The sequence below is a fragment of the Hemitrygon akajei genome, chromosome 1 (assembly GCF_048418815.1).
Source record: "Hemitrygon akajei chromosome 1, sHemAka1.3, whole genome shotgun sequence".
NCBI classification, from domain to species: domain Eukaryota; kingdom Metazoa; phylum Chordata; class Chondrichthyes; order Myliobatiformes; family Dasyatidae; genus Hemitrygon; species Hemitrygon akajei.
Window position 1 is genome coordinate 209179923 of NC_133124.1, and position 119837 is coordinate 209299759.

The 119837-nt window shown below is 41.4% G+C and overlaps 1 protein-coding gene across 1 annotated transcript; it reads right to left on the reverse strand.

Annotated features, from left to right (window-relative positions):
- Positions 1–18660: 18660 nt before the first annotated feature.
- On the reverse strand, positions 18661–102201 carry LOC140734884 (serine/threonine-protein phosphatase 2A 55 kDa regulatory subunit B alpha isoform). Its single transcript, XM_073059541.1, has 10 exons — positions 101960–102201; positions 101427–101504; positions 38253–38350; positions 34096–34261; positions 32899–33011; positions 28498–28675; positions 26585–26749; positions 25220–25389; positions 21741–21832; positions 18661–19590 (listed from the first exon to the last, which is right to left on the reverse strand). Exons 1-10 carry the CDS (start codon positions 101964–101966, stop codon positions 19311–19313), a joined length of 1347 nt encoding a protein of 448 aa, XP_072915642.1. The 5' UTR covers positions 101967–102201; the 3' UTR covers positions 18661–19310.
- Between the last annotated feature and the right edge of the window lie 17636 nt (positions 102202–119837).

The following is a 119837-nucleotide window of genomic DNA, read 5'->3' on the forward strand; positions in this document are numbered from 1 at the left end:
CACCAAGGCCTTGTACATCTGCAGTAGAACCTCCCTGCTCCTGTACTCAAATCCTTTTGCTATGAATGCCAACATACCATTTGCCTTTTTCACCGCCTGCTGTACCTGCATGCCCACCTTCAATGACCGGTGTACAATGACACCCAGGTCTCGTTGCATCTCCCCTTTTCCTAATCGGCCACCGTTCCGATAATAATCTGTTTTCCTGTTCTTGCAACCAAAGTGGATATCTTCACATTTATCCACATTAAATTGCATCTGCCATGAATTTGCCCACTCGCCTAACCTATCCAAGTCACCCTGCATCCTCCTCACAGCTAACACCGCTGCCCAGCTTCATGGCATCCGCAAACTTAGAGATGCTGCATTTAATTCCCTTGTCTAAATCATTACTATTGTAAACAACTGGGGTCCCAGCACTGAGCCTAGCGGTACCCCTTCAGGCTCTGTACCTCCTACCCGATGGTAACGGTGAGAAAATGACATGCCTTGGGTGCTGGGAGTCCTTAGAAATGGATGCTGCCTTTCTGAGACACTGCTCCTGAAGATGTTCTGGGTACTTTGTAGGCTAGTACCCAAGATGGAGCCGACTAAACTTACAACCCTGTACAGCTTCTTTCGGTCCTGTACAGTAGCCGCCCAGACAGTGATACAGCCTGTCAGAATGCTCTCCACATTACATCTATAGAAGTTAATGTTAACATACCAAATCTCATCAAACTCCTAATGAAGCATAGTCGCAGTCTCATCTTCTTTATAGGCCCTCAGAGGTCTTGATACCCAGGAACATGAAACTGCTCGCTTTCCACTTCTGATCCCTCTATGTCCTACCCTTCTGGAAGTTCACAATTAGCTCTTTTGCCTTACTGAGGTTGTTGCTGCGACACTATTCCACTAGTTGATATATCTCACTCCCATACACTTTCTCAGCTCCATCCAAGATTCTACAGACAATGGTTGTATCATCAGCAAATTTATAGATGGTATTTGAGCTGTACCTAGCCACACAGTCATGGGTATAGAGAGATTAGAGTAGTGGGCTAAGCACACACCCGAGGTTCACCAGTGCTGATCATCAGTGAGGAGATATTTTCACCAATCCGCACAGATTGTGGTCTTCTGGTTAGGAAGTTGAGGATCCAATTGCAGAGGGCAATACAGAGGCCCCGCTTCTGTAACTTATCAAATCAGGATTGTGGGAATGGTGGTGTTAAATGCTGAGCTACAGTCGATGAACAGCATCCTGACATAGGGGGTCTAAGGCTATGTGCGATGAGCCGTTGACCTATTGCAGGGGGTCCAGGTCCTTTCACTGTGTCTCAGTGGATGTGACAATACAAAACCAATTGCCAATTTATTCAGCAGCAAAAGGAGACTAAACCTTAACATCTATCATGAAGGGTGTAGAAAAGTTAGACCTGATTTGTCATTATTAAATAGTCTAGTGTCTCTAAAGCAGTAGCCTACTATCCATCAGCAATAGGCAGCAATGAATGAGGGATCACAAGTTGGTAGAATACCGAAGCAACATGCAAGCCTAAAACATCATAACATCCACCCCACAAAACGCCACTTCCTTAAACACAAAATTGTCTCCATCCCTCTCGTCAGCAGATACAATTACACAAGGGAATACCGTTGTAAAGAAGTGTCAGCTTGAAACCTACAATATTGTGAAATTAAAATAGGAATGACTTGCATTTTTGTATTCCACAATATTACAAATAGCCCTGACCTGCTGGACAACAATGACAATTGTCAGATGATTATAATAAATCTCAAAAGTGCAACAGAAGGAAATATAAGCAGACTAATCAAACATCAGAATTAATTTTTAAAAAAGCTTCAAGTTATTATACTCCATGATGGAAAAGGTTTTAAATAGTGTGACTATCATCACCAGACTCATAGGAGAGAGGGAAAGTTGTTTAGCAGTGTTTTATAAGAATAACAGTCTCAGTTTTAAATTGGAGTACATGGCATTTTTTCCCTTCTAAGCATTTCCGGAGGACAATACAGTAGCCTTCGGCTGTATATGTAAAACTCAGATTGTGGAGAGATCCGCTCCTTTTATTTACATAGAAACACCATTGTTTGCAATTGCTGTTCCTTCATTTACACATACAATTAACTTTCTAGGGCGGGGAGGCAAGGAAAGTGGACTTGGCACTATTACAGTTCCCTGTAATAGGTTTGCCAGCAACACCCACATCTTTAACAACTCTCCTACAACTACACCGAGATTTACAAACACGGTAGCCATGGTTCGAAGTCGGAGCCTTCATGGTCTGAAGCAAAACACACACACACACACACACACACAAACACAACACAATGCTGGAGGAACTCAGCAGGCCAGGCAGCATCTATGGAAATGAAAAAAATAGTCAACGTTTCAGGACAAGACCTTTCTTCGGGAAGAGGACACAATAAAAAGGTAGGGGAGGGAAGGGGGAGTAAGGGAAGGAGGAGAGCTAGAAGATAACACACATACAAAAATTCTGGAGCAACTCAGCAGGTCAGGCAGCATCTATCCTAAACAGTCGATGTTTCAGGCCTTTGCTTTGGATTTCCACCATCTACAGATTTTCCCGTGTTTGTGATAGCTACAAGGTAACAGGTGAAGCCTGGTGGGTAGGAATGGTAAATGGCTGAAGAGAAAGGATTCTAATAGGAGAGGAGTGTGAATGGTTTTTCTGCATTAACTGGCTCATAACAGAAGTTGGTTTTGGGGGAAGCTGCAGTTTTTTTCTTATACACTAATGACTATTCGGGTCTAACTTACTTGACTGAAGAAAATAAAAGCACCAGTTCAATCATAAGAAATTGGTAACTACGAAGCAAAAAAAAAATCCTTAATCGGAAATAGTGACACATTTCTTCAGAGTCATAGAAACAGGCCCTTCAGCCCATAGAATCAGCACCAACTGTCAACACCCCTTTACCATCCTGTCAACCTGTGAAGCCACTTCTACGGACCTATGGACTTTGACTTCAAAATCCCTCTGCACATCAACTTTGTTAAAAGTCTTGTTGTTGGCCGTGAACTGTCTCTGTACTTTTGATCTCCCAGTGTGCAATACTTCACAACCTTTCCAAAAGTGACATGTAGGCTATTTCAAGATAATAAGATACTTGAAATTTTTACAATTCTAACCCAAGTTATGGGCTGTAATTAGTAACTGGGCACCTTCCAAAAAATACAATCTATCTAACGTACACAATGTAGGAACTCAGCAGGCCAGGCAGCATTTAGGAAAAGTATACTCTTTTCCTAGATGCTGCCTGGACTGCTGAGCTCCTCCAGCATTTTATGTGTTGCTCGAATTTCCAGCATCTGCAGATTTTCTTTTGTTTGTGATACAGAATGTAGATGAAGATTTCTTAGTCGTTATTTCCATTCCATGAAGTGCGCTAGGAAGCAGCTAGTACATCACAATTCCAATGATTAGGCATGCAGTTTAGTAGCACTTATGCTCTTTTGAATCATTTCCAGGCAACATCCTTCCCTTTCAAAGGCTACCTGAGACAATTTGTACAGGCCGTTTTCAAATTTCTTTCAACATAGACATTCACTTAACTTTGATAGTCTCCTTGCCAAAGGTAACTTGGTACCCAGCAGGGGAAACATTGAAAAAAAAATGTTAGTATGTAGGCTAAGTAAAAATCAAGAAATCTGACACAGGTGAAAACATTGGGAGCCTCGAGATGTCTTGGTTTTAGGAGGCTCCAGTTTAAAAGGGTGAATTCGTAAGAATCATCAATATTTACTGTAGCACCACAGTGTGGCAGCAAACCAATGTAAGGCAGTTCCCCTATTACCATCCCTGAAAACCAATTTAGGCAGTTCCCCGTTACTGTTCTTGAGAGCCATTATAGACAGTTCCCCCATTACAGTTCCTGAAAACTGTCCATAAACTAATATTTCCCATGGGTCAGACCGTCTATTTTCCTTAGCTACCCATATAATCTTTCACTTCATTGAATATCTTCCGTCTGTCCTAAGGTTACCCATAACACTGGACAATTCTTTTCGAAAGTGCTGCTTCCTCAGAATTTTTTTCTTTATGATAGACTGCTTGAAGCTGAACACAAATATAATTTCAGACTAATTGTATCACATAGGAATTTGGAGAAACAAAAAATTAACTTTTATTGAATATATTGCATAACAGTGCTGATGCTTTACAACAGTTCAACTAAGTTAAAAATGTTTTGTTGATGATTTTCATTTGTACTCAGTGCCTAAGGCTTCTCACTTAAGTGTCCAACAATAATCAGCCAGCATTAGTGGATTCCAGTTGCACATATCGTTTCTCTATCACTACATGTCCTGATGAAACCGATCACTGTGTTCATCATTGACAGCACCAAGATTTGCGGTGAAGGAGTCTAAGAGAATGCATAAAATGAAACCTTAGCTTCATGATGCACTTCATGGTTTTATATGCTTGAAGCACGTTGTCAACCAGCTGCACATAGTTTGATGCTCTGTAGTTGCCAAGAAAATTTTCAACAACAGCCTTGAATGCCTTCCATGTGATTTTCTCCGGTCCCAGTGGAAATACTTCAAATTTCCTGTCATTGTTCATCTGTTTGATTTGTGGACCAACAAACAAAAAATGCTTTCCTTAATCTTGGCATCAGTTATTCTGGGAAACACCGGTCTCAAATATTGAAATTCTTGGCAGAAATTCATAGCCATCATGCAGCACCTGCCCTCTCTAAGCATGCCCTGGACAAGATAGAAAACTTTTCAACTTATGTTGTGGACAACATTTTAATTGACTTGAATTATGAATTGAAATAATAAATAGAGGTGATTTTTTATTAAATGGTGCGTGATAGGCATTTTCATGATCAGCAGCCCAAAATCCATGAGATAAACCTTTATAAATCAGAGCATTGAGTATAGTTGGGATGTAATGTTGAAATTGTACAAGGCATTGGTAAGGCCAAATTTGGAGTATTGTGTACAGTTCTAGTCACCGAATTATAGGAAAGATGTCAACAAAATAGAGAGAATACAGAGAAGATTTACTAGAATGTTACCTGGGTTTCTTTCAGCACTTAAGTTACAGAGAAAGGTTGAACAAGTTAGGTCTTTATTCTTTGGAGCGTAGAAGGTTGAGGGGGGGCTTGATAGAGGTATTTAAAATTATGAGGGGGATAGATAGAGTTGATGTGGATAGGCTTTTTCCATTGAGAGTAGGGGAGATTCAAACAAGAGGACATGAGTTGAGAGTTAGGGGGGCAAAAGTTTAGGGGTAACACGAGGGGGAATTTCTTTACTCAGAGAGTGATAGCTGTGTGGAACGAGCTTCCAGTAGAAGTGGTAGAGGCAGGTTCGATATTGTCATTTAAAATAAAGTTGGATAGGTATATGGACAGGAAAGGAATGGAGGGTTATGGGCTGAGAGCAGGTCAGTGGGACTAGGTGAGAGTAAGCGTTCGGCACAGACTAGAAGGGCCGAGATGGCCTATTTCCGTGCTGTAATTGTTACACAGTTAATTCAGTTGTTACGAAGGATTAACAACTCTGATGGGCAGAAGGGTGCAGAGTGGCCCCTGCCCCCCACCCCTTTTGGAGAATCACAAATCACTACTATTTCGATGCTGCTACCAAGGAAGTAAAAGAGACAAAAGGAAATCTGCCCAGGCAGTTGTTATTGATAACAGCTCATGAAAGAAAATGAGAGAGAGACACAGCTAAGGTGGAACGTCTCCTACTGACAAAAGCCATTGATTTACTGCTATTGTCTTTTGGAGAAGGATTGTTTACTTGGTACTGTTCTATTCATTGAAATCCCTCAGGGGACAGCCAGAGTGGGCTGGTTTGATGGGTTACATCATCCCAACCTGATTGACACCCGAGACCCCGTGAGCAGGGATAAAAGTGAGGTCTGGGGTAACACCCCTTAGACGCACCAGGAGAAATGCTAGTGAGCATCAGAACCCCCACGAGACAGGGTGGGAGATCGGAGACTGAATGAAGGGTCGGTAAATTTTAACTCACAGTGTTTTGTAGCGAGACCGGTGGGGGCTTGTGTGTGTGTCTACCCTTGCCTGGGTGACGAGTCCACCACGGAAGCATGAACTGAGCTGAACTTTATATTTCCATCTGACAATTCATTATCCCCTGGACAACAATAGAGCTTGTTTCATTAGTGATTATTATTATACTCGCACTTTTAGGCTTATTATTGCTGACGTATATTATCTGTATATTTGCATTGATATTATTTTTGTATATTTTTACTAATAAATACTGTTGAAAATAGTATCACCAGACTCCAACGGACACTTCTACCTTTGCTGGTAAGACACCCAGTTATGGGGTTCATAACAAATTGGGGCCACGTCTCGAGATTTGATACCAAATTGGAGGGCCAGTGAATTGGGCTATAAGTCCAGACTTGGATCTGGTTGCTTGGGTAACCAGATGGGAAACCAGCAAAGATGGACGTAGACAAATTTACACAAAACACGACTTTGAAGGCGCTAGAGGATGCCACAAAGACGGACTTGGTAAATATTGCGAAAGGATTAAATCTCACAGAGGTGAAGTCGTCAATGAAAAAGTGGGAGATGCAGAGGGCCATAGCTCAGTATTATATTGAGAAGGATGTGTTTTCGGCTGAGGTATTGGAACATATCCCTGAAAAGGTACCAGCTATTGGGACGGTTCAGGTAGAGTTGGAAAAATTGAGGCTGGACGCAGAAGAGAAGAAAAGGGAGCATGAATTTAGGTTAAAACAGCTGGAAGCAAAGGAAAGGGAGAAGAAAAGAGCTGAAAGGGAGAAGGAAAGAGCTGAAAAGGAGAGGGAGGAACAGAAGAAAAGGGAGTATGAGCTCCAGTTACAGGAGAAAGAGAGACAGAGGGAGCATGAACTTAGGTTAAAACAGCTGGAAGCAGAGGAAAAGGAGAAGGAAAGAGCTGAAAAGGAGAAGGAGAAACAGAGGCAGCATGAGCTGGAAATGGAGAAGTTAAAGCAAGAGGGAAGAGTCCCGGGGCAGACCGAGAGGAGAGGTTTAATGTTAGTAGGGAGCTTAGGTTAGTACCTCCGTTCGAGGAGACAGATGTTGATAGTTATTTCTTGCATTTTGAAAAGGTGGCAGTGAATCAGAAGTGGCCCAGAGATCAGTGGGTGGCGTTGTTACAAAGTGTGTTAAAAGGGAAGGCTCAACGGGCATATGCGGCATTGTCCATGGATGTGTCTGTGGATTATGAGGAAATAAAGTGGGCCATCCTTTGGACCTATGAGTTAATCCCTGAAGCATATAGACAAAAGTTCAGAGATTTAAAGAAAGTGTGGAATCAGACATATGCAGAGTTTTCATATGAGAAGGGTGTGCTCTTGGATCGCTGGTGTGCAGCAGAAAAGGTGGAGGAGGATTTCCGGCGTTTCAGAGAGTTAATTCTGATTGAGGAATTTAAAGGTTGTGTTTCGAATGGTATCCAGACATATTTGAACGAGAAGTTGGATAAGTTTATATCAGAATTTGCCAGGTTCGCAGATGAATATGCCCTAACCCACAAGACAGTTTTCCTCGAATAAGAGTTACTAGAAAGACCATAGGGATGGTAGAGAAAGCCCGCCGGCTGAGGTAGAGAATAAGCCGGGAGCTGGTGGTAAAGGTAAGGAGGAAGAAAGGCAGGCTGGCAGGAGGGTTCCTGGCTTGACCTGTTTTAATTGTGGAAAGGTGGGTCATATTGCATCTAAGTGCTTTGCTCCGAGGAAGGAGACAGGAAAAGGGAACGCAGCAGTCCCTACAGGGTGTATTGTGTCGATCAGCAAATCGACAAGAAAGGCCCAGGTAGATAAAATACGAGAGGGGCGTGAGAAATTTATTTCAGAAGGGACCGTGTCTGTGAAAGAGGGAGAACCCCCAGTTCCAGGGAGGATCTGGAGAGATACTGGAGCTGAGCAGTCATTGATTCTCAGTAAGGTACTAGATTTTGGTCCTGAGACTGGAGAGGTAGTTTTAAGAGGTATAGGAAAAGGGACAGAAGCTGTGCCTTTGCATGGGATAATTATAAATTGTGACCTGGTATCTGGACCAGTTGAAATAGGGGTACGGTCAGAATTACCAAGACACGGCATGGACGTCCTTCTTGGTAACGATTTAACAGGTGGTGACGTGTGTTCAGCAGTCAAGCTGACGAGCAAGCCTGTAAGTGTTGAGGACCCGCCCCTAGATTCCAAGATCTATCCCACATGCACAATCACTCGCAGCATGTCGAGAAAGGCAGCTGAGAAAGAGACCAGTTTAAATCGGTCCAGTGTCGATTTGGCTGAGACGTTTTTATCGACCCTGTACCAAGAGGGGTTAGGGGATGGTAAAACGGAGAATAGGGAGGTGAAAGAGAGTAAAGGAGAGGAGGTAGACCTACCCTTAGCCAAGAGGGAACTTATAGAGGCACAGAGTAAAGATGAGAAACAGATAAGGCAGTTAGAAGGTCCAGGGTTGACATGGATGATCTGTCTGGCTTGACAGAACTGTTTGAAGAAATTGAAAAATTGAAATGTGTTCCCAATAATGATATAAGGGCAGTCCTAGATGAAAAGGATGCCGTTACCTTGAAGAAGTCTGCTGGGTTAGCAGATGAAATTGTTTTAACTCGCAGGGTTGAGTTTACTCCGGATAGGAGTTGCCCAGAGAGTAACTGGGAGGATCAGGGGAACTTAGAATTTGAAAAAGGGACTGGTATGGAAAGCCTGGAAGAGGTAGATGTCCCGTTTGAGTGTGTTCAAGATGTGGATGCACATGGTACTGAACCTAGTAATGAAACTCAGTAAAAGTCCGAGGTATCTGATTTAGTTGAAAAGGAATGCAGTCCTTTTGGGTCAGATGGACTTGGTTCAGTGAAGAAAGGGTTAACCTTGGTACCAGTGGGAAGTGAGAATTCTCAGTTGTTTGTGTTAGGAGGTGTGTTAAAAGTTAGTGAGGAGATGGAAGCTGGTGATGTGAATATTATAATTGAAGGAGAAGGGAAAAGTGTAGTTCCTAAATTGAATGAAGAAAATTTAAAGTCTGGATTGGTTTCAGAAGCAGTAACCAGGTGGAAGGAACAATGGCTTGTTAACAAGGTGCCTGTGAATCAATTACAGTTTGTTTTGGAATTTAAAGGTAAACAACTTGCAGATGTTAAACTGAAAACTAATAGAATGAAGGGTCCTGAAGATAAAACTAATGACTGGCTTAAAAATAAAGAATTGTGTGGAAGTTCGGAAGATGGGGTAAGTTTGGAAAACATTGTTGATAAAATAACTCCTATGAAAGGAGTATGTGAAAGCCTATTCCAAACTGGTGAGCAAGCTAACCACCTGAAAGTTAAATGGAAACGAGGCAAAGGTTGACAAAATGCCACTTTAAATAACAGGATCTGGTTTTGAGGGATTTCGACAAAGCATGTAAATAATAAAGACAACACCATGGAAGATTGACTGTTAAGGTTAAAAGTAAAATAAAGATTAGTATTTGCATAAACATTTGTAATGTACTACAGAATAATCACACATGTATTGGTTCACATTTTGTAATATACACTTAAGCTAAGATCACAACTCTTTAGTTTTGTTTTGCTGAAGAAAAGGAATAAAAACAGGAGGTTATTAAGTTGGAGTCTGATGCTGCAAGGATTTGATATTAAGATACAGCATATTAAAGGAAGTGATAATGTACTCGCTGACTGCTTATCTAGATGCTAAGTTGAATGTATATCTGTATTGCTCTGTAGTTAAAAACTCTTCTGTATTGTGTTAGATTCTGTAATTCTGTAAGACTCTGTATTAGTTAATTTTCCCCTTTGGTGAAAATTCCTAGAAGGATGGGGGTGTTACGAAGGATGAACAACTCTGATGAGCAGAAGGGTGCAGAGTGGCCCCTGACCCCCCTTTTGGAGAATCACAAATCACTACTATTTCGATGCTGCTACCAAGGAAGTAAGAGAGACAAAAGGAAATCTGTCCGGGCAGTTGTTATTGATAACAGCTCATGAAAGAGAATGAGAGAGAGAGACACAGTTAAGGTGGAACGTCTCCTACTGACAAAAGCCATTGATTTACTGCTATTGTCTTTTGGAGAAGGATTGTTTACTTGGTACTGTTCTATTCATTGAAATCCCTCAGGGGACAGCCAGAGTGGGCTGGTTTGATGGGTTACATCATCCCAACCTGATTGACACCCGAGACCCCGTGAGTGGGGATAAAAGTGAGGTCTGGGGTAACACCCCTTAGACGCACCAGGAGAAATGCTAGTGAGCATCAGAACCCCCACGAGACAGGGTGGGAGATCGGAGACCGAATGAAGGGTTGGTAAATTTTAACTCACAATGTTTATAGCGAGACCAGTGGGGGCTTGTGTGTGTGTCCACCCTTGCCTGGGTGACAAGTCCACCACGGAAGAACGGTCTAGCTAAAGGACAGAGGGGTCATACGTGAATGGCCACAACGACGACGCATCGACAGATCAAAATCATAAAGGAAGGTTGGCAAGATAGTAGCTGTTACTGTTCACACGCTTTCTCTCTCTCTCCAACAATTGCAACACAGCAACCAACAACTACCACAGCCTGCATGAACTGAGCTGAACTTTATATTTCCATCTGACAATTCATTATCCCCTAGACAACGATAGAGCTTGTTTCATTAGTGATTATTATTATACCCGCACTTTTAGGTTTAGTATTGCTGACGTATATGATCTGTATATTTGCATTGATATTATTTTTATATATTTTTACTAATAAATACTGTTGAAAATAGTATCACCAGACTCCAACGGACACTTCTATCTTTGCTGGTAAGGCACCCAGTTACGGGGTTCGTAACACTTTAAGCAAAATCTTTATATTGTCCAGTGTAATTAAACTAATGAAGCATACTGTATTCAACTGAATATCACACAATACTGTAGTTATTGTCATTTTGATTTTAAAAAAAAACTTATGGGAGATTTTGTGTAAAATCAAATTTCTGTAAGTCGGTCTATCCATAATCCAAGCAGCTCCTGTATTGAATTACAGTAAATTATTCTTCTTTACAAGACAGATGCACATATGTGGGCGCCTATTGATGGACAGAAGCTAAATGGAACACATTACTTGAGTTCATTATAACAGGAACTGAAATTGCTTTACCTACTAGTTAACAGGGCAGTGAAACAGGACGAAAACCCTTATTCATTTTTTCCCCTCATCAGATATTTTTCTTGCACATAAATACATCGCTCGTTGCTGGGGAAATCACCAATTATGACAGTGAAGGAGGTTTTAAATCCAAATAGAAATTTACATAAACAGAGCAAAAAAAAAATCAACCAGTAAATTCTTTGGGGGGGCATTCTGTCCTCTTTTGGCTCGAAAATGAAATTTAAGATCCAAGAACACTGCAATTTCTAAACAATGTTCTTCCCACCCCTTTACCAAATTACAGAGCCTTAACAGCTTTTAGAAGTGCTAAATTTTATTCAGGCTGGAATTCTAAGCATCAGTGATGGTAGTGTTCCAAAATGTTGCTCCACGGTAATCAGCTGGGTCATGTTGTACCTTGCTCTAGATTAACTCTGTTACAAACATTTCAAAATCAGGATACACAAAGAAAATCTGGAAATATTTCACTTTGGAAATTAGATAAAACCATGAATGCCGTTTTGTAGAACTCTTGCACAAACACCAAATATCTTTGAAGGTGTAAACAACTTTTATAACAGCTTTTCTCTTGGCATATCTCAATTAACTTTAGTTATGGGGGAAAAAAGGGCAATCACCTACAAGAACAGTGTAGGTACAGGCCTTTTGGCCCACAATGTGTACCAACCATCATGCCAATCTCAACTATTCCCACCTGCCTGCAAATGATCCATTTCTCTACTCCCTGCTGTTCATGTGTCAGTATAAATGCTTCTTATGTTGTGATTTTATTTTTTGTTATCTAATTTTTCCAGCGCATTTCAAGCACCTACCATTCCTGTAAATATACAAACTATTGCTTGTAATCTTAATTTTCCCGCTCTTGCCTTAAATTTACATCCTTTTAAGTATTGTTATTTCTGTCTGGGGCAAAAAGACCATATGTACGAAGCATGAAATTCTCTCAGCTTTATACACTTCTATTAGGTTGCTTCTCAGCCTATTATACTTCAAAATTCTGAATATATCCCCCCTCTCCTTATGGTGAATACCTTATGGTAATTCAAGTAACATCCTAATCACCTCTCCTGCACCTTTCCAGTAATATAGTGACCAAAACTGAACTTAGGGCCCCAGATGATGCCTAACTAGAGTTTCATATAGTTGCAACATGACTTAATTTTATACCCAGTGCCCTCACTGATTTCACTATCATGCTATTCTTCACTGCAGCCTTGTTTTAAGGAGCCCAGCAAGCTTAAGATGAGATCTGCACACCCTTATCTATACAGGGCAGGAGGCACTTGATAGGTTGGTTGGAAATATTGTGTAGTAGAACAATGATGTAAATTTGATCTCTCAAACAGCAAAGACATAGGACCATAATACATAGGAGCAAAATTATGTCATTAGACCATCGAATCTGCTCTGCCATTCCATCATTGTTGATTCTTTATCCCTCTCAATCATATTCTCCTGCCTTCTTCCTGTAACATTTGATGATCTGTTTAATGATATTGAGGAAAAAACATTAGCCATGACCATGTTCCAGATCAAGCATTGTGTGTACCCTCAGAATTTACTGCTTCAGTATCAATGGTTCCTTAAGGCCGATATAGCTTGGGGGGGATGTAGTGGGGATAAGGTCCCACAACCTATCAGATCTTCCCAATGGTGAGCATCTCAAATACTGTCTGACAACCAAGTCCAGGTCCTGGCCTTCACATGTAGCTTAGCTACTAAGCCCAGTGGAAGTTTCTGGGAGAACAGGCAAAAGCAGGTTACCTAGACCTTAAAACCTCTTCAGGCAGACGAGGCTCATCAGCCAAGGTTGATACCTCATCTAGGTTAAATTTCAATCTGAAACGCCTGCTGTCTTGCTGCTATACCCACTTATGAGGAAAGCATTGGAAATAAGCCCCGAGGAAAAATCCAGAGCTGGTGTCCCTAAGGAAGTCCTACATTGAGTTGAACGCTGACTGACAACTCCTGTGATGCCACTAGTGCCAAACTGTATCAGTCTCTTCCATTCCTTTTAACACAAGTACAGTATGTTTAGATAAATCACTTCTCACAGCTATGAGTGGGGCCTGAGCCGCACCACAGCTGGCAACATTCAGATGGGGGAAGCAGAATTCAAAATAAACCTCCATTCTCATGTTCCCAATACCCCATTAAAAGCCCTGTAACTTCACATTGTCAAGCAACACAAAGGGCTTTTTGAAACTTCCAGATTTCATTCCTATTCTGTGATGTTCTGTTCCTCAAGCTCCTCCTTCCTTCGAGTTCAGCCAGAACAGTTGTCACATTAATGACAGTGATAACTGGAGCCTGCTGCCTGATTGCATACAAGCAATAACTTTAAACACAGTGCAGAACTAAGGTCAAACAAAGCCACACCATTACACTCAACATGTCACTGAACTACTGCATCTCACCTCCAACACCCTCTCCTCTCCTCCCCCCCCCCCCCCCCCAGATAGAGAGCTGAGGCCTTGGAAGACACAAGCCTCTTTCACTCGGCAAAGGGAGGTCCTTATGAAAAAATTAATCACCATTTCAGGTGGAACAGCACAACCTTTGGCAAAAGAAGGGTGTGTTCAAAGCAAGTTCAAGAGCTCCCCATGCTTCAGGAAATAGATTACCTATAGCTCCTCTGAGCACTGGAGAGGTACCACCTATTTCCCAAAATGCAATGGTAAGTGAACCAAAGTGCTCTCTTCCAGGCCAACACCCCCATTATCTAAACTAATTACTCAACCAGCTTCAACTGGCAGCCACATTGTTCACATACCCATCAGAATCCCCAGGTAGGCACTGTACTCCAAGCTCCTTCACAGCGAGATATTACCAGGACAGAGCTGACATTTCAAGGGTGTTCTCAAAACCTCCTTGGTTAAAAAAAAGTTCCGACAACTTACTGGAATCTCAGTTGGTGACCACTCAAAAACTGAGCAGATTTCAGGATGACATAAAGGACTTCTCGTCCACCCACACAATAAAGCAACTTCTGCCTCAATGTGTTGAGGTCTGCAGATCATACGATGGCCTCATTAACCACCCAAAACCCCCAGAGATGGAGCAGAAGTTATCCCAAACCTAAATGGCTGCCCAAGAGGAGACTATGGTAATTACATAGTGCACAACAATTCAGAGTAGGATGTTTTCAGTTTGATTTTTTTTTGGGGGGGGGGGGATGCATTACAAAGGAAACTGATCTTCCAGACATTGAAGCCAGCCTAGGTTAATGGAACCACTTGTTACCACTCCCAAGTAGGACTCTCACCTTGAATGTGAACATTAGCAGCATTTTTGGTTTAAGCTTTAGAATACTCACTAGAAAGGTTCACATTAGACAACAGACCACTTGGAATTGTTGATTCATCACTGACCTATCCAGAGTGATCACTGAAAAACGAAATTATCAAACTTCAACCCAATACTGACATTTAAAGTGGAATACAGATATTTCAACCTCACTAAATTCAGCCAAAATTTAAGGCCAGAGTCCAAGTCCTTCTAAACCTGCCATCCTGAAACCTCTCCCTCCCCCCAAAAAACAGGTTTTTCAAAATAACTTCACAACTGGTGTAAAATAATAAATTTGAGAACTAAATAGACAGGTAAAATGGGGTTGACCAGTAAAAAGAAATGACTATTCTTCCTGTGAGGAACCAACTGCCTCAATGGTTTTGCAGTAAAATTCAGATTCTCATGTGTGGCACCCTGTCAAAGGCCCCCTGAAAATCCAAGCAAACACCCACTGACTCTCCTTTGTCATTTCCTCAAATAACTCCCAACAGATTTGTCAGGCATGATTTTCCCTAAAGGAACCTATGCTGACTAAGGCCTATTTTATCACGTGCCTCCAAAAAGCCCAAAACACATCTTTAATAATTGTCACTAACCGGCCTATAATTTATGTTTTTCCTCCCTCCCTTAAAGAAGGGGGCCACATTTGCAATTTCCAGTCCTCCAGAAACACTTAAAAATCTAGTGATTCTTGAAAAAAATGATTACTAATGCCTCCACAATTTAGCCCTCTCTTTCAGAACCCTGGGGTGTAGCCCATTCTGCATTCAACAGGTCAACGAGCCATGCAGATCACGGCTAGTTTCGATTGCTAGGGTAACAATTCCTCAACTCAAAGGCCTTGAGATTGAATGAACGGAAAAAGTAAAAAAGGGATGTGGCATGTCTTATATAGAGTTGCTGGCACTTTATGAACTCTTTTGTTAAATTTAGAGGCTGCAAACTCTGAAGATAATTGCCTGCAGAAGAAATTACATCCACCATGTGTTCCTATCAACTGTGCATAAGACTACAAGCACAAGAGATCCTGCAGATGCTGAAAATCTTGAGCAACACACACAAAATGCTGGCTGAACTCAGGTCAAGCAACATCTATGGAGAGGAATAAATGTCAACTGTTATAGATGCCAGCTTACTTGTTGAGCTCCTCCAGCATTTTTTGTATTGTATATAACTACAAGGATCTTCAACACCCACAAAACCATTCCACCAAAAAATGTTTTCCAGTCTAAACTGCACAATCCTGTTTCATCATTCTTCACAGAGGCTGTTCCTTGAACAGTCCATTTCTCCACAGGGTAAAAGGTGGCAATTCTATCAGGATGCTAAATCCCAGTAATTGCTCCAAATCTGAACCTCAATACATTACTGACAGAATATGCAAATAAAGTAAAAATAAAAGCAAATCTGCAATCCTGCATGACGCCAGTTCATTAACTCCCTACAGTGAACCATGGGACATTAAAGTTATTAATAAACAATCATATAATAAACAAAATCTGGACTGTTTATTGTATATTCCTCATTCTGGCCAAAAAAACATCCCTGATGCGCAGATAGTTTTTGGCATCAATTACTCCCCAATTTTAGAATTCAATTTAAAGGAGATTTAAGACCAGTTAACATCTTACTGCAACACACAATGTAGGAGGAACTCAGCAGGTCATGCAGCATCTATGGAGATGAATAAATAGTTGACATTCGGAGACCTTTCTTTAGGACCGGAAAGGAAGGGAGAAGATGCCAGAATAAAAAGGTTGGGGGAGGGGAAAAAGACAAGCTAGAACGTGATAGGTGAAGCTGGATAGGTGGGGGAAAGGTAAAGGGCTGGAGAAGAGAGGACAATGGGAGAAATGAAAGGAGGAGGGGCACCAAGAGGAGGTGATAGGCAGGTGAGAAGTGGTACAAGGCCAGAGTGGGGAATGGAAGATGAGAGAAGGGGGATGGGAAAAATCGACGTTCATGCTATCAGATAGAGGTTACCAAGACAGAATACAAGGTGTTCCTCCTCCACCCTGAGTGGCCTTATCGTGGCAAAAGAGATGGCTGTGAACAGCCATGTCAGAATGGGTATAAGAATTAAAATGATTTGCCACCAGGAAATTCCACTTTTGGCCAATGGAGCGCAGGTGCATAAAAAAGTGTCCCCCATTTTACATTGGGATTCACCAATGCAGAGAAGACTGCATCAGCAGCACCGGATTCAAGACAACCCTGACAGAATTGCAGGTGAAGTGTTGCCTCTCTTGGAAGAACTGTTTGGGGCCCTGATTCCCACATCTTAATGCATTTCCTTTGTCCTTCCCATGTCTATGGCCACCACACTCAGTCATACAGGAACTAATATTTCCATGTGGTACGAAGTTTAACTTGCTCCTGATTGTTGACCACAAAAACAAAGTTGGGAAATCAGAATTGTTGCTGCTACCACCTATCACCCCTCACCCTCAACGCACTAATGATCCCAATTGTTACTCTCCACTGCTACAGCTCAGCCAACAATGAGAGTCAACACATAAGCACAGAGCCATCTGAACAGTCAACTTAGGCTTCAGGTGGCCCATTGAACTGAAACAAACAGTTTCTTAAGGCTCAACTACTAAGTTCAATGACATAACACTGAGTGAGTTGAGAAAGATCCAAAAATCCATGATAACTGCTACAGTGAGTTAACTAGCTAAGATACAGGACAAAAGATTTTAGGCACATTATATATGTAATTTTATGTATTGTGCTGTACTGCCACTGGCAAAGTCATGACATGAGAGTGATGACAAACCTGATTCTGATATGGGTCTCTATTGTGGACTGAGAGTGGGAAGGAGGAAGGGAGAGGGGAATCATGGTTGGGGAAAGGGGTGGGGGGGCAGGAAAGGGAGTGGGAATCCCCACAGAGACATTCTATAATAATCAGTGCACCAATCATTTGGAATCAAATGACTGCCTGGTGCCTCAGGGCTGGGTGCATCTGCACCTGCGCCAACCTCACCCTTGGCACCACTCACCTGCCACCTGGCCCACGGCATTCCACCTTCACCATCCCCAACATCCTTTGCTCCTGCCAGATTTGCAGACTCTGCTCCACATTGACAAGTACTGTACTGTGCAAGTCTTAAGCATGCTACCCATATATACATGCCTTGGACTTTTGCACACAACTGTAGGTGGCAGCAAAAATTGTACTGCTCCAGTTTTCTCCAATTAGAGAGCAAAACTTACCTGGAATTCTGGTCCTGTTGACATCTTACTGGTTGGTACTGAGAAAGGTATCAGAGGGAAATGAAGATAAGCTGGAGCAAACAATGTCTAACCACCTCAGGTTCAAATCAATGAGGTCACAGCAGCTGTTGTGGTTTTGTTTTGCACGTAAATAATTTTAGAAGATCTTGAGGCACAATCTTGAAATAGTACCATACCAGTCCCCCCACCACCCCATCCCAGCAGATATGCTGAAGTCACAGCAGTGGTCAAAAAATCCTTCATGGTGTATCTAAAACCAAATTGGACTGGAACCTCCATTCTACCCAGTGGCAATGCAGCATTAGTGACCAGAAACATTGTTTTCCACACCAAGTTACTTTAAGTGGGGTCAAATCAGTCTTCCACTGGTCTAATGATATCAGCAAAAAGGATGTAATTTTTATACTGGTGTCAAGGGCAGGGAATTCACTGAATGCTACCAGATCCAATTCAGATTTTAACTATCCAACTTAAATGAAAATCCAGCACCTACTGCTCAATTTTTGACACTGAATGAATCAGAGTAACTGTAGAAGGGCTCCCACCTGAAACTTCACACATTATATCCGCAATCACAATTTTGCCCATTGTGTTGACCCAGATCACTCACACTGAGAAGCAATCAGATCCCAAATTTCTGCAGTTAAGTGTAGCTCAAGGCTAAGCACCGCAAGTTCTGCATGCAATTCACAAGACGCAAAAGAACACTGAGAAATGAAAGGGTGGGGTTTGGGGGTGGGCGGAAATGAAACAGTAAACACAGATGGACTTCGTCAAGCCCACTGGCGTCCCCTTGAAACGCACAAGTTTATTAACACCGTGTAGAAAATACTTAAGATTTATATTCCATTACATCAAACATCATTAAAACTTACCAGTATTAGACACGCTCTTTAATGCATTCCGTTAAAAAGAGTACATGGAATTTTCAAAAAGTACAGTTAATTCCAAAAAGAAAAGCACCAAAGGAGCTATTTTTATCATTTTTATTCAGTAGGTTTTTCTGGTGCCAGAAATGGCAGGGCAGCAATATTACAGTCGGTTGTTAAAACATCTGTATGCAACAAAAACCACCTGACCCACTGACCCAACTCTGACCTGGTCATGTCCTTTACACTCCAATGGGGCCGGATGGAGGAATCCGTGAGGTCAGAGAAGGAATGTTACAAGCATTAACAACAAGCTGTATGTAGATAAAAAGGGGGGAGGGTGGGGGCGAGGGGGGTTAGAGAACATTACGGTAATGAGGGTACACAGTAAAACATTGCCATACCATGACTGAAGGACTTCTTCCTCAAAACCTCATCACAATGGAAGGCAAAGGAGTGGATTAAATGAAGATCTGATGCAGTAAAATGCTAATGTAGTAGCCCATAATTTGTAATGCAGAGACAACCTCCCTCCCCGCCAAATGACTAGCGATCATAAGTTGCAAATTTGGGTGGGGTTGGGTATAGAAGTAAAAACAATTCCCTGCGATAACGTGACTGGTGTGCGTTATAAATGGCACTGATTGAAGAGAGGAGGTGGGGAGGGGGCCAGAATGGGCCTCTCTCTTACAAGATACAAAGGCTACACTATCTTAACTAGGCAGGAATCGGATTCTTTCTTCACTGCACAGGTTTTAATTCACTTTGTCCTGGAATATATACAGGTTGTTGGTTGTGGCTACGGCAATGATATTTTCCTTGGGGTGCCAAGCTGTGTGGAGGATCTTCTTGTTGAAGTCCAGACTATCAACACTAATCTCGTCCTTCTTCCTCTTGCCGCCTGAACACACCCTACGTGGCTTCAGGATAGCCCGTGGTTTGCTGTTCTCTCTCGAAGCCTCTAGCGTAATGTCCCGTTTTGTGTTTCTATCGAACATTCTGAAGAAATTGTTGTACGACCCAGTCATGACAACACTGGAAGGGGGTAAAACATTCAACCATTAGTATCACTGAGTCAGTACAAGAGCTTTTGCTGCAATCTGAAACTCTGGCTTGGCACATCACAAGATTATTAACATATCACTGACAATTTAGAGCCTTACAAATTTTTAAAAATCTAAGTGGCTTTGAAAAGACGCTCGTTAATTTTATGTCAGTCTCAAAGATTAGAATGGCTTGTGGGACTCGCTGCATTAATGCATTGACCAAGCCTGGTACTGCAAACACTGGCTACTGAATAACCTTCCAAGGCAAAGCTACAACCACACAGTATTTAGAATTCACAAAACCTGCAACACTTACTGCACAAAGTCAGTTACCTTTCCAATTTATGGTGAATCAGCCATTTACCATTTTTCTTTTCAACATGAATTCACTCATACAATGGCTCAGTGTTAACCATGCTCCCGGCAAGTCTTCACTAATGGATGCCATAATATGGAGCCAACATTTACACCAAGAGCAATGTTTGAAAATTTAGACAAAGTTTTCAGAATGAGCTACTGATCACTAATGATAGGTAACAGCAACTGCTCTAAACTTACATGATGGGCCCCATTGCAAGAAACTTTGGAAGCATCAAGCCAAAGTGCAAAACACGTGTGCAATCTGCAGCTCATGCCGTGACCAACACATCACTCTATATGCCCAGGCTCAAAATATTTTTTCCAGGCAAGTCAGTAAGGAAGAAAATCTTGAAATGTACTTAACAAATGGATCAAGTGGATAGAATTAAAACATTATATTAGATGACCACCCATTACATATTTAAAACATGAGTACACAAAAGGTTCTAGCCTGCAATCACTAACAATGGCATAACTTTGCTTTCAGTAAATCGTGAACTCAGCAATCCCACTAGTATTTCCAGAACGTCAGACCAATTCATTTGCTGTTCACAGGGACGCAGCCAATCAGTTGATCTTTTCAAACATCAACTCAGTTAAGCCTTCTGATTGTTAACCACCTTAATTTGCTGAAAACAAATTATAAAATTTTGAAACTTTTATCAGTGAGTCACAGTACTGATTTACAGGTTGAACTATTATTTAAATGTACTAAATTAAAGCCAGCATGCCAGACAAGTGATCTTCGCCTTTGTGACTCAACCTCTGCCACGAACCTGTTTTCATCCCAAATTTACTGAACAAGTTTTCCATAGATTGAGGCAGATGTAAAAGACAAGACAACCCCATCTCCTATTACTCAGTAAGCATCAACTGGCTACACCCTACCCCATCTGTTTTAGGATGTAAAAATATTGAGAATCCAGTCCCCCCACATTTGTTAACTCTCACAAAATGGGAATCCAGCTTTCAATCACCAAACAAGGTCACATTTCTTCCATCTACTCACCAGGGAAAGAGAACATGATCTCAATAAAAGACGTATTACTGCAGTACAGCATGTTGCAACCAGCCAAACCACTGTTCAATCGAAGCAGCCATCCTACCCAGTGGGAAGAGTCTCAGGTCTATGCTCTATTCAGGAGTCAGACTAGCTGCCCATCCCTGGAAACTGTAGACATATCAAGCTTGATTTACCAAGTCCGAGAAAAGGCACTAAACTAAATTTCATTGCTGCTTTGGCAGACAGAGTGGATGTGAAGAGTTGGGGAGTTTAAGACCTGAAGGCACAGCCTCAGAATAGAAAGACATCCCTTTAGAATACAGATGACAAGGAATTTCTTTAGCCAGAGGGAAGTGAATGTGTGGAATTCATTGCCACAGACAGGGTGAAGGCCACATTATTGGGTATATTTAAAGCAAAGATTGATAGGTTCTTAATTAGTAAGAGTGTCATAAGTTACAGGGAGAAGGTGGGAGAAGGCAGCAGAAGGATTGTGAGGGATATCAGCCATGATGGAATAGCACAGTAGACTCAGATGAGCCAAATGGCCTAGCTCTTTTCCTATCTCCTAGTTTTACTGTAACCCTGAACAAGTGTTATATTTCAAAGAAAACTACAAGCTATGAATATCTGAAACGAATCACTGTCAAGCACTGGATCACTGTACCTGAAGCACAGAGCACACAACAATCACTGGTCCCATGACACAATTTACCAAAATAGATACCAACAGCAAGAACAATTGAAGATCTCATGGTAGAAGAATCAACTTTTACCTATCACATCCATTCCAACAACATTCGAACTTGTCAAAAATACAGTCGTTTTCGTATAGTGAGCAGAGTTTGCTTCGGAGGTATTCATGTACCTGTAGGAACAATCAACAATCAGCACTAGTGCAGCCACAGTGAAGACTCATCTGGAGTGTTATACAAAATACAAGATCACAAGTAATTTTCTGCATAAGTAGACTGTCATTAAATCCTTTAATATACTGATACAGCCAGGTGCAACATTTGAAAATCTCAGTATTTAGGTGGTGAGGGTGTAGGGTTAAGGGTTAAATAAACTTAAGGGAGTGGGATTATCAATAGGAAGAGTGTCAGAATTCTTTTTACAAAGCAAGTCAGGAAAATAAAAAGTAAACCAATATGTCCCCCCACCCCCCCCCCCCCCCCAGGTAACGAAGAGAAATCAGTCTTGCTTCATCAGAATCCAATCAAATTTCCAAGTCACCCTGATACATTTGGGCAATTACAGCATGTGAAACAACTCTTGACCAGTTAAGCTGCTGTCTCCATATTATCATTCCTTCAGTTTAACACGATGCCTTAGATCAAGCAAAAGTAATTAAGGAGCAACAGCACCAAAATTAAACCAGGTAATTTGCATCAGACACAGTAACATTAGAGATTTGAAAGGATGTGCACCAACTTTTGCATGCACGGTGCAAATATCAAGGGATCATAAAAAGTGACACAATTTAAAGGCTGCAACTTCACAGTAGTAAGGGGTCCTTAGGACATAGGCTTTCTGCTTCATGCTGCCCTAACCCAACCATTCTTTAAGACACCAAGCAGCTGATTTTGTACCTACAGTCAGTGGCTACTTTATTAGGTACACCTGCTCTTGTCAGCCAATCAATGCAGAAAGCATGCAGGCATGGTCGAGAGGTTCAATTGTTGTTCAGACCAAACGCTATATGGAATGACTGCTGGTGCCAGACGAGAGGCTGAGTGTCTCAGAAATTGATCTCTGGGATTTTCAAGCATAACAGTCTCTATGGTTTATCGAGAATGAAAGCTGCCTGCATCACAGCTTTGAATAGAAAATTCTACAAAAATATGGCCCAGTCCATCATGGATAAAGCTTTCCCGACAATTGAGTACATCTACATGGTGTTGTCTCAAGAAAGCAGCATCCATCAAGGACCATGCTCTCTTCTCACTGCAGCCATTGGGAAGGTGGTACAGGAGCCTCAGGACTCACACCAGCAGGTTCAAGAACAGTTACTACACCTCAACCATCAGGTTTTTAAACCAAAGGAAATAACTTCACTCAACTTCACTTGTCCCATCATTGAAATGTTACCACAACCTATGGACTCACTTTCAGGGACTCTTCATCCCATGTTCTCAATATTTATTGCTTATTTCTTTTTGTTTTTGCACAATTTGTTGTCTTTTGCACGCTGGTTGAATGCCCAGTTGGTGTGGTCATACATTGAGTCTATTATGATTCCCATTCTATTATAGAATTATTGAGTTTCTCTGCAAGAAAATGAATCTCGGGGTTGTATATGATGACATGTGTACTTCTATAATACATTGAACTTAGAACCATAGAACATTACAGCAGAGAAACAGGCCTTTTGGCACTTATTGGCTGTGCCGAACCATTTTTCTGCCTAATCTGCACCTGGGCCATATCCCTCCAAGCCCCTCTCATCCATGTACCTGTCCAAGTTTTTCTTAAATGTCAAAAGTGAGCCCGCATTCACCACTTCATCTGGCAGCTCATTCCACACTCCCACCACTCTCTTAATGAAGAAGCCTCCCCCCATGTTCCCTTTAAACTTTTCCCCCTTCACCCTTAACCCATGACCTCTAGCTTTTTTCTCCCCTGGCCTCAGTGGAAAAAGCCTTTGAACTTTGTAAAATAAAAATGCCTTGTTAATGAGAGAGGCTAGAGGAAAATAGCAAGTCCGGTTTAAGCTCACAAAAAATTGTCAGTAACTCAAATAAGTCCACATTACAACAGTGGTGTGCAGAAGAGCATGTCTGAATGCACAAGTTGAACTTTGAAGTGGACAGGCTACAGCAGCAGAAGACCACAGTGAGTTCTACTTCTTTAGCTCATAAAGTGGTCACTGAGTATAGGTCTAAGCTTGCTTCAGTTGATAGTACTTTTATCCAAGCCAGAAAGCTGTAAATGCTGCTCCATTTCCGTTGACAGTCTAAATCAATACTGAGGTAAAAATACAGAGTCAGAAATGCTGCCTTTTGTACATTAGATGGAGAACTCTCCTGTACTGTCTCACCACACAGACTGCAAAAAACAAAAAGATAACCAGTCATTCATATCACAACTGTCCATGGGATTGTGCAAGTTGTAAATGTTTGCCATGTCTGTGCATAGCTATCATATTTACTGTTTTATGTGAGATATTAAGACAGCAAGGAACTTTGCAATGCAAGTTTTCCTCATGATAGCACAGAGGTTCCCAACTTTTTTTAATGCCATGGGCCAATATCATTAAGCAAGGGGTCTGCGGACCCCAGGTTGGGAACCTGCGCGTAATATTAAAATATAACCTATCACCCAAAACTGAATGCTACAATAGTGTAGCAGTTACTGCAACACTATTACAGTCCAGGGCAGAGTTCAGTTCCAACACCATCTGTATTGAGTCTGCACAACCTCCTGTGGGTTTTCTCCAAGCACTCTGGTTCCCTCCCACAGACCGAAAACCAACCAGTTAATTGGTCATTAAAAACTGCACAAGGCAGCATGAAAAGATACACATCTGTCTAGTGCATTTTGTGAATTAGTTGCCAAGTGGTCCTTTTGTGGCAAACGGTAAAATAAGTTAGCTTTGATATAAAAAGATGCCGTAGCCAGAAACAAAAATATAAGGTTGTGTTCTCATTCCCAGTTCCCAGCTATAACCAGCTGAGACAATTCCTGGTGCCAATGAATTTATAGAACAAGTGTCCCTAGTACATCATTAGATACCTTTATCACTGGATAGTTCAGGACACATGGGAAAATAACACATTGGTTTAGCAGGTGCTGTTTGTCTGCTGCAGTTTTTGGTAGAGGGTAAAGATCAGCTTTATTTGTCAGATTTACAAAGTAAAATGCCCTGCCTGTGTCAATGACCAACATGGTCCGATGATGTGCTGGGGGCAGTCTACAACAGTTGCCATGCATCTGGCCCCATCATAGCATGCCTACAACTTAGCAACCCTAACCAATACATCTTTGGAAGGAGGATGAAACCGGAGCACCCAGAGGAACTCTTGAGATTAAGGGCAGAACATATGACAGTGGTGAAATTGAACCCCGAGTTGCTGGTGTTGTTAAAGCATTTCGCTAACCACTACGCTACTGTGGGTATATTCTGTATTGGCCCTTTCCCAAGTGCATGAATTGAAAAAATGAAAAATGGACCCTGGCATAAAGCCCTAATCACACAATTATCAAGCAAACAGCATACCAAACTGCCAATGCAAAACAGCAGAAACTTGTGTACCTGGTATGTCTCCACAGGTCTGCTTTCCATATTTAAGTCCCAGATTTTCACTGATAGGTAATCTCGTGTCATCATGTAGCGACCACTATGACTGAATTTGACGTCTGATATTGAAGAAATTATTTCTGAGAAGAACGACCTGTTGCTGGGATCTTCAGGTTCTTCAAACACTGTTGGGGAGGAAAAGATGTTGAGATGGTCCAGAAAGATCTTTTATTTTATATTCCACTTGGAAGCAACTAAACAACTGTCGCCTTGATTAAACAACATATTCAACACCTATCCAGTAAAATATTAAATTCATGCCCATGAGTATCCCTATTTACAGCAAGAAATGTAAATAAATGCATGTTCAACAAATAAAATAGTTAGAATCTCATCAAATTATTTGCTAAGAAAACCAGAAACTTATGTTTTGTCATAACATGTAGTCCCACAAGGCAGTGGACATGGTACCATAAAGAATCTTAATCATTAGAAAATGTTCCTTATTTTTAGCCAGATTTTTGGATCCGCCTGTCTTAGTGCATAGATATCTTGTAAATAATAGGATTCCAATTGACAAACCAGGTATAGCAGAATTTTGGTTGTCACATCACAACCTTCAATGTAAGAGGTCCAAATCAATGCCAAATTATCAATTTGCTCTAAAGCAGGGGTTCACAACCTGTGGTTCACGGACCCCTCGCTTAATAATAGGGGTCCATGACATAAAGGAGGTTAAGAACCCCTGCTTTAAAGGGTCAACCAAAGTTGTATCTCCATCGTGAGTCCACAGGGACTCTTGAGTTCTTTTACAAGGAAAAATCAACTCTTTGCAGAAAGACATGGAGTGGTTGTGCATGAGGAAGGGACTAGAATGGTGCTGATGTAACAGAACATGGTGACGTGGATCAGAAGCAAGAAACAGAAAGAATGAAATAATCAATCCACTTCGGGGGTTGGGGGGGGGGGCTGCAGGGAAAGAGAGCTAGCCTTGCCTGTGAAATAGTTTAGGAGATACAAGGAGTAATGTCATAGTACCAATATTGTAATATTACATCAGTCTGTGTAATGTAGGAAATTAACCATGGGATCCTGCTTTCTTTATATTAGGGGACAACCGCTACAGAAACCAAAAACAGATGTACAAGATATAGAAACATTGAGAAATAAATCAAGTCTGTCAGCCAACAAATAGGTATTCTGGCTCCACTATTTGCCCGCAATAGATTGCAGCAGGTTGCTAAATGTCAGTGGTTACTGAACCACTGACAATTTGTTGCAATTGTCCAATCAAAAGGGGCTGATTTCTAAGCCATGTGAAAGGAGCATTCATTGAAATTACAAATCACTGAAGAATAAATATCTGAGTCACCGACTTACATTTGGCATGTTTGTCACACAGGGCAGCTGCTCTCATGTCACACAGTCGAATGGTTCCCTTGCTACTGCTGTATACAAATGTGTTGCACTGATTGGGGTGGAACTCTGCTGCTGTAATCACTTCAGTCAACTCCTCCATGTTAGCAGGCTTGATATCTACAATATCTGAGAAAGGCCATCAAGGGTAATACTAGGACAACTGGCCACACAAAATGACAGCCTAGTCGGGGGATGGAAAAGTCATCTTTTCAGCTTATGATTGCAACTGTCCCAAGAAATATCCCATTTCCATAAAATTATAGCAAAGAAAAATAAACTATTAAAGCAAAAAAAAAGTCACTTCTGCAAGGCTCAACTCTGCAATGGACAATATTTAGAACAGGAAAAATATTAGCCCCAAGATGGTTACCCATGTCTTCATGCTTCTTCTGCGACCCATTTCCACAATCCTCACAAAACCCAACAACCAGTCTTTCATTATGGCTATTGTCCGCCAGTTAGTTGCAATCTATTACCATAAAAGGCTTGGTCAAATTCACCTCAAAATAAATAACTTCAGGCTCCATAAATAACTGCAACTACCCAAGTTCCAGAGAAATCTGATTCATTCTAATGGCTGCCCATCCCAAGCCACATGTTAACTTGTGCCAACAAGTCAGTCGTGCTGCCTTGTTATTCCATAGAACTCTCCCATACCTAAGCCTGCATTCTCCAAGATCTCCTCAAGATTACTGCTGTCTGTAACATAAATTGTCCATTTTAACAATTCAACCAAATTTAGTTTTACTCTGCAACCAAAATGTCATCGATCTGAAAAGTGAAATATTTTCCTTGCAGACTCTACCTGATTTGCTGAGCAATTTTCCATTTCCAATTATCTTTCCTTTGCAACAGAAACATTAAAAAACCTTCTGTAGCTGGCTCAGATTTAGCTGTACATTATATTGTTACATGTGGAATAAAAGCAAACTTCTTGGCAGAGCTACTAAAATCTTCAGATCAATAAAAGGAGCTGTCAGATTAAATGAGCTGTATATGACTTGGTTTATTCATAACACTCCTGAAGCTGCTCAAATCACAAACACAAGAGATTCTGTAGATAATGCAAATTTGGAGCAACACAGGTGGAATATGAGGTGCGGCTCCTCAAACCTGATGGCATTAACATCGGCTTCTCTAATTTTCAGTAATATCTCCCTTCTCCTCTTTTCCCATTCCAGCCCCCCTCTTTCCCTTCTCCTCACATGCTGCGCACCTTCCACCTGTGCCCCTCCTCCTTCCGTCTGCCATGGTCTACTGCCCTCTCCTATAATATTCCTTCTTCAACCCTTCACCTCTTCTACTTATCACCTCCCAGCTTTTCACTTCACTCCCCTTATCCCACCCACAGATCTATCTTCTCCATCACCTCACCTTTCACTTGTCAGCATGTAATCCTTCCCCTCTCTCCACCATCTCATTCTAGCTTCTGCCCCCTTTCTTTCCAATCCTGATGGTGTCCCGGCCTGAAACGCCGGTTGTTTATTCCTCTCCATAGATGCTGCCATAGAAGCTGTTCAAGCCTGCTGCTTTGCATTTCTAGGTATGCACAACTGGTCTGGAAGAATCAAGAGTGTGCACAATTAATCCAGGGATCCTCAGCATTGTCCAGATATTTGATCGTGGAAGATCAGCAGAACCATTAACCTGCCCTGACAGCCATGCACCTACAAAATACTGGAAAGCCAGGCTGTGAATCACATTAAATACTCAATATCGGGTTTAGGATACAAAGGGTAATGTGTTGAACAATACCAACAGAACATTACATGAAATAATCTTTAGCATGGTAGCCAAGGTCAAGTAGCACTGTTGCCTGGAAAAAAAAGAAAGCTTTTGCCCAGAAAAGGATGTGTGCAAAATGATAAGGATACTAAAACTTCTGTCCGTGATTTCTAAATGCCACAGGTTAATCCTAAGGTCATCGGCTGATAAGTAAGTTTCATAGTCACTATTGACTGAAATAGAGTTTATATGATATGTGTGCGCATTAGCAAATATTCTTCGAGGACTTGCTTCAACCATTAAATCCATAGGTTTGAATACCGGCACCTGGGAAAGAGCAAAAAGATGTTTTAAAATTTTAAACAATATAAACAGAATGGAGCAAGGTATATCACTGTACATTACAGTATAATCTTTCCACAGATGTTGCCTGACACGCCGAGTTTATCTAATCTTGTTTTTATATCATGTTTCAGTAGTTCTTATTGAAAGAATTTCATTTCATGAGGGAGAGTGGCAGACTATAGCACAAGTACAAGTTGTCCCACTGCTCAGGTTTTATAGAGATATGGCGTAGTGGGTTCAGAAAATTAAGTTTTAAAATGGAAATTGAACAGACAAAAAAAAAATCATGCTTAGGGAGTCGATTTCAAATTTCAGAAAATGAACAGGTTGTTAAGAAGTTCCTACATGCAGAGAATATGGAATAATTTGCTTTGCAAGGATGTAATGTCTATCTCCCTGTGACGAAGTGGATGTAGGGAGAAAGGCACAGGCTAGAAAGCAGGATAACAGGACTTGGTATGGGTTACTACTACATCTGCACCAGATGGTTGAAGTAGTTTCGTATGGGCCCCCAATTCCTAAGAACTTTCTACAGGGGCACAACTGAGAGCATCCTGATTTGCTGCATCACTGTCTGGTATGGGAACTGCACTTCACTCAATTACAGAACTTTTCAGAGAGTGGTGCAGACAGCCTAGCACACCTGTAGAAGTGAACTTCCTACTATTCAGGACATTTACAAAGGCAGATGTGTAAAAAGGGTCCAAAGGATTATTGGAGACCCGAGTCACCCCAACCCACAAACTGCAGCTCCAGCCGCTACCATCCAAGAAACTGTACCACAGCATAAAAGCCAGGACCAACAGGCTCCAGGACAGCTTCTTCCACCAGGCCATCAGATTGATTAATTCATGCTGATACAATTGTATTTTTAGGTTATATTGACTGGCCTGTTGTACATACTGTTTAATATAAATTGCACTTTGTACATTTAGACGGAGACGTAAAGACTTTTACTCCTCATGTACACGAAGGACACAAGTAATAAAGTCAATTAAATTCAATTCCCTTTGGAAATGTTTGCTTATATCTGGTATACAGCTCTACACGTCACAGCAATAGTAGTAGACCTCCACTGGTCAGGGTTGACCATGGATTTTGCATCCCAGCTGTTGCCCAGCAAGCTCCCTCTCTCCACTCAGATGATGAACCCATTGGAACAGCAGAAACTGATACAGTTTGGCACCAGTGGCAGCGTTGCCAGTCAATGTTGAATTCAACGTGGGACTGCCTCAGGGGTTCCAGCTCCAGATTTTTCCTTCGAAGTTTACTCCCAAAGCCTACCCCATGAGTGGGTATAACTGGAAGGCAGTGGAGGTTTGAAAACCAAGTTTTCCTTCTCCTAGATGAGCGGCCAACCACAGCTGACGAGCCCCATCTGCCTGAGGCAACTGGTTTTAAGGCACCAGCCTTTGCCCCTTCTTGTCGCACAGCAATAACATGCTTGTAAATCCAGGAAAAGAAACAACAAATATAACACAAGTGTTCTTACTCTGTTATAGGCACCAGCTATCAACAGAAATCAGATCCAGTGCAACTTAGCTGACCTTCATGAATGTGTTACTGAACGGATTAGCTTTGTTTCCATCAGCTCTAAATTTGATTATAGCACACAGTCCTGCCCTCGCTCATCTTCCATCCTCTATAAATATCACCCACTGCCAATATTCTAACTAGGACTGTTCCATTTGTCAATCTCGCTGCTGAATTACACTGGATCCCATTTAAATAACTCTGATTTAAAATACTTATCGCCAAGTCTGCCCACAGGCTTATCTCTTCCACCCTAACTTCTTTCAGATCCATAAGGATTCTATACTCCAGCTCTACCCTCCAATGTAATCCCAATTTTAAGCACAAGGTGATCCTGCAGATGCTGGAAATCTTGAGCATCATACACAAAGTTCTGAAGGAACTCAGGTCAGGCAGCTTCAATGGCGCTTAACTGCTGTTTACTCCCCCCTCATGAATTGCTGAGCTCCTTCAGCATTGTATATGTGTAGCGCCAAGTTTAAGTGTGGTCCATCAGTGGCCTTCAGCTACCAGGGCCCAGCAGTTCTCCAAACCCCTTTCTCCCTTTAAGATGTTCTTTAAAATACCTCTAACAAAGCTCATGGACCTTGCAGAACATACAGCACTGGAACAGTGCAATAAGCCTGTTAAACAAACTCATGCTATTTATATTTCACACGTCCCTTCTCAGTCTTCCTCCAGCAGTAAACCTTGCACTCCCCCTGGATCCCCTCCCTCCTTTCCTTTCTTCTATCAGATTCTTTTTTCTCCAGCACTATCATTCCTACCCACCTGGCTTCTCTATCAACTTCCAGCTTGTCTCCTTGCACTCCCCGCCACCTTCTTATTCTGGCATCTTAACCCCTTTCCTTTCAGTCATGAAGAAAGGTTTATTCATTTCCATAGATGCTATCTGACCTGCTGAGTTTGTCCAGCATTTTGTGTGTGTTGCTTTGGATTTCCAGCATCTGCAGACTTCCTCTTATTTCTCTCTCTACAGTACTCACCTCAAGTGCTTCCTATCAAAACAGTTGCCCCAAGTTAAAATTCTTTTTGATTCTTCAATGATCTCACATTGATAGAACCTGGCTTACTCTCGACTTGGAATCACTAATTTTGTGTATTCTGTCACATTCATTAATAAACTTAGGGCCCTATTGGGTTACTCCACAGACCCTCCTTCACCAGAAAGCACATAAACAAGATTAGCAAGATACAGATCTTTGTGTCAAAAAAGAATGGACCGCCACTCAATGATATTGGTACTTGAAGTGCGAGCTTTCTTGGAAACATTAAAATCTGAAAGTTTCCTCCAAGATGCACGATCCCAACTTGGAATTACATTGCCCTATTTTAGTTACAAATCCTCACAACAACATTGCATTTAATAAACTTGCACAATGGCTCAAAAGTGGCTCGCTTTTATTCAGTTAGTAAGGGTGGAAAATTAATGGCAGGCTTTCCAGCAGCATCCTTATCCAATGAATTATTGAGCAAGTCATGCTTCAACCTTCTCCTTTCACCCAGAGCTAGATTGCTCAACATTCCTTGATCTATATAACTTTGCACTGGTGCTTTCAATCTTGATGATATGAATGCTCCCCTTTTACAATATGGCATTCAGAACTGTGCAGAGGAACAAGGATCTTTTGTGTCCTAGCATCATATTCTATTTGAAAAAGATCTTCTGAATGTCCAAAATATTTCATTACAATAAAGGTGCCATATAGAGGCAATTATTTATTTTTGGACTTTGGTCCCAGGATGCCCAAATTGGGACCTTCAGCCTCGGTAATAAGAACGCAGCGACTCCGCAAAAATGGATGCCCTGAAACAGGACCAAAACTGCCATCCAAAATAGTCTTAGAATTTCCCTTTTAAAGAAAATTTACCCCAGATTTCACACTTCATCATCAAAAACACTAAAACATGCACACTTCATAGAGAGAGTCAAGTTCACCAAGTTTCTGGGAGTTCACATCACAGATGACCTCACCTGATCCCTTAATATCATCTCCCTGTACAAGTTGGCACAGCAGCACCTCCACTTCTTAAGGAGATTGTGGCAAGTGAGGACACCCCCCCCCCCCCCCCCCCATCTTTAACACAATTTTATAGGAGCACCATTGAGAGTGCTGAGAGAAGCTGCACCTCCATCTGGTATAGGAGCAGCCAAGCTTCTGACTGGAAGTCCCTTCAAAGGACTGAGCGAACAGCTGAGAGTATCATAGGGGTCTCCCTATCACCCATTAGGGATATTTATCAGGAGCTCAGTGTACACAGGGCCCTTAGTACTAATAAGGATCCCACCAAACCTATCTAGCATCCTCTGACTTTTTACCATCAGGCAGGAGACTCAGTTGCATAAATACGTGAATGGCCAGGGTGAAAAACAGTTTCTTCCCTCGGGCTTTTAGGCTTCTGAACTCCTTGTGGCATTGCATTTGAAGTGTCACTGGTCAATCTGTTCTGTACCTTATAATTTTTGATTTATGCTCTTTACTTTGTTTATTTAGACACAATTCATCTGTAGATATTATTCTTACTTTCCCAAGTTATTGTGTGCAATGTGTACTACTGTGCTTTGCACCCGGTTCGGAGAACCATCTCATATGACGGCATACGTGCATATGGGTAAAAGACAATAAACTTAACTTGACATTTTTGTGCGCTGCAAAGCAATTTGTGCTCACCTTAAGTGTAGTGACTGTGGCAGGATCCCTATATCGACCATCTTCCTCCTTCAAATTATATCCCTCTGGTCGTTTATCTCTTTCACTGATTTTCCACAACTTTATTGTTTTATCTGGCAAATAAAATAAAGATGCATGAATAAGTAGTGGCAACTGAGCCTGTAGCATGCAAGTGTTGGAGTTAAACTTCTAAATGATCCGAGAGGAATATTTTAAAATGAATTTAGTTGTGAAATGCAGGGATCTCATCCAGACTGGCCATTTGCATGAACAAGTGCCTGTCAGAACCATTTAACGATACTAATCTGGCATGATAACCCCATTGCATCATAGCAGACGCTGGAAACAATGCTGCAATAAGTAATATCAGAGAATAAATGCACTAAAGATCAATGTCCAATAGTACAACTTGGAAACTGGACCTCAGCATGGCAATGTTGTCTTTGAATCCATACAGCTGAAAGATTAACTTAACTTTTATAGTATACCAGAGCAATGGTTTAAATTTACATAGATATTTTAGAGATGTGATAATCCTAAGTTATTTGCATACTATTTTTTCATAAATGCAGTTTCTTATATTATAAAAAGCAGCTGACAATTCTGCCAATTCCATTTTCAAATAAAACAGCAAAACAATCCAAGAAGATGGTGCCAGCGAACAACACAGCTAAGGGCCATATTCTTCAGACATTTACAAACCTACTACTTTTATTTGGCATACTTCATCTTATACTTTCAAATGTGGTTCTGCTCCTGTTGGAGCCAGTTATTTATATTTTGGTGGTGTGTTTTTGAGCGGATTGAGTGATTAGCGCTTTGCTGTCTCCTAGTGAGTTTAGTGAGGTTTCGAGCAAAGCGTGTGGTCTGGAGATGGGGGCGAATGTCCTATTTCCACACTGTATTACTCTGTGATCAAATATTACTCAAAACAGAGGTTGCTCTGCACATTCTGCACCACACAAAAACAAATTCCCTTGATTCTGAATATTTTGTCATTGCTACATCAGCTTTCTCCAGCCAATAAGAAAATAGAAGACAAAAAGAAAGTTCAAAATATAAGAATTTCTGCAATATTCTGAAGAAACAGAGGCTTTAAGTATTACAAACATTGGTGAAATCTGTTATTGAATGTTGTGAGTGTTGCTCAGACTGGAAGGATGCTGCCCTGAGCAAGAGAATGACGAAGGAACTCACCATTTGTTGAGAGCAGGAACTGTGCAGCGTTTTGCTGGGGTAACCATCTAATTTTATTGATCTTTTCTTCAATTTCTAAACTTTTCAAGTAGTCAAATTCTGGCTCATGACTCTGAAAAGTACTGTAAACATTATATTCACCTCTGCAATGAGGCTGGCTTTTGCTCTGCAAGAAAAGAACAGAATAGATTTGAACACCATAACTATGGCATATATCTACCCATGATAAAATTAACTACTTTGTTTTAACCAGGGGAAAAAAAATGATTATAACTGGATTCAAAGAATTCTGTTGGTCTGGATAGTGATCTCTGTCAAACACACAAAAATGTGATTTGCTACCTTGGTTGGACAGCCTACTTTACACTGAACTTTAAAGTAATTCAGTACGCTTGCCTTGGAAATGCTTGAATTTTTTTGGCAATACAATGCACAAATGCAAAGCCTACGATAAACTCCTTCAGTTATTTTTAAAAAAATCTCTGCAGGAAAATGGATATGCCCAACTAGTAAAACCCTGTGCTTCTTAGATGCACAAATGGAGGATGGAAATATTCTAAATCAGACTTCTGCAAACAAGATTTTGGGCTAATAAAGCCAGGTAGAATGCTGGACCTGCTAGCCAACAGAAACCACTACATCCACATTACTTAGACAGCCCTGGCATCCACCATAATTAGGACCTGCAAAATCAAGGCGTTCATCGTTTGTCACAGTCAATGATGACCCAAAAGAGACTGAAAACCTTAATCGTGACTGTCCCTGTTGTGAGCTCGACTCAATCCAACAACAAGTGGATTGAGTCATTGCTACCCAAGTCTCAGGAGAAAATGGCATCCCCACTGAAGTTCTAAACCGGCATCTTGATAATCCAGTCATTAAATATATAACCTCATAGTCCACATCAGGGAGGAGAAGAATATGCCAAGCTATCTCAGATAAACCATAATTCTGACCATCTTCAAGAAAAGCGATGAAAATTAATTCCATTAAATACTGAGGTTTCCCTGCTGTCTACCACAGGAGACAGCATTCTCTGAATAGCTGAATTCACTCCACAGTATATCAGCATAACGGGCATGATCTTAATTTATCTTTTTTACTTTCCATGTTTTTCCTTATGCATAGGAAGTGGTCATTTGGCACAAAGTCTATGCCAATTTTTGGGATAATCCAATGCCTCCATTTCCCTGGAGCCTAAACCCTCATGTCTCTTTCAAGACTACCCTGATTTTCCTACATTCTACACACTCTACAGGCAATCCACAGAGGTCAATTAATCTACAGAGCAGCTCTTTTTTGTGATGAGCAAGGACATTGCAAAAGCACACAGCCAGTGAAAATGTACAAACTCCATCCAGATGGCACTGAAGGCTAAAATCAAACCAAGGTTGTTGGAATCATGAGCCAGTAGCGCTACTTGGCACTTCCTACTGTGCTACTGTGGCATACTCCAGAGTAATGCAGGGAGCAGCATCAATCACTATTCATGACCTCTTTTGACCTCACTAAATCCTTTGACTGTCAACTGGGAGACACAACCTCTTCAATTTTGACTGCCCACAGAAATCCACTTTCTCACTTCATGACATTCAAGCCACAATACTAATCAATGAGTCCAATACAGCACATTCTGGCATTAAGCAGGCTCATGACACGTCTTTCAATATATCTCACTGCCATAGCAGGAAGAACTGCATCTTGAATAAGCCTTTTGCTGGAACGGCGCTAATATGCAGGACTATGGATCATCTCCATTCGCCACTTGTATACTTGAAATACAGTGCACAATGCTTGCATCTGCATATGTTCAGGCTGAGCTCCAAGTTTGCATCGATCTGCTCACTAAGAAACAGGAAAGGACAGACTCTACACTCAACATCCACTATGCAAAAGGTCTCTATTAATTTGCACCACAGCATCACAGAGTCAATAAAAAGGTTCCTGGCGAGGCCCTAGAAAACGCAGATCATTCCTAACAGCGTAAGACAGAAAAACAACACTTTCAGTGTGCCAGCAAAACATTTGGACAAAGAAAGAGATAGCTGAAGTACATAAAATCCAGGTTAAAGTCATGGTCTGTCTGTTGCAATCCTGCCCCACTTGCATGCTTTCCAAACTTTGATTACCTAGAGCAAGCACCTGAAAATACTAAATAGATACCACAAATGGCGTCCCTTTAAAAATCGTCCAGAAGTAAACCAAGAAAGCAACCATTCCTTAGGGCAAAATTCTCAATATTAAGACCCATATTCATTGGGCAAGCCATGTACTCTGCACTTTTGACACCATTTGGAGCTCCATTACAGGAAGAGATTACCAGATGTAGAGCAGAAATTACTCATGGATGCTCTCAAAGCGTCCTTGGACTTCTGCACCAACTCCCAGAAATCCCTGAACCATGAGAATGCAAAACAGCGCACAAGTTTAAACTTGTGCTTTGGGACTACAAGAAAGCCCTCCAGAATGAACACACCATCTAAAACTAGGCATCAATCCAGTTTGGCACTTCTTGGACTGTTCTAGAAGTTTGTGGGTCTTACATTGACCTGAGAATGCACAGAACCAGGGTGAAAGTAATTCATCTTTATTTTTGATAGATAAATAGAAGGTATCCATCCTAGCATACCCTGCTACTTGGCTATAGAACAGCACAGTAATCCCACCTCCAGCAAACACTGCAGAAAATGAAGCATGACTAGCTTTAAAACATGTACATTAATCACAGATAAATAACCACAATAAAACAGTTGTTAAAAGATACTGTTAAATTTCTGTCAGAAAACGAGCGAACAAAGGTTCCTCCTTGTTCCAATTAAAAGCATAATTGAATTCATAACTTTGTTTACCAATATACTGAGGGTATCATCTCAGAACCAAACAACATACACATTCAGTCACCATATAACAAGCTGAAAGTGCATATTGTTCACACACAGAAGTGTGCAGCATCATAGATGGTGATGAATCAGCATACAGAAGCAAGATTGAAAATCTGGTTGAGTGGTGTCATAACAACAACCTCTCAACTCAATGTCAGCAAGACCAAGGACCTGTCATGGACTCATCATATTAATAAAATTGCAAAGAAAGCACAATAGTGCCTCTACTTCCTCAGGAGTCTGCAGAAATTCAGCATGACATCAAAAACCTTGACAAACATCTATAGACGTGTAGTGAAAAGTGTATTGACTGGGTGCATTACAGAACACCAAAGGAAAATTCCTGAAAAAAGTTAGTGGATTTGGCCCAGCACATCGCAGGTAAAGCCCTCCCAACCAATGAACACATCTTCATGAAAAATGGTTGTAGGAAAGCAGCACCCAAAGATCCTCACCACCCAGGCCATGCTCTTTTCTCATTGCTGCCATCAGGTAGAGGGCACAAGAGCGTTAGCTTTCGCACCATCAGGTTCAAGTACAGTTACTACCCCCTCAACCATCAAGCTCTTGAACAAAAGATGATAACTACACTCATCTATTGAGATGTTCCCACAACTAATGTTCACACGTTAAGGACTCTTTATCTTGGTGTTGCATGCTTTAGTTATTTATTGCTATTTATTTTGTTGTTTATTGATCCTGTTTACAGCTATTACCCTATAGATTTGCTGAGTATGCCCACGGAAAAAAGAATCTCACAGTTGCATGTGGCAATGTGTACTCTGGTAATAAATTTTATTTTACTTTTAAGTGCCTAGCCAAATTTTTTAAAATGCAAAATGCCCTGGAAATGTTCATTATCGTGTTTCACTCTGGAGAGAACAAAAAATTCCAACTGAATTTCTAGGTACTTATATTAACTGGGGGGTGGGAAGGGCATTAACATGGGAGGGTGTTCATGGAACATAATGACTGCAGTGACCTGCCTGGTCAAGTGGTGTTATTATGCTGTGAATTCTATGTTTTATTATGCAAAGCAATGCCTCAACTCAAACATTAAAGCTCATGTTGCATTTTACAATATGCAAAATATGCATGGTGACAACATGGACCAATGGATCATCAGGAATATTCCTTGGAACATGCTACAGCACGTCTCCCGTGCTCAGTCACAAGAACCACACCAAGGCCAACCACAATGATACTTAATCGTATAAGTATGTATAAGAAATAGTTAACTTCAACTTGTTGATGTGCCTCCCAGTTAACACTCACCTCCTGCTCCTGCTGGAATATGACGACTCTACCCCCCTTGTCCCCAGTTGCCAGTAGTTCTCCAGAGTGGTTGAATTCTACTGTGGAAATTACATCAGCTGTAAAAAAAAAAAGAGATAGACAAAATATTAGGATTAATCCACTTACTTTAAATTCAACAAATGCACAACTTATACATAAAACAGTCAGTATTTGTTTGGAGGAGTTTTGAGCCAAGTAAGCAGATAAAGAACAAATCATCAGATTAGTTAGTCTTCATGCATCACTTGCCAAGTCAGTGAAGATCTCTTATGCAGGGGTTCCCAATCTGAGGTCCACAGACCCCTCTGCTGATGGCTGGGTTCCATGGCATAAGAAAGGCTGGTAATCCCACACACGTGAAGTCTCTGTATTCCAATCTCATAGTACAAAAATAATCACCCACTGAACACTAAGGTGTTACAATTTATAGGTGTCCGGATACCTGCATTGAATTATTCACATTTTAGTACTACTACTTTCATTCAATTCAGTTAATAACCCTGCAGGTTGAAGTTCTACACGTAGACTTGGCAATAACACACACTATTTTCAAATCCTGGGGTCCACAATGTTTATTTATTTAGAGATGCAACGCGGAACATGCCCTTCTGGCCCAACAGCCACACTGTCCAGCAACCCACCTACTCAACCCTAGTCTAATGCTAGGGCAACTTATGACGGCCAAAAATTGGTGTTTCTGTGGAATGTGGGAGGAAACCAGAACACCAGGAGAAAAACAAATGTATCATGGGGTGGGGGGGGGGGGGGGGGGGGGGGGGGGGAGGGAGAACATACAAGCTCCTTGCAAGCAGTGCTGTGATTAAACTCCGAACTCTGACGCCCTGAACTGTAATAGCATCTTGCTAACCTTACATATTGTAACTGATGTTGTCCATTCAACAACATAGAAGCAGCATACTCAATAATTCTGCACTTGTTTGCATAGAGATGCATTCATGTGGACCCTAAAGGCAGTTTTAAGTTTTACCCTGACGCTTATGTAATGCAAAATACTGTAAGTGTTATAACGTGCAAATAATCTGAACATTCATGGGTGAAAAATGTCAGCCAGTGTACTGCTTGGTCACCATCAAATGACTCCAGATATGTCTGGACGATGAGTCAACAGCTTTAGGCTCAGGTTCAGGTTGTGTACAAAGCTAAGAAACATAAAAGACAGTAAAAAAGTTGGAGAAGTAAAGACAATACTCTTTGGCCATAAAGTGGTGACAGTATATAAGCTGTAACTGTGGATTTAAAGTTGAGGTGAATGGCCCAGGAGTCTGCTCAGCAAATCAGGTCAATAGTGACTTCAGTTAGATGAAGCCAAGTGAGGGGGGGCTTATACAGATTATGAACGTCAACTCAGACCAGTTGGGCCAAACTGCCCTTTACCAGAAGACCATAAGACAGAGAAGCCAAAGTAGGCTATTTGACCCATTGAGCCTGGTCTGTCATTTCATGACTGATCCATTTTTCCTCAACCCCAATCACCTGCCTTCTCTCCACATCCCTTCATGCCCTGGCCAATCAAGAATCTATCAACCTCTGCCTTAAATATACATACAGACTTTACCCCCCACAGCTGCCTGTGGCAATGTATTCCACCACACTTATCTACATTCTAAAAGGACGCCCCTCTATTCTGAGCCGGTGTTCTCAGGTCTTAGACTCTCCCACTATAGGAAACATTCTCTCCACATTCACTCTATCAAGGCCTTTCACCATTCAATAGGTTTTGTGCCATAATAGATGCTATAAATTTTATATTAGCCTTTCTAAATACGCAACACAGTTTTTAGAAACATAGAAAACCTACAACACAATACAGGCCATTCAGCCCACAAAGCTGTGCTGAACACGCCTTAACTTAGAAATTACCTAGGGTTACCCATAGCCCTCTGTTTTTCTAAGCTCCACGTGCCTATCCAGGCGCCTCTTAAAAGACCCTATTGTATCCGCCTCCACCACCATCGCCGGCAGCCCATTCCATGCACTCACCACTCTGCGTAAAAAACTTAACCCTGACATCCCCTCTGTACCTACTTCCAAGCACCTTAAAACTGTGTTAGCCATCACAGCCCTGAGAAAAAGCCTCTGATTATCCACACGATCAATACCTCTCATCATCTTATACACCTCTATCAGGTCACCTCTCATCCTCCGTCGCTCTAAGGAGAAAAGGCAGAGTTCACTCAAACTATTCTCATATGTCATACTCCCAATCTAGTCAACATCCTTGTAAATCTCCTCTGCACCCTTTCTATGGTCTCCACACCCTTCCTGTAGTCAGGCAACCAGAATTGAACACAGTACTCCAAGTGGGGCCTGACCAGGGTCCTATATAGCTGCAGCATTACCTCTCAGTTCTTAAACTTAATCCCATGATTGAGGAAGGCCAATGCACTGTATGCCTTCTTAACCACAGAGTCAACCTGAGTGTCCTAACAGCTTTGAGTGTCCTATGGACTTGGAGCCCAAGATCCCTCTGATCCTCCACACGGCCAAGAGTCTTACCATTAATACTACATTCTTAATACTATATTCTGCCATCATATTTGACCTACCAAAATGAACCACCTCACACTTATCTGGGTTGAACTCCATCTGCCACTTCTCAGCCCAGTTTTACATCCCATCAATGTCCCGCTGTAACCTCTGACAGCCCTCCACACTATCCACAACACCCTCAACCTTTGTGTCATCAACAAATTTACTAACCTATCCCTCCACTTCCTCCCAGATCATTTATAAAAATCATGAAGATTAGGGGTCCCAGAACAGATCCCCGAGGCACACCACTGGTCACCAACCTCCATAAAGAATATGGCCCATCTACAACCAATCTTTGCCTTCTGTGGGCAAGCTAGTTCTGGATCCACAAAGCAATGTCACATTACTTTCTCAATAAGCCTTGCATTGTGTACCTTATCAAATATTTTGCTGAAATCCATACACACTACATCTACTGCCCTACTTTCAATGTGTTAGTCACATACTCAAAAAAAATTCTATCAGGCTTGCAAAGCACGTTTTAATTTATTTATTTTGTTTCAGTTTATTTATTTATTGAAATACAGCAGGATATAGGCCCTTCCAGCCCTTCGGTGAGGTGTGCCATCCAGCAATCCCCCAATTTAATCCCAACTTAACCGCGGGACAATATACAATGACCAATTAGCCTACCAACTGATACATCTTTGGACTGGGGGAGGAAACGCACACGGCCACGGGGAGAACATGCTTACAGGCAGCAGTGGGAATTGAACCTGGGTCACTGGTACTGTGAAGTGTTGTGCTAACCATTACGCTACCATGTTCTCCCCCCCCCCCCCCCACTTCTTCTGAACTCCAGTGAGTGCAGGCCCAGAGCCATCAAATGTTCCTTTTGCATTAACCCTTTCATTCCCAGGATTATCCTTGTAAACTTCCTCTGGACCCACTGCCAGTACATCCTTCCTTAAGACACGAGGCCCAGAGCTACTCACAATACTCAAAATGTGCCTGACCAATGCTTTATAAAACTTCAACATTGCATCCTTGCTTGTATATTCTTGCTCTCTCAAAATGAATGCTAACATTGCATTTGCCTTCCTTACTACCATCTTAAATGGCAAGTTAACCCTCAGGAAATCCTGTAGGAGGAATCCCAAGACTCACTGCACCTCCAATTTCTGAATTCGCTTCATGGTTAGAAAATAACCTGTGCCTTTATTCCTTCTACTGGAGTAAATAGCCATACACTTCCCTGCACAGCATTTCATCTGTCACTTCTTTGGCCATTCTCCTAATCTGTCCATGTCATGCAGGCTCCCCATTTCCCCAACACCTCCATCTATCTTTGCATCACCTGCAAACTTCATTAGTCATTCATTGATTCTATTGGGTTTCAAGAAATTGAATCTTAGGGTTGTACATGGTGACATATATGCAATTTGAACTTTGAACAAGCAACATGACCCAACACTAACCAATGTGAAACACCACTAGTCACTAGCAGCTAAACAGAATAGGCCTCTTTTATTCCTACTCTGTCTTCTGCCAGACAGCCAATCTTCTATCCATACTACTATCTTTCCTATAATACCATGGTCTCCTATTGTGTTTAGCAGCCTCACGTGAAGCATCTTGTCAAAGGCCTTCTGAAAATCCAAATAAACACCCACTATCCAATCTTGCCTATTATTTTCTCAAAGAATTTCAAGAGATTTGTTAGGCAAGATTTGCCCTCAAGGAAATAGTCAAGTAGTGTTCATGGGTTCAACTGCCTTTCAGCATCAGCATCAAATATTTCTACCTCATCAGTATAATTAGTTTAAAAGCTCAACCAGTAGCATTCTGCAAGTTTTAACAATCTGGCTTTGAATGATTTTATTCAAAAATAGTTTAAGATTTCTGGCAGCTGGTTATTTTACCCCCTTACTGAACATCCATTTCACAGGACAATATTGTTTAATTAAAATTCCCAGCAGTATACTACACTGAGCCACCTAAATTCAGGCGAGTAGAACAAATAGGCCAGTGATCCAATACCCAAGACAAGAACTCAAATGGAAAGCAAAGCACTTCATTTTGATCTGGTTGCTGAACAGAAAACAAGGTTTTCATGAAATTCATCTCTCACTACATAAGCAGCATTAAGGTAATTTATCATCATGTGTCATGTCAGTATGACATAGGCGATCACGGTCTATTGACCATGACGGCTCTTGGCAAATATTTCTACAGAAGTGGTTTGCCATTGCCACCTTCTGGGCAACGTCTTTACAAGACGGGTGACCCCAGCCATTATCAATACTCTTCAGAGATTGTCTGCCTGGTGTCAGTGTAATATTATGCCTTTGTACTGTAATCGCAAAATAAATTTCACTCTCTATGACAGTGATCATTAATCTGATTCTGATGGCCATTCCTATGAACTCATGTACTCCCCTGCTCATCTGTCACTCAGACCACGCCATCTTTTTGCAGCCACTATTGGCCCTAACATCTCACACTACCAGTTTTAACAACAGTTACTTCCTTTCAAACATTTGGCTCTTGAACGAACCAGCAACACTATGACCATTTGTCCTGCCGGGATGTGTGGAATGTCCAGGGAGGGGTAATACCTCTGGTGAAGGGGTTTGTCATGTCTATTCCAGGGCAGTTCACTCATCTTTGGTCCCCACCAGACACTCAGCTCTCACCTGTGGCTCCAAGTAGCTGTTTGCATGCAACAGTGGCTGGTGAGTTAGGAACCCACCTGCCCCAGCATGCACCATCAGCTCTGGCAGACCTGGTGCACAAGATCCACAGTAAGATCCAACTGCCAGGAAGCCAGTGCTACAACTCTCCATGGAGAGCAAAGGGCATGACAAGGCAACAAGGCACAGAAGATGTTCTGGTCATCCACTGCAACAAAGGAAGACCCCAGTTTGTGATGTTTGTTCATACAACTGGACTTGGACTTCTGAGGTCAAGAGAGTGGAACTGCCCCAGAGCAATGGCTTTTCTACTTTAAAAACTTTCCTGCACAGGTTTCTTGTCATCAGACAAAAAGGATAACCACCATGATGCAAGTAAGCTTTTATTTGTATCTATGCATACATGTACTAGTGTCAATGACAACAAACTTAATTTAGACTTTTCACTTATGCTTGGTCAGAGCTTTAGCCAAGTTTCTAAATTTACTAAAAAAGTTTTCTGCAATTCAATGTTGTCACCTGGAAATATTAACCACCTTCTCAAAGTATAAAACAGATTTTTCCAAAAGATGTCCTCCTGTGACAAAATTAAACAGGTAAGACACACAGAAGTGGCTCAGTGCTGTGTTGATCATGCAGAGGCAAGGACATGACACAATATAACATGGGGAAAAATATGAGATCAACCAATACTGTAGGAAAAGATAGAAAGAGGAAGTATTTGTTAAATGCTCAGAGATGAAAGGTGTTCAGTAGAACCCAGGTGTCCTTGTACACAGATCACCAACAGTTAACATGCAGGTAATACAACCAATTAATAACGCAATGAGTTTATTGACCTTTACTGCAAGATCATTTCAGAATGAGAAGTGACATCTTGCTCCAATGACAGGTCCCTAGTGAGACTATTAATATTGTGTACTGCTCTACTTTCCCAACTCAAGGATTTACTGGAAGGAGCGCAGTAAAGACTCACCAGATTAATGCCAGAGATGGAAGGCTTGTTATACTAGGAAAGATTAAAACCGACTGGGTTAAACCCTCGAGCTTAGATAAGAGGAGATCTCATTAAAGCATAAACTTCTTAAAGGCTTGACATGGTTGATGTTTACTTTGGCTAGGTTATGTGGCATTGGGGGATGTGAGGGGGGTTACAGGCTCAAAAGAAAGGGTTTGATACAGGTGGAAAGAAACTTCTTCAACCCAGAGAGTAGTGAATCTTTGGAATTCCACCTTCATGAGAAATGTGAAGCTGCTGGGTTTGATCAATTCTGGGATATTAAGAGAATTGAGAGATATGAGATTTGATGTTAGAAGACCCCTCCTGTATGAGAGATATACAGGATAGAGACATTAAGGCAAAAGATCAGCTGCAATTTTATTGAATAGTGGAGAAGCATGAAGGGCCAAATGGCCTGCACCGAATTTTATGTATCCTCTTAAGTACAACATTTAACAGCCCTTTAAAAAAAACGCACCATTTTATACATTTTGGTATATTCTTATTCTTAAATGCTTTTATCAGGTCTGAGTAAGTAATTTCCACCAAATACTATTACATAAATTAAAAAAAACAATTACAAAACTGCAACTGAAAATAAAGCATAAAATTACTTGGGGAACTAGTTCAGAAACTAGTTTCCAATGTCGATTTTTAGAAATTGAAAAACAACTTGTTGCACAGAACACCTCCCTTTTGATACAGCCCATTACATCCTTCAATCCATCCTCTTCTCAGAGCTGATGATAGCTTGCTCCAAGATATGCTTGAAAAGGACCTGAGTGACTCTGAGGTGAGTGAGGGACATGCATACTCCACCCACCTGTCCCAATTGTGAGAATTCTTCCACTGAATTCTGTAAACTCCCAAAGAGACGACATTCAGAATCAGATTTAACATCACTGATGTCATGAAATTTGTTATTTTGCAGCAGCAGTACAGTGCAATATATTTTTTGAAAACTATAAATTAAAGTGACCCTTCAGGAAGTAGTAAGACATTGCAAGTGCCTTAATAAAGGACTTAAAAGTCTCCTTGGAAAACTGCAGTGTCTCCACTTACTTGTGAGAAAGAAACTTTGGGCATGACCATTCAGAGTGGAGGTTGAGAATATGTGAAACACCAAATTCTATCACAGCAAGAGTAAGGATGGGGATGTGGTGGCCTGACCATCAAAATGATGGAATTAGGGTCTCAATGCTGTTGGCAGTGGGCTGGGGAAGGATGCAAATACTGTCAATTATCCCCACAGTGATTTGGGACTCTGCAGAGATTCTGTAGAGAAAGTACTGATAGAAGTCTGAAGAAATTCACGAGGCTGATTCTAGTGATGAGGAGGTTAACCTGTGAGCAGTGATTGAGTCACCTGGGAATATACTTGCTGGAATTCAGAAATATGAGAGGGGATCTTATGGAAACATAAAATCATGAAAGGGATAGATACGACTAAGGCAGGAAAGTTGTTTCCACTGTTACTTGAGAATAGGACTAGGGGACATAGCTTCAAAATCTGGGGGAATAAATTTAGGATGGAAATTAGGAGCATCTGCTTTGCTCAGCGAGTAATGGAGCTGTAGAATTCTCTGTCCAGGACAGCAGTAGAAGCTACTTCATAAACTATATTTAAGACAAATAGATTTTTGCATAGCAGGGGAATTAAGGGTGATAGGGAAAGGCAAGTTCATGGAGCTGAGTCCATGGCCAGATCAGCCATGATCTTATGGAATGGTGGAGCAGACTCGATAGACCAGATAGCCCACCCTTGCTACTATTTCATATGTTCCTTTCTCAGAAGCACACTGCAGGGCAGACATCGCTGTTGCTGTACAGACCAGAAACTCTGCACCAGCTCCTTTGGTATTGATCCTAAATACTGTATTTCACAAAGTTAGTGCCAGCATTCTGAGGAAATGGCGAACTACTTCATTGATGCCAGGAATGGTCTGTTTTCCAGGGTGCTGCACTAAACCTTTATTGTTGGAGGGCAGTGTGGTGGACCGATGGCACATTGTTAGAAGACCTTTATTCTGCTGAGGTCTATTCTCTGGTACACTTCGGTGAACTGGTGAACTTCGAACCCTGCCTCCAAACACTTGCACAAGTATTGCCATTAAATTGCCGAATACTGATGAAGGTCACCTTTGAAAGCAGGGGCAAAGCAACATTTCAGCAGGTAGTTTGAAGAGAAACTGTAGCACTGCAGCAAGAAATAAAAAGATATGGGATGACAAATTGCTTTGCCTGGCACCAGTCTACACTAATACTGGAACCCACAGTGGATCTATTGGTTAAAATCTCGGGTGCATTCAATAATGTGACGAAAGTACACTGGAGATAAATTACTGTGGGAAGCCAAAGGTGAGAATGATGCAGCCTCATTGCAGTAATGCACTACATACCCGATGAACTCATATTCATTCAATAACATTCCCCGTCGAGCCCAGTTTTTGGACGAAGGGCTTTGATCAGATCAGCTTAAAATCTCTTTCCAAATCATGGATTAACTTCCTTAATTTTTCATCAAAAAATTAAAATTTCCCACCACTGGAATAATTTCTCTTCCTACTGCTCCATAGCAAAAACAAAAATACCATTCACTAGGTGACCAAATCTATAAACGCTCACGTAGATGGAATCTGACTGGCTCTATACAGTGATAATGCCTTAGACTTAGTCATCACTTCTATAAATATTATCTGCAGCTCAGTACATCCTCGAAAAATAGTAAGACTTTCCACACAACACTGATCCCCCAGCTCCATTCAGCAAATAGCTCTAATCATACACAACTGAAATTGATAGGCCACTATTTTCATTCAGATGCAAAACGAATATTGCTCCAACTCCAACAAATGATCAATCCAGTTTGAAGCATCCATATATGAAAAAGAAATTTACATCATTCATGAAGAATCCTTCTGTACAAAGAGAGGTGGAGGACCTTCATTGTTGTCCTACATGCCAGTACACAAAAGCTATAAACAATTTCTATTGCGATCAGACAAAATAGATTTTAAATATGGTACAAAATTTTGCACCTCCAAGAGATCTTTATTCTATTGGATTATGCAAGGCTTTCCATCTGTACTCTCTGAAGGGGCACATGAACACTGAGCTGGCCAGTGTTAGATGTCAAGTTCTCACCAAACAGCCAACATTCAAAACTTGCTAAAAGTATGGTTGTGTGGCACAGTTTTTACAGCGTTGCGAACTGGATTCAATTTCTGCTACTGTCCGCAAGGAGTCTGTACATTCTTCCCATGACTGCGTGGGATTCATCCACATTCCAAAGAGAGATATGGGTTAGTAGGTTAATTGGGCAGTTCATGCTCATTGGTGGGAAGAGCCTGTTACCGTGCTGTAACTCTAAATAAATAAAATAAAAATAACCGCCACAGCCAAAGTAGTACAGTTCAATGATCAAACAGAAACCCAGCAGGAATCAATCTTGTCTCAAGGGAGCTAACTGTGTAGGATTCAGGAGATCGTAGGAAAATCCAATAGTATGATTGAAACTAGGAGGAGACAGTTTTTTTAAAATATAATTTTATACCACTCCTGCTCTAAATGGTCTCTATTCAACCAAAAGGTATGGGTCAGAAGCCTAAAAGGAACTACTGACCAGCACAACGCAAGCAAAGTGAATCTCATAAACCTGTCAACAAAACATTATGGAGGCAGTTGAGATTTCACAAGGCTTATTCCCTACTCGTACTCAAATCTGTATACCTTCCACATAAATGTCCACAGAATGGGAAACTTGTTGACCTCAAGTACATAATCACAGGGCAATTTTCCAGGCAAACTGCAGAACTCACAGTACTTGGATCACAACCCAGATTTTAAGCCAAGATCTGCAATCATCACAAGTTTATCTTGCAACTCAAGTCATGGACTGAAGGAAATAAGATTCAGAAGGGGGAGAAACATTACAAATGGCTGTAAAGAGAAAACCCTATTTGCCTTGTCATTGAACTTGAGAGTATATGCATTTAGTGACACACTACTCTCAACCAAGAATCCCCTGAAAGCTCTGACATAGTCCACTGGCTGTTCTAAATTTAACATTGAATTGCTTCAGAATTGAATATTTGCACTGCATTCTCTTCAATCAAATCTTCTAGTTTCCAGAAATTTCAAAAGCCTCTGAAAGCAAAACATGTACAGAATACCAGATGGCAGCCTCTAGCAGTATTCTGTGAATATTATAAGCCAAGCTTCCTCTAACTGCAGGGAATGAATACTATAATATGTTTATTCTGTTGGTTATGTGGAGGTCTTTAGACCAATGTGAGTGTTAATCTAATTTTTAAGGAAGAACTGATTGCTTCTGCCTGATCTTCATGTTACCATTCAATCATGAAAAATTATGCTGCGAAGATCAGGCTGACCTGCCTGCTTGTGATTTAATGCAGATCGTTCTTGTGGGGGGAGGGGAGAGTTCCTGCTCAGAAATAAGTGATAATACAAGTACAAAAGTACAAGTGCAATGTAATAGTACAAAAGACTGGGAGAAAACACCAAGTACGCCAAACTACAGACATTTTTCTGTTCCTTTTCACACTTTGCGGCACATCAGGCTGCACTTTTGGCATATCTATAGCATTTGACTGTTTTTTTTTTAGATCGAGTTGCTAGCTTCAAACTCAATCCAGCACGGTTCAAACGAGACCATTCGCCTTGAAGTCCAGTGCTGATGCCACAAGTCACTTTTATTGTCATTTCGACCATAAACTGCTGGTACAGTACACAGTAAAAAGAAAACAACGTTCCTCCAGGACCCTGGTGCTACATGAAACAATACAAACAATATTACACCAGACTATGTGAGACAACTCGAGTCTACACTAGACTACGTAAAACAACACAAAAACTACACTAGACTACAGACCTACACAGGGCTACATAAAGTGCACAAAACAGTGCAGGACAGTACAATAATTAATTAATAAACAAGACAATAGGCACAGTAGAGGATGAATTTCAATATAATAATAAATGATGTAGATGTCAGTCTAGACTCTTGCAAAGATGTCAGTCTAGACTCTTGGGAAGAAACTGTTGCACAGTCTGGCCGTGAGAGCCTGAATGCTTTAGTACCTTTTGCCAGATGGCAGGAGGGAGAAGAGTTTGTATGAGGGATGCGTGGTGTCCTTTACAATGCTGTTTGCTTTGTGAGTGCAGCGTGTGGTGTAAATGTCTGAAATGGCGGGAAGAGAGACCCTGATGATCTTCTCAGCTGACTTCACTATCCGCTGCAGTCTTGCGATCTGAAATGGTGCAATTCCCAAACCAAGCAGTGATGCAGCTGCTCAGGATGCTCTCGATACATCCTCTGTAGAATGTAATGACACTGGATTGGCCCAAAGTGTCGACTGTTTATTGCCATCCATATATTTTGCCTGGCCTGCTGAACTCCTCCAGCACATTGTGTGCATTGCACTAGATTTCCAGTACCTGCAGTATCCCGTGTCTAAATCTGGAGATGGATACAAATTCACATAGCTTGCAGAACTGAGTTCCAAATGTTGACCATCCTCAGTGCAGAAATATTAAATGCACTCCTAAACTGACTAACCTATTTGTATGAGGACCCCAAGTAGCAGATAGTTTAGCACTATTTGTCATACAATCTTGGAAACAATAACCATTTCACTCATAACCAATAGCTTTCCTTTGTTTCCTCAGTTGAGAAGGCCCCATCTGCTGCAATGACAAGGAAGACTGACATAGACAGCTGGTTATTTATAGCTGTTTAACTTGAGGCACTCCAGGACACGTCACTGCATTTACACAGAAACTCTTGACAATTGCCATATCACATTTCAAATTTGCATCCACAATACAGTTCACAGCTCAATATTACAACCAAGCATTGTTTTCTCACCCTTGTATTAATTAGAATCCAGCAATCAGAAATCAAGGACTAAGGTCACAATCACATTTAATTTTTTTTGTGAGGGTCTGGTCATTCCAGAGCAGCATGTTTTCCCAATCAGCTGACTACCAAGCCTGTGACTGTAATTCTTGGCCACAGATTGTGCTTAAGCATCATTTCGGTTCACGAGTTTAAAACCTAATTATTATGCAACACTTCGTTTGAGAAGCTTATCAAGCAGCCTGACAGCACAACAGATTGATGGTTGACATACAACAGCCACTTTTCAAATACAAGTTTACCCATATTTCAAAGACTAACAATCCAGTAAGAAACATTTTACAATGCCCACTGCCCAATGAGATTGGTGTATTTGGTGATTTGCTCTGTCAGTGACTTTCAACAAGCTACTCCAATAAACCACCAATTAAAAAGTATCCATGCTGCTCTAGAAATTTTTCTATAAAGGAAGGTTTCTTTTACCTGTGCTACCCTTCACGGCATGTATTTTGAATTATATTTTATTAACTTATTCATGGCCAGCCGGTGATGTAGAGGCATCTACACCAGACTTTGAGGCAAGCAGCCCTGGGTTTGAATCTGGCCAGCTTGCTGCTCGCTTTCCATTTGTGTTGAGTTGAGCGTTGAGCTAGCAACTCGGCCTCATAAAAAGCAAAGATGCTAAAGAAACTGCAAGGTTGCCACATGATGAGCCACAAGGCATTGAAAGGAACAACAACTCATTCATAGTATAACATTTTGGTTTGTGTGCGATGTATATTGTGTGGGTGCACCATGATCCGGAGGAACGTTGTTTTGTTTAGTTGCATATGGATACAGTCAGATGACAATAAACTCGAACTTCAACTTTAAAAAGTTCTCCCTGTGACCTCGGTTCCCTCTGGGTGCTCCAGTTTCCATCCACATTCCAAAGACATATTGGTTAGTAGGTTAATTGGTCACATGGGTGTAACTGAGCAGTGTGGGCTCGTTGGACTACAAGGACCTGTTACCATGCTATATGTCTAATTAAATGAGAAGGCCAATTAAAACCAATTCCATAAACTACTTTTTACCATAACCCTGGGAGGTATTATTCATTCAATGATTGTTTTCCCTTTCAACACACACACAATGCTGGAGGGACACAGCAGACCAGGCAGCATCTATGGAAAAGAGATGTTTCAGGCCGAGACTCCCTTTCCCCATCACACCCACACACATTTCTATTTCTTTTTAATGCATAACTGATCACGGGATCCTAGCAAAAACAATTTTCTCGTCAAATCTGACCCAAGTCTTGAAATTGCATTGAAGTAATGGTACTGAAATGTTGGTTATTCTAAATGGAGGGGGAAATTGTTTAAAAACAAAATCTTTTATGTAGTGAAGCATGCAGTACTAAAAACAAGTCAGATTTTTTTATTTTAAATTTAGGTATTTTAAATATCATAAAGTCTAATAGAAATGTTTCCAGTAAATACAAATAGTGGAGGTAGCCAGAATCAAAATCTTTCTTAGAACAGATCTCCATATCACGTAACTACCAACTGTGACTACTTGTCTCCCATATTTACATAACTCCATCATTGGTACTAGCCTCTGTAGTATCCAAGACATCAAGGAGCAGTGCCTCAGGAAGGTGGTTCTGTCATTCAGGACCCCCCCCCCCCCCCAAACACCCAGGACATGCCCTCTTTTCATTATTACCATCAGGAAAGAGGTACAGAAACTCAAAGCCAGGCACTCAACGATTCAGGAACAGCTTCTTTCCCTCTGCCATTTGAATTCTAAATGGACATTGAATCCATGAATACTACCTCACTACTATTTTTAAAACTTCTATTTTTGTACTACTTATTTTAACTTAAGTAGTTAATATACATATATACTTACTGTAATTCAGTTTTTTCCCCTAAATTTATCATGTATTACATTGTACTGCTGCCGGAATGTTAACAAATTTCACAACATATGCCAGTGATACTTTACCCAATTCTGAGATACAGTACTGTAATAGGCCATTTTGGCCCAACTTATGCCAAGATTAAGGAAAATTGCCCAAACTGCCCAATTACACCCATGTGACCAATTAACCTGTGTGTTTCGGATGTGGGACAAAACCAGAGCACTCAGGAAACCCACAGTCATGGGGAGAACATTCAAACTCCTTACAGACAACGCTACTGTGAACACAGTAAATAACTACCATAACCCAACCCCTGATCACAACCAAAATACCAAACAAATTTAAGTTCACCAATACCCTAGCCTTGTCCACCATCTTGATTAGTGACCTGGAACAACATCAATTCCTGACATCTAATCTCTGGGCCAATGAACTGGCAAACATCTCCACAGGAGATAACAAGCAACTTTTTGGCACCCAAGTTAAAATATCCACCACAAATTCCCAAATAGGTGCTGGAAAATTCAATAGATTAATCAGACTATATCTAGGGAAAGAGAAAGAGTCCACATTTCTGATCACTTGCCAGGAATATCTAAAGGGGAAAATGCAAGTAAAGTAATCTGGTTCCGTTCTAATATCCCAGTCAGGGTGCTAGCAGTTTGTTTAAGTTCACCCACAAATGACCCATTTAAACTAGCAGCATAAAAAATGACCCCACATATAATGGAGTAAAGGCAAATGCAAAAAGAAAATAAACCACTTAGAATGTTACTCGTATATTTACCACTACATTATTTTCAAAAAACTGACCACAAAGTTACTTTAATACATCAATTGGAATTGTACTTAACATTGAATGCCAAAACTCTTACAGCCACGCTGACTTAGCAAAGGTACAATTTTTATTGCAATGTATTGTCATTCCTTGTGCAGCATCAGGCGGCAACCTTGCCATTGCTTTAGCATTTGGTTTGTTTTTGTATGAGGTCGAGTTGCTAGCTCAACATTCAACCCAGCATGGATGGAAAGCATGCAAAGAGCCAGCCGGATTCGAAACCAAAACCAAAAGTTTTGAAGTCTGGTGCTGATGCCACTACACCACCAACTGGCTTTGAAATGGTTCAAAAAGAGTAAAACAATTAAGCAGAATGTTTCTCCTCTTCATGACCTGATTACACTGAACAACAAAGATTCTGCTTCCTGAATACTTTTGGATGTACCTCATGGATTTTGGGCTGCTGATCATGAAAATCACCATGAAATTTCCCTATCATGCACCATTGGGAAAAAAAAAGCCTATATTAGTTACTTGAATTCATAATTCAAGTTAGACTAACTTATGCTAAGATTAAGGAAAGCACTTTTGTTGGTACGCAAATCAAACAGCCATCAATGTTAGAACTTCAAGTGGGACCGGAGAAAATCGCATTCAAGGTTGTTGTTCAAATTTTTCTTGGCAACTAGAGAGCACCAAATTACGTGCAGCTGGTTGACAACATGCTTCAAGGATACAAAATCATGAAGTGCAACATGTCACTAAAAATTCATTTTCTGCATTCCCTTTTAGACTTCTTTACTGCAAGTCTTGGCAGTGTCAGTGGCGAGCATGGTGAAAGGTTTCACCAGGACAATGCAGTCACGGAGAAACAATATCAGGACAACTGGAATCCATCAATGCTGGCTGATTACTGTTGGACGCTTTTGTGAGAAGCCTCAGACAGTACAAATAAGAATCATCAACAAAATATTTTTAGCTTAGTTGAACTATTGCAAAGCATTAGCACTTATGCAATTAAATGCATTATATTTAATAAAAATTAATTTCTTGTTTCTCCAAATTCCTACATGATACAAGTAGTCTGAAATTATATTTGTGTTCAGCTTCAAGCAGTCTGTCATAAACAAAAAAAATTGAGAAAGCAACACTTGTTAAAAAAAATTGTCCAACGTTGTTCATTTCAAATCACTCCACACCAGCAAGAATTTCTTACAGTTGTTGAAAGTACAGTCAACAAACAAAATCAATACTGAAGAGAGCCAAGAATCAGAGTGCTATGCTTTATGATTTTTAATGTGTACAATATTCAAAGCCATGGAGCACTTGGTGGTACTTGATAAATAGTAACTGTGGTTGAAGATATTAAAATGTTAATTACTAAGTAGAGGGAACAGGATTTTTCTTTTCAAACTGCTTAAAATTACAGCTGAAATATTATGAAATGGAAAATATTAATCATGACTCCCTCACGCATCCAATTTAAACACAATACCCGGAATTCTAAAGTTAAAACATCTCTCACTTGAAGTCCAATGGAAACAAAATGCACATCACCATTCAACTAAATATTGATTAAGTAGTTCTGAAGAGTATCTCACTTTTGAAGTGCCCTGGACTGAAAGAAATGTAGCAGATTGTCTCCTTCACAAAACACCCGACAAGCCATGCCAGTATTCAGGGCAAGACTATTCAATCAGCTCAACTAGCAAAACATGCTCAGCAGTCGCCTGCTTGCAAAAGAAGACATGTACGATGTTACGCTGTCCAAAAAAAATCCCTACAACTTACCAAATATAAACAGCCCATACCTTGATTATAGGGTGAAGTGGTCATCAGGGCATTTAGGCCAGAGAAAGATGATTTAATTGAATAGGAGAAATGACAGGGGAAGCATTTCATCTTCCGCAGTACACTGATACGCTGCTGGATTCTCATTTGTTAACACCACACCCCAAAACAAGGAGGAGGCCTTTCAATCTTTTTATATTGTTTCAATTAACAACAGTAGTTGTAGTCTCGTCTTGCAATGGCAATACGTGTGGCATAATTGCAATAAAACAGTCCTTTCCTCCCTCTTCATCTCCTGACCAGCTTGTTTTTTTTAAAGCAGCAATCCTTTCACTGGAGAAGTCTTTCGGGGGGGGGGAGAAGAGGAGGAAAACAGCCACCAGCGCTATCAAGATTTTTCTGTAAAATGCAGAATTCAGCCGTCTGCATATGCAAGACCAGTATTCAAACCGGGAGCTGTTTAGAACCTGACATTTAGCTCCTTCTCAGCGACAATGCAAAATTAAAGAGACAATGGTTTTCCAGCAAAAAGAAAAGTCGATGGTTTTCTCCACCCCTTGAAGTGCCAACCTTTATGGCATTGAACACTGGGAGAGAGAGCATAATCCTGCTGTGCTTACCAAGGTGAACATGACGTCAGCTCTATTCTCAGATCTCAGCCATTCCCTGTTTTTGCCTAATATTCGTGCCAACACAAAAAAGTTCAAAATAATCAACAGAACATAACACAATTTAGCAAAAAGGGTGCAATACAGTACTTCTACAACATACCCTAATTAAATTTTTTTTGCCTTTATAGAAAAATGATGAAAATATAAGGCTTAAAGGGTTGAACTATCAAAATCATTTTAACATTCAAATAAGCTTTAACTATTTCTCTACCAGGGTAAGCTAAATCATATTTAATCCATTTCTAAAGTTTGGGAGCTTACAGTTCAAATGTATAGGAACTTGGCTCAAGGGATTCTCGCTCCTTTTCAAGACCATTTATAGGCCCAGCAAATTACGTGCTATTTTCTCCCAATTACTTTAAACAGAAGCAGCTATGCAATGTGTATTTTCTTATGTAATCAGAGGCTGGTTACACAGTCAGCAAGTTAAATCAATACAATAATACAATTAAGACATTTCACAGGCAGTGATCCCACATCCAATGCCTAATCCCATATCAAATCTTCATCTTCAAACATCCAGGACATCTTCAAGGAGTGATGTCTCAAAAAGGGAGCATCTACTATTAAGGACTCCCACCCTTGTTCTCATTGCTACCATTAGGAAGGAAGCACAGGAACCTGAAGGCAACGATTCAGGAAAGCTTCTTCTACTCCGCCATCAGATTTCTGAATGAACCCATGAACACTACCTCACTACTTTATTATTTTTGCAATACTTAATCAACACTGAAGGCAAGGTCTTCAGTATCGCTCAATTGAGCTCCAAGACCAACGTTAGGGCACCCCTCATTCACGAGATGCTGTTTCCAGATGATGCAGCATTGACATCACACACTGAAGGCAGACTCCAACAATTGATTAACGTCTCTACCCATGCCTGCAAGGAATTTGAGCATAGTCTGGAGAAGACAAATGTCATGGCCCAGAGTGCAGAAACCCCCCCCCAAGCATTACTATTGATGGTTGCTCTCTTGATGTAGTCGACTCCTTCACCTATCTTGAGCCAACTATCACCAGCTCCCTGTCCCTCGAAGCAGAGGTGAACAGCAGAATTGCCAAAGCTACAGCTGTCATGGCCAGACCAAACAGTGTGGAACAAATTACAGCAACAAAGACTAAGCTGCGTGTGTAAGGCCACCGAGGCTTGGACATCGTACATTTGTCACATATGCTGCCTCAGGCACATCTTGCACATCTGCTAGCAGGACAGAATCAACAGAGGTTCTGCAGTGGGTTGACACCTCCAGCATCCAGGCACTACTCAGCCAGACACCTCAGATGGTTAGGCCACGTCAAATGGCGAGCTGAGGATTACCGCCAACAAGGAAGACCATGCCTCCGCTAAGGGGATATCTGTAAGTGTGACATGAAGCTGGCCGGCATTGACCTCAACACATGGGAGGAAACAGTTGAAAACCAGAGAGCATGGAGGGCTGGAGTCAAAAGCAGCGTACAATGTGCTGAGATAGCAAGGACCAACACACTCATCACCAAGAGCCAGAAGAAAAGCCAAAGCTGCATCAGACAGAGCACCTTCCTCCTGCAGCTGCTGTGAAAGAGACAGTCACTCTAGAGTGGGGCTGTATAGCCACTCTAGAAAGTGCAAATAGCCCCAAGTCTACAACACCGAGAAACCCCAGAAAAAGTGTCACACCATCATATCTCGAGATGTACAGATGCCAATGACTTACTGAATCAGCTAATAATTCATGTTTTTTGTACTGCATTGTGCTGCTGTTGCAAAGGCAACAGATTTCACAACACACACAAAATGCTGGTGGAACGCAGCAGGCCAGGCAGCATCTATAAGGAGAAGCTCTGTCAACGTTTCGGGCTGAGACCCTTCGTCAGGATGTGCCAGTGATATTAAAACTGACTCTGATTTACTAATAAAGTAAATTTGTATTTAATGAAATAAAACTCTTATTTTGTAGCAGCTTTCACCTCAAACAGGGGTTCCCAACCTAGAATCCATCGATACCTCAGTTAATTGTACTTGGCTTAAGAAAGGTTGGTAACCCCTGCTCAACAGCAACTGAAATACTTTTGAAGTGTTTTCAACTTTGCAATGAGAGGACACTGGAGACCAATTAATGCAAGCAAATTTATGTAATCACCAATAAAAAGAGCATTTGAATTGCCTCAATTGTATTAAAACATGATTGCTTGAATTATGAAGCAAGAACAGAAAACAGCTGAATTCGGGCTGAATCTACAGAGAAATCACTGTCATTTCAAAGATCTTTCATCAGAAACGGATAGAGATGCAACCTTTTCCAGTGACAATAAATTTCACTCAAAACTTTTCCACATTCCACGGACAGTCATCGGCCTTCTGGCTATTTCCAGAAAATTCTGCTTTTACGAGGCAGTGCACCAAAAATAACCAGAAATGATCTGCCCAATTCGGAAGACCTCTCCAATTCAAATTCCTTACCTCTCTTCACCAAAATAATCCAGGGGAGAAACCGAACAGACAAAGATTACAGAGATAAATTCAATCTACCACAGGAATGGTAAAAACTTGGGGAAAAAAAAACAATCTGGGACAGTGTAACATGTACCTACAACATAGCCGTTCCTATTAATTGGTCCTCTAATGCAGCAGTGAGGGAGTGTTAAATTTCAATGCTACTTTTGAGTCCCCTCAGGTGGACATAAAAGATCGACCAATATTCGCCACATTTCTATGATCTATTATGATGTAGTAAACTCTGTTGCTGAAAACAAGTGATTTAAAACCCCAATAATTTAAGCCAGCCAACCATTGGAAGTGATATTAATTGCCTTCAACAACCCTTTAAATCAGGGGTTCCCAATCGGGGGGGGGGGGGTCCATTGACCCCTTGCTTAATGGTTACTGAGGTGGGGTTATGATGGGGGAAAACATGGTCAATTCCTCCCTTCCAATTTGGGGGCCAGTTTGCCGACCAGGACTAAACTCAGGAGCTTTACTTTTTGGTTAGTGAGGCAAGGGTTAAAGACAATGTCCAGGCAAGTATAGCCTGGGGGCAGTTGTAGTCAAGTGAGACTGCTAGGGACACCTCTGCTAACTAAAGAGAGACTGTGGCAGCATATATTCAAACTAAGTGAGTGAGGCCTCTGTAGTAAGACTTTTCTACAAAGATCTTTGCAAAATATAGTGTCCCTTTACAGAATGTGCCAGAAACAATCTAGATAGGAATAATGGAAGGATGTGAAATACAATCAACAACTAAGGGGCAATTGCTTTATTAACTTGAAAACATCAATTGTCAGCTTGTTTCAAATTACTTTTAACACCTCCATTATGAATGGCATTTGATCTTGGTGAGCAAGTGATTCAAACATCTACAATTAACCAAATGGTGAATATCTGTAACTGATAAGGCAATTCTGTATAAAAACAGCAGTTTTCTCTTCAGACTTGAGAAGAACGTGGGTGACAAGGCTGTCCTTGTGCACAGGTAAAATATAAAAAATGCTTGAGTCGTAAGAGGGCATGTGTTCAGAGGCCAGTTATGTTATTTTATTATCGGCAGCAACAGTTAGCATAGCAACACTCCAGAGCTTAGAGTTTACCATTGCTGCCTTAAATCAATGTAACTCATTCATTTTGGAGCAGTCAACTTCCTGGTAACAGAATTCTATTTTTGAAATTTATTTAAAATTAAAATGTTCAATTTGCTAGACAAGGTGATTGAGGGGCCGTGCTGCATTATTAATAAAGGAACGAGGTCCAATACTTTCATTCTTTCCAGAATGGGAACATGTGAAGTTTGGAAACACAAAGATGACTGCATTTCAAAAGTAATTCCATAGCTGTCAAATACTGCAAGATGAGAACTTTGATGCAACCTTTGTTTTTCAAAATACAGCACCAGGGTTATGGCTTTTGTTTCATTCAGCTTTTTACTAAAGATGGATATTAATAGATGTAACAAGATATATTCAAAAGGCAATTACATAGAGGGTTGCTATTGAGACCAAAGCAACGTAAAATACATTAAGTGATTTAAAATCCTGACACAATTACTTGAAAATCCCTCCTAACCTAACGACACATTAAAAAATTGCTCCTTACCCCACAGAGTTTTTCCAGAAGATTTAAAATGGGATATCACTGTCATATGGGGAAGCCAAACTACTTTGGATGGTGGTAACACTTGAGTCACTGGTATATTATGAATGATCCTTTTCTGCAGATCTGTCAGCTTGTGATGGAGAGACTTGTTGGCACCTACGTCCCTGAGAGTGATGACATCTGGCGCTTAGCTCTGGTAGGGTCACCTATGACGGTAAGGGTCAAGGGGAGGAGATTCCAGACGAAGAGAAATTCAAACAAGGCCTCTATCATGGAGCTGGCAAAAGAAGATGATACATCACAACAGACCTTGAAGGCAGAGGAAGGTTGCCGCAGTGAAGGATCCTCAATCCATGTCAATGGAACCCTGATGCCAACCTGTCAAGGACCCCGCGGAGGCTGCCAGCTTATCAGCCTCCTCATATCAAACAAAGTCATACACAGGTGTCCTCCGTTAAGCAAGTCCACCCTAACCTGCCAGATATGTGAATCCTGGATCAGCGTTTACAGCCATCTGAGGACCCACAAACTGACGACCACTTAGGACATATATTTCAAACTCAAGGCCCGCGGGCCAAATCCGGCCCGTGATGGAATTATCTTTGGCCCGCGAGATAATATCTAATTACTATTAAAGCTGGCCCCAGTAATCGAAGCGCCTATGGCGTATGATATGGCTAATGCTGAGTTTATTCAGGTACCAGGATTTCAGGGTTTTTAGTGTTTATTCGGCAGTCTTGCTCGGCAGTCTTCTTCATAAGAAACGGAATTTGTAAAGTGAAACACTTTGTAGTTATAGCAGAGACTGAGATACATGAGAGCAGGCTGAAAAAACGGAGGCAACGAAAGCTGCGTTCACACGCGTCCAACTGATCCGGCCCGCATGAAGCTGCATTTTGCTCAATCCGGCCCGTGACCTAAAATGAGTTTGACACCCCTGACTTAGGAGAACATCGTGCTCACCACAAATGATCACTACTATGAATGTCTGCATTCACAGCATTTTTGTACGGTCTCAGAATGCTGTAAAGCACTCATTTCTTCAAAAAAATTGCTATATTTCATTATTTTGCTTAGCAGGATCACAAACTGGGGGAAAAATGGAGCTTTTAGTGAAAGAGTAAATGTTACCAGGATACAATATACACTCTTTCTTCAAAACAGAAGATCTTTTACATTTCACTCACAAAACAGTTCAATGCCCATCTACAAGATCAATCAAACACAACAGCATGTCAAACCAGTAAGACAGTTCTGTCCTTTTGTTACTCACCACCCCCCCCCCCCATACTTACCCCATTTCTTCCCTTTTTGTGTCTTGAAGGCATGTGCCAAGGGAAAAATTGCCTCTGGAGCTTAACAGAATTTGCCTTTCTTGTTCATATCTGGGCAATGTGACACCCATTCCCAGCACGAGAGCACATCATGTGAATCCAGTCCCTAAACACATCCCTGCCACCGTCATCTAAAATCATTTTCAAGCAAAGGTTAATAGAAGGCTTTATTTTCATTTCATTCTCTCTAGGCCAATACCACTGTTGCCAAGATTAACAAATGCCACAGGATCTCAAAACAAATCTACGAAGTCTGCAATTTTCAGTATCACAACATGTGGGAAATTTGCCTGAATTATGAGGTAAGCTCTTGCAGTAAAATTGAATGTTGTCATAAGGACTTTACTCTCCTTCTCCCAGTAACTTTGGAGTAGAAAGAACAGTGACTCTGAATGGAGAATATTTTCTTATTCAAACTATGGGTAAACATACCAACAACCTGGAAACAAAAAGCTACTGGACAACCACTTGAATATTTGCACAGTTATCAGGTCCCACAGCATTACCCATGCTGGTCTAAATTTGCAACCTCTTAAACTAGCATAGCCATTCCAGTATTGAGATCAGCTCTCTCCACAGAGTCTCAAAATGGCGAATCTGTTCTGGTACAGGAAACTAACACTGGGCCTGTATAATTAGGAAGGTGCAATTTTACTATGCACAGAACAATCACAAATGCCTACCCTTTGAAGTCTTACATGGCAATTTGTTAACCATCAGATGCTTAGCAGCAGCAGAATTCTCCATGGAGATGACAATTATATCAAACAATTATCTAAATGGGACTGATTTTAACAATCACAAACTAGTAGAAATGTAAACCTAATTCTAAAAGCAACATGCAATAAAACATACAAAAATTTTTGGAGAACAGCAGCTCTCAGGGATGTAGTGTCCAAAATTCAAAGCTCAGTTCACTGCTCACATTATTTGTCTTGTTCTATGACAACATACAACCATTCAGCTGCATCTGACAAGCCCATTTTCACTTTGTGATCCGGACAGAGGACGTTACAAGGAAGGCTTTTGTTAAGCAGAGAAAAGAGGTGAGAGTAAATGGAAAATAAAAGCATAAATCAGTGAGTATGAGTGAAGATCAGCTTTCAGAACAACCACACACAAAACAACCTGTTGTGTGAAAAGCATCAGAGACCTATTGTTAACCCGACCCTACAAGTGAAACCTGAAAATACACATATGCCTAGTTTATTTTCAGGTAGTGAAGGGGCTTTAATTACTTCACTTCCATTTTATTTTTGTATTATTTTTTGCACATCTCTTCGCTGAAGGCATTTAAAACAGATGATTTTGAAACAAGCATGTGCTCCAAAACACCGTTCAATTCTCATTCAACCTGTATACAGCTAAACAAAACATCGCTCCTCTAGGGCCAAAGAGCAAAACATATTATAAACAGTCACAAAATAATATTAATACAAGCCCCCAAGTGGCAAGGCTTGAAGACTGCTGGTGCATGGGATGTTGTCCTGGAGCCACGTTTCTGCAAGAACAAGTAAGCAGCATTTCCTTATCTTGTGCTGGGTCTGCTGCAGATGAAGACATTCCAGCTTGACTTCCAGGAAGCAAATACCAGTGAACTGGCACCACTGCAAGTCTATTCTCTCTCATACTGTCTCAGGCATCTATTCCCTGGGTAGCTGCAGGAGGTGACACCTTGGCATGAGGGCCCGGTCCGCAAAACAAACAAGGCCATGTAGCTCTCCCGTACACCCTCAGGCCACCATCATTCTTGCCACTGAACCATTTGACAAACACTGCAGTGACATGCAAAATATCAGCCCACCCCAATAACTGTTGATTTATTTCTTCAAGGCTTTGATATGCCATAAAATTTTGACTATTTAAGGCCGTATCCTTGATACCTATCACTCTCCTTGCAGGCAAATGTGTTTTGAGAAAATGGTGAAATAATACTATTTTCCAGCCAGTGGTAACAGCAGAATCTTAGTGCATTTTGTCGATCAATGCATTTCAGGCAATTGATTTTCAAGGAAATCCACAATGGAAACAATGACCTAAATCTAGCGATCTGCAAATACTTAATGAATTACATTAACAGGCTCAAAAAGAATCTTTTACTGACTAGGTATCCGAGATTTTTGAAGAACAACTTCAGCCAAAAGGTAGATCCAATCTTTTTAAATTCATAGTGTTATTATCTTGCACAGCTACTTATTTGAGATACAGCACAGAATAGGCCCTTCTGGCCCTTTGAGCCGCCCCACCTAGCAAACCAATTTAATCTGAGTCTAATAATCATGGGACGATTTAGCTCCCAACTGGACTGTTGGAGGAAACTGGGTCACCCGGAAGAATCCCTCGTGGTCACAAGGAGAGCGTAATAACTCCTTACAGGCTGCGGCAAGAACTGAACCTGGGTCAGTCGCCTGTACTATAAAGCATTGTGCTAACCACTATGTTACCATACCACCCCAGTTCATTTAAGCTTGTTAACCCATGTTTAGCCTCAGCTTGTAATGTATTGAGCCACTGATAGATAGATAGATAGATACTTTATTCATCCCCATGGGGAAATTCAACATTTTTTCCAATGTCCCATACACTTATTGTAGCAAGACTAATTACATACAATACTTAACTCAGTAAAAATATGATATGCATCTAAAATCACCCTCTCAAAAAGCATTAATAATAGCTTTTAAAAAGTTCTTAAGTAGTTTACTTAAATACATTGAGTCCTAACCCCGGCACTTTAACATATCTTACTCCTGGCGGTTGAATTGTAAAGCCAAATGGCATTGGGGAGTATTGATCTCTTCATCCTGTCTGAGAAGCATTGCATCGATAGCAACCTGTCGCTGAAACTGCTTCTTTGTCTCTGGATGGTGCTATGTAGAGGATGTTCAGGGCTTTCCATAATTGACCGTAGCCTACTCAGCGCCCTTCGCTCTGCTACCGATGTTATACTCTCCAGTACTTTGCCCACGACAGAGCCCGCCCTCCTTACCAGCTTATTAAGACGTCAGGCGTCCCTCTTCTTAACACTGCCTCCCCAACACGCCACCACAAAGAAGAGGGTGCTCTCGACAACTGACCTATAGAACATCTTCAGCATCTCACTACAAACATTGAATGACGCCAACCTTCTAAGGAAGTACAGTCGACTCTGTGCCTTCCTGCACAAGGCATCTGTGTTGGCAGTCCAGTCTAGCTTCTCGTCTAACTGTACTCCCAGATACTTGTAGGTCTTAACCTGCTCCACACATTCTCCATTAATGATCACTGACTCCATATGAGGCCTAGATCTCCTACAGTCCACCACCATCTCCTTGGTCTTGGTGATATTGATATTGAGACACTGCTGCAAAAAGCTAATTTTCCTGGCATTTATAACTTGTGTATGCAAGCATGCTTCAAAGATTCAAAGTATACCTGCATTATCAAAGCATGTACAAATTATACAACCTTCTTACAAGCAACCACAAAGCAAGAAGCTCGAAAAAAAAATTAAAAATAATAAAGACCAACCCTCAATGCACAAAGAGACAAAACAAATCATGCAAACAATAGAAGCAAGCATACCAACAGCATTTCTAAACAAACTGAATCCTTAGATCAACATCCCTGGAGCAGCCGGAGTAGGCCCAAAGCCTCAGTATTTAGTTCATCACATTAGCAGGGCAAATTGTCACAAAGTGCACAGACATGAGGCACAGCAGCCAGGGGCAGTCTCACAGCCTCAGTGTCACGGGGAGAGGAGCCCCCAGTCTATCTGGGCCAGCATTTAAATTGTCTGAACAGCTGATCGTACCTATGCCTATATGATAACCAACTTGAACATCAACAAACAGTAGGACAACCCAATTTAACTCCAGCATGTGAGCTACAATTCAGCATGGGCCAAGGAAAGGACAGTGGAACAAAATAACATTTGGCTAAAACATGTTGGAAACCAATATTAGGATTCCTAGTACTGGATATCATCCAACAACGCTTTGTCATACAAGCCTTGTAAAATCAAAGGAGCACAGGACCAGATTTGCTAATGATGTATCCATGAGTAAAGAATGGGAGACACCAGAACAGCATTTGGCAACAAGTTAACAGGCTTATTGAAGGTAATGAGCGATCCAACTAAAAAATCTTTAAAATGCCATTTGCTCAAGTTTCACAAGCCTTGAAGTGGAGAAACTTGCTCACTGTCTTGGCAATGACCCTCCCGGAGTGAAAGAAGAGGAGCCGATGAGTGGGCAGATATGAGCTGAGTTATAATCCTGTGCGTGGGAAATGTTAGAAGTTTTATGAATTAGGCATTCTTTCAGCTCTAGTCTGTTTCTGGAGCAACATCTGTCACATCAGTCCAGGTTTGTCAGTGTGTTGCTATATAAGTAACATCAGGGAAAGCTATTTAACTGATATGCTTTAGTGTTCCGCCATATGCTTTACTGATGTTGTATTTTCTGATTATACTACAGCATCTCAAACTTCTGCCACCACAATCACCTCCCACTGGCACTACAGTGCTAACAATGTTCTCTGTAGATCTTAGTTTCCAGGATAACTTTAAGGCGGCGGCATCCAACATTAGGGACCCCCACCACCCAGAACGTGTCCTCTTCTCATTGTTACTGTTTAGAAGCCTGAAAGCACATACTCAGCAATTCAGGAACAATTATGCTGGACTTGTCTGTAACTTCAGTTCTGTATTCACACCTGCATTTCCACTCTTTGGTTAACAAGTTAGAAGTAAGAATGCTAACCAAGTCGCTTTTTTTTGCTTCTGCAACCTTTTGTGGAAGAGAGCACTGAGGACTCAGAACCTCCCGGGAAAGCTATCTGCACTATCGTAGCACCCAGAAGTGATGACACCCCTGACACCTTGCTTAACTCACCATTCTTCATCTACAGCCCAGTAGGCATTAGCACACTGTTGGCCGTCCATCATATTCAACAATGACAGAGACCCTGTGCGGGAGGGTGTTTAAAGTATAAAAGATGTTGCACTGGGGCATTTCCACTCTGTCAACCTCAGAAGACGAGTTCCAGTGGTACAAGCAGTCTTCACAACTAAGGTCTCCCTTTATTGCACTAAATGACCATGACTTTTGTGCCTTGTCATGCCCTTGGCTCTCCACAAAGCATTGCAAAATTGCCTTCTTGGCCGTTCGATCTTCCTGCTGATTTCATCCGCCCAGTCCACAAAAGCTGGCTTCACACGCTGAGATAGGCATGTCCCTATCGCACAGGGGTATGAGGTGTCCCGGATAACCTCACCTAGTTTAGTCCACCTGTTGAAGTGGGATGCACTAGAACATTAGTCAAGCCCTATCATTTCCTTACTCCAAACCTACAAGTGTATACTTTCAAGCTGAGATCAATGAAAGCACTCCTTTGCTTCAGGACATTTAGGCCTGCCCAATCCATACTGCACTCTGTTAATGAGAAAATCTTCAACTTAAAATCATATTGCTGACATGGATTGGATTTGATTAAAGAAAGCTTTAAATTTGAATTACAACATGCAGTATATTTGTTTATGTTACTTTTATGCAATAAAATAACCCAAGGCACTTGAAAAGAAGATCAACATGGATCAAAAAAATCGATCTGGAGCTGCATCTCAAAAGGACAGAGGATTTAAAGAAAGATTTTCAGAGTTTACGGCCTTGATAATCACCTTGTTCTCTCCCTCCAATGACGTGCAGAACAACACAAGCAATTTCTGATTTCATTTCAGGAACTGAAGTAGGCAAGCAAGCGTTGAAGCGATGGGTAAACAGAGCAAGCTAAGATCAGGGAAGAACTCTGGATGACCTCAATGAAATGTGGGAAATGGGAAGCTAGCCAGTGAAGTACTGGAATAATCAAATATAAGGATGATGATTGAACCACGGCAATGGAAGAACTAGTCTACAATAAAGGGGCAGAAATGAGAAATCTAGGTGATAGAACAAATGCAAATAGATGCTCAAATTGAACATTAATGTTTTAAACAATCTTGTTCAGTTAGCAATTACTGAAAATAAATGAAAACAGATGGTAATGGCTTCAGTCTTCCCAGTATCAGGGAGATTTCTGCTTGTGTTGTATAGCGGACATATTATAGCTCTGAGAAAGCTGAGGAGCCAGGATGGTTGGAGCTTGATGGATCCAAGTGTAGTAGGGCAGCATGGTTGTGTCATGCATGACTGTAATGCCCCACAAGTTAAAGGAATAGCATAAGCATGAAAATTTAGAAGCCTTATTTTGGCAAATATTGCTAACTGCCTCCAGATAAGAGAAAGCATTCACAGCTTGACAAACTCCACAGTATTTTTTCATATGTATAATCATCTGCACTTGCCATGTAAGCTCATAAATAAAGTGGTTATAAGAGTGGACTGAGCAAAAACAGCAAAAACTACACTACAGCCCAACGTCTCAGGAGAAAGCATGAAGGCTGACTTTCTAATCAACTACAGCCTGAATCTAGAGCTACAAAATAAATACCAGTATTTTAGAATGCATTTGGCACTAAAAATATTGCCTAGGTAGTTATTAGTGAGGAAGAAAGCTCTAGCCTGCAGGAAGCTATTGGCAGATAGAAAAATAGAAACTTGGGCAAAGAAATGTACAACAAATGGAAAGATTTCAACATGAATGTAGAAATAAAAGGAAAGTGCTCATGAATAGATCTCTGAAGGCAGAACAGATAGGCAACGCAATGTTGCACTCAACACCACTAAGACCAAAAAACTGATTGTGGACTTCAGAAAAGGAAATACGAGGGAATACACACACCAGTCCTCAGAAATGGAAAGAGCAAGCAATTTCAAGTTCCTGGGTGTTAATATCTCTGAGGATCTATCCTGGACCCAACATATCGATGCAGTTACAAAGAAGGCACAACACTGGCTCTATTTCGAATGGAGTTTGTGGAGATTTGGTACATCACCAAAGACATTCACAGATTTCTACATATGCACTGTGAAAAGCATTCTAACTAGCTGCATTACTGCACAGAGTTGAAATAAGCGGCAGAGAGTTGTAAACTCAGTCCGCTCCATCATGGGTACCAGTGTCCCCAACATCCAGGACATCTTCAAGAAGCGATGCCTCAAAAAGGTGGCATCCATCACCCAAGTTATACCTTGTTCTCACTACTACCATCAGGAAGGAGGTGCAGACGCCCAAAGGCACTTCTGTACCTCAGTAATCCTCAGAAGCCTGAGTCAGGAATAGCCTGTTCCCCTCTGCCATCTGATTTCTGAATGGACATTAAACTAATCAACACTACCTCACTACTACTCTATTATGAACCGCATTGTACTGCTGCTGCAAAGACAACAAATTTCACAACATATGCTGGTGTTATTAAACCTGATTCTGAAGCAGTATACAGTGCACACAGTGCCTTAAACATGAGAAATACAGTGCTTGAAAAAGTATTCAGCCCCCAACCCTTTGTTCACATTAATGAGTACTACAACCAGAGATTTTGATTAATTTAACTGATAAGTTTTGTTTGTGAATCACATGCTCTCCCCCTCCCCCCCCCCCACAGTACAGCCCAAATAAAAAAACAGGGAAAATTGTACAGCATGAAAAACTAAAATTTCAAGAACTGAAATGTCAGCAGTTCAGAAAAATTCATCCCTTTGCTCTGTACTTAGTTGCAGCTATTACAGCCGGTAGTCTTTTTGGATAAGTCTTTATTAGCTTTGCACAACATGATGGTGATGGGACAAGATTTGCCCACCCTCCTTGTAAAATTGTTCACGCTGTGCCTGAGATGTTCAATCGTGTTAAGGTCAGGACTCTGGCCTTAACCAGATCAAACAAGGACATCAATTTTCTTCACTTGAAGCCACTCCAAGGTTGCTCTTGTAGTATGCTTTGACGAAAGATGAACTTTCTCCCAATTTTAAGCTTTCTGGGGAGGAGGCTAGCAAGCTTTTATCCAGGATCTCCCTATATTTAGCTGCATTCATCATCCCATCAATCCTGACCAGATTTCTAGCCCCTGTTGCTGAAAAGCATCCCAATAGCATGATGCTATCTCCACCATACTTTGCAGTAGGGATGGTGTTACCTGGCTGATGTGCAGAATTAGATTTATGCCACATGTACTACTTAGTGTTGAGGCCAGAAAGTTCCACTTTCGTCTCATCTGACAAGACCTTCTTCCGCAACTTTACAGTACCTTCTAAGTGACGCTCTGAAGAGTCTTTACGGGCAAGGACATGCTTATTTTTAAGCCAAGGTTGCTTCTGATCCACTCTTTTATAAATACCCTTTTCATGGAAGGCCTTAAGAGACTGTGAAGCCATGAACTTCATCTCCAGTAACAGGCACCAACTTCTGCAGCACATTCAGAGTGACTCTTGGCATCACAGTAGCCTCTCTTACAAGTGCCATTCTCATCTGGCGACTAAGCTTAGAGGGGCAGACTGACCTAGGCAGTAGGACTGTTCTCATATTCTTTCCAGTTTTTTTACATGATGAACTACACTGAGGTATGTTCACTGCCCTTGAGATGGTCTTTTACCCTTCCCCAGATATTTGCTTTTCTCTTAATTCCTCGATTTGTCTTGAATGCTTTTTTGTTTTCCTTTTCATTTGGTCTATTAAAATTCTACCATACTGTTGGGCCTTAGAGAGAGTATGGTATTTATTCTTATGAATTAATTGAAAACAGGTGATCTTCCAATTTTCAACATCAACAAATAGTAATGAACATCAAGCATCAACAAATAACACTGATATGATGCACAATGTTTTGTAGATCAGCTCAAAAAAATCCTACCTCAATATATTTTAAATTTAGTAAATGAGACAGCAATATGTGAAAGTAGTTGTGGGGTTGAATACTTTTTCAAGGCACTGTAGCATACCTGATTTTACTAGCTGAGGTACAGAATATAAAGGAATGGGTTGACTATGTCAGAAATACACACACACAATTTAGTCCACCATTTGAGTGCCATATGCAAGGCAGACTGCCACATGAAGGCTGCAATTGCACTGAAGTTAAGAGATGGCAAAACTGAATTTTATTAGATACACTTGAATTGCTAAAATGGAACCAAGGAAATAAAAGGGCAGGTTTAATTAGATTTTGTAAATTTTCCAGTTACTTAGTTACAAGTCAATAGTTCTGAGATAATTCAATAAGACAATATACATATGAATTCACCTGCAGCACTAGCAAAGAGAAATCTCTCACCTACATGTGGTGATGGGGCACAGAAACACGGAAAAAAGAACTTGCACCAGTTAAAATGATAAAAATAATTAGATATGCCCCTGTAGTTCCATAAATTGCAACCTGACTCAGATGGCTGGGAACTGGCATGAAGGAAGGCAGTTCTTTAACCATCTCAGATATGATGGCCAGACAAACTCCTCCTGTGCTGTTAATTTGGGATGGTTAAAAAGCAATACCTGCTTAGTATGAAGAGGTTACTGCCAATTTAACTTAGTTCAAGTAGTTCTTGGGAGCCCTATAACTTATTAATTGAACTACATTAAATAACACAAAAATGGAGTTTTAAAAAGTGCCTTGCTACCTAATCTCAGTGTGATATTCTTGCCATGGTAGATGCCTGCTACTATGAAAAATACATACAGTACTGTGAAAAGGTTTATGCACATATATATGGCTAAGGTGCCCAAGACATTAGCATAGTCCTGTAGTAATTTTATGTATCACACTGTACTGCTGCCACGAAAAAATAAACAAATTTCATGACATATGTGTGTGATAAACCCAATTCTGATATGGGTCTCTACTGTGGACTGAGAGTGGGAAGGGGGCAGGAGGAAGACAGGAATCATGGCTGGGAAAAAGGGAAGGGAGGAGGAAGCACCTGAAGGACATTCTGAAATGATTAATAAACCAATTGTTTAGAATTACCCTTTCCTGGTGTCTCAAGGCTGGGTGTGTCTGCACCCGTTCTACCACCCCACCCCGGCACTGCTTCTCTGCCACCTGTCCCACACATTTCCTGTGATGCTCCACCCTCATCATTCCCAATGTTCTTTGTTCCCTCCAGATTTACAAACTCAACCTCCATTCCACATGAACAAACAGTGTGCAGAAGATCTTAAGTACCCTAGTAATATATATGTGCCCAAGACTTTTGCACATTACTGTATATCCATTAATTAAAAAAGTATGGCCACACAAACCTCAACCATCTACAAATATCTTTACATCTGGACTAGATGTAGTCTATGAGCCATGCGCCATACATTAGCTAACCCTTGATCAAATCACACCCACTGAAGAATCCACACAGAGTGGTTGGAGACCCTTCTGGGACACATACTCCAGGAAGTGTTTTGGAACATGAGGTCTTTACTAGGAACCACCACAGCAAATGATCACAAGCTTCTCCATTCTGGGTCTGGCAGGATATTAAGAACAAAAAGTCTCTCTACTCTCACTAATTGGATAAAGTCACAACAGACCCTGACAATGTCTAAAATTACAACTACGGAGACCAGCTATACATATAGCAACAAAAGGCAAAATAACTATAAAATGAAAACAGAAAATCCTGTAAATATACTGTTGACCAGCATCACCAGACCCACACAACATATCACATCGTTTGTTTTAGTGCTCACATCACATATATAGGATAGACATGGACATCAAAGACCACAGCACAGGAATGGCCAGTTGGCCCATAATGTTGTGCAAACCAGCTAAAAAGCAAATCAAAAAACACCCAAACACTAATATTTCCTACCTACACAATGTCCATATCCTTCCATTTTCCTCACATTCATGTGCCACTCTGAATGTCGCTTAAAAGCATCTCATGTATTTGCCTCGATCACCATACCAGGCAGCATTTTCCAGGCACCCACCATTCTGAGCTTTTAAAAAAACTTACCTTCAATGCATGCCCTCTGGTATTAGACATTTCAACCTTGGGAAACAGATACTCTGCAAGGTTGAAATGTCTAATACCAGAGGGCATGCATTGAAGGTAAGTTTTATTTTTAAACTCAGCCTCTCATAATCTTATAAACCTCTATCAGATCACCACTCAGCCTCTGCCACTCCAGAGAAAACAACCCAACTTTATCCAGCCTCTCACGATAGTACATGCCCACTGAACAGATGATCTGAAAGGATGGTCAAATTTATCTCTGTGGAAAATAAAAGTCCAGAGTCTTTTAGATAAATACAAGGACATGCAGTCAAAGGAGGGATATGGATCACATTCAGGCAGAGAGTGATGTGTAATTTGGTGTTGTATCCAGCACAAAGCGCTACAGGACCAGCTCCTGTGCTGTACTGTTCTCTGTTCTAAGAATTCAACTGTCATTTTAACAAACGTAAAAGGGAGCAATGACTGAATTAGACTACACAGTCTTGCTGCTTTTAATATTGGCCCTACTGCTTCAACTGCCTGTGGTTCAAATGGAGTAATCATGCCAAATTACTAACTATTTTTATTATAGTCAACTGCAAAGTTGCCACTGAGTTCTCCAGCAGCCTTCTTTCTGCATTTCAGGCATAAGCTGCTCATTTTACTCAATTTCTTCATACAACTGGTTAACGTGTAAATGGTGTTGGGTTACAGCTTGAGTACAGCATCTGTTTATGTCAATGCATTATAAGAGAGATGCCGTTTTACTGGAGAGGGTGAAGGTTTGTGAGAACATTACCACAAAATAAAGCTGTATACTTTGACACAGGGCACCAACGAAGAGGCTTAACTAAGAATTATACCTGCACTGAGTTAAAAGGAAGGACTCAACACAGGTATCAATAAACCAAAGATACAGAGTTCAGGCAATTGCTAGAATTAAAGGTGAAAACAGATTTTTCACCCAGACAGTAGAAACAATTAAGGTCTTGGCCCAAAACATCGACTGTACTTTTTTCCCCCAGAGATGCTGCCTGGCCTGCTGAGTTCCTCCAGCATTTTGGGTGTATTCCTTGGATTTCCAATATCTGCATATTTTCTCTTGTTTATGAGCAACTCATAACTATTGAGTTTTTTTCAGTCTCATGACTAAGTAATACTGATGAACCCTGATCTGTAGAGCCACAGGTGGGGAGGTAGAGGCAAATAACCAGTAAATTTTGGTAGATGCTACAATACTATTTCTTTCCTTCCAAGCCCCAGATAATATCTTCCAATAGTTACTTTCACATTTCCAAACATGGTAGACAGACCTTCACCAAACTCCAAAATTCATGCCAACATCTCAAGATCCATGATTAAAGCATCTTGATTATTTATTATCTGCAAACTACACCCATGAAGCATGTCAGCTTTGAGATTTACTCTTGTCCACAGCAGAAGTTAGAGCTTCTTTTTGCTTCACCAGATGCTCTTCACCCCTCCAACGCAGTTCCTGATTTCACCAATCAGGCAAAGAAAATAAACACTAGTAGAAAACTGGGAATCCAAAATGGTCAGTTATCATTTCATTCAATTTCCAATCCACCATTATATCCTTGGCTTTAAATTTACTATAAGGTTGTGTATTAACTACCTGTCAGTTTGGCCAACCTTCCCTGCTTCAAGCTAACTTGCTACTGCTTCACATTTCAACTCATGAACATGTGGGAACCAACACTCAACATTGTGACACAGCATGCTACACTAATAATGTTTGCAATTCACACATTTAGGAAATATCATGGCACAGAACCTTACAGCTAGTTTGCGAGAGCCCAGGGAGTATACATCTCTGCAAGGCTGAATAGGTTAAAATTAAGCAGAGATCACATTATCAAATATTGAAGGAAATTTCACTTACACTGACCATTTTGTTAAATGAAGTAGCAAATTGTGGTGGAACCATATGAGAGATTTATTAAATGCTTTGTAAACAATATTGCCATAAGCAAGCATTTCAATGAAAATATCGTTCATGTTGTGTGGCACTACCAAAAAGGTAAATGAGATAGATATCTACCGGCATCTAATTTCCTAGGTAAGTACATCCCTGACTCCACCCTTATCACAAGCAACAAGGCCAAGTCTGGTTCCTGGTTCAATGACAAATTAGAACGGTACACGAGGAGCAACATCTTATACACCTTAAAGTTGAAATGTTAATCTGGCAAATTATAACCTAGGACAGGCAGGCATCAGGTTCAAGAAGAGGAAAATGATTCCAGAGGCTCTGTAGTCCTAACATATCGATTCAAGACCAGTGGTGAATAATTCAACAGCTCACCCAAAAACACACCATTCACCACCTCCCTCCCCAGAATTTTATAGCAATGAAACAGAAAAATGTAAGGGAAGGAATACTTTCCAATGGCCCTGATGTGCACAGCTGTAACAACACAATACTATCCATCTGATTACCACCCTCTCCACCATCTTACACAACTCTATACACAAATAGTAGATTGTGCCTGCAATGTTTCCTATCTAGAAATGGAATGATTGCAATTGCCAAGCACACTCAAACCCATCACCTCTACTATTCTGGAGTATAAGAGCAGCAGCTATGTCACAATGCCACACTTTCAACCTTTGATATGAAAATATCATCACATTCCTCCTTTATTGCTGAGTCAACATGTTGGGACTTCCACATCACCATAAGAAATACAACTGCTGCAGTTCAAGGTGGTCGTGCATAACTGGACAATAAGACCATAAGATATAGGAGCAGGAGTAGGCCATTAGGCCCATCGAGTCTGCTCTGCCATTCAATCATGGGTTGATCCAATTCTTCCAGCCATCCCCAGTCCCCTGCCTTCTCCCCATACCCTTTGATGCCCTGGTTAATCAAGAACCTATCTTCTGCCTTAAATGCACCCAATGATTTGGCACAGCCACTCATGGCAACAAATTCCACACCCTCTGACTAAAGTAATTTCTCCACATCTCTGTTCTAATTGGACATCCTTCAATCCTGAAGTTATGCCCTCTTGTCCTAGACTCCCCTATCATGGGAAATAATTTTGCCATATCTAATCTGTACAGACCTTTTAACATTCAGAATGTTTCAATAGCCAACTTTGTCAAATAAGATCACATCCCTGGAGGCTTTTTTGTTGGTTCAGCTGATGTACAAATTACATTTCCAAAACGGATAAAGAGCCGATGTCTTGAGTCAAGACCCTTCATCAGGTGAGTTCTACCTGATGCTAGCTGAAGGCACTGACAACATTTTTGCAGGCAGCTCAAAACTACCATAACTTCTGAACTATGATTACTGCAATCTGCACCCTGTAATTTCCCTTTAAGAAATGTACTTTTAAACCTTCAAAACAACCGAGCAATTGTATGATCTACTGAAGGATTCGGCGAACTTGACTCAAAAGAACAGAGGTATAGCCATCGCTGCAGGGGGTATGACACGCAGCTCCATTACTCCACTCCAATTAAAGCACTGAGCCAGATTAAAACATTGAGCACCAAGCATGGACAACAAACTGATGTTTGGTGCTATCTGCCTGCATTTGACCCGTTTTCTCTTCTCTCTACTACCATTGGGTGGGATGTTCAGGTAACTTGGGTCCATGCCACCAGGTTCAGGAACAGTTGTTGCCCTGAATCAAAGGCTACTAGCCCACTTTCACTCACCTCAGCAGTCTGCAAACTCATTTTCGGGAACTCTGCAGCTCATGTTCCACATATTAGGTTTACTTTTTTTAAAAATTATTTGCACAATTTGTCCTCTTTTGCATGTTGGATGTTTGTCAATTTTTGTTGCGTTACTTCTTTGTGGATGATATTGTGGGTTTTTTTTTTAAGTGGTTGCTTGCAAGATGAATCCTCAAGGTTGTATATAGTTTACACACCTTGATAATAAATTTGAACTTTGATCTGCTGAGTTTCTCCAGCATTTTCTGTGTGTTACTCTGGATTTCCAACACTTGCAGAAAGTCTTGTTAACGAATTATACATCCAAACTCTATCCCACACTAAAGCATTTCATCTCAGCATGACATGAGTTCTACAGCTAATCTCAATATCCATTCTTGACACAAGCAAGGAGATTCTTGTCCTTGATCACACAGCACAACACTTACTGCACATGGAGGGGGTGGTGAGGTGGAAAGAAGATCAGGCTCAGCTGTGCTCCTGCAACCTTTTGCTCTCCCCTTTCCCTACCTATCCTGTCAACACATCGCCATGATGGCTCAATGCCTAAATACACTACACAGTGTGGCTACAGGCCACACATACCAGGAAGATCCCTGGCCTGGGCCAAGCCAGTAAAGCTCAAGTAACAGTGAGCATTAAAAACAAGAGAACTGTTTGGATTTTCTTTTGGGAGGAGGTGGATATAAAGGGAAGGCAGACAAGGCAGAGGACAGCAAATGCAAGAAACCTCAGACAAGGCGCCTTATGTTTCCTGTCAACCAGAAGGATTTAGAAGTTTAGAAAAATAAGGGAGAATCTCATTGAAACCCATCACATACTAAAAGGTCTCAACAGAGTGGATGTGGAAAGGATGATTCCTAGGTGGGGGAGTCTAGGACCCATGTACCTTCAAGTACCCCAAAATCTCATCCTTATTGACTCCAAATATTTTTATTATTATATCAACAGCCTCAGAATTGAGGGATGTCCATTATAATAGCAATGAGGAAAAAGTTCTTAGCCAGAGGATGGTGAATCTGTGGAATTTATTGCCACAGACAGATGTGCAGGCTATTTAAGGCCGAGGTTGCTAGGTTCTTGATTAGTCGGGGCATGAAGGGATATGGGAGAAGGCAGGGAACTGGGGCTGAGGGGGAAAATGGACCAGCCATGATGAAATAGTGGAGCAGACTCAATGGGTGAAATGGCCAATTCTGCTCCTAACTCTTATGGCCTTATGGTATCTAGCCCTCCTGCATTTGAGGGACATCCTGCACCATTTAATTGGCAATGTGTATCTATGTAATGTTAATGAAATTTGGCACAGAGTCTGCTTCACCATTCTATCATGGCAGATTTATTATCCCTCTCAACCCCATTCTCCTGCCTTCTCCCCATAAACTGACATCCTTACTAAGAATCTATCGATCTCCGCTTTAAATACAGTATACCCAATGACTTGGCTTCCACAGCCGCTCGTGGACAGATATACCATCCTCTGACTGAAGTAATTTCTCCGCATCTCAGTTTTAAATGGGCTTCCTTCAATCCTGAATTCATACTCTCTTGTCCTAGAATCCAGTACCATGGGAAATAATTTTGTCATTTCTAATCTGTTCAGGCTTTTTAACGTTCAGAATGTTTCTATGAGATTCCCCCCACCCCCCCGAAACTCCATGGAATACAGCCCAAGAGCTGCTAGACATTCCTCATACGGTAATGCTTTCACTTCTGCAATAATTCTTGTGAATCTTCTCTGAATCCTCTCCAATGTCAGTATATCCTTTCTAAAATAAGGAGCCCAAAACTGCACAATACTCCAAGGGTGGTCTCACGAGTGCCTTATAGAGCCTCAACATCATATCCCTACTCTTACATTCTATACTTCTAGAAATGAATGCCAACATTGCATTCGCCTTCTTCACAACCGACTCAATCTAGAGGTTAACCTTTAGGGCATCTTGCACAAGAACTCCCAAGTCCCTTTGCATCTCTGCATTTTGAATTCTCTCCCCATCTACATAATAATCTGCCTGTTTATTTCTTCCACTAAAGTGCATGACCATACACTTTCCAACATTGTATTTCATTTGCCACTTCTTTGCCCATTCCCCTAAACTAAGTCTCCCTGCAGGTTTTTTGCTTCCTCAACACTACCTGCTCCTCCACCTATTTTTGTATCATCAGTAAATTTAGCCGTAAATCCATTATTACTATAGTCCAAATCATTGACATACATTGTAAAAAAGCAGTGGTCCCAACACCAACCCGTGGGGAACTCCACTGGTAACTGGTAGCCAGCCAGAATAGGATCCCTTTATTCCCACTCTGTTTTCTGCCAAACAGCCAATGCTCCACCCATGCTAGTGACTCCCCTGTAATTCCATGGGCTCTTATCTTGCTAAGCAGCCTCCATGTGCAGCACCTTGTCAAAGGCCTTCTGAAAATCCAAGTACACCATGTCCATTGCATCTCCTTTGTCTTCATCACCAATCCTTTAGCAGAAACAGAGTTATAGAGTCATAAAATCATTGCCCATAAGGTACTGGAACAGGATTAAGCCATCTGGGCCATTGCATCTGCTGTGCCATTTCATCATGGCTGATCTAATTTTGCTCTCAGCCCCTATCTTCTGCCTTCTCCCCATATCCTTTCATGCCCTAACCTATGAGGAAACTATCAATCTCTGCCTTAAATACACATTTGTAATATCACCATTGTTCTCCTAGACTCCAATTAATAAATTCCAAGCCTGCTCAGCCTCTCTCCATGACTCAAACTTGAGTTTACAATATATGCACAATAACATTAAAAACATACTTGTATGAACGAGACAATTTGAAAAAAAAAGTTAAACTTAAATTATACAAGATTTAGAACAAGCCTATTGTGATGAAAAGTAGCCATGGTGTTGCTACAACGAGGTAATGATTAAGTTTGGGCAAGACCCAAATGGCTGAAAGGAAGCAGATGCCCGTGAACCTGGTGGCCACAATTGAAAAATTTCAGAATCTGTGTTGCGATATAGACAGTAAAACAATTCAATGGAACCTCAATGGACAAACCTCAATTTGGGTTCTATTTACTTACAATCTGGAAAACAGGACAATGATACAGAAACACACAACATTCTCTAGATGCTGGAAATCCAAAGTAACACAAACAACATGCTGGAGGCAGCATCTATTGTGAGGAGTAAAGAGCTGATCTTATGAGCCAAGACTCTTCATCAGGTCTCAGCTTCAGCCCAAAACACCGACTCTTTATTCTTCCCCATAGATGCTGTCTGACCTGAGTTCTTCCTGCATTTTGTATGTGTTAGGTAGGACAGTGGGACATTTCCCCAAAAGGGCCAATACCTCAAATAGGCCATGAGACATAGGAACAGAATTAAGCTATTCAGCCCATCAAGCCTGCTCCTCCATTCCATCGTGGGTACTTTATTATCTCTCTGATTCTCCTGCCTTCTCCCTGTAATTTTTAACCTATCACCCTCCGTATGTTGCAAAGAAATCCTCTGATTCACCATTCACTGGCTAAAAGTTTTCCTCATCACTGTTCAAAATGAAATGTTCCTCATTTCTGGACTCCCCACAATAGGAAACATCCTTTCCATGACCTCTCTAGCCAGAACTTTTGGTAGATTTCAATGAGATCCCCCATCATTCTTCTAAATTCCAGTGAGTGCAGGCCAAGAGCCATCAAATGCCACCATCAGATAACCTTTTTATGTCTGAGATCATTCTCACGAATTTCCTCTGGATCCTGTCCAATACCAACACATCCTTTCTCAGATAAAGAGTCTAAAACTGCTCACAATATTCCAAGTGCAGTCTGACTAATGCCTTATAAAGCTCCAGCATTATACCCTTGCTTTATATTTGAGCCGTCGTGAAATGAATGGTAACACTGTATTTGCCTTCCTTACCACCAACTCAACCTGCAGGTTAACTTTTAGAGAATCCTGCGCAAGGACTCCCAAGTCCCTTTTGCACCTCAGATTTTTAAAATTTTCTCCCCATTTACAAAATAGCCATCACCTTTATTTCTTCTGCCAAAGGGCAAGACCAAGCACTTTCCTACATTATATTCCATTTGCCACTTATTTGCCCATTCCCCCAATCTGTCCAAATCCTTCTGCACACACCCTGCTTCAACACTACTTGCCCCTCCATCTATTGTCGTATTGCCTGCAAACTTGGCCACAAATCCATCAATTCCTTCATCTAAATCATTAACATACAAAGTTAGAAGCAGCAGCCCCAATACTGATCCCTGTAGCACATCATTAGTCATCTGCAGTCAACCAGAAAGGGCCCCCTTTATTCCCACTTGTTGCCTCCTGCCTTTCAGTAACCTTTTATCCTTTCCAGTAGCTTTCCCATAATACCATGGGGTCTTATTTTGTTGAAGCAGCTTCATGTACGGCACTTTGTCAAAGGCCTTCTGAAAATCCAAATAAACATCCAGATTCCCTGTTGTCTATCCTGCCTGTTATTTCCTCAAAGAATTCTAACCAATTTGTCCGGCAAGATTTCTCTTTAAGGAAACCATACCGACCATGGCCCATTTTATCATTTACGTCCAAGTACCCCAAAACCTTATCCTTATTAATTGACTCAAAATATCTTTATTAATATATTAACATCTTTCTAACCATTAAAGTCAGGCTAACTAGCCTATAATTTTCTTTCTTCTGTCTCCTTCCCTTTTTAAAGAGTGGAGTGACATTTGCAATTTTCCAGTCCTCTGTAACCATTTCAGAATCTAACGATTCTTGAAAGATCATTACTAATGCCTCCACAATTTCTTCAGCTACCTCTTTCAGAATCCAACTGGTCCAAGTGGCTTGTCTACCTTTCAGATTCCCTTCTTAGTAACAGCAATGACACTCACTTCTGTCCCAACGTACTCACATTTCTGGCATTCTGTTCGTATCTTTCACAGTAAAGACTGCCGGAAAATACTTCAGCTCTTCTGTCATTTCTTTCCCTCCCACTACCTCTCCAGGCAACACAGATAAAATGCTGGAGAAACTCGGCAGGCCAGGCAGCATCTCTGTAAAAAAACTACAGTCGATGTTTCGGGCCAAAACTCTTTTTCCCTATCTGAATTTGAAATGTATCTGAAAATACATTCATGTACAGTCAGCCCTCCTTATCTGCGAGGGATTAGTTCTGGGACCCCTCGCGGATACCAAAATTAGCGGATGCTCAAGCCCCTTATTCAACCTGTCTCAGTGCAGTGGACATTAGGACCCAGTGGCAGAGATCTGAATCTGCAGTGCTTCTGTTCACGAAAATAATCACAATAACAATTGTAAATAAAGTGGAAATAATAAAGTGATCGGAAAGAAGTGAAACGCCATCGGTCATTGGAAAAGCAATAAGCTACAGTCGGTCAACGATCGGAACAATTTTAATGGATAAAGTGAGAAAGGCTACGATGAAAGCTACAATTATTACCAAGCAATGCAGTGGTTTAATTATTGGGTTTTGGGTTTTTGATTCCTCCACATCAACCCAGCACGGTGGAGAGGACACTCAATAGCAGTCTGTCACTGGATCGAACTCAGGAAGAAGTTCTCAAGCCCAGCGCTGAAACATACGTTTCTTAAGTGTTTTATATGCATAGAAAGGTAAAATATATACTTTATACTAAGACAAATGTTTGACTAACTGATGCTAAGTAATACCGGATGTACCTGTTCCGACTTACTTAGTAAGAACTTCCGATTTTTTTCAATCCCGATCCATGATAACCCACGCACATCCTCCCGTATACTTTAAATCATCTCTAGATTACTTATAATACCTAATACAATGTAAATGCTATATAATAGTTGTTATACTGCATTGTTTAGGGAATAATGACAAGAAAAAAAAGTCTGTACATTCTCGAACAAGCGCTGGAAGAGCACTTCTGGGTTTTCACGATCCACGGTTGGTTGAATTCGTGCATGCGGAATTTGCGGATAAGGAGGGCCAACTATATCCTCAAATTATTGGTTAGTTTACCTTCATATTTCATCTTCTCTCCCGTTATGGGTTTTTCAGTTGCCTTCTATTGGCTTTTAAAAGACTCCAAATCCTCTTCCTTCCTTCTTGTTTTTGCTCTAGTATATATTGTCCTTGACTTCCCTGTCAGCCATGGTTGCCTCATCTTCCCTTTAGAACATTCCTTCATCTTTGGAATGTGTCTTTCTTGTGCCTTCCAAATTTCCCCCAGAAACACCAGTCATTGCTGTTCTGCCAAACTCAGTGCCAGAGATCTGTTCGTTGCACCTTCCCCTGGTAGGTTGCTCCCCGCCAAACCATATCCAAAACAGTATACTATTTGTTGAGAGGAACGGCTACAGGGGTACTCCGCATTTTGCCTATTCCCTATCCCTCTCCTCAGTCACCCAGGGACCCACACCTCTTGCAATTTAGGGGTGACTACCTCCCCGCAGCTCCTATCTTTCACCTACTGATTCTACCATATGAGCCAAAGATCATCGAGTTACAGCTCAATGCACCATGGAGACTGGAGGTCTCTCAAATTTCCCACATCTCACACTCGGAAAATGTCAATACCTCCAGATTCATTCTCAGCGCACTAGCTTTGCAACAACGGCGGGAAAAAAACTTACTAAAAACTCACTTTCTTACTTAGAATCCCTGCCTGTACTTGCCCAAGTCTGACGGGCCAAATCCGATTAGCACCTGAGCTCTTTTAAAGCCTTGCGCTGCGTCTCCAATGAATTGCACTGATTATTGCCCAATGAGGTTTTATTTTAATGACTTAAGTTTTTTCCAGATAAGCTACCACAGTGACAATTTAATCCGTCCCCACCTCTATTGTCCCGTACACTTCCCTTAATTTGAAGTGCGAGCCAGCAAGGTCCAAAAGCGTTAATAGAATGTTATTTTCACTGAGTGTTTTTCTTACACTGTCCTGGGGTTACAGCATAGGGAAGGAAGGCAGTGGTGAGATGGTGCTGAGAAAACACAATAAGCAACTGCTACACAAAAGGGCAAGTACTATTTGCAGACATTTAGATTCATCATATTTACATTGAAACATACAGTGAAACGTGTTATTTGCATTAATAACCACACACACAAAACAGCCCACGGGTGTCTCCACACAAACCCGCATGACAGCATGCCCACGACATTAAGGTGCAGCATACCAGTCTCAGGGGGGAGGAGCAACCTGGGTATCTTCCAACTTGATGGCATGAATATCAATTTCTCCTTCCAGTAAACAAATCCACCCCCCCCCATTCTGACCTTTTACTTCTTCTCACTTCCCTATTCCTTCCTGAGTCCCCTCCTCCCCCTCCCCTTTTTCCGATCAGATTCTTCCTTCTCCAGGCTTCAACTTTCCCACCCACCTGGCTTTACCTATCACCTAGCTAGCCTTTCCCCTACCCCCCCCCCACTTTTTTATTCTGGCATCTTCCTTCTCAGTCCAGAAGAAGAGTCTCAGACTCAAGCATTGACAGACTAATCTTTTCCATAGATGCTGCCTGACCTGAGTTGCTCCAGCATTTTGGATGTGTTGCTCTCCAATAACTAAGAATCAAATTTGAAGAACAGATGAACATAGGCAACTACAAATCACCTGGGTGGCCAGAATACTGAGCACCACATCACACGGAGTACAGTTGGGGGCGGGTGGGTGGGTGGAGGGGTGGGACACACTGACCTCACGTACTTCCGGCAGCCTCAAGAAAGAGGAAAATTATGTTTGTTTTTCCTATTCAGAATTATTCAGCTTCATTGTTTCAGAAAAGAAAGCTTCTGGAACAATGCCCACTTCACACAATGTTCATCAATACTGCTTCTATGGTTTTTTGGTGACAAAAGTTTGTTTCCTGCCTTAAGTCTCAAAAATAGAGAACAAAGTCCAACAGATTCCGCAAAATACTTCTACAAGGGAATGGCAAAAGCCAAATGACAAATTTTACACACATGATTTCAAGCTAATGCATTTCCCATAGGAAAAAGAAAATTAATGCTGGATACCTTAAAGTTTTATCTTTACTTGCTCAGAAAATATCAACTCAGCTAAAGTGAAGATATTTCTACCTTTCCATTGCACCCAGGATCCTCGTATTTTGAGTGCGATTTTCAACTTCCTGTTCTTATGCACAGAACTTACGTAATTGGGGTAGAGGAGCAACAGAGGCTGAGAGGAGATTTGATAGAAGTTTATAAAATTATGCAAGGCATAGATGCTTTCCCCACCCCTAGGCTGAAGTTTCTAATACTGGAGGACCTTTATTTAATACAAAAAGGAGAAAGTACCAAGGACATATGCAAAGTGAGGGGTTTTTTTTGTTTTACATAATGTGGGGGGGAGGTGAGGCTGGAAAGGCACTGCCATTTGTGATGGTGGAGGCAGACAGCACGGGAAAATTTGAGAGAGGTAGGTTCAGGAATATACAGAGAAAGGAGAGGGATGGTCAACGTGCAGGGAAGAGGAATTAGTTTAATTAAAAGATACAAGTTTAATTAGTTCAGCAGAGCATCATGGGCCAAAGGGCTTGTTCTGTGTACCATGTCTATAATAAGTACATATTCACCACCCACCCTCTGAAAGTTTTCATGTTTTATTGTTTTACAACACTGAATGATAGTGGATTTAATTTGGCTTTTATGGGCACTGATAAACAGAAAAGACTCATGAAAACAAATTTCTACAAATTGGTCTAAATTTATTACAATCATTAAACACAAAATAATTGATGGCATAATTACTCACCCCCTTCAAGTTGGCATTTAGCAGATGCACCTTTGGCAGCAATTACAGCCTTGAGTCTGTGTGGATAGGTCTCTATCAGCTTTGCACATCTGGACACTGCAATTTTTCCCCATTCTTCTTTACAAAACTGTTCAAACTCTTGTCAGATTGCATGGGAATCATGAGGGAACAGCCTCTTTAAGTCTAGCCACAAATTCTCAATTGGATTGAGATCCGGAGTCTGACTTGGCCATTCCAGGAAATTAGCTTTGTCGTTTTTAAGCTATCCCTGCTTAGCTTTCGCTTTATGCTTGGTGGTCATTGTCTTGCTGGACAACAAATCTTCTCCTAAGTCACAGTTCTTTTGCATACTGCATCAAGTTTTCCTCCAGGATTTCCCTGTATTTTGCTGCATTAATTTTACCCTCTACTTTTACTAGGCTTCCAAGGCCTGCTTCAGTGAAGCATCCCCACAGCCTGATGTGGCCACCACCATGCTTCATGGTAGGGATGGTGTGCTTTTGATGATGTGTAGTGTTTGGCTTGTGCCAAGCATAGCATGTTGCCTGATGACCAAAAAGCTCAATTTTGGTTTCATCAGACCATAGAACCTTCTTCTAGCTGACTTCAGTCTCTCACATGCCTTTTGGCAAACTCTATCCAAGATTTCATGTGAGTTTTTTCCCCCCAACAGTGACTTTCTCTTTACCACTCTCCCATAAAGTTGTGACTGGTGAAGCACCCAGGCAACAGTTATATGCACAGGCTCTCCCATCTCAGCCACTGAAGCTTGTCACTCCTCCAGAGTTGTCATAGGTCTCTTACTGGCCTCCCTCACTAGTCCCCCTCTTGTACGGTCACTCAGTTTTTGAGGATGGCCTGCCCAAGGCAGATTTACAGCTGTGCCATATTCTTTCCATTTCTTCATGATTGGTACTCCAAAGGGATATTCAGTGACTTGGAAATGTTCTTGTATCCATCTCCTGACTTGTGCTTTTCAATAACCTTTTTGCAGAGTCTCTTGGAGTGCTTTGTTTGTCTTCATGGTGTAGTTTTTGCCAGGACACTGACTCATTAGCAGTTGGACCTTCCAGATACAGGTGATATTGAAACATCTTGACTGCACACTAGTGATCTCCATTTAATTATGTGATTTCTAAAACCAACTGGCTGCACCAGGGATGATTTGGTCTGTCATATTAAAGGAGGTGAATACATATGCAATCTGTTATTTTGTGTTTTATATTTGTAATTAATTTAGATCACTTTGTAGAGATCTGTTTTCACTTTGACACAAAAGAGCCTTTTTCTGTCCTGACGAAGGGTCTCGGCCCGAAACGTCGACATCGCTTCTCCCTATAGATGCTGCCTAGCCTGCTGTGTTCTACCAGCATTTTGTGTGTGTTGTTGTTTGAATTTCCAGCATCTGCAGATTTCCTCGTGTTTGCTTTTTCTGTTGATTAGTGTCAAAAAAAGCCAAATTAAATCCACTGTGATTCAATGTTGTAAAATAATAAACCATGAAAACTTCCAAGGGGAAGCCTATTTTTTTTTATATAGGCACTGTTCATACAATAGCAGTAATATAGCTGGGGGCTCATAGGCAGGGAGTTCAAACCCAGAACCTGCACCAAGACACAGAGACTCCAAAGAGTCAGTAGGCATAATTCCCCAATTGACTCTTGGGGAAAATCGCTGACTGATGACTACTTAAAGAATATGGGAAAGTACTTACTACCTGGGGGTAATGCATCAGAAGCATACCACCTCAAACTACACACCTGGCTGGCCTGTCAGCCTCTGCCTACCCCTTTTGTGAATGTGGTTCTATCAGCCTTGTCTGCCACAAAACCAAGTCATCCTCACTCTGACCAGACTCCTTTCCCTTTGTACATCCTGACATAAAGCATTGTTAACCCAAACTCAAATATTAAATATTACTATTAAAATGAAAGTGATAACTTCAAAGATTCCAGTGGCACATGAAAGAAATCTGTCAATATCTTTGCCTACAAGTCACTGAAAAGACACAGAAGGATGCTTTTCAGACTAGTACCTTTGTCAGATCCACCAGCTTAGTCCTGGCGCCATTTCACTGCAATTCGAATATTGAATCACGTTACCAGTAACTGTAACCCCAACACCCACAAGTAGTGAATACTGACTCCTAATGACTCACTTCATACAAAGGATTTTCAAGTGGCTTCTGGCACCCTATCCAATCAGCTGCAAGATCCGTGATTAGCAAACCTTCAACAATTTGAAGTTTTCTCTCCAAACCCTAGATCTTAAACATACCTGTCAAATTTTCTCTTCGAAAGAAAATAACCTAGTGAAGTATTTAAGAAATATTTTACTATATACCTGAAAACACCTCAAATAAGCAATTTGTTTGGGGAAAAAATGTTCTCAAATGCTGACAGACTTTTTCAACGTGAAAACTGCAGCCAGGTTTCGACTTGTAGAGTGCATACTCAAAATTAAAGCTGTGTAGGAATTGAGGTCTAGTCCTAATCTAGCAAATTACTTAACCAAAGAGAAAGGAAATTGTAAAGCTGACCTGCCCAGAGGAAGACACAACATAATTGTCACTGCTCTCACTGAATTCAAAATGCTGGCAACAAAATCTGTTGCCCAACACAGGAAATCTCAGTCCATTTGATTAATATTACAATAGACTTGAGATGTTCAACTGACTTACTGAAGCTACTTTATGTCCCATCTACACTCTGGACTGCAGCAGCATGCTGTGCTTGCATTAATGACACTCCAGCCTCAAAACATCTATAAGGAAGAAGAGTAAGGTGACCTCATGGGTGCAACCACTTCCAAATTACACTCAATCCCGTTTAACACGCACTGCTGTTTGTTCAATGACAGGGTAAAATTCTACAGTCAAAGTTCCAAGTACATGTATTACTGATGCATCAGATACCATATACTATTTGGGATTCATTTTCTTGCAAGCATTCACAGAAAAAATACCATAGAATTTTTCAAAAAACTATACATAAATAGACAAAATGACAATGAGCAAACGATGGCTAAATGTGCAAATATAAATGGTACTGAAAACAAGAACTGTAAAATTTCCTTGAGAGTCCTAACCCCACTATTAATACATTATCTCAACAAATGCAGCAATGAACTTTGGGGAAAAATAAGGATGGGGAACGAGCACAACCTCACCAAAATCATTCCGACAATAAAATATCCATCCGGTAGATTCTTAATTCAACACCTTTACATTTCATTTAGCATAGAATAAGAAAAAAAACTCTCGTTTGTGGCATGTTTAATTAATAACTTCAAATCATTTCCGTCACTCTCTTCAGTACTTTACATCTCATAAGCAGATTTGGGAGATCAAGGTCTGTAGCTGTCCTGTCAATTCTATTTTGTTTTACACCTACAGCTCATGTGAAATAAGCAGTTTTCATTCTCTTCTGCACACTGCCGAAATTCCTGTAGCAGCATGCCAAAATATTAACACTGGAAACCAAACACTGGGCAGGAAAAAGCTATTCCACATCAAAAGAAACATTGCAGGGCTGAAGATAATGAGAAATTGGTGTCTACTTAAAGGTTATTTGCCTATTTTAAGCAACACATTCAAGCAAGGAAACAGCATGAGAATATTTTAAAGTTTCTTCAGCAGCTATGCACATCTGTACTCATGTCATTTTACAGATGCACAGCAGAGAGCATCATTAACAAGCTGCATCACGGAAACTGCACTGTGGCAAACAGGAAGACTCTACAATTGACAGGTAGTCAAAACCGTCCAATGCATCACCAGCAAAGCACCCAACTTACCCACCGTTGAGGACATATACACTGTAAAGGGCCAGAAACATCATGGAAGATCCTACCCACCCTGCTCAAGGACTGTTTGTCACACTCTCATTAGGGAGGAGGCTACTTCGCAACCAAAGCCCACTAGACTCAAAAAAAGTTACTTTCCCCAAGTAGTAAGGCTGATCAACACCTGCACTCCTCACACCCAAATCCTCTGCTACTTTATCATTACCTGTCCATCAGCGTATGTACAAACACTCCTGTGTGCAACTTTATGGACATACAATCAATGTATACAAGCTATCTTATGTATTTCTATTTATTGCATTTTTGTTATATTCTGTGCTGCACTGGATCTGGAGTAACAATTGTTGTGTCCTGATGAAGGGTCTCAGCCCGAAACGTCGACAGTGCTTCTCCTTATAGATGCTGCTTGGCCTGCTGTGTTCCACCAGCATTTTGTGTGTGTTATTGTGTTCTCCTTTACACTTTTGTATTGGAAATGACATTAAACAATCTTGACTGGCTACAAGGAAGATTGAACATCCAAATTACTGGTCCACAATCAGTCAATCCAATTACTGTACTAAACCTGTCATTCTACAACCACTTGAAGCTTTACAGATGAGCATGTGCCCACCATTCCAAATATATGAAATTATCTACAAATTCTTTAACTGAAGGCACATTCACAGTGCTGGTCAATACCAGATACTACAGTCAAAAGCACATTTCAAAGCAGGACACCCCTGAATAAAGGGATGACATAGAGCAACAACAATTAAATTTATTGACATCAAAAAGGTTTGGTATGTGGTCAGTACTATTTCAGATGTAGCTACTGAACTATCAGGGTTGGACAGAAAAACACATTTCATTACATCTGGTTTACCAAATTAATTTGTTGGCTTCCAATGGTCAAATTAATTTATCAAACAGCTTAATTCCTGCATTATATTCTTCTGTTACAGATTTTCCCTGTCCACTTCGGGTACCAATAATAGAGCCATTGAATTTTATACGTATAATCTTTTACTTAATTATTGCCTTCCAAAACCAGAGGCCAAGTGTCACCTACCCAACAATACCCTGTACAAGATGGTTAATTCACCCAATGGACCTTATTGGTCTGCACAGTTAAACCACACCCTATGATTAGCAAATGAAGTACTGACAAAGCTAGTCATCAAAAAGACTTGTCGCAACAAGCATTGAAACTCCACCTGGAATGATATTGTGAAGTTTTACTCACAAGAAATGTTTTCTTTAATCTACACCCATGCCAACTACATATTTCACTTTCTGTAACATACAGGATAAAATTTTGACTTCAGAAAGTATGGAGGAATAACATTTCAGACATCTTAGTGCTGCAAGGAGAGAAGGAAAGGAATTCAAGTATTCTTGCTGGCTCATTTCTCTCATCTGGACTTCCACGGTTACCCCTTCATTTCAAGTTGCTTGAAATACAGCAATGATACCTACACTAGATTCCATTTTGAGGATGTACACAGGACTTGGATTTAAATGCAACACACAGCCAACTATAGTGCTGGACAAACTCTACCAATTCTTCTCCGGTCCCATGACAGAATTATAACCATTACCCATATGAAAGCATCAGAGATCAATGGCTCTGTGGCAGGTTTCAAAACTGAAGGGCAATTAAAAACAAAAAGTGCTGTAAACACTCAATAGGTCAGGAAGCATCTGTGGGTAGGGAACACAGAACACAGCACAGCAAAAGGCCCTTCAGCTCACACTTGTGCTTACTAATTTAATCCAATCTCTCTGCACATGGTTTATCTTCCTCCATTCCCTGCCTATTCAGGTGCCTGTCAAAATATCTCTTTACAATTACTATTATATCTGCTTCCACCACCTAGCAATTCATTCCAGGCATCTACCACTCCATGTAAAAAGCGTGCCCCAAATGTGCTTTCAAACTTTCCCCTCTCACCTCAAATCTATGCCTTGTAGTATTTGACAAGTTCAAAGTAGATCATCAAATACCATATAAAATCCCGAGATTCAGTTTCTTGTGGGCAATTACAGTAAATACAAGAAACACTATAGAATCAACGAAAGACTGCCCCTTAAGAGGTTTCCACTGAGGGTAGGGAGGGGTGGGAGAACAACTAGAGGTCATGGGTTAAGGGCGCAAAGTTTAAGGGGAACAGGAGGGGAAACTTCTTCAGAGGGCCGTAAGGATGTAGAACAAGCTGCCAGCACAAGTGGTGCATGCAAGCTCGATTTCAACATTCAAGAGAAATTTGGATAGGTATATGAATGGTAGAGGTATGGAGGGCTACGGTCCCAGTACAGTTCGATGGGAATAGGGAGTTTAAATGATTCGGCACTGACTAAATGGGCCAAAGGACCTGTTTCTGTGCAGTATTTTTCTGACTATCAGGACGGGTAAGCAACAACATGCAAAAAAACTGCCAATACAAAATGAAAAACATTAATAATAAATAAATAAGCACCCAAATAACAGAACAGTAATGAATTAGCTGGTTAATACACCCAAGCAGATTCTCCCTTGTATTGAAACAGTGAAAGCGCATACACAAGAACCACAGAACAGTGTGCTTGTTTCTGGCACTGTCACACTTCGCAATACCCTGGCAATAAAACTCAGGTGCTCAAATTTTTGCCAAGCAAAAATACTGATCATCACTCTTGACCTGATCCTTGGAAATGAACTTTTGCTCAATACTAATTTATTTTTAAGTATATTCCCCATCTTAAGCTATTCTGTAAAATTTGGTCTGCCGGTTAAAGGCTTGCCAGTCAATTTTTCTGGATATTCTCCGGGTAAAGGGGACACGCAAGAGCAAAGGACTTGTGGTCCTGTGTTGTTTCATGACATCGAGTAGGGTACAGCGAATCTCAGCATCTGTAGTCCTACCCTTAATACACAGCTTGAACTGAGCCTTAGTGCCATACTGGCTGAAATGCAACTTGGAAATAAAAGAATTCCTACAACAAGATACACATGTCAACAAACTGCATCTCCATGTTAAAATTACATTACCTGAACCAGTCTATTAAGAAGATTGTATATTACCTCTCGTACAAATTTGGTCTATAGTGGGAATAACATTTTTTATTTAGAGATACAGCACAGTAACAGGCTCTTCCAGATGAAAGAGCCTGCCCTGTCCAATTTAACCAATTAACCCAAATTGCATGTCTTTAGAATGTGGGAGGAAACCAGAGCACCCAGAGGAAACCTACGCAGTGACAGGGAGAACGTACAAACTCCGTACAGACAGCAGCACAATTGAACCCGGGTTATTGACGCTGTAATAGAGTTATGCGAAACTCTACACTACGGAGTCACCTCATTTTGTTTAATACATTGGTCCTGGACCAACAAGTACCAAATGACAGTCATTTGAAGTAGAGAGCAGTCATTTTTACTTTGCAGCCTTCAATCTCAGATTTGTAACTCTTCATGAACAATCAAATTCAGCAAACTGATGCTATACTAACCAATCTACCCTTTGTTAGTACCCATGTCTTGCTCTGCAGGGTAGCTTGCACTCCCTTATGATTCCCAGAGCCAGTGTAAGCAGTAGTTTTCACTCCTGGCAGGTTCAGGCTTCCTAAACTGCTCAGAGGAGGATGACCAAACAAACACTGTGGTCCTCCAAGTAGGAAGTTAGGCACAGGATTAATCACCTTGTGCCTTAAACTTTAAGGCTTAAAGTAACAAAATGTTCTGGAAGCAGTATTGGCAACATCAAATATACTGTGCAAGGTGGTTTTCCTGCCAGAAGCAAATAGGGGTGGAAAAATAACACTGTCCTAAATACCAGAGGTACACTGGATTGCAAGAATGCAAAGCAGTGATCATCTATGCAAATTGAATTTTAAACCAAAAAAAAGCATTCAATTTTGATCATATTAGAAACAAAGTGACTTTGAAAGTGATGAATTATCAGGATACCTCAAATAATCCGCCATTCCAACCTCATTTGAATTTGTGAGTTTTTTTTTAAAGGATGGCGAGAATTACAGGCTATCAGGCCTAGTCTATATGCTCACCTCCTCCCTCAAATTTCCTAAAATCTGTAAAAAGTACAATACAAATATCTGGTGTAAAATCTCCAGTGCTACAAGGGACTGATATAGGGTCAACACACAGAAAATGCTGGAAAAATGCAGGAGATAAGCAGCAACAATGGAGGAAAATGGATAGTCGACATTTCAGGCCAAAAACTTTCATTGAGACTGATTTGATGAAGGGTCTTGGCCAAAATGTCGACTATTTCTTTTCCTCCATTGACGCAGCCTGAACTGCTGAGTCCCTCCAGCATTGTGTGCATATTGATCCAGATTTCCAGCATCTGAGGTCTCTCAAATCTCCAAGTTATTAATGCTGTGCTTAGATATATTTCAGTTATTCAAAGTTGGGACAAAGGACTAACACATCTGGACATTGATGTTACATAATGCCTTTTTCATCATGTAATGGCCCAGAGTAGTGGCAGGAGGGGGAAATCAGCCAGTGTACTATGACAGCGCTTTAAAGTTGATTCACCGCCATTTATTGCCCTTCTTGGTGGAAATGTATAGAAAAGACAAGGATTTTTTTTTCATGTTTCAGAAAATGCAATCAATCTTAGCACTACTCTTACTACTACACATATTTTTCCACAGAGTTGATGAATCTGGACCACTCAGACATGAGAACAGATCAGAAGTTGTGCGACACCTGCCACTGGCTTCCAAAGTGATAGGACATAAAATACAGATTAAATGTTCAGTCTGTACACTGTTCTCAGCTGGCATTAAAGATAGGGAACATCCAAGATCTATCCAGGATCCTGTCCAAAGACCACATATTTAGTGGACATCAGATAAAAAGTGCCAGATTTAATTATGCTGATGCTCCTTCAGGTTTGCACAAACTCCTAATGACTATTGAGACTATCAAGAATAAAATAAAACGCATTACTAGATGTATGCATATATAAAAGATGAAAATGAAAAAACTCTTGCTTCTTTGCTTTCTGCAATGCAGGTTTGTAATACATATACAAATATATACATTCAAGCCACATGACATTTTCAGAGTGCGGAAGCAACTTGGGGGGGTCCTAATCAACTTCCTATATTTGTGTATTGCATAGAATTAAAAAATGATTTTAAAAACCTGGCAGCTAATATAATGGAACCAGCCGCATTTACATCATAAAATGGAGTTCAGAACACTTATGCCCAGGAATATTTTTAACTTTTATATATGCAGGAGTGTCCATTCAAATATCGATGCAACCCATTTAGTCAATTGAAAGTTGACATAAGGAATTAGTTGTGTGCTCCAATAATGGCTTCTTGGCTGATGGACAGCAAGTCTACTGTAGTACTAAGCTAGAGATTATATGTCCTAAAAGAAGCTTTGTCCTAAATCAGACAAGTAAATATTAGAATTAGATTCAGTGCTGAGACCTTAGATGATTGGGCCAAAAATTATGGTGAGCAAGCTCATCCCATCTTTTATAATTAGACACACACACACACCCACTCACTAACGTATATCTCCCCAACCCAGGGAAGAATAGCAATCAAAAGCCAAACTGGCTGAAAACATTGTCAAATCTGATTCAACTTGGCAATTTCCTAGTCTGAACAATCTGGTGCTGCAATATCTACTGAACTTAAATAGCTGAGTAGCTTAAACTTCCCTGAAGTACACAAAGCCACCAGTTTCTACGTTCACAAATGAAATGGGCAGATGCAACAATATAACCCTTGAACAATAATGATCAACAATAATTTTTTATCGAGATAGTGTGCCATAGACTTAAAAGTACACTCAGTGTCTACTTTACTAGTTAACTCTTGTACCTAATAATATGACCAATGTATGTTTGTGGTCTTCAGCTGCTGTAGCCCATCCTCTTCGAGGTTCAACTCATTGGGCATTCAGAGATGCTCTTCTGCACACCACCGCTGTAACGTGTGGTTATTTGAGTTACTGTTGCCTTCCTGTCAGCTTGAACTAGTCTGAACATTCTTCTCTGAACTCTCTCATTAACAAGGCATTTTCACCCATAGAACTGCCACTCACTAGATGTTCATATTGTTTTTCCATGTCATTCTGTGAACACTAGAGACAGTTGTGCATGAAAATCCTAAGAGATCAGTGGTTAGTGAGATACTCAAACCACTCTGTCTGGCACCAACAATCATTCCCACAGTCAAAGTCACTTAGATCACATTTCTTCCCTATTCTGACATTTGTTCTGAACAACTGAATCTCTTGACGATGCCTTTTATGCTTTTTGAGTTGCTGCCACGAATTGGCTGATTAGATATTGGCACTAACAAGATGTACAGATGTACCTAATAAAATGGCCACTGAGTGTATATTGGGAATTTTTGCAGAGAAAAGCTTTAGTACAAAAAAAAATGGAAGATAGGTACCTTAATTCTCTCCTTTTGCCATGATGGATTTCCAGAGAAATTTTATCACCAAGTTTATTTAATGTATACTGTTCAACAAGGATTTAGATTAGCCATTATCAATTCAGTAAGCTTGAATGATACTGTCAGTAATATTAGAATTTCAAAGCTCAAAAACCTTTTTGCACTCAACTAGTTTGAAATATTTTAATCTCAACTGGAAGCACACAGAAGTGCTGCCACAAATATTACAATAATCTGGATTCAATCTTGATTTCCAATGATAGCAGTGCAAGTTGGGTTTCCTCCAGGTGTTCCATTCTCCTTACACATCACAAAGATATGTGGATTAAAAGATTAATCATTGACTTTCAGAGACACTAGTGGGGTAGTAGGGTAGAGATAGGCCTCTACCAAAGGAGGTGTAAGGTGCTCCATCTCTCTGCTAGCCTGCAGGTCACCCTTCGGCGAGGTATAGCACCTGCTTAGCTTCACCCCCGATCAGGGTCACATGAAGCCATGGGAGCAGGTGGCTGGTGGTCATATGAGCCACTGGCGCATATCACAAGTCCTGGTTATGCCACCATTGATACCAGGCAGACAATCTCTTAAGAGTATTGATAATGGCTGGGGTCACCCGTCTTGTAAAGACTCTGCCCTGAAGAAGGCAACAGCAAACCACTTCTATAGAATTAGCCAAGAACAATGATCGTGGAAAGACCATGATCGCCCATGACATACAGCACAACTCATAATGAATAGGTGAATGGAATTGACGTGAATGAGCAAAGAGAAAAAAATGGGATCAGTGCAAATGATGTTTGATAGCCGGCATGGATGTGATGCATCAAAGGGGCCACTTCTCTACTATAGGCCTCAATGACTTTAAAACTATTTTGGTGTTTTAATGCAATTCGAGTAAGACAGTACAATATAGGGCTACCTTTATAAATCTCAAATCCAATTAATCCCATTAGTGGGCAATTCCTTTTTAACACAATTAAAGAAAATACTACCAAGACTGATAGCATGGGCTGCACAGTAGCATAGTTGTTAGCTATTGCAGCACCAACAACCCACGTTCAATTCCACCACTGTCTGTAAGGAGTCTGAACATCATCCCTGAGGTAAATTACAAACTCTGGGTGCCCATTTCCTCCCACATTCCAAGGGCATACGGGTGAGGGTTAGTAAGCTGTGGGCATGCATTGTTGGCAATGCAAATGTGACTACGCCCACCATATCCTTGGAAAGCATGTTGATTCTCAGTAGTCACCTGGTCAGACCCTCAGTGACCTCATACACCACTGCAAGTGCCACAAGGATCTTAAGGGTCTCGGCCTGAAACTTTAACTGTTCATTTCCTTCCTGCCGGGCTTCTCCAGCATTTTGTATGCAGTCAAGAATTCTAGAATATTCAGAATCTCTATTGTCTAGCAGTAATTTTAATTGCACATCATTAAGAGGAGCAACCAAGTGGGTGAACTATTCCTTCAACGGTCCACACAAACCATTGCTAGAAAACGGACAGCATTCCACTAATACAGAATGCTCCTAAAAGACAATCGCACTAAACTAAAATGAGCAGAAATATTGTACTACCCATCAAATTTCAAATACTAGAGACACGTCCCTTTGAACATCTTCCTGAAAGTTGTCTATTCTACCAGATTTCAACCAGTGGAGTCAATTCCTCTGTCCAACTGGATAATTCTTACTAGACATATTCCACTGGAAGAGGTTACAGAGTTGCACCTGCCCTTATTCAGATTAAAGACATCCATAAATCACGACATATAGGAGAATTAGGCCATTTGGCCCACTAAGTAATTTCCAGCATTCAATCATGGTTGATATATTATCTCTCTCACGCCCACCCATAACCTTTAATAACCTTTACAACCTATCAACCTCTGCATTAAATATATCCAATGACATGGCCTTCACAGACGTCTGTAGCAATGAATTCCATAGATTCGTCATCCTCTGGTTAAAAAAAAAGTTCCTCATCTCTTTAATAAAGGGACACCTTTCTATTCTGAGGCTGTCCCATGGTCCTAAACTAACCTAAACTTCCTCTCCACATCCACTCTAAGGTTTTCAACACTGGAGAGATTTCAATGAGATCCACCCACTCATTCTTCTGAATTCCCAGAACCATCATTTGCTCCTCAAATGTTAATCTCTTCATTCCTGGGATCATCCTCATGAATCTCCTCTGGACCCTCTCCAACGTCAGGGTATCGTTCAGAGTCAGACAGATGTATAGCACAGAAACAGGCCCTTCGGTCCGTGTAGTCTCTTGGATACGAGTTTCAAAACTGCTCACAATACTCCAAATGCAGTCTGACCAATGTCTTATAAAGCCTTGGCATCATATCCTTCCTTTTATATTACAGTCCTCTCAAATGAATGCTAACGTTGCATTTCCCTTCTTTCCAACTCAAACTGCAAGTTAACCTTTACTGAAACCTGCAATGGGACACCAAAGTCTATTTACACCGCCGATTTGTGAAGTTCTACTGTTTAGAAAACAGTCTATACCTTTATTCCCTCTACCAAAATGCACGATGATACACGTTCTTTCCTAAACCAGATTCCATTTGCCGCTTCTTTTTCCATTCTCCTAATCCATTCATTCTTTTGCAAACTTTCTGCTTCCTCAACATAGTCTGCCACCCACTATCTTTGTATCATCCACAAATTTAGACAACGCAAAAAAAATGACCCAACATCAATCCCCATGGAACACCCTGTGGTAGCCAACCACAAAAGGCTCTCTTTATTTCCACTCTTTGCCTTCTATTAACAATGCTGGAAGACTTAGTCCAAATCCCTTCCAAGATAGATTGTTCAAGAAAGTGCGCTAGAATCCTTACTGATCATCTTTGTCGACAATGGCCTTTGCAACATCTCAACAGCTGGGTATTTCGACAAGCCGACTTGACCCAAATGATAAACGTTATGCCAATACAATTTATTTTGGAATTTTAAATAAAATGCAAACTATTGTCACAACCACACTTTCCATGACCCAGCTACATTTGACAAAGATTTTGGTATCGCAACTTTGAATCAAATGGGCAACTTTGAATCAAATGGAACTATCGCTTGACTCTCATGAAATTTTGAGTGTATCCCGTAATCACTTTTCCCTATCATAATCAGGTTTATTATCACTGACATACATCAAAGAATTTGTTACTCTGTGGAAGCAGTACAGTGCAATACATATTATGAATTACAGTAATATTTCAAAAATAAAATGTGCAAAAAAGAGCAAGAATAGTGAAGTAGCGTTTGAGTTTCATGAACCTTTCAGAAATTTAAAGACAAAGAAGCTATTCCTGAAATGTTGAGTGTGCCTTTGGGCTCCTGTAATATCTCCCTGATTACAGTAATAAGAGTAGAGCATGCCCTGGATGCTGGGTGCCCTTAATGACAGATGACGCCTTTTTAAGGCATTGCCTTTTGATGAGTCCTTGATGGAGTGGAGGCTAGCGCCCATGATGGAGCTAGCTGAGTTTATATGCTTATACATATAAAAAAATCAGAGCTAGAAGTTTTTGTTTCAAGCCTCAAACCATTCTCTGGATTTGCGGTAAACCATTCTATCTGGTGTCAGACTGAGAAAAGTACAAATTGATCATCATCCGGGAATTTTGATATATTCAGATTAGGTATCTAGATCTGCACCATGTAGCTAAAATTCGTGTGATAAAACAATCAGTAAAAGCACCAATTAGTTCATTACTTGCACAACATAAATCTCTGCATATTGCAAAGCAAAACAAAATGAAATGGAAATACTTCAACGTAATCCCGATGGCAGATTATGAAGAAATCGCACAAATACTTAAAGTGAAATCATATTCTTGTATCTTTCACTGGAAAGTATCCTGCAAGATATTCAAATAGATGAGCACTCTAATCACTGATTATGTTTCCTCCTTTGCTCTGTGAAATTCAATCTAATCTTGTAAAATATCAATAAAGTTTGCTCCACAGACCAAGGTCCAAGGCTTGTAAAGACAAGACAAAGGCACCACCTCTACTTGTGTGCTTATGCAAGGATTTGTGGGTGAGGTTTTACAGGAGTTGTACAAACCTATAGAAAAGTTCTTTTGAACTGGTCTACTTGCATCAAGTGAAAATGGACTTGTGGGTATGTTTGCAAATACTGGGACTGTTGAAAATGAATGAATTTAAATACATCAGTCCTAGTTTACAATTGGGTTCTATCCCAGATGGCTGTTCACAATCCAAACAAGTCAGAAATGAACATAATCAGTTCATAGAAGAGGGTCACAGAAGCAGCTGTGATGGAAGAGCAAAGTGTGGGAAGAGGGTCAAAGCTGGTCTCGCTGTTTCAATGAGTGAACCTGCACAGCAACCCCAGCTCTGCTCAGTTTATTCCAACTCCTGATTGTTGCAGCCTGAGGGTGGGGAAAGGCAGCACAGGGAAATGTCCCATCCCCACCCTAGATACCTACAAACCTGCAACAACAAACAAGCCCAAACTCATCCATCCATCTGGTCTCCCATACAGGTAACCATAACCGAGGGTACACCGGTATTGTAGAACATCAGGTCATACTAATTTGAACTCAGTTCTTTCCAACAGCAAGCCAAAATGTATCTCCTGTACTATGAAGGATTAATAGCTAAGCATATTCCTAGAGAAGTTGCTAACAGTCAGACCACACAACTCATTCAATCGATGCAACAAGCATTGGAAAAAACTATAGAAAGTTGTTAACTCAGCGAGCTCCATCACAGGCACTAGCCTTTAGAGCAATGAGGACCCCTTCAAAAGGCGATGCCTCAAAAAGGTACCATCCATTATTAAAGCACTCTCCTTCACTCAGGACGTGCCCACTTTTCATTGTTACCATAGAGGTGGTACAGGAGCCTGAGAAGTCACACATTCAACATTCCAGGACAACTTCTTCCCCCATGCCTTCAGACTTCCGAATGAATAACAAAGAAGCCATGAAAACGACCTATCATTTTTCTTCTCTTTTTGCACTATTTAATTTTTTAATATATTCTTATTGTAATTTATTTTCTTTATTATGTAAAACTGCAGCGAAACAGCAAATCTCCAATGATATTAAACCTGATTCTGATAATGAGCTGCTGGAGGAACTCAGCAGCTCAAGCGGCATCTATAGAGGGAATTATGAGCTGAGACTCTTTGCCTGGATTGGATGCTACAACATGCAACAAACTGGACTGAGACACAACATTCAAAGACCCTTTTTTTAAAATCTTTCAGCCCTGGGATCAGCCAGCAAACTGGTATGTAACACTGCACGCATGGCACCGACACTGTATGCATGGCAGCACTGAAGTGAAAGAAATCATTGTAATGGGTAACAAAATGAATCATGATTGCACTCAATTCTTAAAACACTGGTAATCTTATTTGGCTCATGAAGCTCCCGCCACTGTTTAAAAGCACGACCTGACATGAGCAGAGTACCAGCGGAGGGCTGTTACAAAATGGGTTTACTGCTCCAGTTAACATGAACAATCCAACCTTGCTATTTACATCCGAACATCTCCCTTGCTGTCAAGATACAGTTTTTTCTCAAATCTACACTACTATGACAAACACTGAAACATGCTCAGAACACACAACTTGAAGCCAGGGGAACTTAGCAAACATACTAATGACTTCATGCAGAATTTAGAAGAGCACTGTTCTTACAGTTTAAATCTGATACATTCCCATATGCAGACTTAAACTAGTTCCTTATTCAATACACTTTAACACCTTTTAAACCACTGACAATTCTGTAATCAACAGAATGGTTTAATTTAATATCAGGTAATTTGTATACAGTACACAACCTGAAACTCTTGCTCTCCGCAGACATCCATGAAACAGAAGAAAACACCAAGGAATAAATGACAGAAAAACTTTAGAACCCCCTCCCTCCCATACATCAACCCTACCCCTCCCCTTCCTTGCTCCAGTAGGAAGCGTCAGCCTTCTTCAAGCAAGCAATAGTAAAGCCCCCAAAGAGCCCATGATCTAGGTCCATCAAAAGCTGCAGTCCATAACCCAGCACTTTGACATGCCACAGGCTCTTTCTCTCTTACTAACAACAAAGAACCCTTCCAGAGTGAGAGGAGACCAACACACAGCTTGTTCTTTCAATGTTACAGTCTACAGTGTCACTTATTCAAGTTCAACTGATTCGAGAACCCCCTCCCCAATCTCAAACATCTCAGAACTATGCAAAATACACTATTATCCAGGTCTGGAAATCAGTGACTTAGCAAGTTAAAGTTCACACAGATAGAATACTACATTTTTTCTGAATACAACTTACTGAAATCGGAATGACACTGCCTGGCATGTACAGAAATGAAAGGGCACTGGCCTTCAACAGCTCACTCATTACAAAAAAGAATTTGGCCCTTAAACTAGCTCAGAAGGTTTGCAGCAATCAGTGGGAATCACTTCCTAGAAGCTGTATGTACTTTTGCTGGACAGCAAATCAAAGTGACAGCAATGTGTTATTTCAATTAACTCAACCTATGCAAGGAGCAAATGCAAACAGCCATGACTGCAGGAGCAAGGAGTGCCGGAGTACCCACAGGAAGCACTTCAGTATACAGCTCAACTTCATCAGTTATAGGCCTACCACGTATCTCAACTACTAAACACACCTCAAACGCTTAAAGAACAAACATTAGCATCTGGATGATCTCTTACCTACACAATATCCATTCTCAGCTCACTACGGTACTTCCAAGCACATAATGCACGGATAAAAAGCGCACGAGCACACTCAACATTCAGCTTTTCACAATCATGTTAGTTCCCACAGCAATTCCTACATCATGTTCAGAATCTCGCAGATCACTTGCCGTCATCGAGTGCAAGAGAATGATACCGGGGGAGGGAGGGGGGCGGAAGAGAGAGAGAAGCTGCAACACACGCTCCAACCATTCAACAAGAGAGAGAGAAAAAAAATCACAGTCAAAAGGCACTAGAAGCAACTAGGGAGGGAGAGGGGAAATGCAAATTTGAATCGCTCTACCTTCTGCAACATCATCGTCTATAGCTCCTTTCACCTGCGAGAAACACCACTGGATGTCATTGCCACCACTTCCAACTCCTGAATGAATGGGAGAAAATGAAAATTAATGAAGTAGTATATTGCTGGAGAGGCGGAAGAGAGGGGAAACATGCATATCAGATGCTGGGGAGGGGTTGGGTGGGCGGGAGGAACACTCACAGGGCACCAGATCCTCCAAGCTTTACACAGGGGTGGGGGGGGGGAGGTTCAATGCAATTAAAATTAAATCAATAGGCAGGTCTGGGACGGAGGAGGGGAACTCCAGCAATTGCAGAATTGTGGTGGAGATGTTTCCTTCCAGACCCGGGCTGTTTGCCTGCCCTTTCAGCTTCAGTGCAGAGTCCGCAGGCCTAAAATGAGCTGACAGAGGGAGGGGAAGAGGTGCAGGCTGGAAAGCGATCCCGGCCAGGGGTTGGGGGGCAGGATGGAGAGGCGGGGAGAGTCCACCCACCCCCCCTCCCGCTGCCCTTTTATTTCACACTTCAAATTCTCACCTGCCATGGCGGAATCGGCTGGAAATGGAGGTCCTCTGTGTTAGCGCGGCGTCCGGTGATGTGGCCGAGGCCCGAGACTGAGAGGCCGGGCCGCACTTGGCAGAGGATGGCGGCGGATGGCGTTTCCCGATGGCGCTGAAGTCGCCTCCCCCCGCTCGCTGAGCCCGCCGCCGCCGGACACCCCCCTTCAAAATGGCGGCGCGCCCGCCCCGGCCATCTTACAGTGACGTCACTCCTCTCCACCCGGCGGGCGGGCGGGGCCAGAGCGGGAGCGAAGGGGCGGGGCTAGCGACAGCAGCAAGGCTCCCGCGCATGTGCAGTTCCAACTGGGTCTGAAGTTATTTGCCACCAAGTAAATACTGTACATACATTCATAAACATTCTATATAGTAAATCTATATGATGCATTATATATAAATTTAACGTATAATATATTTTATTTATTGAATCAAAGAACATAATAATAGTACATTTCATATTTTATTTAATTTTAATGCATCATAGTTCATTCATAATATATTAATACTTGGATTTTCAGAAATCCAAGTGCAAAATTGCACTCTGCAAAATTTGCTTTTCCACTCGATTTAGTGTCATCAGCAAACTTAGATACACTACACTTGGTCCCTTCTTCTAAATTGTTAATGTATATCATGACAATTGTGGGTCCAGCATCGACCCCTGCAGCACACCGCTCACCACTGATTGCCAAGTGGGGAAACACCCATATATCTTAACAAGTTAAGAGCCCATGGTATTAAAGGAAAGATACTAGCATGGATACAGCATTGTCCAATAGGCAGAAGGCAAAGAGTAGGAATAAGGAGAGCCTTTTCTGGTTGGCTGCCGGTGACTTGTGTTGTTCCATGGGGGCTGTGTTGGGACCACTTCTTTTTACGTTATATGTCAATGACTTGGTTGATGGAATTGATGGCTTTGTGGCCAAGTTTGCAGGTAAGCTCCAATGCCTTCTGTGCTCACTTTGACCACCAGAACATGGAGGAACCATTGCGCACTCCCATGTTTCCCAATGATCCTTTGCTCTTAGTATCTGAAAGTGACATGTAGTCTGCCTTCAAGAGCATGATTACAAGGATGACAAGGATGGAGTACCTGGATGAGTACTGACACGCTAGTGTGTTCACAGATATCTTCAACCTCTTCAAGCAGGCTTCAATCATACCAGTGCCGAAGAACGCTGTGCCTCGGTGACTATCACCCAGTGGCACTTCTATCTCCAGTGATGAGGTGTTTGGCGAGCCTGGTGTTGAAACTGAGCAGCTCCTTGGAACCATCCTATTTGCCAACCGGAGCAACAGGTCTACAGCAGATGCTATCTCCTTGGCTCTTCACAAAACCCTGGAACATCTGGACAGCAAAGATGCGTACATCAGGATGCACTTTGTCGTTTACAGCTCAGGACGTAATACCATCATCCCCTCAGAACTAATCAGTATACTCCAAGAACTGGGCCTCAATATCCCCTTGTGCAATTGGATCCTGGATTTCCTCAGTTCAGATTGGCAAAGAGATTCTCCATCAGCCCAGATGGACCACAAGGCTACTGCTTAGCCCCCTGCTCTACTCGCTTGATGACTATGTGGCTAAGTACAGATCCAACAACATATTCAAGTGTGCTGATGACACCACACTGCTGTGGGCTGAATCAAAGATGATGATGAATCAGCTTCCAGGAGAGAGATTGAAAATTTGGCTGAATGGTATCATAACAACAACCTCTCACTCAATGTTAATAAGACCTAGGAACTAATTGTAGACCAGGAGAGGGGAACTTATCTAAGAAAGGATGTGCTGCTTTGGAGAGGGTTCAAAGGAGATACACGAAAATGATTCTGGGATTGAAAGGCTTGTCATATGAGGAGCGTTTGATGGCTCTGCGCCTCTGTTCACTGGGGTTCAGAAGAATGAGGGCTGACCTCATTGAAAACTATCTAATGTTGAAAGGCCATGATAGAGTGGATGTGGAGAGGATGGTTCCTTTGGTGGGGGAGTTTAAAACCAGAGGACACAGACTCAGAATAGAGCGGCATCCTTTTGAAACATAAGAACGTAAAAAATAGGAACAGGAGTAGGCCATCTGGCCCATCAAACCTGCTCCGCCATTTAATAAGATCATGGCTGATCAGACCATGGACTCATCTCCACCTACCTCCCTTTTCCCATAACCCTTTATTCCTCTACTATGCAAAAATCTATCCAACCTTGTCTCAAATATACTTACTGAGGTAGCCTCCACTGCTTCATTGGGTAAAGAATTCCACAGATTCACCACTCTCTAGGAAAAGCAATTCCTCCTATCTCCATCCTAAATCTACTCCCCCGAATCTTGAGCCTAAGTCCCCTAGTTCTAGTTTCACTTACCAGTGAAAACAACTTTCCTGCCTCTATCTTATTGATCCCTTGCATAATTTTATATATTTCTTTAAGATCTCCTCTCGGTCTTCTGAATTCCAGCAAATACAATTCCAGGAGACTCAATCTCTGCTCAAAGTCTAACCCCCTCATCTCTGGAATCAACCTGGTGAACCGCCTCCAAAGCCAGTATATCTTTCCTCAAGTAAGGAGACCAGAAATGCACACAGTTCTCCAGACGTGGCCTCACCAGTACCCTGTACAATTGCCGCATAACCTCCCTGCTCTTAAATTCAATCCCTCTAGCAATGAAGGCCAACATTCCATTTGCCTTCTTGATAGCCTGCTGCACCTGCAAACCAACCCTATGTGATTCATACACAAGCATTCCCAAGTCCCCTGCATAGCATTTACCATTTAAATAATAATCTGATCTTGAACTTTTCCTTCCAAAGTGGATGACCTCACATTTACTAACATTGTACTCCATCAGCCAGACATTTGCCTACTCATTTAGCCTATCTATATCTGCCTGCAGACTCTCTGTATTCTCTGCAAAATTTGCTTTTCCACTCGATTTAGTGTCATCAGCAAACTTAGATACACTACACTTAGTCCCTTCTTCTAAATTGTTAATGTATATCATGACAATTGTGGGTCCAGCATCGACCCCTGCAGCACACCGCTCACCACTGATTGCCAACTGGGGAAACACCCATATATTCCAACTCCCTGCTTTCTATTGGTTAACCAATCGTCTATCCATGCTAATACATCACTCCCAACTCTACGCATTCTTATCTTATGGATAAGTCTTCTATATGGCACCTTATCGAATGCCTTCTGGAAATCCAAGTAAATAACGTCCATCTGTTCCCCTCTATCCACTGCGCTTGTTATATCCTTGAAGAACATCAGTAAGTTTGTCAAACAGGATCTACTTTTGCTGAATCCATTCTACATCTACCTGATGGATCCATTTCTTTCCAGATGCCTCACTATTTCTTCTTTAATGATTGCTTCAAGCATTTTCCCAACTATAGATGTTAGTCTAACTGGCCTATAGTTACCTGCCTTTTGCCTACATCCTTTTTTGAACAGCGGCATGAGATTCATCTTCTTCCAATCCGCTGGGACCTGCCCCAGAGTCCAGAGAATTTTGGTAAACTATCACCAAAGCCTCAACTATAACATCTGCCATTTCTTTCAGTACCCTAGGATGCATTCCATCAGGACCAGGGGACTTCTCTATCTTCAGGCCCACAAGTTTGCTCAGCACTACCTCTTTAGTGATAGCTCTTGTATCAAGGTCCTCTCCTCCCATCACATCCACAAAATCTCTCATTGGCATGTTAGACGTGTCCTCCGCAGTGAAAACCGACACAAAATAGTCATTCAAAGCCTTGGCCATTTCCTCATTATCCAATATCAATTCCCCCTTCTCGTCCTCCAAGGGACCTACATTCACTTTGGCTACCCTTTTCCACTTTATATAATTATAAAAACTTTTACAGTCTATTTTTATATTTTGTGCTAGTTTGCTTTCATAATCGACCTTCCCTTTCTTTATCGCTCGCTTCGTGGTTCTTTGTTGCTTTTTAAAGTTTTCCCAATCTTCCAGTTTCCCACTACTCTTGGCAACGTTGTACACATGAGCTTTTAGTTTGATGCCTTCCTTTATTTCCTCGGTTATCCATGGCTGGCTTTCTGCACCCATAATTTCTTTGCTTTTAACTGGAATATACTTTTGTTGAGCACCGTGAAAAATTCTCTTTGATAGTCTTCCACTGTTCCTCAACCATCCCACCGTACAGCCTGTGTTCCCAGTCTAACCTCATCCCGTTGTAGTCACTCTTGTTTAGGCATAATACACTGGTTTTAGATCGAACTATTGCACCCTCCATTTATATGAGAAACCTAATCATGCAGTGATCACTCTTTCCTAACTAAAAGATTGCTAATTTACCTGTCTCATTGCACAGGACCAGATTGAAGATAGCACGTTCCCTTGTAGGTTCAGTAACATACTGTTCAAAAAAGCCATCGCTGATGCATTCTATGAAGTCCTCCTCAAGAATGCCTTGACTAACTCGAGTCGCCCAATCTATGAGCAAGTTAAAGTCCCCCACAATAACTGCTGTTACATCCTTACACATTTCAGATATTTCTCGGTTTATTGCCAGTGTCAGTGTAATGTTATTATTCAGTGGCCGATAGACAACCCCCACCAGTGATTTTTTTCCTCTTTACTAATTCTAATCTCTACCCAGATAGATTCAACAATTTGCTCCTTAGATCTTAAATCATCTCTCACTATCACCCTGATCTCATCCTTAATTATGAATATTAAGCCACATCCCTTACATTCCTGCCAATCCTTCCGTATTACCCGATATCCTTGGATATATAATTCCCAGTCCTCTCCACCTTGCAACCATGTTTCTGTATTGGCTACTAAATCATATCCCTTTATACTGATTTGTGCCACAAGTTCACTGACCTTGTTACGAATGCTACGGGAATTCAGATAAAGTGCCTTTAAACTCTTTGTGCCTTTAAAATCTAGTAATCTTGGTCTCTTTTGAGCTTGACTTTTCTGCACTCCACCCTTACTTTTTTCTTTTTTAACTTTTGCTTTTACTTCATCTTTATCCACACGTCTCTTTTACTTTATCCATACTTCTCCAATCTGTTGAACCAGCCCCCCCCCCCCCCCGCTGTTTTGTTTAAAGCCCTATCCACAACGTTAGTTACTCAATTCGCCAGGATCCAGGTCCCATCATGATTCAGGTGGAGCCCGTCCCATCAGAACAGCTTCCTCCTTCCCCAATACTGGTGCCAGTTTCCCATGAATTCAAAACCCACTCCTCCCACACTAGTCCTTGAGCCACGCATATAACTCTTCTAAACCCTGTGCCAATTTGCATGTGGCTCAGGTAGAGATCCAGAGATTACCACCTTTTTGACTCCGCTTTTTCCTTAGCTGCTCAAATGCTCTTAGCAGAACCTCTTTCCTCAATGGAGATGAGGAGGAATTTCTTTAGCCAGAAAGTGATGAATCTGCGGAATTCGTTGCCACCGGTAGTTATGGAAGCCAAGCCTTTGGGAATATTTAAGGCAGAGGTTGATAGATTCGTGATTAGTCAGGGCATGAAGGGATACAGGAGAAGGGGGCAGATTGGAGCTGAGAGGGAAAATGGATCAGCCATGATGAAATGGCAGGGCAGACTTGATGGGCCAAATGGCCTAATTCTGCTTCTATATCTTACAATCTAATACACTTTCTGTGTTATATTTAATACAAATAATGCATAATTTATTTGGATTCATATGCCGTCAAAATTTGACATGTATGCCTATATTAATTCAAACTTCATATTGCTGGATAGCAATCATTCTCGAGTGCTGAATAAGGACAATCGGCTTCAGCTCACCCAGTCCATGCCAACCATCAACCACTACTTTACTCTGAAGTTGTTTATTCTGCTCAACCGTCAATTCACCCAGATTCTACCATCCACCTGCAACACTGGGCAAACGCCTTAGGCTAGGGTGCCGAAGAACTTTGCCCAGTACCGTAGTAATTTTATGTATTGCACGGTACTGCTGCCACAAAAAAAAATCACGACAAACGTGAGTGATGATAAACCTGATATGGGTCTCTATTGTGGACTGAGAGTGGGAAGGGGGTGGGGGAGGGAATCATGGTTGGGAAAAGCGGAAGGAAGGTGGGGAGGGAGCAGGAAGCATCAGAGAGATGTTCTATAATGATCAATAAATCAATTGTTTGGAATCAAATGAACATGCGTGGTGGTGTTTCAGGGCTGGGTGTGTCTGACCCCACCCCCCCAACTCCACCCCTGGCACTCCTCCCGCGGCACACCACCCTTGCCATTCCCAACATCCATTGCTCCCGCCAGATTTACAACCTGGCTCTCCATTCCACATTGACAAATACGGTACAGGATGGAAGTAAGCTGCAGAGAGTTGTAGAATTAATCAGCTCCATCATAGGCACCAGCCTCCCTAGCACCCAGGACATTGATACTCAGAAAGGACTCCCATCACCCAGGACACGTCCTCTTCTCATTGCTACCATCAGGAAGGAGGTACAGAAGCCTGAAATCACACTCAGTGATTCAGGAACAGCTTCTTCCTCTCTGCTGTCCAATTTATGAATGGACATTGAACCCATGAACACTGCCTTACTATTTTTTAATTTCTATTTTTGCACTACTTATTTGATTTAACTATTTAGTAAAACTCATACTGTAATTCACACTTTTTTTCTCTATGCTGGTGATATTAAACTGGATTCTGATTCTGGCAGTACTGTGTAAAAACCTGAGGCAGCCTAGCTATGTAAAGCATATTTTCCTACGACCATTGCACAGTTCTGTACATGGTTCGGGGCATTTTGCAGTGGACAGATAACCTACCAACCTGGAGGTTTCTATTATATGGGAGGAAACTAGAGTACACGGAGGAGCGCCCACACAGTCACGGGGGGATCGTGTGTGTAATCCACACAGCCAGCAGCTGAAGTGATCAAAACCAAGTCTCTGACATTGTGAAGCAGCAGCTCTACCAGCTGTGCCACCCTGCCACCCCATATGCTGAACGTGGGTTATGGAATCACCATTCTGTGGCCTCCCACTGACAACTCATGCCACCGGTTGCAGAAGGGTTGCCACTGAAAGTCCAACCCTATGTCCCAGTCATGAGAGGTAGAAATGGGTAACACCTGCCAACAGGGCACTGATGAAGCTGTATGGGCCAGTCCCCTGTACAGTGGATTACAGAGACATTGATGAGATCCAACCAGACCATCGACTTGGACGACGGAGATAGGAGGTCATCAATGGCCTATGCTCCACTGGGAGCTAAGGGTCCAAGAAGAAGAAAATTGCAAATGGGTGTGATGTCCTTTACTCATTCACATCTCTGTTTCACAACATGGTCACCAGCTATAGACATAGCCTTGCCTGAAAGGTCACCATTAAAAGATGACCCTGGCAAATGTTTTCACCTGTGGTTGACAAACCATCATGAACAGCTCAGAACATTGGGTTCCTAGGTGTGAACATCACAAATAGCCTGACCTGGTCCAACCACGTAGATGACGTGGACAAGAAAGTTTGCCAACACCTCTAGTTCCTTTGGAGGTAAATAAATCTGGCATATCCCCATCGACTCTGATTAATTTTTATCAATGCACCATAGAATGTCTCCTGTCTGGAAACAGGAGCATAGAATGTACCATAGAATGTTTCCAGTCTCCTGTCTGGAAACATACTGGTTTGGTATGGCAACTGCTCTGCGTGTGACTGCAAGAAACTGTGGACACAGCTCGGCACATCGGAGGAACGAGCTCCCCCGTCCATCGATTCTATCTATACTTCTCATTGCCTCTAAAAAGCAGCCAATGTAATCAAAGGATGCACCTACCGGGAACATTCTCTCTTCTCCCCTTTCCCTCTGGGCAGAAGATACAAAAACGTGAAAGTGCGTACAACCAGGACAGCTCTATTTATCAGACTCTTGGACAATAAGAATCAGAATCAGGTTTAATATCACCGGCATATGTTGTGAGATTTGTTGTTCTTGCGACACATTGCAATACTTAATAATGAAAACTATGAATTACAGTAAGCATATATTTATATGGGTTCAACATCCATCCGGAAATCTGATGGCAGAGGATTTCCCAGACCGTTGAGTGCGTGCTTTCAAGCTCCTGTACCTCTTCCCTGATGGTAGCAAGGAGAAGAGGGCACGTCCCGGGTGATGGAGCTCCTTAACGATGGGTACCGCCTTTTTTGAGGCTTTGCCTCTGGAAGGTGGCTTGGTTGCCATGGAGACGAGTGCCCACCATGCAGCAGACTGAGTTCACAGCTTTCTAGTTTATTTTGATCCTGTGCAGTGGCCACCACCACACTATACCAAATGGTGATTCGGCAAGTTAGCACCTTTCTGTGGCTTACTTCAATCCTGTGCCGTGCCTTCCCCCTACCACCTAACTGGTGGTGCAGCCAGTGAGAATGCTCTCTGCAGTACACCTGTAGACATTTGCAAGTGTTGCTGGTGACATAGCAAATCTCCTCAAACTCCTAATGAAATATAGCCACTGTTGTGCCTTTGTAGCTGCATTGATACTACTTTACTTTATTGTCGCCAAACAATTGATACTAGAGCGTACAATCATCGCAGCGATATTTGATTCTGTGCTTTGCGCTCCCTGGAGTACAAATCGATAGTAAATATAATAAAAATTTAAATTATGGATCATCAATAGAAAATAGAAAAGGGAAAGTAAGGTAGTGCAAAAAAACTGAGAGACAGGGCCGGATATCTGGAAAGTACGGCCCAGATCCGGGTCAGGATCCGTTCAGCAGTCTTATCACAGTTGGAAAGAAGCTGTTCCCAAATCTGGCTGTATGAGTCTTCAAGCTCCTGAACCTTCTCCCGGAGGGAAGAGGGACAAAAAGTGTGTTGGCTGGGTGGGTCGTGTCCTTGATTATCCTGGCAGCACTGCTCCGACAGCGTGCGGTGTAAAGTGAGTCCAAGGATGGAAGATTGGTTTGTGTGATGCGCTGGGCTGTGTTCACGATCTTCTGCAGCTTCTTCTGGTCTTGGACAGGACAACTTCCATACCAGGTTGTGATGCACCCTAGAAGAATGCTTTCTACAGTGCATCTATAAAAATTAGTGAGGGTTTAGGGGACAGGCCAAATTTCTTCAGCTTTCTCAGGAAGTAAAGGCGCTGGTGGGCCTTCTTGAGAGTGGACTCTGCTTGGTTAGACCAAGTCAGGTCATTTGTGATATTCACCCCGAGGAACTTAAAGCTTTTGACCTGTTCCACCTGCGCACCACCGATGCAGATGGGGCCGTGCGGTCCGCTACTCCTTCTGAAGTCAACAACCAATATGTTGAGCCTAGGATAGATCCTCAGAGATGTCAACACCCAGGAACTTGAAGTTGCTCACCCTTTCCACTGCTGACCCCTCACTGAGGACTCAGATGGACTTTTAACCTTATATCTACCTCATTATGATTTTGCAATTTACCGTTAAACTACACTGCCATTTTTCAGTAGATTTTACACTTCATTCTGCATCGTTATTGTTTTACCTTATTCAAACTTAATGTACCATGTAATGATTTGACCTCTGTAACAGCATGCAAGACAAGCTTTTCACTGCATCTTGGTACATGTGACAGTAATGAACTAAACCAAACCAACTTGCAATTGACAAATTCCCTGTTCCAAATCGTCTATTGCCTCCCAGTGAGTGGCATTGTCTGCAGTCGCCCATACGCTAGTCCTGATGTGACAAATAATCTGAGCAAACATCATTGTTGAAGTGCCAAACTTGTTCTTAAAATGGACAGAAGACTGTAAAACATAAGAGCAGAAGTAGGCCATTTGGCACATCGAGTCTGTTCTGCCATTTGATCACGGCTGATTCATATCCCTCTCGACTCCATTCTCCTGCCTTCTCCCCGTAACCTTTCACACTCTTTACTAACCAAGAACACGTCAACCTTCGCCTTAAATGCACTCAATGATCTGGCCTCCACAACCGCATTCCACAGACTCACCAGCTGAAGCTGTATAAGATGTCGGTGAGGCTGAATTTGGAGTATTACGTGCAGTTCTGGTCCTCCTCTGCCAGGAAGGATTTCAATAAGAAAGAGTGGAGAGAAAATTTACAAGGATGTTGCTGACACTTGAGGAGCTGATATGTAGGGAAACGTTGAATAGGTTAGGACTTTATTCCCTGGAGTGTAGGAGACTGAGGGGAGATCTTACAGAAGTGTGCACAATTCTGAGGGATACAGATAGGGTAAATGCAAGCAGGACTTCTTTCCCCCTGAGGTGGGGTGAGACTAAAACTAGAGGTCATGGGTTAAGGGTGAAAGGAGAATTATTTAAAGGGAACTTGAGGAGCAACTTCTTCACTCAGAGGGTGGTGTGAGTGTGGAATGAGCAGCCAGTAGAAGTGGTAGATGTGATTCAATTGAAGCATTTAGGAGAAGGTTGGACAGATACATGGATGAGACAAGGTATGAAAGGCTATGGTCCAGGTGCAGGTAGGTGGGACGAGGCAGAAAAAGTGGTTGACATTGAATAGATGGGCTGAAGGGCCTATTTCTGTGCTGTAACGCTCTAAGGCTCTCTGCCCTGTTTGCTGTCCGTGAAATAAACAAAATGCCTGCAAACCTGAGACATTTGACATCCAGTATTGTGAAAACCTAATGATCAGATCCTCACTCTTCACATGGTTACTCTCACTGGAGGAGTGATCACAGTCCGTGGCTCGTGGTTTGGCTGCAGTCGATGGATGGGCAGTGACCACACTCTCCCTGTCACTTGTAATGGTTTCCCTCAGTCGCAAGGCTAATGGAAGGTGGGGATCCACAGGGAGGCGATGGGTAGGTCAAGAGGGTGTGGGGACGTGAAGAGAAGAAGCAAATGTGGAGAACACCTTGATACCCCTGGGAGAAATGGAGGTGCCACCATTACCATTCCTTACTGCTTGCCAAGTGCTTCAGATTCATGCACAATTCTGAAATATCATCTCCAATCTTGTTGCCATTCCACACAACCTCTCAAATATTTAAGTGTTTTTATCACCTGAAGTCTCTCATGAACAGTTTTGCACTCCACAATGCTGATAGGAAGAGATCTGCATTTTGCTCCAATATCTTTAGTCTGATGACACATTCTCCATCTGCTTCTCCTGGCCCAGACCCGCAGCTCTCAATGGTCTCCTGCAACATAGATTTCACTATGACCTCATTATATCCGAATGTGCTTTGAAGACAGCAAGTTATTCTGACATTGGTGGGAAGAATAATGTTGGCATCTATTACTGAGGAAATGGAGCAGACCGTTTTGAAAATTAAAAAAAAAGCAGGAACAGAATCAGAAACAGGTTTAATATTACTGGCATATGCTGTGAAATGTGTTGTTTTGTAGCAGCAGTACAATACAATACATTGAAATAAAAAATATATATCATCATCATCATTCTGTGCCGTGTCATATGTTGTGGCCGATCATGGTCTCGACCATGATTAATCCTGGCAATTTTTTTCTACAGAAGTGGTTTGCCTTTGCCTTCTTCTGGTATGTGGTGTCTTTACAAGATGGCTGACCCCAGCCATTATCAATACTCTTCAGAGATTGTCTGCCTGCTGTCAGTGGTCGCATAACCAGGACTTGTGATATGCACCAGCTGCTCATATGACCATCCACCACCTGCTCCCATGACTTCATGTGACCCTGAAGTACACTCACACGCACAAACATATATATATATATATATATATATATATATAAAATAAGTAGTGCAAACATAAAGAGAATTTTTGAAAAATGAGGTGGTGTTCGTGGGTTAGTTTATTGACCTTTCAGAAATCCAATGGTGGAGGGGAAGAAGCTGTTCCTAAAACATTGAATGTGTGTCTTCAGGCTCCTGTACCTCCTTCCTGATGGAAACAACGAGAAGAGAACAAGTCCTAGGTGGTGGGGGTTCTCAGTGATGGACAGCACTGGGTGGTGTCAATGTGGACTTAGAAAAGGTACATCCTGTTTAAAAAATTGTTAGAGTTTCTAAAGCTTATAATGAGCAGAATAAATAAGATGAAACAAGCCCTATGGATATTCGGAGGGCTTTAATAAGATTCCACATACAAGGTCATTAAATATGGGATTGGGAATAATACAGTGGATCAAGGATTGCTTAAAGGGGAAAACAAAACAGTAGGGATAAATAGAGTAAATGCTGGAAAAACTTTGCAGGTTGGATGGTATTTGGCAGATCCAAATCTAAAGTTTCTCTTTTCACAGGCACGACCAGATCTGTGAGTTTTTCCAACATTTTCTGTTTTTGTTTCTGATTTCCAGCATCTGCAATTTTTTCTTTTCATTTTTATTTCCTGGAGGATTAGGTGGAATTATGTTGAGCTTGGAAGCTATGATTAGTTTGATGCCACGGTGATTGGAGATGGAGCCTGGCTCTTTACAAACTCTGTTAACAACTTGCTTGCTGGGGTCATGTGCAATATATCCAGTTTTGCTGGTGATACAAAGCTAAGTGGCTATGAGATGATGGAGAGAGACTTTCAGGGGACAATGGACAGCCTAAGTCAGGGGTTCCCAACCTTTTTCATGGCATAGACCTCTACCATTAACTGACGGGTCTGTGGACAGCATGGTTGGGAGCCCCTGCCTTACTGATTCGTTGAGAATAACACAGATAGAAAAAAATGGTGTGGATAGATGTGAAGTCATCCAATATGTTAGGAAAAATAATAAGGCAGAGTATTTTTGAAAAGTTTGAAAGGCGTTGGTGTTTAGAGGGACCTGAATGGTGCATTAATATCTAAAGGTATCTGAGAAGTGGCAGATGGAGTTCAACCCAGAGAAGTGTGAGGTGGTACACTTTGGAAGGACAAACTCCATGGCAGAGTACACAGTAAGTGGCAGGATACCTGGGAATGTGGAGGAGCAGAGGGATCTGGGGGTACATGTCCACAGACCCCTGAAAGTTGCCTCACAGGTAGATAGGGTAGTTAAGAAAGCTTATGGAGTGTTGGCTTTCATAAGTCGAGGGATAGAGTTTAAGAGTCGCGAGGTAATGATGCAGCTCTATAAAGCTCTGGTTGGGCCACGCTTGGAGTACTGTGTCCAGTTCTGGTCGCCTCACTATAGGAAGGATGTGGAAGCATTGGAAAGGGTACAGAGGAGATTTACCAGGATGCTGCCTGGTTTAGAGAGTATGCATTATGATCAGAGATTAAGGGAGCTAGGGCTTTACTCTTTGGAGAGAAGGAGGATGAGAGGAGACATGATAGAGGTATACAAGATATTAAGAGGAATAGATAGAGTGGACAGCCAGCGCCTCTTCCCCAGGGCACCACTGTTAAATACAAGAGGACATGGCTTTAAGGCAAGGGGAGGAAAGTTCAAGGGGGATATTAGAGGAAGGTTTTTAACTCAGAGAGTGGTTGGTGCGTGGAATGCACTGCCTGAGTCAGTGGTGGAGGCAGATACACTAGTGAAATTTAAGAGTCTACTAGACAGGTATATGGAGGAATTTAAGGTGGAGGGTTATATGGGAGGCAGGGTTTAAGGGTCAGCACAACATTATGGGCTGAATGGCCTGTACTGTGCTGTACCGTTCTTTGTTCTTTATAACATGCAGATAGAGTAAGCAAGAATAAAGTCAAAGGGTGTCCTAGTCTTTGTTGCAAGAGGATTTGATTATGATGGTAAGAAATCTCTCAGTAGTTCTATATAGCCCTCTACTGAAATATGTCTTTTATATTCAATGTTTTCACTCTTTTTTTTTGGTTGCCGTTTGCATGTGGTGGGTGGAGGGAGTTTTGATATTTGATGTTTTTCTTCCAACGGATTGGTTCCATGTTTCTTTTTTGTTTTGTGACTGTGGGGAAGACGAATCTCAGGGTTATATACTGCACACATATTTCGATAATAAATGTACTTTGAACCTTTGAATAAGATGGCTCATGGAAGACTGTGTATGGGTTTGATCTCTTTACCCGACTTGCTGTCTGTGTGGAGTTTCCATGTGACCACTTGGGCCTCCTCCAGCTTGCAGTTTCTCCCCACATCTCCGAGGTGGATTAACTGCCCCGAGTTTGTATAACAGGAAAAAGCAAGGTGGTGCACACTCAATGGGCTGAATGGCCTATTTCACTGTCGTAAGGAAATCGGGATATATATTTCCCGAGAGTGAGACAAGACTTACCCGATTGATTTTAAGAGATGGAAAGACTGGCTAATGATGAGATAGGACCTTGACTCCCTCGAGTTTAGAAGAATAAGAGATGGTTTTGTTGAAAGAAACAAAGTTATTGAAATGACAGAAGGGGTAGATACAACGTTTTCACTTCTACTGTCTAAGATTAAGAGTCACAGTCTCAAATTAAGAGTCTGGACATTCAGCACCTTTCATTCGGGAGAGATCTCTTTGCCCAGAGGATATGGAAGCTTTGTTGTCCTCTACGCGAGAGGGCAGTGGAGACTTGATTCTCAGTCTTCTTAAGATAGAAATTAATAGCATTTTAGATATTAACAAATCAATAAATATGAGTTTAGTACAAGCAAGTGGTGCTGAGGTAAAAGATTCACCATGATATTCATGAATGGTGGAACAGCGTCAAAGAGCGGAATGGCCAAGGTCCACGCAGGAGACTGCAGATGTTGGAAAGGATGAAGAATTATTCTAAAGGGAGGATGACACAACTGCGGCTGACAAGGGGCATCAAGGACAGCATAAAAGCAAACGAGAGGGCATATAATAAAGCGAAAATTAGTAGGAAGGTAGAGGATTGGGAAGCTTTTAAAAACCAACAAAAGACAACTTAAAAAGCCAGAAAGGGAGTAAAGATGAACTATGAAGGTAAATTAGGCACTACAGTATGGTAGTGTAGTGGTTAGTACAAGGCTTTACAGTGCAGACAGACCGGGTTCAATTCCCACCGCTGCCTTTAAGGAGTTTGTACATGGATTTCCTCCGGGTGCTCCAGTTTCCTCCCACAGTCCAAAGATGTACTGGTTGGTAGGTTAATTGGTCATTGTAAATTATCCTGTGATTAGGCTAGGGTTAAATTGGGGGCTGCTGGACGGCATGACTTGATGGGCCACAAGAGCTTACTCCATGTTCTATTTATCTCAATAACAAACCTGTTACCTTCCTGTCAGCTTGAACCAATCTGGCCATTTTCCTCTGACCTCACTCATTAACAAAGTGTTTTTACCCACAGAACTGCTGTTCACTGGATTTTTTTTGTTTTCTTTTGCACCATTCTCTGTAAACTCTAGAGCCTGTTGTGCATGAAAACCCCAGAAGATCAGCAGTTTTTGAGATACTCAAACCACCCCATCTGGCACCAACAATCATTCCACAGTCAAAGGTCAAAGTCACTTGCAGTAGATCACACTTCTCCCCCCCCCCCCCCCCCATTCTGATGTTGGGTCTGAAGCACATCTGAATCTCTTGACCATGTCTTGATGATTTTATACATTGAATTGCTGCCACATGATTGGCTGATTAGAGATTTGCATTAACCTGTAGATGTATAAGCATACCTAATAAAGTGGCCACTGAGTACTGCATTCCACTGCTGCTATAACACAAATTTCATGACATACTGTGTGTCAGTGATAATAAACTTGATTCTGATTTTGACTCCCTCTATGACAAGTATAACTTTCCTCAGTTGATGTATTGTTTGTGAGTTTCTTTATGTTGCTGGGAGCGTAAGTAAATAAAGTTAGTGCTATAAATAGAACATCCCTTATTGAAGCCAGTAATTTTAATCTAAACAGCATCATCTGCTATGTTATATTAAGGCCACAGCATGTGGCACACTCAGGTTTTAAAGGTACTCCTTACATCGAGGATTCAAAAGCGGCACTGAAGGATAATTTTGTTCATTATGAGTGCGCCATTTCAACTTTCCACTTCACGTTTCAGAATGTAGAACACAGACCAGTGCAGTGCAGGAACAGGCCCTTTTGCCCATGGTGTTTTCTAAGTTCAAGGTTCGGAGTTTATTTACATAACCTTGAGATTTGTCTTCTTGCAGGCAGCCACAAAACAAAGAAACACAAAAGAATCCATGAAAAAGAAGACCATCGAATGCCCAATATGAAAAAAAATCGTGCAAACAATAAAAGGAAGCAAATAGCATTCAGATCAATTACCAAACTAATAATGCTAATTATTCCTTTTCCCCTTTGCCTGCACAAGGTCAAAATCCCTCCATTATCTGCATATTCGTAAATAAAGACCAACCCCCAATCCTCCCTGCGCACAGGGAAAGAGAAAAAAAAATCACAAATCATGCAAACAATAGAAGCGAGCCACAACAACAGCATTTCGAACCAAATTGATTCCTTTGATCCAAATCCCTGGAGTAGCCTGGAGTAGGCCCAAAGCCTCAGTATTCAGTTCATCATATTAGCAGTCAAATCACCGCAGAGTTTGTAGACACAACGCACAGGAGCTGGGGCAGACTCACAGCCTTAGCATCACGGAGAGAGGAGCCCCCAGTCAATCTGGGCCAATAGACAATAGACAGTAGGTGCAGGAGTAGGCCATTCGGCCCTTCTAGCCAGCACTGCCATTCACTGTGATCATGGCTGATCATACACAATCAGTACCCCGTTCCTGCCCTCTCCCCATATCCCTTGACCCCGCTATCTATAAGAGCTCTATCTAACTCTCTCTTGAATGCATCCAGAGACTTGGCCTCCACTGCCTTCTGGGGCAGAGCATTCCACATATCCACCACTCTCTGGGTGAAAAAGTTTTTCCGCATCTCTGTTCTAAATGGCCTACCCCTTATTCTTAAACTGTGGCCTCTAGTTCTGGACTCACCCATCAGCAGGAACATGCTTCCTGCCTCCAGTGTGTCCAATCCCTTAATAATCTTATATGTTTCATTCAGATCCCCTCTCATCCTTCTAAATTCCAGTGTATACAAGCCCAGTCGCTCCAATCTTTCAACATATGACAGTCCCGCCATTCCGGGAATTAACCTTGTGAACCTACGCTGCACTCCCCCAATAGCAAGAATGTCCTTCCTCAAATTTGGAGACCAAAACTGCACACAATACTCCAGGTGGGGTCTCACCAGGGCCCTGTACAGCTGCAGAAAGACCTCTTTACTCCTATACTCAATTCCTCTTGTTATAAAAGCCAGCATGCCATTAGCTTTCTTCACTGCCTGCTTTACCTGCATGCTTGCTTTCATTGACTGATGTACAAGAACACCTAGATCTCGTTGTACTTCCCCTTTTCCTAACTTGACTCCATTTAGATAGTGATCTGCCTTCCTGTTCTTGCCACCAAAGTGGATAACCTCACATTTATCCACACTAAACTGCATCTGGCATACATTTGCCCACTCACCCAACCTGTCCAAGTCACCCTGCATTCTCATAACATCCTCCTGACATTTCACACTACCACCCAGCTTTGTGTCATCAGCAAATTTGCTAATGTTACTTTTAATCCCTTCATCTAAATCATTAATGTATATTGTAAACAGCTGCGGTACCCCACTGGTCACAGCCTGCCATTCCGAAAGGGACCCGTTAATCACTACTCTTTGTTTCCTGTCAGCCAGCCAATTTTCAATCCATGTCAGTACTCTGCCCCCAATACCATGTGCCCTAATTTTGCCCACTAATCTCCTATGTGGGACTTTATCAAAGGCTTTCTGAAAGTCCAGGTACACTACATCCACTGGCTCTCCCTTGTCCATTTTCAGAGTTACATCCTCAAAAAACTCCAGAAGATTAGTCAAGCATGATTTTCCCTTCATAAATCCACGCTGACCCGGACTGATCCTTCTACTGCTATCCAAATAGGTCGTAATTTCCTCTTTTATAATTGACTCCAGCATCTTTCCCACCACTGACGTCAGGCTAACCGGTCTATAATTCCCTGTTTTCTCTCTCCCT

Bases quoted from the DNA above. Each gene is read 5' to 3' on its own strand.
- LOC140734884 (XM_073059541.1), bottom strand. The intron at 25,390-26,584 runs GTAAGTCGGTGA...CCTCCCCAACAG, and splicing joins GTGTGACAAACATGCCAAAT to TGTTTGAAGAACCTGAAGAT. The intron at 21,833-25,219 runs GTACACAAGTTT...TTGTTCCTACAG, and splicing joins GACCTGTGGAGACATACCAG to GTACATGAATACCTCCGAAG.